At 36.8% G+C, this 144,179-nt stretch overlaps 1 pseudogene; it reads left to right on the top strand.

Moving 5' to 3' along the window:
* Positions 1–49,350: 49,350 nt before the first annotated feature.
* On the top strand, positions 49,351–123,063 carry LOC149218897 (inositol transporter 1-like; annotated as a pseudogene).
* The last annotated feature ends 21,116 nt before the right edge of the window (positions 123,064–144,179 follow it).

Below are 144,179 nucleotides of genomic sequence, written 5' to 3'. Positions count from 1 at the left end.
CTACGCCATTCCTAAACATGGTTGGAAAGGCGATTAGCAGAATTTTGATGGAAAGAAGTCAAAAGTTCAATACCAGTATCATAACGGAGAGGTAACTAGAAATATGATAGAAACATTGTGGCAAGAGTCACTAAAGTGGAATGAGTGGCTCAGGGTTGATCAACATACCACTTAGTAATAGCTCTAGTGAGCGTGCATTGGAACAAACGAAGGCGGATGGAGTCTTTAGTAATGGATTTTGATGAACACCACATGTGCAAGGAGCAAACATGATTAGTTAGATCTTCTCCAGGATTTCCTTCAAATTTTGGGATGTTTGAAGGGATTTTACTAGGCATAGTTGGACAAGTGGGATCATGGAGAAGAGGGTCATTGATAAGCTGGCTAAAATCGGGGAGTAGGAGTAACCATGCCATCGGGGGTTCCGTTGGTGGGGGAACCCTGGTTGGTACCTGGGTTCCCGCACCCACATTGGTGCCTAACATGGTGGCGATATGGGGTTGAGAAGACACGTAATCAAAGAATGAACTAGATGAATCAACAGAATCAGAATTAGAATGATGACTCGATGAGGACTAGGAGGATGTACTCTAACACGATGGGGAGGAGTAATATGTCCTAACAGGAACTGAGGGTGAAGATCTCAAATTTGATGTGACGAACACATAGTGGGCGTAATGATGTCTAGACAATAATGATCTAAGGAATAAAGGGGTATGATAGGAATAAAAGAGCAACAAATGGCAAGCAAACACCTAGTGTAGTGGTGTCAGGTGTAAACTAACTATTTTAACGATGTTACTCTAATACAAGAAAACAGGTCCTATCAAATAAAAATGCCTCTATCCTATAGGTGATCTAAATCCTCAAACAATCCTAGATCTATTGTTTTAGATGGCCTTCCAAAGAACTTCTTACTTGACAGATTTTGATCCCTGCAAGTAGAGTTGTCCAGAGAAGGATGGGGTAGAGAACCAACTGCTTCCCACAGTTAGTCTTATAGGGTCTTTTCCTAAGATCGATCACTACGGTTACCTTCATCCCACAGGGGTGGTTGAGTCTTGAGCTTATTAGTAGTCAGCCACCGCACAAAATTCCATGCCACGGGTTAGGTAGCCCCAAGGAAAACTGTTCACACGATGACCTAGCCTAACCCCCTCTGAATCGGGTTTCTGACGCACTCTGGCTTTGACCGTGGGATGGTGAAGGATTTTAAGCTCCCTAATGTGTCAACTTATATGTCTCAATGAAAGAGATCGATGGATGTTATTGAAAGCCTATCCCATCGATCCTACACCTACACTACAAAGATTGTTTAGCCCTGGTGCCCAAGTGGGCTTAATTTATGCATGTTGATTTATTAAGGTGTAGTGTTTCAAGTTTTGGCTTAGGGGTGTTAACCAAGCTCACATTCACTTAAGGTGTGATTGTGTGAAAATAATGTGTCAAGTGGATGAGTTAATTAAGCATGTTTCATGATGTCATGTGCTACTGAAAGTAAAATGTTGAAATACTATAAATAAGTCTAAAAATGACATAAATAAATAGTCAATCAAGCACACAAAACGCCACCAACAAGGGCTACTAAGTAGCTAAGCAAGACAAGGAAAAAAGCTACTCAAAGACACATAAAGAGGCCTAAAATATCTAATTTCAAGGGATTGGGATCGAAAGGCACTAATATGTTGTAAATGGTGCAGAAAAACAACAAAATCAGAGGTGCAAAATGTTGTAAATGATAGGTGTGAAGCTCTAAAACCTAGGATGCTCAAGGGGATCCTAACGGGGAAAGGCAAACTCAAAATATAAAGGGAGAAAAGGTAAAATAAATCTATCCAAAATATCTGAAAAGTAATGGATCAAACTCTGAAAATCAGTGGCTTAAAATACTGAAAACCCTAGACTCCTCACTCAGCAAATATCTTCCTAACAATGTGGAGGTGTACTCTAAACCCTAGGGGGGTTTTTCCTTCCTCAAAGAGACAAATCAAGTGAATCCATGCCTAAGGGATACTGAAAACAGAAGTGAATTACCCAAACCAGTTTGCAGATAGTACTCTCAGCAATTTTGAAAAGAAAAAGAAAAAAGAAATAAAATAATAAAATAATAAAAAATAAAATTATATAGATAGATAGATAGATATATATACATATATTGAAAATTTTCTGAAAAAATCCAAAACATAGGTACTGACCTGAACAATGGAAAACGTAGATTTTGGGCCAAAAAGTGCACTCTGTAATTCACTTAAGGGGTTGAAAAATTTGTTTTTCTTCCAGGAATCTCGGTCAGCAGATCTTGCATAGATTCTGTTGTCTCCTGCTCGGCTGTTACCTGTGACCTGTGAAAAAGACCAAAAAACCACCAGAATCGAAATTTGACAAAATAGGGTTTAATACTATAAATAGAAATTGAGAGGCTAAAAATAGTTGTAGAAAACCCTGAAATTCTCTAAAACTTCAGTCACCTAAGAACATTGTTATTACACTAGTGGAGTTTCCATTTGTTAGTGTGAAATTTCTTGGAAGGTGTACTGAAAACACTTCACTTAAGTCACTAGGTGACAAGTGGCCCTAACAACAAATTGATGGTTGCTAGTGATTCAGATTTGCAATAAAAATGGAAAACCTACAACAAAAGTATAGAAGATCCATAATAGAAAGCAACAGTAAATAATATCCAATGTAATAACCCAAATGGAAAGACTTTATTTGAACAACTATTTTATTAAAAACACTTGGTGAAGGATATCTACAAATGGATCTATACATACCCATCCATGGGATGGGTCCTTTGATGTCCTTGATGCTTTAGAAAATGGTCTTCTCTCTCAATATGTGAAAAACCCAGACAAAATGTGGAGAACTCGAATGGGAGATCAAAATAAAAAAGACGATAATGGTGACGATGATTATGATCATGGTGAAGAATGAATGAAAAAACCCTCCTATTTATAACAAAGTATGGATTTAATCTCGAAAAGGGAGAATAATAGAATAATATTAACCAAATCAAGATCTAACTGCTTGGAATAATTTATTATATTTATTGGAGAGGGAAAAGATATTTAAAATGGTTAAATATATTTATTTAGAAATAATTAACAAATAAAATGATTTATTAATTATTTCACGAGAATTAAGAATGGTGTGAAATCAAAATAATTATTAAATAGTGTTGTAATAATTATTCTAATAACAGAAATAAGGAAAATTAAATAAATGGTGATTTATTTAAATATTCCTAAGGGATTTAGTCAACTGTGACAAGGAATAATTATTTAAATAATGATTTAATAATTATTCCTAGAGAAAATTAAATAATGATTTATCTAATTATTCTCATGGGTTTTTTTATTTAAATCATAAAATAATTTAATAAAAGTGGTTTGCTAAATTATTTTCCACAGTGAAAGTGATTTTACTATGGTTAAATTAAATCTACATGGTGTATTTTGATCCACCTAGTTACAAATGGCTAGGTGATCATTTTTTGATGATAACAATTGCTACCACTTTCTACTTACCCTTCCTATCTCGAAACCACATAGGACTCAGCCCTGGATGTAGCTTCCAATAGTGGTCATCATTGAGTTCTTCTTTCTTGCAAATGGAACAGGGAAGATTCTCATCTTTATGCTTCATAGAAGTTGTTCTCTTTGGCTTATCCTTTCCTTTTTCTTTATCTTCTTTTGACCAAATATCTTCCATGGAGGCTCCAGCACCTTGTTTACCTACTTCAATATAGGTCACTTGTACACAAACCTCATCCATGTTAGATGGCTTTAATAGAAAAATAGTATTGTGGATATAACCATGCAAACTACCAATATACTTCAAAAGAGTCTCTTGTGTATTTAGTGGAATATTTAAAGCCAATGCCTTTTTCCTAAACTCCTTTGTAAAGTTTTGCACACTTTGGACTTGATGTTGTCACATAGCTTGCAATTTTATTATTATCTTTTGGTCATCTGCAAAAGGATAGAATTTTTTTTCAATGATGACATAAATTCAAACCATGAGGAAAGAGTTTTACCTTCCTATAGTCTAGTCTCCCACCATATTAGTGTAGTACCTTCCAATCAAAGCAAGGTGAATCGACTTTTTACCTCGCCATCTAACATCTGCTACAAACTGTAATAGACTTCCATCTAGAGAATCCAGTTTTCTAGATACTCAACATTAATCTCACCATTATAAACTGGCAAATCAAACTTAATATCCAATTTCAAAAACAGCTTCTTTGACACAACTTTTCCATGAGGAGATGGACGAGGAGAACAAGGAGAACTTGAAGGAGGAGGAGAAGGAGGAAAACAAGGAGGATAATTTTTCTAATAACCATCATTTCCATCATCTCTAACTTCCTTCTTCAACGAGCTTCTAAACTCCTTCCATTCCCAACACATTTTGTCAAACATGGCCTTCATCGCCATGAAAGCTTCATGAAACTCTTTCTCAGGTCCAAAGGGTTCTGCTCTCCCTCATGTGATGACATTTTCCTTTCAAGTAAATATTATCGATCCAACTCCTTCACTTTTCTTGAATTTCTCCTTGTTATCATGTACACTCACAAACGACCATCAATTCTACTTTGATACCACTTGATACGAACTTTGGATCTAGGATCTTTTAAAATGACTTGCCTTGTAAAAAGTTAAAGTATGACTAATAAAACTTAAACCGATTATATTAATTAAATCAAGCATGAAGACTTTAAATGAGGTTTCAATTAAAAACAAAATTTAGAAGATCGAGACAAGAATAAAATAGGGACAAAACTAATTTATAACGGAGTTCATCTAGTGTGGACTATGTCTTTGGTCATGCCTCCAAGGTAGTGGTCTCTTTATTATTCTCCCCAACATTTCAATTACAAGAAGACGAAAGTCCTTCGAAATCATGTTACAAATGAGCTCTTTGCTACTAGGAAGTGGCCTCCAAAATGCTACCAAAAACTTCTTTGGTTGCTACAGAAAACAAGCTCTCTAAACTTCACTTACATACAAAAATAAGTGCAAGCATGAACTCAATTAAAATACTTTCAGCGCTTTGTACTTCACAAGTATAACACTTGTGGCTCAATGGAAAATATTTTGATTTGTATAACATTGGGGGTCTGCATCCCGGGGTCGAGTCCACGGAGGTTGCACCCCACGTTATAACAATATGTTTTAAAATGGCATATCATTAAAACATAAACCATGACATATAATGAAATTCCCGTGCAGTCGAATAATGTGTTATCAACATATTGTTTGTGTTTGCTATAACCATGGCATATGTTTAATCATATGCGGTCCAATCACATATGGTGGTGCATTTCACAATGTATTACCATGAACCTAGCGGTCAATATATTACAACAAACCATATTAACTTGTGTTCGTATCACATTCCTCTAACATAACATATAGTTATAACAAAAGTTTCATGTTCAAGTTGCTACATTGGGTGGAGGTCGTTAACCACATTCCAAATTTGGCGGGGCCACCCGATTTGGCAGCTTCATCCCCCCTTTCTACCATAACCATTACCATAATTTAAAACAAATTAATTCGTCATCATATCACATGTTCCAATTATGGCTTGTTGGTTAAGACATTCCATTGATTTTCCATATGTCGTGGGTTCAAACCTTGTTGATGCCAACTACTAATAAATGTTTTACCATTGAACCAAGACCATGTGGCACCCTACCATAGGGCCATGTGGCACCCAACCAAGGGGGCCACATGTCAATACTACCCTACCACATCACCTGCCACTGGTTACCCAAGCTATTTCAGCTACTACAAGTCGAGATTTGATTTACCTACATCATTAGTCAATACATGCCACGTGTCAGTTCTAGGGTGTGCCACCTGTCACGTTTGACTTTGAATTTTTGCATGTTGTCACAAAACTTCAAATTGTGATGAGTTTTTCATACATTCTCGAATTGATGTGATCAAGTTACATTGGAATCATCTCATCAAACTCTTCAACATGGTGTTATTACCATCAAATTTTGGAGACTTTAAATTTTAGGCCTTTTTAGGATCCTCTTGGATCAACTGAGTTTGTATAACTAACAAGATCCAAGGATGTTCCTACTATTATTACACTGGAAAACACCTCCTTATCAACTCAGAGGGGAAGCACGTGTTTTGACTAGACTAAAACCCTGATTATAGGCCTATTTGCCACAGTAATGCACCCTGAAAGACATGTAAAGATCATGTTAACGCTGGAAACTAACTGGTAACTGCGTTACCCTAGGAAAAAATTCTATGTGTCTTCATTGTGGCAGTGTTACCTAAGTTTTACCAACCCACAAGAAAAAATCACAAGTTAGCTCATAAAATATCCATTATTTACTCAAAGTTGACTCTGAAAAGCTAGAAAATATCGTCTCAAACCCATCTATGGATGTTGCTCATCCTAAATAAGACTACTAATCTAGGAGAAAGAAATAAAGAAAAGGAAACATCTTCCATCCTCTTGGATTTTTCCAAAAGTGAATTACTCAAGCAATTGGTAAAATCAGAGCCTCCAATTGCTTATATATTGGAGGCTAGGCTATTGAAATCTGGATCAAAATTCATGCATTGTTATGTTGCCAAGTTGGTTATTGAGAGCGAGGTTGAGGAGATAGGATTTGGAGGAGGATCAATTGAAATACTACATGGTTGTAATATTCCCTCATTATTGAATAAAATAAATCTACTAATTTTTTTTCCATTTCATTATATCATGTTTATATTGTCATGTTTATGCTACTATGATTTGGATTTAGCTTCATTATGATTGAATTCAATGATTACGATGATGTTCATTTTCTAATATGTTATATTGATAGGGTTTATATATGTTATGGATATTATGTGTGTTTTTCTTGTGTTCGGGTCTCATTCTTAGAGTTGGCCAAGTACTCTTCCTTTTCTACACTAATTGCTCTAGCAGATCTTCACAAGAGGACAAACAGGTTGTTATTCACCCTAACTTTGTCAATTTGAGTATTATCTATGCGTAATTGAATTCCTCTTACCTTTTTAGCCTTAGATCCATTACTGTGTCTACCTTAGGTTCCAGGAAAACCTTAGAGGGTTTCTTGTCCATAATTTGAGCATTTTTCCCTACAACATAATTGGTGACTCCACTGGGGATCGTTTTGATTCCCGGTTTTGGTTCTAGCTCTTAGATTATCAACCTTTGCCTCCATTTTGCCTTGTAATATTTGAATTCTTATCATTTGTGTGTCTATATGATTTTTATTTGAGTCTTTGTTGTGGCCTTGATATTTCTTTCTGTGAACTAGACTAGAGTAGTGCATCTTGCTAGTGCCCTCCAATGCATGTTAACATGGGTTCATTTATTGTACAAAGTGTTACGCTAGCTATTAATGCCCTGTACAGCCTTGAAACCCACGTTAGTGCCCTAAAAACCTTATTTTCCACCCTGCTTGTCGATTCCATTGTTTTGGTTTTTGCTTAATGTTTATCTTGAGGTCCTTTCTGTCTGAACTCTGATTTGTTTTCGATTTTTACATGTTTTCTTTTAAAATAGTACCTTAATTACATAACTTTAAAAACAAAAAACAAAAAAAATTGCATAAAATTCAAAAGTAAAAAATACTTTGTCATTTATTCTTTCTCTTACCTATTTAGCCCTTGCTAGTACCTAGTGGTAGGATTATCTCTAGATCTCATGTGTAGTTCATCCTTGCATATCGAAAGTCTTCAATCATAGGGAACTGAGCTTGCATTCAGTCAAAGAATTCTGCCCCAAAATATTTTACATTAGGTCCACCTCATGTTCGAGGAATTAAGGTCAACCATCATTGTATTCTTTATTCCCTTGAACCCTCTATAGCTAGACTCACCCACGGCCTCATAATGAGCACTCTCTCTAGAAAGAAGGATACAACCAGTGTACCATACCCAAATTACCTTTGGGTTGGAGTCTTACAAGTTGTCAGTTCTGCTTTCACACATCTTAGAAGACTCTCGCACCATTCAAAAACTTGTGGTTGCAAGCAATCTATTGACAGCAGAATTTGCATATTTGTGGCCTCATGCAGACTCTTATCCCCTTCTAATCAAACAATCAACCATAAGATAAATCTTAATGGTACTTCCCTCACTCTTTCAGTCAAAATCCTGCTACTCATTTCTGAAGTACCTAGTGTGCAAAAGATGATAATTAAGTCACTTGTGGTATGGGGATTAGTTCAGCTTCCTACCAAGTTTTCTCATGCTCCTTTCCATGACAAACCAGTTAGGAAATAGATATCATCTTTCTTTATGCTCAGTTCATGGTCCCCCATAGTGAACAGCCCTTAGTTCTCATCCCACATCTGAATTATTTCGCTCAAAAGTTATTCTTGCGCTTTCATGAGATCCATCCATGCAAACTTCAGTAACCCACATCTTTGTAGCACTTCTAAGTATGTCGAATCATTCAACATTTGCAATTGTTCCCTGTCATGGACTCTTTCTCTCCATAAATACATTGTTCTAGAGTTTTCATGTAACATCAACCTTGAATATCACTTTTTTCTTTATTGATCGAGATTCTATAAATCAAAAATTATTTTTTTCTTCACCCATCCACGTTAACGTGGTATTTTCACCTCAAATAGTGTGTGTTAAAGTGCTCTCAACATTTGGGAAGGGGTTAACGCACCCAATACGCCAGGTGACCATGTTACCCATCCAAAGGGTTTATCGCTCGCCTAAACACTAAAAAAATTGCAGTAAAAACTAAAATAAAAAGAACCATATGAAATAAAAGGATCTTAACTCTTTCCTACAACTTATAGGAGTCAAAACAGTGACCTGGATTGTGCGAAATTGGCTCTGGAAAAGATGCCTCTTTTTTCTCTCCAACTAGCTCTCACCAACTGAATTGGTGAAAATGAGGACTTCAACTCCTATTTTATAGTCATTGGAGGTATGCCTAACTCTAAACTTATTCATTTTGAAGCAAAATTTCCATATTTTTCTAAATGAATCAATCCTAGTCCCTATTTTGGAATAAGTTGATATAATCGATGTTGTTTCAAGTGAATTTTTGTAGAATTGACCATTACAGACTCAACGCAAGTTTTCTTTTTAGGGACTTTTTATTACTCATTAATTAGAAAAAAACTCGAGTTACCCTTTTTAGGCTCATTAAACTCCTATGAAGAAGATTTGAGAGATTCTTTTTCTGTATCTTTCTCGCTCGTTAAACTGAAAAATATACTATGAGTTTTCTCCGTCTTAATCGTTTAAATTTTTATGAAGAATATCGATTTTATTTTTTCCCCTCATACTCATAAAAAAATGAGGTGGATGTCTATTAAGCATAGGTTTCTAACTTATTCGGGCTCAATAGACTAACTACAAAAAAGGAATTGTGTTGGATATATTATTAACCCTTTGTTACACCCGGTCATCAACCATGACAAAGGTACCCCCTTAGAGTCTTTTGTAAGTTCTTTTTAGACTCTCTAAATGTAAAAATATTGTCGATTTTACCCTTTCTGAACTCATTAAACCTAAGCATATTGGGGAAAATTTGGACAAAGTAGCGGTTACTATATTTATATCTCGCGGAATTTCTAGCAGCAATTTATTATCCATATCTTGAACATGGCACTTTTCCCAACATATTCTTATTTTTTCATCTTCTCCGAGAACCCTACCAACTTATGAGCCTTACCTTGATATCCTAATGTCCCTGCATCTTCATGTCCTACACCTCTTGGTGTTCTTGAGTCTAAGTTGTCGACTCTTATTGATGTTGTGCCTTCTACTGTTCAAGGGAACATTTACAATATGTTACCTTCATCAAACATCTGATCATATGCCTATTTCCCTGAGTTAGTTCATCATATTTGTTCTACTCTATCTTCAAAAATAAATATTTTGTCATGTTCCGTGTCAATTGATAATGGACTCCTTATTCCCTACCTTTGACAAGTTCCCTCCTATCGACTTCAACATATTATCTAGGAAGCGAATCAAGAAACACCACAGTACCCTGGAACTTGTAGTCCTTAGTGGCAGGTTTCCGTGTGTTTGATTGGGGGTTTTCATTATTACCTCCCACTTTAACGATTCTACAAGTTTTTGACCTTAAATCCTTCATTCACATTCGTTAGATCGTACTGTGCATCTTGGATACCATCATCCTTATCGGTGGCCATCCTTGCAGCTATTAATAGTTCTCATCATTAGCTGATAATTAGATGATTTCTTGCATGTTCTACATCAGTTCATTTATTCACATGTGTATAATTATGCTATTATGTGACAGTGATAAATACCTTGGGATGAGGCTTACATCATTCAGCCTTATTTCCTCTCCCAAGTTGCGACTATTATTTTTGGAGATAGCTTATCAAATTGCTTACATTATCACATATTTCCACATTGTTCTTATCAGTGGATGATCTATCGTAGATCCATCAAACATCATTTTCGTTTAGATACTAAGCATGGGAATGCCAAAATTAGGACATGATTATTATATATATTTCACATATGTGTGTTGTTTGCAAGCCTCTTTCACTTCTAAAACTCTAAAACTTTCTCTCTTCAATTATGGCATAAAGTATTGTGGCCATAATATTCTTCTCTGACCTCACACTTTAGGGGGCACTTGTTACACTAGAAACAGCTCCTCGTCATCTCAGAGGGAAGCACATGTTTTGACTAGAATAAAACCCTTATTACAACCATATTTTCCACAATAATGCACCTTGAAAGACTTGCAAAGAGCGTGTTAATGTTGGAAACTAAATGGTATCCTATGCTATCCTAGCCAGAAATACTTTATATCTTCATTATGGCCATATTACTCAAGGTTCACAAGCCCACAAGCAAAAATCATGAGTTAACTCACAAAATATTTGTTTTTTTACTCAAAGTTGACTATGAAAATATGGAAAATATTGCCTCAAACCCATATATGGATGTTGCCTATCCTAACTAAGACTATTAAGTTGGGTGAAAGAAATAAAGTAGAGGAAACATCTTCCATCCTCTTAGATTTTTCACAAAGTGAACTAGTGAAGAAATTGGAAAAATAAGAGCCTCTTATTGCTTGTATATTGGAGGCTAGGTTATTGAAATCTGGATTAGAATTCATGCATTGGTATGCTGCCAAGTTGTTGATTGAGAGAGAAGTTGAGGAGCTAGGAGTTGGAGGAGGCTGAACTGCAACACTCTATGGTTTTAATCTTCCCTCATTATTCAATAATATAGATCTACTACTATTTTGTCCATTTCATGGTCTCATGTTTATATTGTCATGTTTATGCTCCTATGATTTGGATTTAGGTTCATTTTGGTTGAATTCAATGATTATGATGTTGTCCATTTTCTAGTATGTTAGATTGATAGGGTTTATATATGTTGTGGATATTACGTGTGCTTGTCTTGTGTGCATGTATCATTCTTGGGGTTGGCCATGGACTCTTCCTTTGCTACACTGACTTCTCCAACGGATCTTCACAATAGGACAAAAAGGTTTATTATTCACCTTGACTTTGTCAATTTCAATATTGTTTATGCATCATTGAATTCCTCTGTTATGCAACCAGCTCACAAAATAGAAGAAAAGATAGATCAACGACTTCAAACTCAACCTCTTTGAGGGGGAAACCATGAAAAATTCTTCGATGATACAAATGATAATACCTCCTTTCTATATATAGGAGTCTAAGGGGTCATAATATAATCAGAGTCGACATAACAATAATAATGTAAGGGCACAACGATAAAAATAGTGGGCTTCTATGGGGCATAATAATAACAATATGGGGACAACATGGACACAACAATAACAATAAGGGGCTATAATGACAATACTAATACGGGAATACACTAGTATTATAGGGACCTAACATGCCCCTCTCCTTCAGAAAAGTGTTGTCCTCAACAATTGAGTAGTTCTAGATGTTTCTGTATAAAATTCTCATCCTCCCATGTGGAATATTCAGTGGGTAAGTTCTTCCACTTGATGAGATACTCTGAAATTGATTGATTCCGTAGCTGTCCAGTTCTTGTTTCTGTGATTGCTTCAGGTTCCAATATGATTTTTCCTTCCTCTTCAAGTTATAGAAATATTGTTTCAACTGGGAGCTTGTCACCTATAACCTTCTTTAAGCATGAAACATGGAAAACTACGTGCACTTGGGAAGTTGCAGGAAGCTCTAATTTGTATGCCATAGTACCAATCTTTTGCAACACCTTGTACAGACCATAGTACTTTGGTGATAATTTATTATCCTTCTTAGCTTTCTTGAGGGACATTTGTTTGTATGGTTGTAGCCATAGAAATACCTAGTTATCTACATCAAAACTTATTTCATTGCGACATTGTTTTCCTGTTGTTTCATTCTATTATGCGCCAAAGTGAGGTTATCCTTTAAGAGTTGGAGAACTTGTTGTTGATTCTTGATGTGATATTCCATTGCTTGAACCTTAGAATTTTCTCTTAAAAATGGTGTGATGGACGGTGGATGATATCCATAAAGTGCCATAAATGGGGTCATTTTTGCTGCAGCATGAAAGGAAGTGTTATACCACCATTCAGCCAAAGGCAACCATTTGAACCATTGTGTTTGTTTATCAGATACAAAGCAATGAAGATATCCTTTCAAACATTTGTTTACTATCTCATTTTTCCCATCAGATTGAGGATGATATGATGAGCTATGAGCTAACTGAATACCCAGACAAGAAAATAATTATGTCCAAAAAATTCCAGTGAAAATGGGATCTCTGTCACTTACAATAATCTTTGGGTTTCCATGTAGCTTTTGAATTGTTTCCATAAATGCAGTAGCAATTGTACCGGGCTTAAATGGATGAGATAATGCACAAAAGTGTGCATACTTGGTAATTCTATCAACTACCACCATGATGACACTCTTTCCTTCGAAATTGGGTAAACCTATGATAAAATCGATTGAAACCTCCTCCCAACATTGACTTGGAATGGACAAAGGTTGTAATAGACCAGGGGTATTAATCGTTTCAACTTTATTTTGTTGGCAAACCAAACATTTCGCCACAAAATTTTGAATATCAGATTTAAATCCATCCCAAAAAAATCCTTCTTAACCCTGTGGTAAGTTTTTAAAAATCTCGAGTGCCCTCCTAAGGGATAGGTGTGCAATTCCATAAGAATATTTTGTTTGATTTGGGAATTATTACAAAGTTATAAGCAATCGTTGTACCATAACGAATCATTTTTCAAGCTAAATGTATCAGATGTATTGGGATCTTGTTGTATCTTTTGAATGAGTTCCCACTCTTCTTCGTCATTCTTCCATTCATCCCTTGCTTCATTTATCCAATCTAGTTGGATAATAGAAATGGCACAAAGCAAAGCTTCCACATCCTCATCCTTTCTAGAGAGTGCATCTGCAACAACATTTTTCTTCCCTTTTTTGTAGATGATTTCAAAGTCATAATCCAACATATTTGTGACCCATTTTTGCTTCTTTTCTGACAATAATATTTTTTCTAAAAAGTATTTAACACTATCATGATCTGTTTTTACCTTGAAGTGTCTTCCCATTAGGTAAGGTCGTCATTTCCTAAGTGCATGTAGTATTGCCAACATTTCCTTCTCATAAATAACTTTGTGTAAATACTTCCTTTGATTGGATGACTTTCAAAAGTAATGGGTCTTTATTCTTGCATTAAAATAGCACCAATTCCATTTCCTGAGGCATCACATTCCACAATAAAGGTTTTTGTGAAGTCTGGCATAGCTAAGGCTGGTGCTTGGCACATTGCCTCTTTAAGATGTTCAAAGACATTCGTTGCTTCTGGAGTCCATGAAAATGCATCTTTCTTCAATAATGTTGTTAGAGGTGCTCATATTCTCCCATGATTCTTAACAACTTGCAATAATACCCTGTCAACCCAAGAAACCTCGAAGATGCTTTATGGGTGTGAGGATTTTCCATTTCTTAATGGCTTTAATTTTGCTAGGGTCTACCTTAACACCTTCATGAGATACAATTTGACCCAGATATTCCACCTCTTGTACTCCAAAGAAACATTTGGAGGTTTTTGTAAGATAATTGTTTCTCCTCCAATAGTTTGAGCACCCTGTCAACATGTTGAACATTATCCTTCCAAGACTTGCCGTAGATTAGTATATCATCAAAAAATACTAACATAATTTTTTTAAGGGAGTGTTTTTAAATGGAATTCATCAAACCTTTAAATTTAGAAGGTGCATTATAAGGCAAAATGACATGACCAAAAATTCATAATGACCCTCATGAGTTCTAAATGTTGTTTTTGGAATGTATTGTCTTCATTCTGATTTGATGGTATCCTGAACGAAGATCCAACTTGGTGAAGTAAATTTATCCATGCAATTCATCCAATAATTCATCAATGACGGGAATGGGAAATTTATCTTTAATATTGAGCTTTTTGAACTCCCTATAATTGGACACATGTGCCATGGTCCATCCTTCTTGTGAACCAATACTACTAGAGCAAAGAAAGAACTTTGACTAGGTTGAATTATACCAGCCTCTAGCATTTTTGCAATCATACATTCAATTTCACTCTTTTGGGCATAGGGATATCTATAAGGCCTGATGTTTGGAGGAACACTTCCTGGAATCAAATGAATAGCATGATTATTATCATGAATAGGTGGAAGGCCTTTGGGAGTCTTAAATACCTTGGAATGATTGTCCAAGGCTTTTTTGAGATCTGGAGAAATAGATGATTTCGATATGGGAACCTCTAGCGAACATAATTGTGCAATTACACCTCGTTGTTCTTTCTTTAGAAGCTTTGTCATGCCATTAGAGTTGATTATCTTTCCTGGTTTCCCTATGATACCCCTTAATTCAACTTCCTTTCCTTCCGAAAAAAAAAAAAATTCAAGAAAATTTCTTGAAAATTAAAAGCTATCATACCCGAATATTGTAGCCATTGGACTCCTAGTACAACATCAGCACCACCCATTGGAATGGAAATCATTGGAATATTCAATACATATTCTCCCATGGATAACTTGATATTATGGCACTTTCCAAAGCAATTTATGGTTCCTCCATTTGTAACCATCACTTGACACTCTGGTGCTGGATATAGGAAGCAATTCAATTCCTTGGCTATCTTACAATGAATAAAATTATGGGTACTGCCCAAATCAATCAACACTATTACCTTTTTCTTCTTGATATGTTCTTCTATCTTGAGAGTCTGAGGAGTGGTAATTTCGTCCAATGCATTACAAGATATGGTTGGATTCATTTCTTCTTTCTCTAGGGTTTGTTCATGGTGTATATCCTCTTCGTTTGATGTTTCTTGTTCCTTTTCTTCCTCCTCTTTACAATCTATGTAAAATAATTTCTTCTCAGCACACTTATGACCTTAGTGTATTTTCTATCACAACTATAACAAGCCTTTTTGCTCTTTTTTCTTCCAATTTTTGTAGTGTCAACCTTGTAGGTTGAAGGCTATGGGCAACAACACTTCCATCTTTGTAGTTGTGAGTGGTAGGCTTCCTTTTTGCCATAATTTTGCTTTCATTTTTTCTTGTCGAGCTGAATGCCTTCTCCAATGAATCAGGTTCCCAAAGGTGAACCTCATGTTGGATGTTATCCTTTAAATTCCCTATGAACACATCAATCCTATGCTTCTCTAGAATATCTTTTACCCTTATATTCAATTTTTGGAAGTCCTCAATGTGCTCCACCATTGAACCCTTTTGTTTGAGATTTATCAATTGGCTAAAAATGGCATTGCTTTTTGTATCCTCATAATGTGTTATCATTTCTTCTGTAAAAATTGCCTAGGTGACAATTTGTTTACGAGAGCAACACTATTGATACCATACAAACTGATTGGGTTCCAAATATAAAGTTCCAATGCATACCTTTTGTGTGTTTTGCACATTATGGAGAACGAAATATTGCTCCATCTGTAGTATCCATGTTATGGGATCCTTGCCATCAAAATTCCTCATATTGATCTTTGGAACATGGTGGATCTTCAATCCAATGTCAGAGTCTATGAAATCATGATTAACATTTATTTTGTTCTCATCATGAGTTTCCTTTACTACCCTTTTGCCATTAGTAAGCATTTCTTGTAGAAACTTTGTCAAATATATCTTCAAATCTTCCATGTCACCATTAAGTTTTGCTTCTATACCATCTATCTTAGCTTCCATGTCTTTCTTTAAACCATCCATCTTAGCTTCTGTTAATTTTTGTGAGACTGAAAATTGTTGCACTTGGTCTCGTAATTTTGATATATCAGGTTGCATTTCTTCCTCTTCTTCATGAGTCATGGTAGAGATTTCAGGTTGCTTGCTAAGTTTTCCATTTTATTTCTTCGGGTCATCAATTAATGATAATTATGCCTCACTATTCCCTTTGAACCACTTCAAACTAATTTTTCAAACCAAACTTATGAAAATTAAAAAATTAAAAAAAACTACACACATTTTTTCGCTTTGTATGAGCTCGATATTGAATCTATTGTATCTTTGTAATTTCGGAATTGCGTCCTATGGTAGCCTTCTTAGTCCTATTTCTAACCCCACCAGTCTGATCAATATTTTATTTTTCAATAAAGAGTTATGTCAAATATCCCACAATGACCTCATTATAGACAAGTTCAGTAGAGCGGAATTGTACGACCTACCACGGGTCATTGTTTCACCCTTCGGACATGAAAATGTTACAAAGAAAACCAAATTCCGTACTATTTATTTCACTATTTACAAAATTTAAATCCAATGCTAAGAGAGAAATTTATGATGATTTTCCGAAGGTCACCTGTTTGGGATGTAATTCGGGAGCCTGCAAAAACCCTAACTTCCTTGGATCATATCTCCGAAAATATAGTGAGAAAAGATCTGAAATTAGGACCCAAGTTTCATCATGATTTCGTCTCAAACGAGTTTTAATATAATCTTCTGAAACGTCGTAGAAAAAATGTTATAGTGAAAATTCCACGATGACCTATTTGGAGCAGTGAAACCCTAGAATCCAAAGCTCTGATACCAAATGTTATGCAACCAACTCACAAAATAGAAGAAAATATAGATCAACAACTTCAAACTCAGCCTTTTCAAGGGGGAAACCTCCTTTACATTACACAAATGGACAATTATTCGATGATACAAATGACAAGACCTCCTTTCTATATATAAGATTTTAAGGGGTCAAAATATGATCAGAGTTGACATAACAATAATAATGCAAGGGAACAATGATAACAATAGTGGGCTTCTATGGGGCATAATAATAACAATATGGGGACAACATGGGAAAAACAATAACAATAAGGGGCTACAATGACAATAGTAATAAGGGAATACACTAGTATTATAGGGTTCTAACATCCTCTCACCTTTGCAGTTTAGATCCCTTACTCTGTCTGTCGTAGGTTCTAGGAAAATCTGAGAGGGTTTCTTGTCCATCATTTGATCATTTTTTCCTACAACAGCTGCAACGTGTAAGCCATGTCTTTTTGTTCCCTTGAAATATCTAAGAATCCTCTTAGCTATTTTCTAGTGTATCTCATGTGGCTTCTGCACGTACTTGGAAACTACTCTAACTGCATAGGAGATGTTTATTCTAGAATGTGTATGGTATTAGAGACTCCCAATAAGTTGTCTATATCTAGTATAGTCTAGCAATGTTGTAGAACCGCCATCCTCAAGCTCTACTCTTCAAAGGAATTAAATAGGAATTTCCTAGAAACTAGTCATCTGAAATCTGTGAAAAGTGTCACCAACACATTTCGACTGAGCCGATTTGATCCCATTATCATTCTTCGTGATCTGAAGAACAAGGAAATATGAAAACTTCATATTAGTCATGGAGAACCTTGCATGAAGAATGGATTTCATTTTTGAAATTGAGTCCACTAAACTCCCTATAATAAGGAAATTATCCACATGTAGAACTATAAGCAAAAGAGAATCAAGTTCTTTCAACATGTGCATATTATGATTAGAAATATATCTTTAAAAACCTTTCAAGAGCATATATGAGTCCATTTTGGCATATCATGCATGAGTTTTTTTCTTAAGACCACATAGTGATTTCTTCAATCTATAAACTAAAAAAGGATCTTACACATACTCCTGTGGTTGCTCCATATATATCTCCTCTTCAATGTCTCCGTGTCAGAATGAATTATTTACATCCATGTGATGTATTTCCCATTTACCAATCGTTTTCATAGTTAAATCCAAACAGATAGTGTCCATCTTAACTATTGATGTAAAGATCTCATCATAGTCAATCCCATTAACTTGAGAGAATCCCTTAGGCACAAAGTGAGCCTTGTACTTTGAAATAGCCCCATCATATGCACTTTTAGTTCTATAAACACACTTACATATGACAAGTTTCTTGTTGGAGGAAGAAGTACCAATTCCCAAGTATTTTTCTCCATCACGGAATTGTACTCCTCACTCATATATACTTCCTAAGAGGGATCCCTTCATCCTTTGCACAGTTTTGAAGGTTTGATCCAAGCATTAAATAACAATAGGTAGGATAACAATACTCCATGATAGTTAGGGCTTGCAAAGGCTCCTAAAATTATGACCTGGTTGTTTGTGGATCGATAAGATCACCAACTGCTTGAAGTGTTTATTGTACCCATCAAGGCATTTTCTATAGATTTGGAAATTATTGATGTTATTCTAAAATATAATAATCTGAAATATGATTATAAAATTGATCCGAAGAAGAATCATTGATATTTGGTACAAGTAGAGGTGGAAAGGATGAAGTAGGGTTCTCTGGAAGTGCCTATAAGAGACCTTCTTCGAATCTAAAACTCTTCTGGATGAACAAAGTATCTAGAGAGGCATCTACCAACCTATATCATGTTGGCATACTTGTGTTGCCATTGATGTCACCCGTTGTAAGTCATGTTCTCATGAGTCATATGTATCACTTTGAGTTTATTGTATACTTTCTTAGGGATGTCATGGTGTTGTATAATGTTGTCATAAATCTCAGGAGGTTTGTAGAGGAGTTTTCATGATGTATTAAGCTCCTATCTGAAGTTGAGATACAATTTTGAGAGAGGTCGTGTAATTATGAGTTGATATCTTGTTCTCAGTCATAGACATGTTGCTATGATGTCAAGTTGTGTATGGAAGTCTGCATTATTGGTCTAAACATCTCCTGAAGTTTCACTACCAAAGACCTTGAGGAAGAAGACCTTAAGAAGAGTAATGTAGGTGATCTATGGAATACAGAGTGATACTAATGTTGGGTAGACGCCTGGAAGGGAGAATTATAACTCAGTCTAGCATAATAGGGGGTGTGTTACTCTGTTTTTAGTGAATTTTCTCTAGATTTCTCGTGCACCTCGGGTGACTTAAATGTTTATGTGATGTTTTTGTTAGGGATTTTTTCATGGAAGCTTCTATTTGACTAAATTTATAGGCTAGAATAAATTTGAGGTGTGAATGTTTTGATGGAGAGAGTAATGGAGATAATGGACTGATATGTTTATATGGAAGAGCAAGAGACTAATTTAAGGTTAGATAATAGGCCCAGTGACATGTAGAGAAGCCACATGTCCATCTCCTAAAGGGTGTAAATTCACATAAGCATATAGAAGAGATTAGAGAGTGAGGAGACTCACAGAGAGGTCAGTTATAGTTTTAGAGAGGCAGAATTCAATCTGCAAATTATGACAAATTTTGCAAGGTTTGCAGCCAATAATATTCAGAGGAAAAATATTCATTCGATTATGTTTATTGTAGCATAATTTTCAATGCAGAGTTAGAAGTGATGTCTTCTTCTATGACGTTTCTAGCATGCTTGTGACTACAAGACTAATGGTGTATTGCAAGGAAATTCAGTATTTGCTTGAAAGATTTATATGTGTTTGTGATTGCAGAAAGAAATTTTTATGTGCATGGTTGTATCTAAATTTTGTTTAGAAACTACATGGTTAAGTTGTGCTTTCAGATTTGTTGTACTACCGATGGAGTTGCATTGAGAGTATGTTTGTAGGATATTGGGGGTTAATATTACTGTAGAATTATTGCATATGATGCAGGCTACACTATGAACATAATTGTATGAGTGAGTTCTTGTGTCTTGATATGATGTATTGAGAGAGCCATAGCTTATGTATGATGCTAGTTTGATTTGTTGAGAGTCAATATGTTGTTGATCTATTGGGGTTTGTTTATTGAGTTGGAGTTGATGTATTGAGAGTTTATTAGAGAAATAAATTTTTTGTTGTTTTGTGCATGGGTTCAGTTTCAAACATTCTTAAATGTGGCCCTAGAGGATCGACAGATCATGATATCATGGTGAAGAAGGTGTGGTTTCTCCTTGCTGATGGTGGTTGATAGATTCAATAGAGGAAGTGATCATCTCATAGTCCAATGGTATTTGAGCGAGGCTTGTTGGGGGTAGGGGCCTCTAGCGGATTGGTGTTCACAAAGTCAAATTAGTGAGAAATACTTCCTTGCTGGTATATATAGCTATGATGATGTAAATACAATTTTTTTTATTAATGAAATTTGAAGCAAAGCAGCAAGAACATCAAAGGGTGATTTTTGACCCAGAAGGGGGTTTTCCAATAGAAATCCTTGTGTTCATTGTGCATGAATGTGTGATTTTCGTGATTTAATTTTTTTTTAATATATATGTTTATTTTCTAATGAATTTATATATTATTACATGTGAAAGAATAAGGAATCGATATATGACTGCATGTGATAAAATTGTGAAAAATATTTAAGAAGTTATCACTACTTATTCACCCCACCCCCTCTCAATAGTGATATTATATCCAACATATCCTTTAACCCCATAAATATATCCCACAAATATGCACTCCCTACTCTGGACTCCATAGCCTTCCTCTTATCAAAGAGAATCTTGGCCCATGCTTAGCAACCAAAAACTTTGAAATGAGTAACATCCAATTTCTTCCCTATCAAGGCCTCAAAACAAGTGATCCCTTTTACTAAGCTATGTGGAATCCTATTCTAAATATAAGCATCATAGTTAATGGATTTAGCCCATAGATTAGGAGGCAAGGATAAAGCATGAAGCATATGGTTCATCATCTCTTTTAATATTCTATTTTTCCTCTCCGCAACTCCAATCTATCATTGAGTATAACGAATTGTATTTTGCAACTATAAGCCTAATTATAAAAGTTATTTGAACATATTTCTTGACATATTCACCCCCATTATCATTCCTAAGGTATTTAATCCATTTCCCTATCTGATTTTCTACAATTTGCTTGAAATTATTTCGATGCTCAAAGACGTATAATTTCAACTTAAGAAAATAAACCCATGTATATCTTTGTAACTCATCAATGAATGTTAACACATACCTTATATTCCTTATAGATGAGTGAGGAAAAAGTCTAATAATTTCACTGTGCACTAACTCAAGCAATAAGGTAGCTCTCCTAGCCTTTCGCGTATCAAAATTCTTTTCAAGATGCTTTCCAAGTATGCAACCTTAGCTAACTCTATCTATGTATTGGATATTGGGCAGCCCTTCAACAATTCCTTGTTTGGATAACTAATATAAATAGTTATAATTAATGTGACCAAATCTCTCCTTCCATAACATGTTATCCTCATTAGCATGTATTAAAAGAGAAAAATCTTATTTAGGAATAAAGAAAGAGAATCCTTATAATTTGAAATGGTGGCCCACCTCTCCAATAGAAACTATAGAACCACCTGACATGTTGGAAATAATCATTGTATATAGAGTAAATTCTACTTGCTTGCCTTTCCATGTAAATATAATCTAGTAAATGGAAAGAAAGTTAACAGAATTTTGAGGAACATTTGATACTTGGCTAAATTTTCCTTGCTCTAAATCAATTATCCCCTCTCCACAAAACTCCATAGGTGTATCATCTCCCCACAATATGGGTGGTAAGACAAGTCTAAAAATAAGCCAAAGAATCTCCTGAAGAATCCATACGGTATGTAGCTCCTAAATCAATCACCCAAGAACTAGGAGATGAAATAGTAGCTAGCAATGCATTCCCCTTACCCATATCTTCTAGTGGCTAGTCCCCCTTCTTATTCTTAACATTATATTATATGAAATCACCCCAATGATGTTTCTAGAGTATTTGTGCCATATTATCAATGGTTTTCTTCATGCAAGACCTCTAATGATGGAACCCCTTATTGCAATATGTGTGCTTCTTCTTCTCCTTCTTTCATTTTCCTCCTTTGTAATTCAAACATTCATTGGTAGGATTTTTCTTAGCTTCCTTCTTGTTTTCTAGTTCCTCCTTTTCCTTTTGCTTAGTATTCTTGCTTGTTTCATATGTTGCAAGTGCATAGGATTTGGAAGAATTAAGAATCCCCATGAGTATGAACTTGTTCTACTCTTGTATTAGAGACTCAATAAACTCATATAATGATGGAATCTTCCAATTTTTACCCATAGATATTTTTTGTAACATGGAATGAAGAGAAAAAAAGACAGTACTTGGGAACTAGATTAGAAAGCACCAAACGAATGAGTTACCCTTCTTTACTATCTATGCCACAAGATTTTACTTAAGCCATAAATGTCTTGAATATAGAGAAGTAGTCCTATAGGGTCTCAAAGTTGGTTGGAGTAATTTTGATCAGCTCATTTTCAAGTTGATTTCCCTTTAACCTATCTTCCTTTCTAAATAAATCCTCCAATTTGGTCCACATTTGATTAGGAATATTGCACTCATCAATACAAAACAACAAATAAGGGGACATTGAAAAATAGATAATCTCGTAGGATTCATGCATCCCGTTAAATTATTTTGTTTTCTTAATGGTTGAATTGGGCTCTATTTTAGTATCCATAGTGATCCTATAGAGCCCCTTATTGTGCAACAACAAGAGGATATTTGGCTTCCAGTCAAAATAGTTAAAAGGAGTGAGGATAAATGAGATCCGATCAATTCCCTCTACAGGTTTTTCTATATTGTTAAATATGCAATAAGATATTAGTATTCTTCACAAACACATATTCTCCAATATCATATAGGATTTTAATTATAGGAAAAAAAATATAGATTTGAAAAAATACTAGACTAACCACTTGAAAAATAAGAGTTAAGAGAGAGAAATATTGCTCGAAATTTCATTAAATAGCCAAAGAGATGTTAGAAAATTATATATTACGGAGCAATGGAACACATAAAATATTGCAGAAATATAAACACAAAAAAACGCATAAGACAAGAGAGACACATATATACGTGGTTCACCCAGTTTGGGCTATGTCCACCCCGAACAGCCAGACCTTCTTTTCTATTATCCAGCAAAATGAAGAGACACAACCTACAGCAGATCCGTTGTAATATCCTCTGTTTTCTCTCACAGTCTCGCCTCTCTATTTCTCGCTCAAAGAATACACATCTATTTCACAGCCTCAAATACAATGCCCTCATACAAAGAGAGGGGGTTGCCTTCTAAGGCAAAAAACCCTAAACTAAACATAAGTTTTACCGTTAGATCATCTGCCTAAAGAACGGCCCAGATTGACTAGAAATTACTATACTTTTACAAGGCAATTTTACATCTATTTTTGGCTTCGGGGGACCGCTGGCCCCCGAACCCCCCAACCGGGGGGATCGGCCCCCTGGACCCCTTGCGGGGGGGACAAATCCCCCTCGCACCTCCCCGCATGGAGGGGTGTACAAACTTCTTGGGGTATACATCCGGCTGAAACAAAGACCTCTGAACAATCATGCTCCACACACAACAATCTCCCACTTTGAGAATGATTGTAGCAACTCCACCGCTGCTTCATTTGCTGGACAATGACTCCTCTTTGGACCTGGTTGTTTCTCATCTTCATCGTCATCCTTGAAGGCCAATTGAAACTGAGCATATTCTCAATTTCTCCCTGGTTACAACTTTTGTTAGCATATCTGCAGGATTCTGGCTAGTGTGTATCTTTTCCAGCTTCAACTCTCCATCTTCCAACACTGATCATATGAAATGGTACTTGAGCTGTATGTGTTTAGTCCTGGAATGAAATGCTGAGTTCTTTGCAAGATGAATGGAACTTTGGCTATCACTATATAACGTGCCCATATCATGCTCCTTACCCAATTCACCCATAAACCTTTGTAACTAAATCATTTATTTACTAGCCTCTGTAGCAGCAACATACTCTGCTTTTGTTGTTGAAAGTGCAACAACACTTTGGATTTTTGAAACCCAACTGACAGTTGTTCCACCAACAGTAAATACATATCGTGTAGTGCTCCTCCTGTTATCTTTGTCACCTGCCATATCTGCATCAACATATCCCTATAGAGAAATGTTTGAACCACCAAAGCATAATGCTTGATTTGTGGTACCTTTCAAATATCTGAGAATCCATTTCACTACCATCCAATGTTCCTTTCCTGTATTTTTCATGTACTTGCTTACAACTCCCACTGCATGTGAAATATCAGGCCTTGTGCAGAACATTGCATACATTAAGCTTCCAACTGCTGATGCATATGGACCTTTAGACATATAATCCATGTCTTCTTGGGTCTTTGGGCACATTTCCTTACTAAGTTTGAAATGGCTAGCAAAAGGTGTACTCATTGGTTTTGCATTGTGCATATTAAAACTTTTCAACACCTTTTGTATGTACTCATTCTGAGACAATGTTAATTTGCGATTTTTCCTATCTCTAGTTATTCTCATACCAAGGATTTGTTTTGCAGCTCCCAAATCCTTCATTGCAAATGAATTTGCCAATTTTCTTTTGAGCTCATTTATTTCCTGCATGTTAGACCCTGCAACAAGCATGTCATCTACATACAATAACAATATAATATAGCTGCCATCATTTTGCTTTTTCAGATAAACACAATGATCAGAGTGACATCTAGTATAACCTTGTTCAAACATAAACTTGTCAAATTTTAGATACCACTGCCTTGGAGCCTGTTTTAAGCCATACAAGCTCTTCTTCAACCTGCACACTAGTTTCTCCTTCCCTTTTACCTCATATCCTTGTGGCTACTGCATATATATCTCTTCCTCCAAATCCCCATGGAGAAAGGTTGTCTTTACATCTAACTGCTCAAGATGAAAATCTTCAACTGCTACTAGACTTAGAATAGTTCTGATTGATTGAAGTCATTTTAACAACAGGAGAAAATATTTCATCAAAATCAATACCTTTCTTCTGTGCAAACCCCTTCACCACAAGTCTAGCTTTGTACCTCTGTTTTCCTCCATCTTCTTCCTTCAGCCTGTAAACCCATTTATTCTGCAATGTATTTTTACCTGCAGGCAACCTGACTAAGTCCCAAGTCTGGTTATGCATTAACGAGTCGATCTCTTCTTCCATGGCTAGCTCCCACTTCTTCCTGCTTTCAACCTGCATTGCTTCTTCATAACATTCGGGTTCACCAGAATCAGTCAACAATAAATAATATAATGAAGGAGAGTATCGTTCAGGGGGTCTACTTATCCTGGTAGATCTTCTAACACCACTTTCAGGTGTTTGGGGTGCCTGTTGCTGTTGTGGTGGTTGTTGTTGTTGTGGTTGTTGATTATTATTATTTTCAGGCACCTTTGCTTTTTCAGTGATTTCATCGAGAACTGCCTATTCCTTGTTTTCTTTTTCCTGTTTCTTTTCCTGCAATTGATTCTTATACAAGATCTTTTCATTGAATATTACATCTCTACTCCTAATGATTTTGTGATTTTCGTAATCATATAAGCAATAACCAAAATCATTAACACCATATCCAATAAAGGTACATTTCTTTGACTTTGCCTCAAGCTTTGTTCTATTTTCTTTATCAATATGGACAAAGGCCTCACAACCAAAAGGCTTTAAAAAGGAGTAGTTTACCTTTTTACCTGTCCATGCTTCCTCTAGAACACCACCATCCAAGGAACTTGAAGGCCCTCTGTTTATTAGATAAACAGCAGTATCTACAGCATCTGCCCAAAACTGTAAAGGCAATCCTGCATGCAATCTCATGCACCTTGCACGCTCCATGATTGTTCTATTCATCCTTTCTGACACACCATTTTCTTGTGGTGTTCTTGGAACTGTCTTCTCTCTGTGAATTCCATGCTCTAAACAGTACCTATCAAACTCTTTGCTGCAATATTCACCTCCGTTGTCTGAGCTGAGACACTTCAATTTCTTTCTTGTCTCAATCTCAACCAAAGCTTTCCATTTCTTGAAAGTATCAAATACATCAGATTTATTCTTAATACAATAAATCCAAGTTTTTCTAGTTGCATCATCAATGAAAGTAACATAATAACGAGAGCCACCGAGAGATGATACCTGAGCAGGTCCCCATACATCTGTATGCACAAGCTCTAATTTTTCGCTCTTCTTTTCTTTCCCAACTCTGAGAAATCTAACTCTCTTCTGTTTTCCATAAATGCAATTCTCACAGAAGTCCAAATCAACATTCTTCAAACCCGGGAACAAATTCCTTGAGTGAAGAATCTTCATCCCCTTTTCACTCATGTGTCCGAGCCTATGATGCCATAATGCTGCATTTGCTCCTTTGGAAGTTAAAGCATTAACAGAGTTAGAAATACCATTGCATAAATACAATGTACCAACCTTTTCGCCTTTTGCTATTACCAGGGCTCCTTTGGTGACCTTCCAAGCTTTATCTGTGAAAGTTGTCACACAACCTTCACTGCCTAACTACCCTGTTGAAATCAGATTTTTCTTCAGATCTGGAACATGCCTTACCTCCTTTAGTAGCCATTGGTTTCCATTCTGCTGTTTTACAAGAACGTTACCCATTCCAACAATTTTACAGGGTTTTTCATCACCCAAATGAACTTGTCCAAAATATCCTTGAACATAGTCATGAAAGTATTTCTTATCAGGTGTGGCATGGAATGAAGCCCCTGAATCTACCACCCAGGAATCAGTAATATTTTCGAAAGAAAGAATCAAAGAATATTGTAACACCTCGCCTATCACATTTGCTTCATGATTGTTTTCTTGTTGTGCATCTCCTTCTTTTCCCTTCCGAGATCTACAGTCTTTCTTTAGGTGTCCTTTCTTTCCTCATTTCCAGCACACTATCCCCGATCTGGACTTGGATCTGCCTTTCCTTGATTTACTGCGATATCCTGAGCTCTTTCCTCTTTCCATTTTTCTTCCCCTAGACTCTGCACTCAAAGCATTACCCGATGTCTCACCAGAGCTTTTTCGTCGCATTTCCTCGCTAAGGATAACACCGACAACATCATCAAACTTTAAAGTACTAGATCCAGAGATAGAGTTACTAATGGCCATTACTAAACCATTCCAACTTTCTGGAAATGAGCACAAGAATAACAGAGCTCTAACTTCATCTTCAAAGTTTACCCCTACAGAACTTAACTAACTTGTAACTGTTTTAAAATCATTTAAATGATCTGCAATAGATCCACCTTCCGACATCTTCATATTAAATAATCGTTTCATAAGAAATACCTTGTTTGAGGCCGAGTGTTTTTCATATAGTTTCGACAACGCCTGAGTCAAACCCACTGTCGTTGTTTCCTTCGAAATGTTGAAGGCGACTGATGCAGCGAGGCACAACCATATTGTTCCGAGTGCCTTTCTATCAAGAAGGTTCCATTCTTCATCTGTCATAGCCGTCGGCTTCTTTGTTTTTCCGCTCAATGGTAGGTATAGATCTTTCTGATACAGATAATCTTCCATCTGCATCTTCCATAACGAGAAGTTTTGGTCGTTAAATTTCTCGACCCTAAACTTACCATCTTCCGCCATTGCTCCCACTCGAACGAGGAACCCTTCTTTCCTGTGAGTTTATCAGCCAAATAGACCTTTGGCTCTGATACCAGTTGTTAGAAAATTATATATTACGGAGCAATGGAACACATAAAATATTGCAGAAATATAAACACAAAAAAAACGCATAAGACAAGAGAGACACAGATATACATGGTTCACCCAGTTTGGGCTACGTCAACCCCGAACAGCTAGTCCTTCCTTTCTATTATCTAGCAAAATGAAGAGACACAACCTACAGCAGATCCGTTGTAATATCCTCTGTTTTCTCTCACAGTCTTGCCTCTCTATTTCTCGCTCAGAGAATACACATCTATTTCACAGCCTCAAATACAATGCCCTCATACAAAGAGAGGGGGTCTCCTTCTAGGGCAAAAAACCCTAAACTAAACATAAGTTCTACCGTTAGATCATCCGCCTAATGAATGGCCCAGATTGACTAGAAATTACTATACTTTTACAAGGCAATTTTACATCTATTTTTGGCTTCGGGGGCGTTGCCCCCGAGCCCCCGCACCCACACACCCCCCCCCCCCCGGGGTGTACAAACTTCCTGGGGTATACATCCAGCTAAAACAAAGGCCTCTGAACAATCATGCTCCACACACAACAAGAGAAATTTTGAATTACTCAAGACATATGAGCTAAATAATTTTTGATATATTATTGTTGTACATAACCTCATTATATAGCCTCTCTAGGAGGCCAAACAAGTCCAATTGGGTTGGGATTCAAAGAGCATGCACTCAAGTAAGTACAAAAGCACTTTCCCTAGTTAGTAAATAAGTCAAAATTAGACTGGGAGATCCAACATTAGCAAAATATCCTAAAATGGTGTGAAATGTAGTTAATTCAAGTTAAAAGTCAATTACAACTGATTAATAACTTTCCCATGCAAAAAACGAACTAGTTAAACTCTTAAAATAGGACTAAAAGTCAACTAATAAGGGGAGGAGAGAGAGAAAATGGTGACTAATTCTTAAAAATAAGGGAGGAATTGTGCATTCACAATAGGGAGGCATATGCATGAGGGAATGCACATTAGTGGACTATAATTATTCATGTCATCTTCCAATTAGTGCCACATGTCACTCTGGGTGGCACCTCTTACTAAATATAGACCTATTAAAAATAAAAATCCTTAAAATTTGAAAATGTGCCAAATGATAGGGAATGTCTATTAGTGAATGAAAAGTGGTTATATGTGCCCATATTAATGTATGGAAAGGGGTGTAATGATGTCCATAGTGTAGGTTTTAATGAATTGTTTAGTGCAATGTACCACAACATGTAGTCGGTGCATCAGTGAGTCCAAAGGGCACCACTACAAACTCATAATAACCATACCTTGTCCTAAAAGTAGTTTTATCAATGAAGTTGTATTTTATCTTGACTTGATCATACCTCGATCTTAAATCTATCTTTCAGAACATGATGGCTCCCCTCAATTCACAAAACAAATCATCGATCCATGGCAATAGGTACATCTTCTTGACAATTACTTTGTTTAGCTATTGATAGTCAATGCACAACTTGAAAGTGCCATCTTTATTTTCATAAAAAAAGGTTTGTGTTCCCCAGGGGGATATACTTGGCCTAATATATCCCTTATCCAACATTTTATTTGACTACAAGTTCAAATCTACTAACTCAAGTGTAAAAATTATGTATGGCACTTGAGTAATTGGGACTCCTCTGAGCATAATCTCAATTGAAAAATCAATGTCTCCCTTAGGTGGTAATATTTGTATTTCCTCTAGAAATACATCCCTAAATTCTAACAGGATTGGATTATCCTTATTTTTAATTTATTTCCTTCGACATAATTCAGCCCATGAATAGTATACAATTAGCATCCTTTCCTATAGCATTTATTAAGTTATAATGCTCAAATTTTCCTTATTGATATTTCCTTTTGAATGCCCTCTAAGTTCCTTTGATTTCCATTTTTCTTCACTTTCTAAAATTTTACTAAAATGATCTATTTTTCCTTGTGCACTACCAGGAAGACCATAATGATCTATGGGTCATATTACCCCAGTGGTAGCACCTTCAATGTTCCCTGTTTATATTCCTGACTTGCTACTCTTTTTAGTCTGCATATGATCAATACCATGCACTATGTGTAATCCTGGAAATTTAGAAAACATAGTATAAAGTGTTTTCTTACCTTTTTATGCTCTTTATCAAGCACTTTGTTCAATCACAGTGAATCAAAAATATAAAGAAAACTTGTGTTTCCCAGGTAAGCTAATTGGGATCTAACCCCATTATCGTTGAGTTTTGGAATTTTTTTGGAAAATGTTGTTTGTTTTTGGATGAAATATTTTTTTAAGCATGCATTTTAAGGAAAAGAAACAACAACAATAGTATCCTCCTTTACTACTATTGTCATATAGTTTTCACTGTTGTTGGGTCTAGGAATTGGCATCATTTTCGCCATTGTTTCCTTACCTTTTAGACACTTTTTCCTTTACAACCACATCCTTTTACTCAATTGATTATATTTTTTACTTACGTATGTCATTCTTTCATGTTGCTCTAAATTAAGCATTTGTGCTTGCATTTGATGAGAGAATAATTGTCTTTGGGTGACTTTACTAACAAAATGACAAAGAAGGATGTTTACAGGATGACCTAGTTGGTTAGGATGTTGTTACTCTCTTTTTCCCAAATGAAGTGACGTTTCTTTTCCAGAACTTTGCGACACTATCACACCAATCCAATAGCTTTATTGTTATTTCGATGTAGATCCTTTGTTTTTTGTTGAGATGTACTCTATTTTCTCGATTCCATCTTCAAGAGTTGATATGTACATTGTTACTCAACAAGGTCAACCAATATTGTTGTGTTAGTAAGGATTTGACCTCTCTTGATAAATTGTCCAACTCGGTCGTAACAGTGATAATCCCCACTATTTTAGCTACTTACTAAAATAATACATCATTATGGAATCGACTTTATTCATACTAGTTCGTTTTAATTTGTTTAAGAAAATATTTTTAGTTCGAACATCTTGAGAATCTAAAGATTCTCATGGCTAGTCGTGATTTTGATAATAAGAATAGATAGGATATAAACCTAGCAGACAAGATCCCTCTACCTCATGTGGGGGCCTTTATCATCATTTTCATATTGTGAATCTTGTATTTCATTTTTCAGAGCTAATGCAATCTTCTATGAGTTTGTGGTCCATTTATGATATGTTATAATAGCCAGTGAGATGTGATTTTAGCAACTCCTTGCTAAGGAGGAAGGGCCCTCCTTTTTAGCAGGGATAATTGTGTTTATAGAGGTAGTGTAGTTATTTTATTTTAATTCACTTGTAGGTTATGGTATTTTAATTCCTGTCATTTCAATTTATCGTTGTTACAGATTCTTGCTTGATATATTTTCATTATTGTTAGTTGAGTTGGCTTGTAGAATATTTAAACAGATTACTCGTGTGTCATCACAGTTACTCCTAGATCGTTCCTTACTAACTGTGTGTTGAGACTATTTTTTCATTGCTGTTATAGATTTATAATCCATTGTTGATACAAAATATTAGTTAGTTGTTGTTACAACTAATACAGTGTGTTATGCAACTAATGAGTGGGTTCATTTTCCTATTGTTAGCATAAGGATTAATGGTTGCGTATAGTTGTGGTTGAATGATTTTGTGCAAGTAAGTAATTGATTTCAAGGAGTGTTATTTATTTTTCCTACAAGACTATTCTTAGAGTAGATGAATGTTATTTATTCTGCAAGTGTGATTCCATTTCCAACATTGTGTGTAGAGTGTCATTCTCATATGAGTGAAAGTTTGACATTAAGACTTTTGTTGAATTGATTTCCATTCCTGCAAGCGTGAAGAGTTATAACAACACTTAGTTGATTGAGTGTCAAGTTATTGTAGAGGAAATCTTAGCGATAATTAGGAACTAGTCAATGTTAGTTGTCAATTTTTTCCTACATATATTGTGCATGATAACCTTGAAATAAAAAGACATACCCTAGTTAATCATTTATGTGTGAGAAATTGATTTTTTTTATTAATACAATTTTTCACCCAACATTTTGACATCATTTTTGGAGAGGTTATTAAAGTTGCAAATGCATAACTAGCATTGTTTCTTCTTATAGATGCATTATTGAATAAAGTACATTAGAAGTGTTCCTGAATCTGAGGTGACTGGGTAGTAAGATGAGAGGTAAGAACCTACGCAGCGCTTCGAAAAACTAAGGTGGGATTGGCCTCATAAAGAGTCAAGACACATAGGTTGCATGAATAGAGAAGTAGAGAAACATGGTACCCCCAAAATACTAACTATGCAGGAAGAAGGGGATGTGGAGGAAGGAAAAATAAAGACTTCGGACAAGTGACATGTATTCAAGAACTAATTTCAAAAGAAAAGGTAGAGTCACTTGCCCCAAGAGTAAGTTGTTAGAAAATGGAATCCCATAAATCATCCACTGTTAGAACAGTTCCTTAGAGGACAAAATATCAAGGGTCATATGTGTTGAGAGAAAATATTTGGGAGACAAAATCTTGTGAACCCTCTACCTCAAAAGCAAGATTAAGAATATATGAATCATATGTATTAGTAGAAGGTGAAAATCAGGAATTTCAAAAGGATAGGGAGATACAAATGAACATAATTTGGAACACCAAGGATCAAATCTGGAAAACAAGCATCAATAGTTTTATCCCTAACTCAAGGAGTGTTGTAAGGAAACATGAACAACCATCAAAAAACCTTTCACGACTAGGTTAACAACAAGTGCCTAAAATATTTGTGTAGAACCCCCAAATTTTATGGAATAATCATATGGCATATGACATAGTTACCACCATTGAATTCCATATTTGGAACATTCACAGATAAGATCGAATGGATAACACCCCTTTGCCAACCCTCCCAAAATTTCAAGGTGCAACCAGTGAAGATTTGTATACTTTCCTATTTGAATTTGATTTATACCAACGGTATGACTACACCTCAAATGCCAAAAAACTAAAGTTGTTCCTTGTTGCTTTGAAGGAAGTTGCATTAAGATGGTTTATGGGACTTGGTGGTTCATATATTTCTTTTTGAGATGACATGAAGAAAACCATTATGGAAAAGTATCAATATTATTGCAGGACCATAGATCAAAGGGAGGAACTTTTTAGAATGTCGCAGAGGGAGGATGAGAGCTTGGAATATTATATTGAATGTTTCGAATACAATTTACAAAGGTCCAAGCATAGTGATTCGGATAAAGGTATATTAAAGAAAATTATGATCCATGGAATGAAGGATGATTGTCTGGACATGTTGAACCTCATTTGAAAAGGGGAAATATAAAAGGATCCTTGTGATGACATAGTTTCTCTTTGTTTGAGGAGCTCAATAGGATCAACAAGGAATGAAACTTTAGCACAAGATTCTTCCACTAGAATACAAAAATCGACCACATGAGGGAAGAAATCAGTAATATATTTGAAAATTTTAAAACCGATATTATTAGTTCTCTATCTTCTCAATTAGATATGATACAGGTGAAGCAGGAGCAGGTTGAAGTTGAGAAATCTCTATCAATATTCTAACCTAACTATAGGAAGAAGCACCCCCTTACAGAGTGTGCACTTAATAATGTGGAAATATATAACATTTCTGAGAAATATCATTCTACATAACACTGCCCATCACTTCCAAGGTTAAAAGTGGTATTTGAGGAATCAGGTGAAGAGAATGAACTAGCATATTTCATTAGTTATAAGAAACCATGGCAGGCTCAACCATCATGTATGGATCAAGGCTCATCATCTTCTTTCAATACTTGGGCTAATATTTATAATCCTTAGCAGGTTCCTCAATAATTATAATATCCTACAATCCCTTTGAGGTTTCCTAACCCTACTCCAATTCAGTACCCTATGCCTAGGCCCTATCAAACATTTCCATGGATACAAGGATGGTGTGGACCCTGTTTTCTAAGACAATTTCCTATACATTTACCTATGCAGCAACAACGACTACAACTTCCTTACAATACATTATCAAGTAACCCTCCTTTATGACTGCAACTACCTATACAAAGTAACCCAAATCCAAACAATAAGGTGGCACAACAAGTTGAAGTGCCTAGTTTTCCCACTTACTATATCTTCCTTGTTGGATGTAATGAAATACACTTGTGATCAGGGAGGATAGTATATCCAAGAGTTTCCCCTATTATTACATAACATAAAGAAGAAAACTCACATAGGTAAGAAAATTTAATCCAAGGATCATTAGATGGAAAACATATTGAGACTCCTATAACAGCTAATTCCACTGTTACTATTGAGATCACTATAACAGTCGATGTTATTATTATTAGTGAGACCCATGTAATAGTTAATGTTGTTGTTATTGTTGGACCTTCGGTACTAGTCGATGTTTTTGTCACTATTGAGACTCCTTCAAATCCACCTTACCCAGAGATATTGACCATACCTTAAACTACTCCACAACATGAGTTTGATTTACAAAGGAGTTGAAAAAATTGTACATTTGAATTCCATTAATCCAAGCAATCAAACATGTCTCAATCTATACTTTGCATTAAGAAGCCTGAAATGAAGTCCCGAGATCTTCCCACTATCCATTTTGTGGGAAATTTGCCAGAAAAAATGTTGGGTGAAACTCTACCTACCAAATATGAGTGATCCATGGAATCCAACAGTAATTTTTCATATTGGAAAAATGGCTATTCCAAATACATTGGCTGATTTGGGTGTTACAATAAATGTGTTGACCAAAGAAACCTTTGAGTTGCTTGAATTCACCAATTTCAAACCAACCCCTATTGTACTGGAATTGGTTGATATATCCCAAATTCGAATTGAGGGAATTCCAGAAGATGTTGTGATTTCAATTGACCCTTGGTACTGTCCAAATGATTTCCTAGCATTGCAACCTAAGTGATCCAGGTGGATATTGGTGCCCGCCTGCTTATTCCACTTGGACCCCCAACATTATTTCCTTTTAGTTTTAGAATTTCCAACACAATTTCCTATTTTGGTAGTTTTCTATTTTTGGTAGTTTTTCAGGTCCTAAACTGTTAATTTCTCTCGGGGACAAATTCCTTCCTTTGGACAGTCTTCCTCATCAATAAATACCCCTCCTGTCCCTTGGAAGAATTTAATTTGGTTAAGGAAAAAAAAAATTATTATGGAAACCCACATGTGCATAAAAGGACAGGTCAGCCCTAAAAGGAAATTACACACCCTTGGATGGCTATAAATACTAGTCAAGTGACCCTCATTTGGAGATCATCATCAATCATTTTTCTTCTTCTCTCTTTTTTGGTTTGTCTCACACAAATTTGAAGTTAGTTGTTTGAAGCTCACATGTGTGAATTAAGGTTTTGGTTCGTAGCCAGAGGGTTATCACGGGATATTCTAGGTTGTAGCCGCACGCACAAAAGCCTCTCTATGTAGCCAGAATGCTTCAGCCGCACGCAAGAGCACTTGCTCCATGCGGCTGAGACCTAGGGTTTCAGGTGATAGTTGACTGCAGATTCTGACAGTTGACAACAGATGTTGAAAGTTGATCGCAGGCTTCTGAATCATGATTTTGATTAGTATGGTTGGGTTCATCTCTAGGATATTGTTTGGTTGGTTTTGTTGGATAGTTTTTTTGGATAGTTTTTTTATAAAGTAAATTGGAATATTGTACTCTCCCTTTGTTGAACATTTTATGACAATCTAATAAGAAGAAGAATTTGAAAGGGTTTTCCCCCATGTGGAGTTATGCCCTGGTCTCCAACCAATCCTGGTGTCTTTATGTATGAATGCTTTTCTTCTATTGTTCCTTTATGTTTCGTTGCATTGATGATGATATTGTTCTTTCTATATACTTACATATATTACTAATGATGTTATGATGTTATGGGTTGAGTAAAATATGTAAATGATGAAATCAAATTATCTATAGCAAAGAAAAATATAGCCCTAATAAAAATTCACATGGTACCAAGGTTGGACTGAAGAAAATTCATGAATATCACTCCTATGAAGAGACCATTGATGGAAGTAAGAGAATATGGAGGAGACCTAAAATAATGCTAAGGTTTGAAGGGTTTGATGGATGACATAAGATTATGGTTTGAAAGAAACCCTGGAGTATGAAAAAGGCTTGAGTTATGCAGGCTTGAAACACTAGCATGATGAGTGAAAGTTTGTTCTAGCACTCGTGACAGATTTAGTGTAACCCTAGATGGGCTAGTCTCAATTAGGTATCATTTCTAATGAAGATTATTGGAAATATTGAAGGAAACATTGATATATGGATAATGGATAGTACTAACTCTTGAATTTTGGTTCAAGAGGGAGATGATAATTTCTCATTAGAGATAAGTACATTTTAGCTTTGTGTTATTTCTTTATGATACTAAACGTATTGTTTTGATTATTTCTTATAATTCCTACATGGATATTTGAGTATTTGAATACTTCTAACCTCTAGATGAGGTGTGTTAATCAGATCCTTGTTGAGGATCATCTAAGGTGTAGAAAAAGAGAGCTACTATATAAAATGAAGAGTTTGTGCTAGAAAAGGAAAAACATACCTGATGGAAAGTTGACAAAGTCTATAACTTCCAATGACAAGTAAGTGCTACAAGTTGCTAAGTTATGTGAATATTACAAGGTATGTATAGTGCATTATTAGCTGCAATATCGAATGGAAAATTCAAGCCCTGAGGTATGACGAGAATATCACATTCATAAATGACCCATGCATGCATATGAAAGTAAGTTTGATTTCCGGTTTATGTGATGTGATGATATTTGGCAAGTATCTTACATTTTATTAGACATGGAGGATTTCCTGATCTTATAACATAAGCTAGAAACATTGATATTGTTAATGCTTATGATAAGCATGGTACACCTAATAATAAAATTGATACTCAATATCTTCTTGTTGATCTTAGTTGGGTTTTGTTAAGCTTAGCAAATTTGACAATGTGGCAAAATTGGATGCCTTGACTTGATGTTGTGATTATGATCCTTGAAGTATGAAGATACACTTATATGACACTAAACCTTAATTAATGTTTGATGACATGTTCATATGTGATGATGAGGCATTTGATGATGATTTGTTATGATATATGTCTAATAACCTTATATATTTTGATATAATGATCTAAAAGTTTTGTTGATGCATGAAAATATTATAATAGACAGGTTGATTTCTTTATTGATGGTTATTGAAGAAGCTTCCGTTCTAAGGGAGAAGCTCTCCAAGAGATCCGAACACCTATTATTATTATTAAATGAATAGAATATTTATGATTGTTGAAGCAAGCTTTATGGACATGAATAGATGATCGTCTGGTGTTGTTGAAGTTTTAGCCTAATGCAAGCCCCAGTCATTAGGATAAAGTCTTAAAGGTGCATCTATAGGCCTCCCAGCTACATAGAAGAAGGCATATGGGTGCAACTAAGCCTATAGGATACAAAAAAAAAAGCTGAAATCTTATGCACGAGACTAGAAGCGCACCCAAAGTATGATAGACCTACATATATGAAGCAGATGATAGAGAGCTCTATGAGCATGGAAATTTAAGGAACTATGATATCTACATAATGATTAACTTATTGCAGAAAATGTGAATTTCTTAACTCATATTGTGTTTGCAGGGGTTTGTAGCAATATCATTATGTTATTTGTCTTGATTTGATCATTGGAGCTAGTATTATAGTAAAGGATTACTCCTTAGTATGATGTAATTTTATTTTGGCTATTTCATAAATCCATAATGAAGGAAGGATATGACTTGTCCTTAGTGTATACATTTATATTTAGTGACAGAAATTATCCATATTATGATCATTTGGATGGATTGATGAATTTTGGCTTGATATTTCTTGGTAAATGACAGTTGTTGTCATGACAATAGACAAAGTTGTAACCCAGTACTTGGGGACTTGGATTGAAAAGTTTAGTAGTGATACTGGCAGGAACTTTTATGGCTTTGATTTGGTTTGGAATTTATGGCTTAATAAGCAGACTTGGCTAATTTGACTGCATAGTATTGATTTGTTTGAATCTGGGTATTTTGGTTTGGCCAGTGTTATGTTTGCAAAAAGCATTGTATGATTAGAAAGCTCCCTGAGCCTAATATGTTTTCATTGAAAGTTACATGGTGAAGCTTGGAAATAGTGTTGATCCAAACCTCCATTTCATAGTGGTCCAAGGTGTGCCTTTGATTTTGGTTTTATATGTTAACAATCTACTCTTGACAGGTAATGAACCTCTAATGATCAAAGTAAGAGGGAGTTGGCCTCTGAGTTTGAGATGAAGAATCTTGGCACGATGCACTACTTTCTAGGATTAGAAGTCTGGAAAAGGAAAATATGTCGTGAAGCTGTTGGAGAGATTTGGAAATTTGGAATACAAATCCTTGGACACCCCGATGGAATTGAATTACACGAAATTATGCAAAGATCTTGTTGGATCTGAGTACCAACAATTGATTGAGACATTGATGTTCCTTGTGAACACCCATCTAGATATATGTTTTGTAGTGAAAGCCTTGAGTCAATTCATGTATGAGCCACTTCATACAAATTGGGTTATTTTCGATAACATTTTGAAATAATCTGCATGAGATGATCAATATTGGTCTAAGATATACCACAAGAGATGTACAATTGCATGGATGCACTGATTTTGACTGGGATGGAAACGTTATCGGTAAGAAGAGCACATATGGGTGTTACTTTAGCTTAGGATCTTCCATGATATCTTGGATGAGTAGGAAACAGAACTCTATGGATTTGTGTACAACAAAGGTTGAGTATCTTGTTGCTAGCATGGCTAGTTTTCAGGCAGTTTGGTTGAGGAAACTCCTTTAAGATATCTTTGAGCAAGTCCTTGATACACTAGTGATATATTATGAAAAAATTAGTTTCATCTGATTGGAAGATAATCTTGCATATAGCTCGGATAGAGATACCTTCATGTATTGAGCAAGTGCTGCTATATGAGACAAGCTTAGGCTTGTGGTTGTTGCCTCTGTGAGACAGAGAAAGAATGAATAAGGTATAATTTTATGGAATATATTTTCTCTAACATAATATGTGATTTATTTTTCTGTATGAATAGGAAAATAGAGGATTGTTGCTTGAAATAACTAAATAAATAAGTATGATTGAACTCTTCAATGAATTGTTTGAGATGGTATCAAATATGAGCATGATGATATGTTTCCAATCTATAGAGAGAACCATGGATTTATGGATGTGACCCTCCTGAGCAAAGGTTTGGGTTGATCGAGAACATTGAAGATAGCTCTTCCCCCCTTGGTTGAGCTCCCAAGGTGGGAATGGAGCATTGAGAACTCCTGGGGTTGAGGGAACTTCGGACAATAGGTGTGCATGATCCCTACTCTTGAAGTAGGTCAGGTATCTCCCCTATTATCACCCAAAGGGTGTGTGTGATCCTTCTTTATTTTAACAAGTCAAGTATCTCCCCCTATCTTGTTCTAGCATAGTATACCCCAGTTGGCATCATCCCCACAAGTCAGGCTTATTGGGATTGTCCCTCCCTGTTTGGCCAATGGGTTGAGGAGGCTTGAGGGTGTGTGATCCTTACCTTTGGTAAGTCAAGTATATCACCCAAGCTCAAATTATGATGTAGGATTTCTACCTCATGAATATTAAGGGTCATTATTGGGAAGATCAACAGGCAATAGGATGGTTGTGATCCTCACCTCGTATAGCAAGTGGTATCTCGCCCATTGATTACACAATGGGATGGTTGTGATCCTTACTTGGTAAGTGGTATCTCACATATTTCTTGATATAGGGTGGCAGTCAGATGCTCCCCTATGTGAGATGACTTGGGGTGGGAGTATTCCATAGGACCTTCCCCATTATCGCAGACATGAGGTGAGAGTATCCCATAGGACATTTCTCATTGTCATTAGTTCCCGAGTGTTAGGACCTCATATTGTCCCTTTTTGACCATATATTTTGCTATGATACCATCCCTTTCAAACTTATATTTAAAAACCTTTGTTAAGTAATTTGACCCAATTATCTCTAAGGTATGTAATGATTCTTCTCATCACTATACGTTTAATTATTTAGCATATAATCACGACATCTTCATAGTTAATCTTTGAATTATTAAGTGCTAAACAGTTAAAGGATGATGTGCAGTCTGTGATGCTGAAACAACCGGAAGACTATTTTTGTAGTTGCTGAAACAGCAGGAACGGCATGCGGATCACGATGCTGAAACAGTTGAGATCCGCATTCTAAATATGACAGCAGCAAAGGAATCAGGACTAATCACCAAAGAAGCTATTACACGGGATGTAACGCTTATATCTAAAGACAGCATTACTATAACAGCATTTCATTGACAGGGAATTGACTTCCCTATTTTTGTATAATGGGTTAGAACAATGTAAATATTTTGTAATAGATGTCTCCTCTATATAAAGAGGAGACATCTACATTAGAGGGGAACCGATATCGGGAAAAAAAAGGCTTAGCTGAAGGAACAAGACTGGAACTCTTTTCTGTAATATGACATATTGATGGATGAATAAAGTTTCGTTTTGAGCATCTCTTTCTAGTTCTTGTTTCCTGGGGAATCTTGTGAGAAGGACAAGGCCCACCTTCATCACAAGATTCACCCATTACATTTCCGCAGTGTGTTAAGTATGCCTTTTATTCATGCCTTGTTAACAGTACTATTTGCTGAACATTGTTTATAATAACTTTCGCTGAACTCTGTTTCTGTTAATAGTTATATGAGTGTTTCACCGGTGATTAAGTTACGGAGTGAATTGGCAAGCTGAATTAATCAGAGGCAGGTGTTGGAGATTCCCGCTCTGGGGGATAGGGTCCTAACTCTCTGTTACAGCACAGCCATTGTTTTCTTTTTCAGATTGATTCTTTCCATTTCTTTAGTAGAATTAAGCATTTTTCTGATAGCCATCTACAACAGAGTGTAATTGTTGTAATGCAGATTGGAGCTTCAGTTTGTTAATTTAAGGCGTGGTTTGTTTATACTATAACTTCTGTCACTTTTAAAATTGAGTACATATAGTATGCAGTTGCCTTTGAAATAACAAGACTTCCCTGGGTTGACAATTAATGTCGCACTTTGTTGCTTAATTCAATAAGCAATTAAAGTGACCAACATTTTGGCGCCGTTGCCGGGGAAGGTAATTATAGATTTTAAAAGTACTGATGATTTTTCTGTAGATATGAAGAATGCATGAGAGGACACAAGAAAACTAATCCTATAGGTGGCAAGGGCAAAGGAAGAGGAGGAAGGAAAACTTTCATCGATGATATTATTTCAAAAGCTGAGACATCCCAGAGGTTAAGCTCTCGAAGGCCACAGACCCAGCACTCTTTCCAAACAGACTATCAAACGGAGGAAGTAGTGGGACCTGAAAGGGTTATAGAAACACCAGAATACACTAAGGAACCAGTGGAAGAAGTCGAAGGACCAGTAGAAAATATTGAAGAGCCAATAGAAGATACTGAAGTTGAGAAACCAGTTCAGGACATTGAGAGTCCAACAGAAAGCACTGAAGACCGGGCAAGCGCATTAGGAAAACAACCAATGGAGGATAACAATGAAGGAATCTTAGGTGGAGGTCGTAGAGGAGAAGGGGAGAGAATTCTCTCTCCACCCTGGAATTCCCTATTGGGGAACTCCCTAGAGGAACAACTCCTATGAAGAATATCCCACTATCAGCATTACCCAATTTCCATGGTTTATCTTCTGAAGACCCTAATGAGTTTCTTTTTGAATTTGATATATTATGTAGAAGCTATGATTATGTTAATGCTGCTCAGAAATTGAAGTTGTTTCCAGCCACATTAAAAGGGAATGCACTAAGATGGTTTATGAGCTTGGGAGCTCATGTGATCACGACATGGGATCAGATGAAGGAGAAATTTCTGGCCAAATACCAAGACTATTGCCGGACAAGAGAAAAAAGGGAGGAATTATTCAAGATGGTTCAGAAGGAGGATGAAAATCTGGAGGACTTTGTGGAAAGACTCCAGTATAACCTGCAGAGATCTGAGCACCCCGATGTAAGTAAAGATATTCTTAAAACAATATTGTTGAAAGGGGTAAGAGATGATTGTTTAGATATGTTAAATATGCTTGGTAAAGGAGATATATCCAAAGAATCGTATGACGAAATTGTTAACCTCTGCAAGAGGTGTTCAAGAGGAGCTGCAAATAAATCAAAGAGCAGGGATAGCACTTATTCAAGGGTCCAGAAATCAGCTAGTGGTGGAGCAACAAGGGCTGAAATAGGTAATTTACTTGAGGAATTTAAAACTGAAATGTTAAGTTCTTTTGCTTCACAGATTGATACCTTGCAGGTTAAAAAGAAGCAGGCAGAGGCAGAAGCTGCTTTGGCCATCTTCTGCTCTAAATGTAGGGAAAAACATCCATTGAGAGAATGCCCACTGGACAAGGTGCCAATCTGTACCATTTGTGAAAAGGACCACGAAACTCAACAATGCCCCTCTTTACCAGGGATAAAGGCAGCATTACAACCAACGGAGGAAGAAGCTGAAGCAGTTTATCTGTTGACACAAAGGAGGCAATGGCAACCACGAGGACAAGGTACGAATTCTAGTATGCCATTTAATCGTTGGAATAATTATCCTTCGTTTAATCAAGCAAATTACCCACCCTTTAATTTCCCACCCATGCAGCAAACAAACCCTCCCTTTGTAGACCCTACAATGTGGAATCCCTGGCTTCTACAGCAATCCTATTTTAACCAATGGAACCCAAACTAGAGAGCTCAACAGACTCCATTCTCAAATCAATTTCCTCAGTTCCAGCAACAACTTTCTCTTCCGGCAGGTACCCCGTCGAATAATCAGACCATGAAGCCTCAGCTACCTGTACAGCCGAACCCTAACCCAAATAACAATAAAGTTGTGCAAGTTATCGACATTCAGAACCTGCCTACATCTCCTATGCAATGAAATGATATTCATTTACGATCTGGGAGAGTAGTCGAGCCAATTATAGATGACATTACCTCTTCAGACTCTGAGAAAGAGGAAGTAGAACAGAGTAAATCATCTAATAAAACTGCTGAAACAGTCAAGCCATCCTCTAATAAAACTGCTGAAACAGTCAGGCCATCCTCTAATGGAACTGCTGAAACAGCAGAACCACCATTCCCTGAGTGCTTGGCTCTCACTAAGACGCCTGAGCCACCTGCTTTTAACCTTTTAGGGGAATTGCAGAATCTGTATGTTAAAATTCCACTCTTACAAGCACTCAGAGATGTACCAATCTATGCCAGAACTATTAGAGAAATTTGCATTAAGAAACCTGGTAGGAAGGCTAAAGATCCCCTTACAGTTCATGTGATGGGAGATCTAGCTGCTTTAATGACAGGAAAATCCCCTCCTATAAAATATGGTGACCCTGGTCACCCTACGGTCACAGTGCAGGTTGGAAAAACTATTGTTTCACGAGTTCTGGTAGACCTAGGTGCTGCTATAAATATCATGACCCTTGAAACTGCACAGCTGTTACAATTGAAAAATGTAATTAGAGAAACACCAACTATCCTGGAATTAGCTGATCGTTCCACAATCAAACCAGAGGGGGTTATTGAAGACCTGATTATTTCAGTTGAATCCTGGAATTACCCAGCTGACTTTGTGGTGTTATAGACTAAAGCAAAGTTGGGGGGGCATCCTCTGATTTTGGGGAGACCCTGGTTGGCTACAGTAGATGCTTTTATTAGTTGTCGATCAGGTTCAATGACAATTTCTAATGGCTGTGAAACTAAGAAACTTACGCTGTACCCTCATGCTACACCTATGATTAATAATGATGATTCTGTATGGGTAGACTATGAGGATAATGATACTCAACCCATCTTGACCATTGGACAAGCCTTAACTCTTAAAGATACCACAGAAGACGAAGTAATTAGTAATTTTATTTCTGAACCTTCCTCAGTTACTTCTGAAGCACATAATCAGTTAACTGCAATTCTAGATCCTGAAACACAACAAAAGCTTAAATCTGAAGATTTACCTCAAACATCAGCTGCTATCTCCTCTAAAAGCATAACAGTAGAAATTGAACTTAGCAAAACATTAAACATAAACCCCAATTTATCAGATGCTGAAACACAACAGCTAATGAGGTTGCTCCGTGAAAACAAAGAAGCATTTGCCTGGGATTACACGGACATGAAGGGGATCTCTCCTGAATTATGTACTCATCGTATTTATATTAAGGAGGGAGCCCGACCAGTCTGTCAACCCCAGCGACGAATGAATCCCAACCTAAGGGAAATTGTGAAGGAAGAACTTCAAAAGTTGCTTGATGCAGGGTTTATATATCCCATATCTGACAGCGAATGGGTTTCACCATTGGTGATATTCCCTAAGAAAAACAGGAAAAAGATCATTTCCCCTTGCCCTTTATTGATCAGGTATTGGACAGTTTGTCAGGGAAGAAATTCTTTTCCTTTTTAGACGGCTTTAGTGGATATAACCAAATCAGAATTGCACCTCAAGATCAGGAAAAGACCACCATTACTAGTCCTTGGGGAACTTTTGTCTATAGAGTTCTCCCATTTGGACTATGTAATGCTCCAACAACATTTCAAAGAGTAGTAATAGGAATTTTTTCTGATATGCTTAATGATTCTTTGGAAATATTTATGGATGATTTCACTCCCTATGGTGTGACTTTTGAAGTTGCGCTGCAAAACCTTGAGAAAGTACTTAAATGATGTATACAAGCTAATCTTTCCTTGAGTACTGAAAAATGTCATATGATGATGAACGAAGGAATTGTACTAGGGCACTTCATTTCATTTCTTGGGATTCAGGTGGATCCATCCAAAGTATAGGTAATTCAGACCCTTCCTATTCCTAAAACACAAACTGATGTAAGAAGCTTTTTAGGACATGCTGGATATTACAGAAGATTTATCAAAAATTTCTCTAAAATATCTTCCCCTTTGCTCGTGTTACTTATGAAAAATGTTGAATTTAAGTGGACTGATGCCTGTCAGAAAGCATTTGATGAACTTAAGCATCAGTTGTCTACAGCTCCTATTCTGAGGGGACCTGATTGGGCACTTCCCTTTCACATATCCTCTGATGCTTCGGACACTGCAATTGGAGCGGTCTTGGGTCAAGAAGAAAACAATCTTCCGTATGCTATCTACTTCATTAGTAAAAATATGACCCCTGCTGAACTTAATTACACAGTTACCGAGAAAGAATTTTTAGCAGTTATTTATGCTATTAATAAATTTCAACATTATATTACTGGTTATCCTACTTTTGTTCACACTGACCACTCAGCTATCAAGTATTTAATGAATAAATCTGTTACAAATGCTCGAGTTACCAGGTGGTTATTGTTACTACAAGAATTTGATATTACAATTGTGGATCGACCAGGTAAAGAAAATGTGGTTGCTGATTTCCTTTCTCGGATAAAAACTGATGATAATACTCCAGTAGATGATTCCTTTCCTGATGAATATTTGTTTGCAGTATCTGCTCACTCACCATGGTATGCAGACATTGCCAATTATTTGGTTGTAGGGAAGTTACCATCACACCTATCACATAGGGAGAAAAGAAGAATCATTCAACAAAGTGCTAGGTACAACTGGATAAATGGGTGTCTTTTTCATTCCAAACTTGATCAGGAGATCCGAAGATGCATTAAAGAAGATGATGTTTATGACATATTGAAGGCTTGTCATGATGGCCCTTGTGGTGGGCATTTCGCTGATAAGAGAACGGCACATAAAATTCTCAGGATGGGTTATTATTGGCCCTCACTTTTCAAGGATGCAAAGAAATATGTCAGGGCCTGTGACAGCTGTCAGAGAATGGGCCAACCCAACCATAGAGATGAAATGCCACTGAACCCTCAGGTAATACTTGAACCCTTTGAAAGATGGGCTCTAGATTTTGTAGGGCCCATCAACCCTCCATCCAACCAAAGAGTTTATATATTGGTTTGTACAGATTACATGACTAAATGGGTGGAAGCTAAGGCACTAATCAAAGCTAATGAAGAATCTGTTTTAACCTTTTTATTTGAAGAAATCTTCGTTAGATTTGGGGTGCCTAGAGAATTAGTCACAAATGGAGGACCTCCTTTCAATTCACATGGTTTCAAAGATATGCTTCAAAAATATCATATCAATCATAAAATGACTACACCTTACCACCCCCAAGCTAATGGTCAGGTGGAAAGTACAAATAAAGTCATAGAAGCTATTCTAACAAAAACTGTGAAAGAGAATAGGAAAGATTGGTCTCAAAGACTTCCTGAGGCATTATGGGCTTATAGAACTACTTGGAGAAACACTACAGGTTTTTCACCCTATGAATTGGTTTACGGTAAAAGTGTTGTTTTCCCTGTGGAATTTGAAATTAAAACTTTAAGAACTGCTTTAGCTATTAACCTTGATTTAACTGATGCACAGACAGCTAGGTTGCAGCAGCTGCAGGAATTGGATGAAAAAAGGTTGGATGCCATCCATCAAACAACTATGATTCAGCAACAAAGAACCAAGTGGCATGAAAAATCTATTAAACATAAGCAGTTCCAAAAAGGTAATTGGGCTTTACTATATGATTCCAGGTTTGAAAATTTTCAAGGAAAGTTACGAACAAGGTGGCTGGGACCTTACGAAATAGACATTGTTTTTCCTAATGGAACAGTAAGGCTCCTAACAATTGATGGGTCTAGAACTCCATTGCTAGTAAATGGGTATCGGCTTCGTCCGTACCAGCAACCAATTTCTAAGGAGGATTTTAAAGCCACTTGCATGGTAGATTCACACTACATTTTCTTGGGGGAGTCTCTTGCCCCTCATTGCACTTAATTTCTGCATTATTTTTGTATTAGTATTAGATTAGATTACTTAACTAATAATCCCTGTCAAGGGTTGCCATATTACAATTTATTTTGCAGGTCTTAATCCGGAGGCTGGTTGAAGGAGTAATGGCATTACAAGCAGGATCAGGTTTCAGTTTGGGAAACATGGCCATTCCATCTCAATTCATTATCCATCAGCAACATTTCCCTATCCTCTTTAACGACAGCACATTTTCCCCCATTGCTGAAACACCAATCTTCCCCCATTTTCCCCTGTTGCTGAAACACCAATCTTCCCCCATTTTCCCCCGTTGCTGAAACACCAATCTTCCCCCATTTTCCCCCGTTGCTGAAACACCAATCTTCCCCCATTTTTCCCCGTCACTAAAACACCAATTTTTCCTCATTCTTCTCCATTGTGGAAACACCAACTTTTTCTCATTTCTCCGAAAAAGCGTCAACTTTTTTCCCATAATTGAGGCATCAATTTCTCTCAAAAATAATTAATATTATCCATTTTCAGAATCAGCCATTTATCCTGATAATTGAAGTTCCTTCGCCATCACCTCCTATGTATAAAGAAAGCCCTTTATATAAATACCCTCATATCTTATAACCTGTTCTAATAACCATTGGTGATCCACTAAACGACAAAAATGGACTTTCAGCACAGCAATCGAAGGTAAAACGTGAGGTATGCGTGTTTATGTGTAAATATTAAACTATAGTTAATGAGAAGATCACGATATGATTGCCGAAATCGTCGTACATTAAAAAACTCATCATTTTAGCCGCAGTTGGGGGGGATTACCAAAGTTTTGCAATAATTACCCGATATGCCAATCACCATCGTTTTTTTAACACGATTGAGTCTCGTCACCCCATCCCGGTTTTATTCTGTCATGACCCCATTTGCAATATCTTACTCTGTCTCAGCTGCGGTAACTCGGCTCTGTATTGTGCATTTTACCGAACCAGTAACTATGGGAGGTAACGCTATCCGAAACGAACCTGGTTCAACGGCTTTATTAGAGCTTTACCCGGAAGCATATCAAATTTTTCTGCAAGCAGGCTGGGTGGATTACTTCCAGAGACTCCAGGAATTTGACTCTCAGCAAGTCCTGGAATTCGCACTTAACTTAAAGGAAGACCATTCTATTGTTCGGGGAGTGCGAATTCCAGTAACAGAGGAGGATATAGCACAGGTTTTAGGATTACCGGCCAATGGTATTCACTGGTTCAGCCGAAAACACTTAATTCTGAATGCTCAGCAAGATTTTCTTCTACCTGGGGAGCAGGTCGAACCTAAAGGCAGAGGTGTTGCACTGCGTTCATTGCCACCTCCATGGGCAAAGGTTGCAGAGTTTGTCAAGCACTATCTTACCTGCGAAGGACGTTACCAGGTAGTGTACCAGCATGACTTTGTATTATTGAATCATTTAAGACATGGTCGTTTATTGAATATGTCATACTATCTGCTTGGGTGTCTAAAGAATATGTCGCATTATTCCAAGGATGCAAGGTACCCACTCCTCTCCATTACTCACCATCGCCTAGTTCAGCTCTTAATCCTCAGGGGCTTTGCCCTGCAGAACCCTCTCCCCCTTAATAACCCACCCCAAGAAACTACTGCAATTCCTCAAGAAATTGCTGAAACTACTCAGGCGGCAGCTGAAACTTCTCAAGTACAGGATGAAATTCCTCAGCCATCCACAATAGCCAGACCAATTGACCCCGCTAGTGTATCAACCCCATCCCATAATTCACCTGAATCATCCATTCCCACTGTCCATATTCCCAGTGGTGATTCAGACGATGACATTCCCCTGGCTAGGCTGAGAAGAAAAAGAAAAACGCAGGAAACGGCTGTCCCTTCAACAAAAAGACGAACAAGGGCCTCAATGAAACAAGCCACTATTTTGAGTGTTCCTCCTACCCCAGAGAAGGCCATCCATAAAAGAAAAACATATGTTTTGCCTACCTCCTTACCTCGGAGATGAAGGTGGACGTCTCCCTATAGCAGCAATAGAGACCCCTATCCTAGATACCCCACCCATTATTCTAAAACCCCATACCCCACCAAACCCCGAATCCCTACCTTCCTCACCTTCGGGTACCGAAATGCAAAACGTCCAGGATTTTGTGACATCATTCATCTCAGAAGACGCAGCTACTCCACAAGAACCAGCTACTAACTTATCAAAAGTAGATACCCAGGACGATGTACTGCATGTAGCTGTTACACAAGAACCAGCTACCGACTCAATAGGTGCTACACAAGAACCACCTGTTGAGGAGCCAAAAATAGACAACCTAGACGTAGTTGTTACACAAGAACTAGCTACTAGTCTAGCAGGTGTTACACAAGAACCACTTGCTGACGACCATGATCTGGAAACACATAAGGATATAGCAGCTACTGATTCAGCAGGTGTTACACAAGAACCACCTGCTGATAAACAGGAAACGGGTAATCAACATACAGCTGAAACAGTCACTGTCTCAGCAAGTGTCACACAAGAACCACTTGTTGATGACCAGGAACAGGAAACTGAACAAGACCTAACTATTATTGACTCAATAGCTGATACACAAGAACCAGCTACTAGTCCAGCAGGTGTTACACAAGAACCACCTGCCAATGAGCAAAGAATTGATACCCAGGATACTGCTGCTATGGAAGAACTGGTCACTCAGTTGCTCGGTATGCAGAATTTGCATGTCCAGGAGGATATAGCCGTTACAAAACCAGCCGATGGCCCAACAGTTGTCACACAAGAACCACCTGCTGATGAAGCTGCCATCAAACAACCATCCTCCCATCCACCTGAACTAACCACGGAGACTGCAATTGTTACAGAAGGCCCAGTCACTATAGCTTCCCTTCAACAGGAGAATGAGTTTCTGAAAGCCGAGATTGAGGCCTATAAGCAGGAGTTAATAATAGCAAGGGAAGCTTATGAAAAAGAACTTAATCTGTATACTTTGGCCCAGGTAGCATCTGCAGCCGAGAAAAGTGCGGATAAGGATCGGTATGAGGAATACATGTGCAGCCAATGTGGTGATCTTTATTCTCGAGCTGGTTATAAGATAGTTGAAGTTCCATTGTCTGGACCTACTCCTGCAGTTACTCCTGTTATAGTTAAAAAGGAACGCCCTGCTGTTACACAAGAACCAGCAGGGCCTTCAAAGATTTCTGAAGAAGAAGAGAAACTGCAAGTACCCCGGCCTACCCCAGTTGTCAAAGTTGAGAATTCTGTACCAAAGTCTGTGAAGACGGTATTTATCCAGACTGAGCCTCTTGATGCACAAACTGTCTTTACTCAAACTTTAAGCATTCAAGAACTTAGTGATATGTGGAAGAAAGAGTATGCCTTGTCACAAGGACGGGCATTTCAGGCACAGAAATCAGTATGGCAGAACCATGCATATAGGAATTGGGAAGTCTTGGAACAATTCCACGCACAGCAGAAGGAAAATAAAAAGTTAAAGACTAGGCTATCTCTTATCTTTGAATTATTTCAAAGACTTTTGGCTACAAGAAAACCATCTTTTAATTACTCTGTGTTCCTAGAGATAAAAGATGTTAGAGATGGACGACCTCATGAAGTGACTACACCCCAGCAATTCATCAAAACTTTTGCAGCAGTGTCAGTCAACGAACAGAACCTCCTATGTGAACTTTATCTCCATAATGAGGCTATGCCGGAAGATAGGAAGTTTAATTTGATTCCTATTGCTGGTGACATTCAGATCAGAGCCTTGGTTTCTTTTATGGCTAATCAGCTCACATGGCAAAACGCTTTTCTTTCAGCAAAACATAACGAAGAAAATCGCCTTCTGTGGATTCGAGCTGAACCACAGAACGTTGCTATTTTTATTGTTGAACATCATAGGATTATAAAAGAACCATGAATGACTGAGCATATCAGGGAATTACAGGTAGCAGTGTTAGAAGAATGTCAGCAGTATATCAAGAAGAAAGGGTCTCTTTCCATGCAGGCAAACAATTTGTTCTGGGAACATTGCCCTAAGGAAAGAAGGGAATACCATCCTTTTAACCCTCTCAATCTTCATGTAGTTATTTCACATGTGCCTAATTATGTTAAATGTATTCAGCAATGTGGAAACAAATGGTTGGGTTATCATTTTCACTTTCCCCTTCTCTGGTTACCTGTACAGCAATATAAGGCCTACTTCAAGGTGCCCAAGAAGGAGGAGCTTGCAGCGTGGCAGAGATTACAGAGTGTCCAAGGTTTCAAAAATCTGACTGATAGCACCTTTTATACTTACTGTATAAGTAATTTGCACTATACATCCCAATATTCTGATTCAGATTCAGAGTAAAGGTTGCATGGGGACATGCAACTGCTTCAGTTGGGGGGGATGTTAGGACCTCATATTGTCCCTTTTTGACCATATATTTTGCTATGATACCATCCCTTTCAAACTTATATTTAAAAGCCTTTGTTAAGTAATTTGACCCAATTATCTCTAAGGTATGTAATTATTCTTCTCATCACTATACATTTAATTATTTAGCATATAATCACGACATCTTCATAGTTAATCTTTGAATTATTAAGTGTTAAACAGTTAAAGGATGATGTGCAGTCTGTGATGCTGAAACAGCCGGAAGACTATTTTTGTAGTTGCTGAAACAACAGGAACGGCATGCGGATCACGATGCTGAAACAATTGAGATCCGCATTCTAAATATGACAGCAGCAAAGGAATCGGGACTGATCACCAAAGAAGCTGTTACACGGGATGTAACGCTTATATCTAAAGACAACATTACTGTAACAGCATTTCATTGACAGGGAATTGACTTCCCTATTTTTGTATAATGGGTTAGAACAATGTAAATATTTTGTAATAGATGTCTCCTCTATATAAAGAGGAGACATCTACATTAGAGGGGGACCGATTTTGGGAAAAAAAAGGCTTAGCTGAAGGAACAGGACTGGAACTCTTTTCTGTAATATGACATATTGATGGATGAATAAAGTTTCGTTTTGAGCATCTCTTTCTAGTTCTTGTTTCCTGGGGAATCTTGTGAGAAGGACAGGGCCCACCTTCATCACAAGATTCACCCATTACATTTCCGCAGTGTGTTAAGTGTGCCTTTTATTCATGCCTTGTTAACAGTACTGTTTGCTGAACATTGTTTATAATACCTTTTGCTGAACTCTGTTTCTGTTAATTGTTATATGAGTGTTTCACCGGTGATTAAGTTACAGAGTGAATTGGCAAGCTGAATTAATCAGAGGCAGGTGCTGGAGATTCCCGCTCTGGGGGATAGGGTCCTGACTCTCTGTTACAGCACAGCCATTGTTTTCTTTTGCAGATTGATTCTTTCCATTTCTTTATTAGAATTAAGCATTTTTCTGATAGCCATCTGCAACAGAGTGTAATTGCTGTAATGCAGAGTGGAGCTTCAGTTTGTTAATTTAAGGCGTGATTTGTTTATACTATAACTTCTGTCACTTTTAAAATTGAGTACATATAGTACGCAGTTGCCTTTGAAATAACAAGACTTCCCTGGGTTGACAATTAATGTCGCACTTTGTTGCTTAATTCAATAAGCAATTAAAGTGACCAACACCAAGTAGCAGCATTGGGCTCCCCGCTGGCAGTAATTATGGGTGGTAGCTTGGGCTCCCCTCTAATGTCAAATTCTTCTTCTTTTATATTTAAGAGTGTTCAGTATATGAGAAGAGATGAGCAAGGATGAGCATATATCAGCAAAGATGAGCAAGGATGCGTAAATATGAGAAGAGATGAGCAAGGATGAGCAAATATGAGTAGAGATGAGCAGGGATGAGCAGATATGAGAGAAGATGACATTTGTTGATGAGATAGTTGTGACTGGACATATGTTGCAGTCGGTAATTTCTCCCTAGCTGAGAGGGACTATTAATTTGGTAGCTCAGAGACAAATTCCCTGCTTTGGATAGACTTCCTCATCAAGAAATACCCCTCCTAGCCCTTGGAAGAATTTAATTTGGTTAAGGAAAAATATAATCTTATTATGGAAACCCACATGTGCACAAAAGGATAGGTTGACCCTAAAAGGAAATTGAACACCCTTGGATGGCTGTAAATACAAATCAAGTGGCCCTCATTTGGAGGTCATCATCAAGCATTTTTATTCTTCTCTCTTATTTGGTTTGGCTCGAATAGGTATGAAGTTGGTTCACGAAGATTGGTTCATACAAGCCTGATATTGTTGGGTCTGAAGCTTGCATGTGCAGGTTAGGGTTTTTGATTCGCAGCCGCAAGGTTGGAAAAAGAAATGTTTCATAGTAGTCACATGCACAAAAGACTCTCCATGTAGCCAAAACACTTAGGTCGCACACAGGAGCACTTGCTCTGTGTGGCCGAGACCTAGGGTTTTAGGTGACAGTTGACTGCAGATTCTGACAATTGACCAAAAATGTTAACAGTTAATCGTAGGATTATGAATCATGATTTTGATTAGTATGGTTGGGTTCATCTCTAAGATATTGTTTGGTTGGTTTTGTTGGATATTTTTGTGATTGAAGAAACTAGAATCTTGTACTCTCTCTTTGTTGAACATTTTATGACAATATAATAAAAATAATAATTTGAAAGGGTTTTCCCCCTTGCAAGTTTTTCCTTTGTCTCTGACAAATCCTAGTGTCTCTATGTGTGAATGCTTTTCTTCTATTGTTCCTTTATGTTCCACTGCATTGATGATGATATTTTTCTTTCTATGTAATTTCATATATTGCTAATGATGTTATGATGTTATGGGGTGAATTCAATATGTAAATGATGAAATGTAATTATCTAAAGCCAAGAACAATATAGCCATAAGAAAAATTAACATGAAGTTTTGGAGTTGTTTTTAGGCCATAACAACATTTTGGTTAGAAATATGCAAACGAGAGGCCAGTGAATCTTCCATTTGCAATCAAAAGTTGTTTTCCTCGGATAGATATTTCTAACAAGGTATCGTGCACACCAAATGAGGATCGTATGCCAAAGCTAAGAACCTGGGAAGTTGACATTCCAAATTAGTGACCACAATGGGGCCCACAAACTTTTGGTGCTTCATCTCCTAGGGTTAGATTTTTGGATGTTTAGGGTTTTCCATTGTTTCTCAATAATAAAAAGGCCTTCGAGCCTCATTGAAACCGGTTCAGAAGGTATCTAGTTGTCACATCTCTTCTCAAAGATAAGCTACCATTGCCTCAGCTAGTTTGTTTCTCTTATGTATGTAATTAGTTTTTCAGCAGTTGTTATTTATTAATTAAAGTTTTGTTTCATTGTATATCTATGTTTTGGTTTGAATTTATTTTCATTTTATTCCTTCAGAAATTTGTATTAGTTGTATCATATCGGTATACTCTTTCTCTATTTTTTTGTGCATGCCCCCACAAGGTCAAGGTATAAGGAATTGGGAGTTGAACTGGTTGAACCCTTACAAGACTGGCCTTGCCGACCCTGACGGCCTCCCATGGTGAAAGAAGATAAAGACGAGGGAGTAGAATATCCTTTCAAAAAATTTCTCGAAGAAGCCCTCAAGCGATGAATGAATGAAATGAAATACAAATTCAACCAAAACAGAGAGATATGGTGAAATATAACTTCAATTAATAAATAAAAACTACTGAAAAATTGTTTACCTACATAAGAGAAACAAACTAAGTCAGGCAATGGTATCTTATCTCTTAGAAGAGATGTAATAGCCACATGCCTTTTGAACAATGAGGCTCAAAGGCCTTTTTATTATTGAGAAACAATAGAAAACCCTAAACATCAAAAAACCTACCATAGGAGATGAAGCACCAAAATTTTGTGGGCCTCATTGGGGTTAGTTGGAACGTCAACTTCGCAGGGTTGTAGTTTTGGCATACAGTCTTTGTTTGGCATGCAAGATACCTAGTTAGAAATACCTATCCAACGACAACAAATTTTGATTGAAAATGAAAGAGTCATTAACCTATTGTTTGCTCATTTCTCATAAAAATGTCATCAAGGGCCTCAAAATGACTCGAAAAGTTCAAGACCCAAAATATTGCCAAGAATAGAAAATTGTTGAAATAGGAAACTGTGCTGGAAATTAGAAAAATAAAAGGAAATAGTGTTGGGGGTCCAAGTGGAATAGGTGGTCAGCCACCAATATCCACCTAGATCAATCCTCCCTCTTTACGAAGCAATGGTCCCTATTATGTTGAGTGCCTCAATGAGATGGGGAAACTTCTGTTGTACTTGGTCCCTAGTGAGCCATTTGTATTGGTGCAGGAGTTGGCCAGCTGCGACAATTCAATATAGCTGGATCCTCTATTGGAAATTGTTTTTGATTTGTGTATCCATGATCCGATCAATTATGGCATGTTCAATGTAGTTTGGTTTGAGCTATGTTTGTGTCAGTTGCTCAACAATGTTTGATGTGTCCAGCAATGGTGGAAAGTATGGTCGAAGGCAGTCCACATTGAATACAGGTTGCAAGCCAAGGAATGGGGGGATACTGAGCTCGAAATAATTGTATCCCATAGCCTTGGTGATGGTGTAAGGCCCATATCAGAGTGGTCAAATCTTCCAATGGGCTTTGGCAAACTGTTCTTTCTACAAATACAACCAAACTTTGTCGCCCACCTGAAACTTGTGTGGCACCCAATTTTGATCATGTTGTTGTTTGTACTTAGCATTAGCTTTATCCAAGATATCATGAACCTACTGTTGGATGTGATAAATTTGTTCAATAAACCTGGTGGCTTTATCAACTTTGGACTGAACATGGGAATATTCTTCCTATATAGTTACAAGAGGCAGTGCAACATCCATGGGACATAATGGTTGAAATCTAAAGCCCACTTGAAAGGGGTTGCAGCCAATCAAGATATGGAGAGAATTTTTATAAAAAAATTGCATATAGGGAACACTCTCACCCCATGTGCATGGATGTTTAGAGTTGTATAAGTGTATTATGTGCACAATCATCTTGTTGCCGACCTTTGTTTGGCCATCAATCTGTGGGTGGAATGCAGTCGACTTGGTGAGCTTGGTGTCCAACAGTGACCAAAGGCTCAACTAGAACGCGCTTAGGAACCTGCTATCCTGATCTAATATAATGGTATATGGGATCCCAAAATTTACACACACTCGTTCAAAGAAGAGTTTGGCAGTGGCTTCTATTATGATACTCTTCTTACAGGAAGCCAATATGGCCATATTAGAAAATCTTTGATGACCACAAATACATAGTCATTTCCATGCTTGGTAGAAGGAATTCTAGACATATAGTCCATGGAAATGGATTCCCAGAGTTGTTTAGGAGTAGGCAGAGGAGTATACAGGCCTTAATTCTTAATGGTTGTCTTGGCGATGGCATAGGCATTGTAGGATCTGATATATTTTCCAACATCATGTCGAAGGTTTGGCTAAATAAAAATACTTCTAGAAATATTTCCATTGTCTTCTCTACTCCAAATTGTCCTACAACCCAATGGTAGTTTGCCTCCCAAATCATCTTGGAATGATCACTTGAAGGAACACAAAGGTGTCTCAAGTGGCATAACAGTGCATCCTGTAGGTGGAAGTTTGGAACTTGCTTGCCATACATCAGCACCTGGTATGTGGTTGCGAATTCTGGATCAAATTTGTAAAGTTGTAGCTATCCAGAAGTCTCGTGCCCACAAAAGTCAAGAATAGTAGCCAACTCCAGAGCCAATGGCCGACTCATGCAATCTTCAACATTATTGGTGTTTCCCTTCTTGTACTTAATGTTCAAATGAAATTGTTGCAGATTTGTGGACCATTTATGATGGTGATCATTCGACAACTTCCCTTGTGTCTGTATAAACTTAAGAGTTTGATCATCTATGTGGATGATCATCTCCTTCCCCATAATGTAATTTTCCACTATCAAAAAGCATGCATGATGGAATACATCTCTTTATCGCAGGTGAGGTTATTTGGAACATCAACTTCCTAGGGTCGTAGCTTTGGCATACTATCTCCATTTAGAGTGAATGGTACCTCGTTAGAAATCTCTATATGAGGAAAACAACTTTCAACTACAAACAAAAGATTCGTTGGCTTTCGATTTTCCCATTTCTCAAAAAAATCCATTTAGTGCCTCAAAATGGCTTTGGAATTTTAGGACCCAAAAATTTGCCAAAAATAGAAAATTGCAAAAATCGGAAATTGTGCTCGAAATTTAGAAACTGAAAGGAAAAAGTGTTGGGGGTCCGAGTGGAATAGGTGCATGGCCACCAATATCCACTACACCATGACCACAGCCATACACCATCAGATGGCTTCACCAAGGACAAGATCTTTGTGTCATCCTCCAATGTCACCTTTAAATCCAAGGAGGGCCTTTTTGAATGGTTGGTCATGCCTTTCTGGTTGAAAAAATCCCCTGAAAAATTTATGAAGTTGATGGATGACATCTTGTATCCATTCACCAACTTGTTCATGGTTATATATCTCGACGACATCCTCATATTCAACAATATTTGGGAAGAGCACTTACAACGACAACACAAATTATGTGCCAACTTGGAGAAATGTTAGGTCCCTAAACTACTAGTGTAGCCCCTTATTGTTATTGTTAGTGTAATCCCCTTATTTTTATTGTTTTTCCCATGTAGTTTCCATATTGTTATTATGGTGCCCCATAGAAGCCCACTATTTTTATTGTTGTGCCCTTACGTTATTATTGTTATGTAGGCTTTGATTATATTGTGACCCCTTAGACTCCTATATATAGAAAGGAGGTGTTATCATTTGTATCATCGAATAATTGTTAATTTATGTAATGTAAAGGGGGTTTTCCCCTCTAAGATGCTAATTTTTAAGTCATTGATCTATCTTTTCTTCTACTTTGTGAGCTGGTTGCATAACATTTGATATCAGAGGTTTGGATTCTAGGGTTTTGCCACTACAAACAAGATATTCTGGCATTTTCGTTATAACTTTTTTCCTACAGAGGTTAAGAAGATAAAATTATTATCAAAAAGAGCCAAAATCCTGATGAACTTCATGTAAAAAATTCAAATCTTGATTCGCTATATTTTTAAAGATATGGTCCAAAGAGGTTAGGGTTTTTGCATGCTCCATAATTTCGTCTCAAATAGGTGACCTTGGTAAAATCGTCATATATTCCTCTACAAGCATTGGATTTGAATTTCGTAAATAGTGGTAGAAATTTCATAGAATTTAGTATCTTTTGTATCATTTTCATGGCCGAAGGGTGAAACATTGACACGTGGCACTCCGTACAAGTTCGCCTTACTGAACCAGTCCATAATCAGGTCATCGTTTGAGATTGGACATAACTTTAGCTTAAAGCATTCAAATTGGATCTAACTTGAGGAATTGGAAACAAAGCACGGAGGGATATGACAGGACCAAATTTTAGACCTTAGAGATCCTAATTTATAGAGATACAATAGATTCAATATCGAGCTCCTACAAAGCAAGAAAAAGGTGTGTATTTTTTTAAAATTTGCATAATTTTTGTTTGGAAAATCAGTTTGAAGTGATTCAAGGGGAATAGTGAAGCATAAATATCATTGTTCGATTCCAAAATGACTCAAAGAAAGAAAATGGAAACGCCTAGTAAGAAAATATAAATCTCTACTATGACGCGTGAAGAAGAGGAAGAAATGCAACATGATATATCAAAATTATGAGACCAAGTACAACAAATTTCACTCTCGCAAAGAGTAACCAAAAATGAAATGGAAGCTAAGATGGATGGTTTTAAGAATGGTTTAAAATCAGACATGGAAGTTTTGAAGGATGGATTAAAAGTAGACATGGAAGGTTTGAAGGATGGTTTAAAAGCAGACATGGAAGGTTTGAAAGAAGGTTTGACAAAGTTGCTACAAGAAATGTTTCCTAATGGCGAAAAGACATTAGACGAAACTCATGATGATAACAAAATAAATGTTAATCATAATTTCATAGACTCTAACATTGGATTGAAGACCCACCATATTCCAAATATCGATATGAGGAATTTTGATGGCAAGGATCCAGTAACATGGATACTACAAATGGAGCAATATTTTGATCTTCATAATGTGCAACACACAAAAGGTACCCATTGCAACTTTATATTTAGAACCCAATCAATTTGTATGGTATCTATGGATTTTTTTCTCATAAACCACTTGTCACTTGGTCAATTTTTACAGAGGAATTTATAGCACATTATGAGGATACAAAGAGCAACACCTTCTTTAGCTAATTGATAAATCTCAAACAAAAAGGTTCAATGGTGGATAACATTGAAGACTTCCAAAAATTAAATATAAGGGTAAATTATATTCCAAAGGAACATAGGATCGATGTCTTCATAGGGACTTTAAAGGATAACATCCAACATGAGGTTCTCCTTTGGGAACCTGATTCATTGGAGAAGGCATTCAGGGTGGCAAGAAAAGTTGAAAGAAAAATTATGGCAACAAGGAAGTCTACCACTTACAACTATAAATATGGAAGTGTTGTTGCTCCTAGCCTTCCACGACCTACAAGGTTGACACCACAAAAATTCAAAGAAAAATGACAAAATTGGCTTTGTTACAGTTGTGATATAAAATACACTAAAGGTCATAAGTGTGCTGAGAAGAAATTATTTTACATAGATTTTGAAGAGGAGGAAGAAAAGGAACAAGAAACATCAAAAGAAGATGATATACACTAAGAACCAACCCTAGAGAAATAAGAAATGAATCTAACCATATCTTGTAATTCATTGGCAGGAATTACCACTCTCAAACTCTCAAGATAGAAGAACATATGAATAAGAAAAAGGTAATAGTGTTGATTAATTCAGGTAGTACCCATAACTTTATTCATTGTAAGGTAGCCAAGGAATTGAATTGCTTCCTATATCCAACACCAAAGTGTCAAGTGATGGTTGCAAATGGAGGAACTATAAATTTCTTTGGAAAGTGCCATAATATCAAGCTAACCATGGGGTAATATGTATTAAGTAGTCCAATGCTTTCCATTCCAATGGGTGGTGTTGATGTTGTACTAGGAATCCAATGGTTACGATCTTTGGGTACGATATATTAATTTTCAAGAATTTTTCTTGAATTTTTTTGGGAAGGAAAGTTGAATTAATGGCTATCAAGGGAAATCATGAAATATAATCAAATTCAATGGCATGAAAAGCTTATAAAGAAAGAATAATGGGGCGTAATTTCACAATTATGCTCACTAGAGATTCAAACATCAAAATCATATATTTCTCCAGATCTCCAAAAAGTCTTGGAAAATCATTCCAAGGCATTTAAAACTCCCAAAGGCCTCCCACCCATTCATGATCATGATCATGCTATTCATTTGGTTCCAAAAAGTGTTCCTCCAAACATCAGGCCTTACAGATATCCCTATGACCAAAAAAGTTAAATTGAATGTATGGTTGCAGAAATGCTAGAGGACGGTATAATTCAACTAGTCAAAGTTATTTATTTGCTCCAGTAGTATTGATGCATAAGAAGGATGGATCATGGCACATGCCTCTGGATTATAGGGAGATCAACAAGCTCACTATTAAAGATAAATTTCCCATGCCTGCCATTGATGAATTGTTGCATGAATTACATGGAGCAATTTACTTCACCAAGTTGGATCTTTGTTTGGGATATCATCAAATTATAATAAAGATTGAAGATACTTTTAAAACAACATTTATAACTCATGAGGGTCATTATTAATTTTTAGTCATGACTTTTGGCCTTACCAATGCACCTAATACATTTCAAGGTTTAATGAATTCCATTTTCAACCCTTCCTTAGAAAATTTGTGTTAGTATTTTTTGATGATATACTAATCTACAGCAAGTCTTGGAAGGATCATCTTCAACATGTTGACAGGGTGCTCAAACTATTGGGGGAGAAACAATTATATGCAAAAACCTCCAAATGTTTCTTTGGAGTACAAGAAGCGGAATATCTGGGTCAAATTATATCTCATGAGGTGTTAAGGTAGACCCTAACAAAATTAAATCCAATAAGGAATGGAAAATCCCCATAACCATAAATCATCTTAGAGGATTTCTCGTTTTGGCAAGGTATTATGGAAAGTTTGTTAAGAATTATGGGAGAAGAGCGGGACCTCTAACAACATTACTGAAGAAAGATGCATTTTCTTGGACTCTAGAAGCAATTAAGGCCTTTGAACATCTTAAAGAGGAAATTTTCCAAGCACCAGTCTTAGCTACACCATACTTCACAAAAACCTTTATTGTGGAATGTGATGCCTTAGGAAATGGAATTGGTGTTGTTTCAATGCAAGAAGGAAGACCCATTGGTTTTGAAATTCATCCAATCAAAGGAAATTATTTACACAAACCTATTTATGAGAAGGAAATGTTGGCAATAATACATGTACCAAAGAATGGCGACCTAACCTAATGGGAAGACACTTCAAGGTAAAAACAAATCATAATAGTATTAAATACTTTTTGGCATAAATATTATCTTTAGAAGAGCAGCAAAATGGGTCACAAAGATGTTAGGTTATGACTTTGAAATCATCTACAAAAAAGGGAAGCAAAATGTTGTTGCAAATGCACTCTCAAGAAAGGATGAGGATGTAGAAGGATTGCTTTGTGCCATTTCTATTATCCAACCATATTGGATAATCGAAGCAATGGATGAATGGAAGAATGACGAAGAAGTGTGGGTTCTCATTAAAAATTTGTAGCAAGATCCCACTACATATGATACATTTAGCTGGAAAAATGATTCATTATGGTATAGATATTTATTATATCTTTGTAATAATTCCCAACTCAAACAAAATATTCTTTTGGAATTGCGCACCTCTCCCTTAGGAGGGCACTCAAAATTTTTAAAAATTTACCACATGGTCAAGAAGGAATTTTTTTAGGAGGGCCTTAAACATGATATTCAAAAGTTTGTGGCAGAGTGTTTGGTTTGCCAAAAAAATAAAGGTTAGACAATTAAGACCCCTGGTCTGTTACAACCTTTAGTCATTCCAATTCAATGTTGGTCGAAGGTTTCAATGGATTTTATCACGTGTTTACCCAAGTCCGAAGGAAAGAGTGTCATCATTGTGGTAGGTGGTAGACTTATCAAGGATGCACACTTTTGTGCATTATCTGATCCTTTTAAAGTTAGTATAGTTTCCACTGCATTTATGGAAACAATTCAAAAGCTACATGGAAACCCAAATATTATTGTAAGCGACAGAGATCCCATTTTCACTGGAAATTTTAGGATGGAATTATTTTCTTATATGGATACTCAATTAGATCATAGCTCATCTTATCGTCCTCAATCTGATGGGAAAACTGAGATAGTGAACAAATGTTTGGAAGGATACCTTCGTTTCTTTGTATCTGATAAACCAACACAATGGGTCAAGCAGTTACCTCTAGATGAATAATGGTATAACACTTCCTTCCATATTGCAGCAAAAATGACCCCATTTATGGCACTTTATGGATATCATCCACCATCCATCACATCATCTTTAAGAGAAAATTCTAAGGTTCAAGCAGTGGAAGATCACATTGAGCATCAGCAACAAGTTCTCCAACTCTTAAAGGATAACCTCACTTTGGCGTAGAATTGATTGAAACAACAAGAATATCAGCATTACAGCGAAAGAAGTTTTGATGTAGGCGAATGGCTATTTTTACGGCTACAACCATACAAACAAATGTCCCTCAAGCACGCTAATAAGGATAATAAATTATCACCAAATTACTATGGTCCTTACAAGGTGTTGCAAAAGATTGGTACTATGGCATACAAATTGGAGCTTCATGCATCTTCTCGAGTGCACCCAGTTTTCCATGTTTCATGCTTAAATAAGGTTATAGGTGACAAGCTCCCAATTCAATCGATATTGCCAAAAATTGACAAGGAAGGAAAAATCATATTGGAACCTAAAGAAGTCACAAAAATAAGAACCTGATAGCTACGAAATCGATCAATTTTAGAGTATCTCATCAAGTGAAAGAACTTATCCGTTGAACATTCCACATGGGAGGATGAGAATTTTATACAAAAGCATCAAGAACTACTCAAGAGTTGAGGACAACACTTTTTTGAAAGAGACGGGCATGTTAGGTCCCTATAATACTAGTGTAGCCCCTTATTGTTATTGTTAGTGTAGCCTGCTTATTGTTATTGTTGTGCCCATGTAGTCCCCATATTGTTATTATGGTGCCATGTATAAGCCCACTATTGTTATTATGGTGCCCCGTAGAAGCCCACTATTGTTAATGATGTGCCCTTACATTATTATTGTTATGTAGGCTCTAATTATATTGTGACCCATTAGACTCATATATATTGAAAGGAGGTCTTGTCATTTTTATCATCCAAGAATTCTTCATTATGTAATGTAAAGGAGGTTTCCCCCTCGAAGATGCTAATTTTTAAGTCATTGATCTATATTTCCTTCTATTTTTTGAGCTAGTTTCATAACAAGAAATGCATCTTTGGCATGAACCAACTCCAATATCTAGGTTACATCATTGATGAGAAAGGTGTGCATGTGGATCCAGCTAAGATCCAAATCATTTGGGAATGGCTAGCCCCAACCACTCTAACAAAGTTTCGTAACTTTTTAGGCCTTGCTAATTTCTATCAAATATTTGCATTGGGATTCTCTCATATCACTTGGCCTCTTATTCAAGTCACCAAGGGAGGAGAAAAAGAAAAAAAAATTGGTTTGAGCCCCAATAAAAGGCGTTCGTTGAGTTAAAGCACCACCTTTGCTTTGCACTAGTATTACATTTCCAGACCTGCAACAACCATTTGAAATTGAGACAGGTGCCTCTAAATATGTTATTGGTGCAGTTCTCACCCAGCAAGGGCATCCAGTGGCCTATCATAGTGAGACACTCTCAAATATAATTCAAAAATACCCCACATACGATAAATATATGTATTCCATCATGCAGGCTTGCTGATAGTGGAAACATTACATTCTGGGGAAGGAGATGATCATCCACACAAATCACATTAGGGGGATTTTGAGGTCTAAAATGGGCCTCCTAAGAAAAATGTACAAAAAAAGTAAACTTTATAAGAACCAATAGGATTCAAGATGATGATGTCAACCATGGGGGATGATTCACCATTTTTGGAGTAAAAAGCTAAAAAGATTAAAAATAAATAAAATAATAAAACTACTTTTTCAATTCATATTTTCAACTTATTTCCCTAAGGTTTTACTCAAATTTCATGCGGGAGTACTCATTAGATGAAAAAATTAATTCCTCGTCCAAGGCATACCCATGTTGCATACTTTTGATGGACCCTGCTACACGAAAAATGAGAAATACATGAAAAAATGTGATTGCAATCACATTTTTCATGTATTTCTCATTTTTCGTGTAGTAGGATCCATCAAAAGTCTGCTACATGGGTACTCCTTGGATGAGGAATCAAATTTTCCATCCAACGAGTGTTACCACTCAAAATTTGAGTAAACCCATAGGGAGATAAGTTGAAAATACATATTGAAAAAATAGTTTTTCCTTTTTTCCCTCTAAATTTTGATGATGTAATCTAATCTTATTTTATTATTTCCACTATTATTTTATAATTTCCTTAGAAGGCCCATTTTAGACCTAAAAATTCCCCTAATTCTAAACTCATCAGTTTATACAAACACATGGGAAGTTACAAAAAGATCACCATCATAAATGGTCCACATCTCTGCAACAGTTTCATCTGAACATTAAGTACAAGAACGGAAGCACCAATAATGTTGCAAATTACATCAATCGGCCACTAGTTGTGGAACTGACCATTTTTCTTGACTCTTGTGGTCATGACACTTCTAGATGGTCACATCTTTATAAAAATGATCTATAATTTTCCACCAGATACCAGATGTTGATGGATGGCAAGCAAGTTTCGGACTTCCACCTCAAGGATGCATTGTTATGCCACCTAGGACACCTTTTTGTTCCTTCAAGAAAGTGTGCCAAGATGATTTGGGAGGCACACTATAGTCAGATTGAAGGACACTCTTGTGTAGAGAAGATAATGGAAGTATTGTATAAGTATTTTTATTGGCCAAATTTCCGACAAGATGTTGGAAAACATATCAGATCCTACACTACATGTGTCATTGTCAAGCCAACTATTAAGAATCAAGGCATGTGTACTCCTCTACCTACTCCTATATAGCACTGGGAATCCATCTCCATGGACTATATGTTTTTCCTTCCTTCTGCCAAGCATGGCAAATACTGTGCATCTGTGGTATTCAATAGATTTTCTAAGATGGCCACATTGGATGCCTGCAAGAAGAGTATCACAGCAGAACCCACTACCAAACTCTTTTTTGCATGAGTGTGGGTAAATTTCAGGATCGCGCTGAGCATTATATCATATGGGGATAGAAGGTTCCTAAGTGCATTGTGTTCAAGCTTGTGGTCACTGTTAGACACCAAGCTCACCAAGTTAACTGCATTCAACCCCCAAAACTGATGGCCAAACAGAGGTCGTCAATAGGATGATTGTGCACATGCTACACATGTACAACTCTAAGTATTCATTCACATGGGATAATATTCTTCCCTATGTGCAACATAGTTACAACATATCTCTCCATAGCTCGATTGGCCACAGCCCCTTTCAAGTGGGCCTGGGATTTCAACCATTATGTCCCATGGATGTTGCACTGCCTCTAGCAACTACACATGAAGAATCTTCCCATGTTCAGTCTGAAGTTGATAAATCCACTAGGTTTATTGAATGAATTCAACACATTAGCTAGTAGGTTCAAAACATCTTGGATAAATCCAAGTACAAACAATGACAGGATCAACATCACGTGCCACATAAGTTTCATGTGGGCAACAAAGTTTGGTTCCATTTGTAGAAACAATGGCATGTCATAGCCCATTGGAATATTAGACCACTTTGATATGGGCCTTACACCATCACCAAGGTTGTGGGAGACAACACTTTTGAACAAAACATCCCCCCATTCCTTGGCTTGCACCCTATATTCAATGTGGATCGTCTTCAGCCATACTTTCCACCATTGTTAGACACATCAAACATTGTTGAGTAGTTAAAACCAATAGAGCTCAACCGAAACTGCATTGAACATGACACAATTGATCGGATCATGGACACATAGATCAAGAACACTCTTCAATAGAGTATCTAATTATATCAACTTCTCAAAGTTGGTCAACTCCTCCACCAAGGCAAATGGCTCACCAAGGACAAATTTTAGTAGAAGTTTCCCCATCTCATGGAAGCACTCAACACAATGGGGACCATTGCTTCCTAAGGGTGGAGGAATGATCCATGTGAATATTGGTGGCCACCCACCTATTCCAATTGGACCCTAAACATAGTTTCCTTTCATTTTCATAATTTCCAGCACAATTTCCTATTTCAACAGTTTTCTATTTTTGGCAATTTTTTGAGTCCTGAACTTGCGAAGCTTTTTTGAGGCCCTAAATGGTGATTATTTTTAGAAACGGGAAAATGGGAAGGCAATGGCTCTTTTTTTAGTTTTAAGTTGTTTTCCTCGGATATATCTGTAACATTGTCCTCCCACATCTAACCAAGCAACCAACCAGCCGGGGTAAATATGCAATGAGAGGCCACTATGATATGATTTGATCTCCTAAGTCACGTTAAGGAAGTGGAACCGATGGAAACACACCATACAGACATTCAACATTAGCTATAGGACCCTTAGGAACCAATCCAATACTTTAGACAACTTGTCCTTGGGTCCCACTGAGCTTTTGGACAACTTAGGCCTTATTTATTCTCATGTTATAGGCATGACAGCGTCTAGAAACCCAAAGTCGCTCTCACAGGCTTGTCTGCGAGTGACTAGCAACTAAATTTTTCAGTACTATGCCAATGACCTTGGGATTTGAGCCGCTTTTTTAGGCCTATAGCCCAGATCACTGCCTAGAATTGAACCATCTCTTCAAAAGAGTAAAACAACATGAAAATGACAGTATTACTGCAAATACTTGTTTAAGACCTTGACTAGACCCTACTAGCCACGACAGGCATTTCATCAAACATATTGCAAATGTGTAATCTACATGTGTAATTAATAGTTCTGAGCATATGGGTCTCATACTTAGCTGAGAATTTCTAAGAAACATCGATGCCTCAATACATCAACTGTCAATGCATCCAAGGTCATAGATACATTGATCATCCAATTACAAGTAAAAACATGATGAAATCCATACATGGTTGCTGCCATAAAACACATACATAACCAGTATAATAGCAACAGAAATACTCATGAAGGTACAGTCATATAGACCAAATATAATCCATCAAAATTCTCATAGAAATACAAGGAGAAATACCCTTTCATTAATGATGCAAAATCCAAACCTGTGATAGGACTTCCACGTTCCACCTAACCGGAGAATAGCTGAGCCAAATCTCTCTTCAGTCATTCACCCCCATGTCATATTCCAAGCACGAATGTGGGATCTCATAGAACACATCAATCAAAAACCATATAGGGCTTCCAGAGGCCATCCACCTCAACCCATCAAATAGTGATTCCACTTCACGGTCGGACATCACCAAAACCATCATCTGATCGGTCTCTATCCCAGCCTTTTAGGGCTCCAAAGCGTTTGTTCCAACTCGACTCCCAGGACTAGTAACTAAACCCATGATTGTTGTCGAGCTCTAGAGCGTTTGTCCAAACAAGGCTTCTAGGACTAGTAACTCAAACCAAGTTGTTACAGAGCTTCCAGAGTGTTTGTCCAATCAGGGCTTCCGGGATCTAATAACTTAACCCAAGCTAAGGAAACATAAGAACCAACCAAAAAAAACAATGAAAGTAAACCACAATCACCATGGCTATCCAGAAACGAAAAGGCTAGGCAATCCACTGTCAACCCAGGAAATCCTTCATGCCAATGATAGATCACAACCAAGAAACCACATGCATGTGCCATGCATGTCAAAACTAGTGAAGGAAACATACATGCAACTCAGTACCTGCAAGAAGATCTAATGCAGTTACTGATCTCGATGCCTTCTTGTGCTTTCCTACTCTTCCCTTACCTTCTTGCTCCAAAAATCCAAGTATTCCACACCCATCAAGAGTGCTCCAAGAAAAATATAAGTCTCCAAGAGTATGAGAGAGAGAGAGAGAATAATGAGAGAGCTCCAAAACTGAACTGACAAAAGGTTACCAACTGATCCTCATAAGCCTTTTTATGAATGAGGCCTCTATTTTCTTCATTTTCCATTATTTTCCTTCATTTTACTCCTCACATGAAACCTCTGACCTTTCACCTCCCTTTTCTCCTAATTTCCATTAGTTTCATAAATAAATTGCCAAAAATGCCATTTTACCTTTCCAAATCCTTAGCTGTTTCCATTGCCAATTTCCCTAACCATAAACAATCACAAATGATCCTCATCACTAGGACTATGTCCAACATTCAACTTGGAATAAGTGTCCCATCACCTTGGTTATTATTTTTCCTTTATTTACTTTTATTACATGGAATTTTCACCAGGGATGTTACAAAACCCTCCCCCTTGGGGGAACACCATCCTCAGTGTTCAAAAACACCTATAACCATAAAACTGTTGTAGCAAAATATATACTGCCGATGGAGCTTTATAACATAGCTCGATGCAGATTTGCAATGATCGCTCTGCTGAAAAGAAAATCACCATGACAACATAATAACATAACAACATACCACATAATGGAGCTTATAACATAGCTCGTGGAAGTGTTTACATCCATATACATATGTACATAAACCAACAACATCAAAACATATACCAAAGCGTATTCCAAAACACCAAGCCAAAATTGATTTGCCTCAACTAGTAAACAAGGAAGGATACATAGCACACATCTGATCCACCATCTCCCATGTACCTTCATCAGGCCCAAAGTGCTTCCATTGCACCTTAGCTTGCTCGATTTCTCAGTTCCGAAGCATGAGCACCTTTTTTTGCAATACACACTAAGGCTCTGGATGGAATTCTCCATATGGTTCCACCTACAATACCGACCATTCAATCATGTGATCAGCATCCTTAACATACTTCTTAAGCAAAGATACATGGAAAACATCATGGACTTTCACTGTCGGAGGCGGTGCAAGTCGATAAGCTATTGGCCCAATCCTTTCAATGATACTGAAGGGTCCACAAAATTGTGGTTCCATCTTGGCACATGATCCAATCCATAAGGATCTCTTCTTCGAATTGATGCACAAATACACTTGTTCCCCAACCTGGAACTCCTTGAACAACTTGTTCCTATCTACATAACTCTTTTGTCTATCTTTTGTTTCCTTTAGATTCTTCTTGATCACTTGCATTTCCTGTTCCATGTTTGCCAACATATCTAGTCCAATCAATACCCTATTAACCGAATCACTCCAACTGATGGGAGTGTTACAATTATACCCATAGAATGCCTCAAAAGGACTCATTCTCAAATATTCTTGATACCCATTGTTGTACGCGAACTCCACCAGTGGAAGCCTTACTCTTCCCACTTTTGTTTATGATGCATCACATACATCCTCAACATGTCCTCCAATACCCTATTGACCCTATTTGTCTTTCCATCTGTTTGCGAATGATAAGCCATACTAAAGGCCAACTCTGGGCCTAAACCTGTAAATAAATCCTTCTAAAACTTGTAAGTGAACTCTGCATCACTGTCTGACACAATCTTCTTCGAAACACCATGCAATTTGACCACATCTAGGATGAATACCTGTGCTACATCGCTAGCTGAGAATGTAGACTTCACCATAATGAAATGTGAAACCTTCATCAAATTGTCCACAGTAACCATAATGGAATCATGTTGTCTCACGGTCTTCGGAAATCCTGTGATGAATTCCATGGAAATAACTTCCCATTTCCACTCTGGAATCGTAATCGGTTGTAGCAGTCCACCTGCATGCTTACATTCTTCTTTCACTCGCTGACAATGAAAACATCTAGCCACAAACTCTAACACATCCCTCTTCATATTCGTCCAATAGTAAGATCTCTTCACTTTTGTCAGTGTCTTCTAATAACCTGGGTGAGCTAAATAAGGTTTCACATGAAACTCTCTCAAGATCATCTTCATGAGCTCATTGTTGTCCAACACATATATCTTATCTCTAAACCTAACTAATCTATTTGATGTAAGGCAATAATCCACATCCTATGCACCTGCACCTATACCTGTACCTATAATATCACCTATACGTGTACCTATACTAGTAACCTATGCACAATCTCCATATACCTGACATCTTGTTGCCCTGCCTGTAAGATCCTATCTTGTATGGCTGTCCCATAGGAGCTCATAGTTGCCAATTCATTTACCTATACACACCTGTTGAGAGCATTTTCCACCCTGTTCTCTTTACCTTTGATGTACCCGATCTTGAAATCAAACTCGTTGATCATGGCCAACCATCTAGCCTACCTGGCATTTAGATTCGGTTGGTCAAACAAATACCTCAACCCAATGTGATCACTCATAAGTAGGAACCTTTTTCCAAGAAGATAGTGTCTCCACATCTTCAATGTATGTATGATCACTGCTAACTCCAAATCATGAGTCGAGTAGTTCTGATTGTGCTCATTTAGTTTTCGCGACTCATAACATACCACATGTCCATCCTACATAAGGACTCCACCAAGTACTCTCTTGCAAGCATCTGTGCACACTACAAACTCTTTGTTCGAATCTAAAATCTATAGCACTAGTGCATGTGTCAAAAACTGCTTAAGTTTCTCAAAGCTAGCTTCACACTGCTCTGTCCATTTGAACTTCTTACCTTTCCTTTGAAATGATGTGATAGGATAAGAAATCTACGAGAATTTCCTAATGAACCTCCTATAGTAGCCTTCCAAACCCATGAAAGATCTCACCTCATCCACACTCTTAGGAGCTACCCACTCCATGATGGCCCTTATCTTCTTTGGATCTACTGCAATGCCCTCCTTGGAGACAACATGCCCCAAGTAATGTACCTCAATCTGAAAGAAACTACACTTACTAAGCTTAGCATACAACTTATGCTTTCTCAACAAGCTCAACACTATTGCTAAATGTTTGGCATGTTCTTCCTCATCTTTAGAATATACCAGTATATCATCAATGAACACAATAACAAACTTATCCAAATATGGACGCAACACACTATTCATCAAGCACATAAATGTAGTTGGAGCATTAGTTAAGCCAAATGGAACAACAACAAACTCATAATGCCCATACCTAGTCCTGAATGCGGTCTTGTAAATGTCTTCGTCTTTGATGTGTACCTAATGATCTTTGGATCCTTGAATTGCTGTAAAACTGGGTACCTTCTCAAGAAATCCATATCCTCAACTTCCTTACCCTTATCACTACAAATTTGCACTGCAAATAGCTTACACCCTTTCCTGCAACTAGGCTTTGCTTGCATAGTCATCACCATCCTAACTAATGTAGTTTTGTTCTTACCTTGTAAGATTCTCCATTCTCCATTGTCATCAACACACTCAATAGATTTGTCATAACATTATACCTTGGTTCTATGTAGATACAACCAATCCATACCCAACAACATATTGTATGACCCCAATGGTAATACATTCAAATGTGTTGTGGTATGCATACCATTCAAATCAAGTGCACAAGCTCTTACCCAATGATGCACTCGCTTCTTCATATATGTAGCCAACCTCACTAACCAAGACTTGGCATGCAATTCCTTACTCAAGCCTCACTTATCCACCAAATAAGGACTAACATAGCTATAATTAGATCCAGGGTCAATCAAAATAGAAATATCTTGATCACAAATCTTATCGTCCATCTCAATGATAGATTCCATATGATTCGTCTATTTGTTATCCAATGTTGCATAGATACGTGGAATACTCTAACCAACATTCCCAACATTTTGTGCCTCCTTCACATTGTATATCTGAGGTCTACCACACTAATTCTATGGAAAATATCTCCTGCGATGATCCTTGCCACAAATCCAACACTCTATAGGCTTCCAACCTGTCTCCTTTTTCTGTTCTCCTAATCGGAATACCTTTCCTCTATCTAATGCATTAAACTTCTTAGGTGGCACAACATTCTCCTTATTGCTTATATCCTAAGGCCTTGCTCTCTTTTTGTCCCATTTTCCTTTTTTCTTTGCATTACCTCTCCATTCTGGCTTAATCTCAGTTATGTGATTCGATTGCTCATAGCAATGCATTAGCTTTTAGATGGTCTCCTCCAATGATCTAGGCTCATCAAACTCAATTCTATCTTTAAATGCAACCAATAACCCACTAATGAACCTATGAATCTTGGCCTTTTCCTGTGTGAGATAAGGCACATACCTCATTAACTCCAATAACCTATTAGTGTACTCATCATCTATCATGGAACCCCTCTTTAGCTCATAAAATTATTTCTTCCTATCATCAAAGTATCTCTCTAACAAATACTTCTTCTTGAATAGCCGCTCAAACTCACTCCAAGTAAAATCCTTCTCATGAATGCATTTGAAATTCTTCACATCTTCCCACCAAATGTTTGCTTTACCTTTGAGATTGAATGTATCCACTCTAGCTTTCATGTTCTTTGAATAGTCATGCAATCTGAAGAATTTCCTCATGCCAAGCAACCATGCCTCTGCATCCTACGGTTTCTTCATCTCTCCATCAAATGTTGGTCGCTTCACTTTCTTAAACTCATCCGGCAAGTATCCCCTGTCACTCCTCCTGTAAGGATGATACCGATGACGATCATAGTGCTTATCTAAATCAGAACTAGATTCACACCTATGTATATCCCTTCTCCTATCCAGAGTGTCCAACAATCTGCCATCTCTAATTGTGTCATCTCTATCTGATCTGTGATCACCATGCGACCGACTACCCTATTCCCCATTAGTTCTATCCTCCTCATATATGATCTGAGGTGGTCCCTATCGCTGCAAATCTGATAAACTCCTAAGTATTACTGCATTTACCTCTGTTTGTTTCTCCTGTGCCTACATGATTTTGTCATTATCTTCCTTACAACTCGTTATCTTGTCCTTTAAGCTTCTCAGTGTAATTTCCAAATCGGAAGGGTTCCCAACACCATACTGCTCTTCAAATTCATAGGGAGAGTCTTTGTAGTCAACCATCTTGCTAACCATTTGATATTTCTTCCGGCAAGGTATATCATGTCAGCTAAACCAAATCAAAATAAACCAACATACCTTAGTATAGCTTGGGGAGGAGACCTTGTCTACAAGATTAACAAATCAACATGATACATGTATAACATAATCATGACAACATATATAAACATAAAACATGGTGCAGGCGATATAGACAACCTCTCAAATCTGGATACAATTTCTTCAATATCTGGCAAAATTCCTCTTTCTCCACTTGTTGGAGTATCAGTCATTTACTGTTAACCTGACAGCCTCATGGTTTTCCTCCAGAACAGCAATTCTTGTAATAGCCGCAATTTATTACATAGAGCCCTTATACTCTATCAGGACTGGAATTCCAAAGGAATTACCTTAAACACTATTGGTGGGCTTTTCAAATGGAAATAACGCAAATAGCACTGAATACACTATCGGTGCTTTAAAAGTCAAAGGATTGCGTATTAAGCCAATAACACTATCGGCACTAAAACCCAAGGAAAAATGCCTTTTCTGCAAACAACACAATCGGCGCTTTAACATGGGTAATTCCCCGATGCGATATGCCACGTGGCTGTCAAAAATCGTTATCAGCAGTGCCAAAAATCCACACAATAGGCTCCTTCCGCTCCGATTGTGCGATGCCACAATCCTTGCAGACCCGAAAACTTATCCAACCCACTATATAATATTTCAGGTCCGAGCTTATCGAGGTTTCGGACTTCGGCAGTTCCACAGCCCTTTCCACTCCACTTGCGATTATGCGATGCGATAAAGGTTCAGACCTGATACGGGTATGAACTAGAATCAATAAAATTTCAGGTCCAGAGCTACATCTAGACTAAGGTTTTTTTCATGAATTCTCTGTGTAAAACAGAGTTTGGCCATGGAACTCTATACAACGACTTATGAAGCCTGTGCTCGCTGATAAGAAGGAAAATGATTTTAAAGGCTCTAGCCTAAATATTCATGGGAAAATAAGGCTAATTCATCCATATTCAAACTCAGAAGAAAGTAATTAAACTGATACACGCATATAATTAACATTCAACAAAGAACCATATAATCAGATGCAGAGAGAGGTTTTTCTTCAGATGATAATGCTTCTGACCTGACTCTAACTCTGAGCCTCCCGTCATTTTATTTATAATCAATAGATAAAGCCTTCTCAGCTATTATCCTTTACAAAAGCATGCTTTTACATAGAGTGATTTAAAGTGTAAAGCTTTGTTACAGCTTATCCATAAGCGATTATTTTAGCATGATTTATTCTTACTCTATTCTTATCTTAAACTAGGAAAGCATGAAAATTGTTGGCTAAAGGACCCCACTCCCTTGCCTGTAGATTTTTTTTGGATTTTTTGGAATATATTTGGATATTTTCCCTCTAAGTCACATGCTCCTGCATCAGACTCCTGAGGACAAAATACTTCATGCGCTCCTATCCGTGAGTTCATCTACAAAACTGCCCAGTTTCCATAGCATGTCTTCTGTAACCCAAGTAGCCTTAGCGATTGGCAGATCCTTCCATTTTACCAAATATTTGAAGTACTCTCGTCCCCTTGCCTTCGTCAACACCTTCTTGTCCAAAAATTTTTCTGGCTGCAACTCCTTTGTTGTGGGTAACTTTTTTACCCAGTCAATCTCTTGGGTCTCTTGATCTTGTGTTGTATCATTTGCAGTTTCACCTTCATATTTGTATAGGTTTGCAACATTAAAAATTGGTGATATCCCAACATCAGGGGGTAACTCAATTTCATAGGCATTTGCAGAAAATTTCCTCAATACTTTGCACGGTCCAATTTTCTTGAACTTCAATTTATTATACTCCCTCTTTGGAAACCTCTCCTTTCTGAGATGTGCTAAAACCAAATCCCCAACTTCAAATTTCACTTCTCTTCTCCTCATATCTGATCTAGTTTTATAGTTGATGTTGTTATCTTGCAGTGGCTACTTCACTTGTTCATGTATTGCTTGCATTTCTGAAGCAAAATCTTCACCCTCTACACTTCTCATCTCTTCTTTTTCCAAATTCCTTAATTCAGATATTCCTCTTGGATGCATTCCATAAATAATATGGAATGGAATCTGTCCTATACTGCTGTTAGGTGAGTCATTATATGCATACTCAACTTGTGCTAACACTTGATCCCATTGCTTTGGATGTTCTGCAGTAAGGCTCCTTAAAAGATTGCCTAAACTCCTGTTCACCACTTCAGTCTGTCCATCAGTTTGTGGATGATAGGCAGAACTGAAACTTAATTTAGTTCCCAACTTCTTCCATAGTGTCCTCCAGAAATGTCCAACAAATTTGGAATCCCTGTTTGAGACAATACTTTTGGGCAACCCATGCAATCTTACAATCTCCTTAAAAAACAAATTAGCAATGTGAGAAGCATCACTAGTTTTATAACATGGAATAAAGTGTGCCATTTTTGAAAATCTGTCCACTACAACAAAAATTGAATCATTACCTCTTTGAGTATTTGGTAAACCCAACACAAAATCCATACTTACCATATCCCAAGGCCTATCCGGAATTGGTGATGGAATATACAAACCTGTGTTTTGGCTCCTTGCCTTTGCATATTGACAGATTTTGCAAGTTCTCACATACTTCTCCACTTCAGATTTCATTTTCGGCCAAAAATAAAATCTGTTTAAGTGTTCAAAAGTCTTCTCTATGCCAAAATGTCATGCAAGTCCTCCACTATGTTTTTCTTTAATTAAATTCTCCTTCATATAACAGTTTGGTATGCACAGCTGATTTTTCTTAAATAATAGCCCATCTTGTAAGAACTAATCCAACCATCTACTTCTATCCATCAAAACAAGATTTTTACAAGCCTCAAATGCATCTTTAAAATTTGAATCGGTCTCATATAATTCCTTAAGAAAATCAAAACCCAACACTTGGATTTGACTCTCTTGAAGTAATACACTTATCCTGCTTAAGGCATCTGCAACTTTATTTGATTGGGCATTTATATGTTTTAAAACAAAATGGAAACCTTGAAGATATTCCACCCATTTGGCATGTTTCTGGATAAGCTTTGGCTACTGCATTATAAACTGTAGTGCATGGTTATCTGAATAAAGGATGAATTCCTTTGACATTAGATAATGCCTCCATTTCTTTAATGACTGCACAACTGTGTAGAACTCCTTATCATAAGAAGAATATTTCTTTTTGGAATCATTTAGCTTTTCACTAAAATAAGTTATTGGTCAGTCTTCCTAACTTAAAACACCTCCAATTGCTTCTCCGCTAGCATCACACTTCACTTGAAAAGGTTTGTTAAAATCAGGCAGAACCAAAATAGGCTTTTCAGTGATTTTTTTCTTTAACAGCTAAAAATTCTTTTCTACTTCAGCAGTCCATCTAAATGGTCGTTTGTCCTTATTTATGGTCTCAATAATAGGTGCATTAATTTTACTAAAATTATTGATGAATTTTCTATAAAAGCTAGCAAGACCATGAAAATTCCTTTCCTCAAAAACACTCTTGGGTGAACGCCACTCCATAATTGCCTTGATCTTCTCTGGATCCATCTTCAGCCCTTCAGCAAAAATAACAAAACCCAAGTACACTAGCTCTTCTTTCATGAATGAACACTTCTTCAAATTCAGTAATAATTTCTCCTATTGTAGCCTTTGTAAGACATAATTCAGATGTCTCACGTGCTCCTCCTTAGACCTGTTGTAAACTAATATATTGTCCAGATATACTATTACAAACTTACCAATGAACTCTTTAAGAACTTCATTCATTAGTCTCATAAATGTACTTGGTGCATTTGACAACCCAAAAGGCATTACTCTCCACTCATACAGTCCCTCATTTGTCTTAAAAGTGGTTTTCCACTCATCCCCTTCTCTTATTCTTATCTGATGATACCCACTTTTAAGATCTAGTTTTGAAAAATACTTTGCTCTACTCAAGCAATCCATTAAATATTCAATTCTAGGCAAAAGAAATATGTACCTAATTGAGATTTTATTGATGGCTCTTGAATCTGTACACATTCTCTAGCCTCCATCTTTCTTTGGGCTCAACACTATTGGTACTGCACAAGGACTCAAGCTTTCTTTGATCAGCCCTTTGTCAATCAATTCTTACACCTACTTCCTAACCTCTTCATTTTCTGTAGGAGTCATTCTGTAAGCTGCTTTGTTAGGTAGACTTGCTCCAGGTATCAAATATATATGATGGCCGATTCTTCTAATGGGTGGTAATTCATTAGGCAAATCATCAACAATAATATCACAATATTTCTCTAACATTTCTTGAATTTCAATGGGTAAACCAGAGACTTTAGTAAAAGTCATTATTACCTTGGGCTTGCAAATTATAGCAAAATTTACATCATTTTCTTCAATTTTCTTCAAGTATTCCTTTCCTTCAAGTAACGGAGTTTTTGGATCAGTCTTCTTTCCTGGTACATCTTCTTCTTGCAAAGGCAACAACGTATGATTGACACCATCCTTTCCAAACTTGTAGGTGTTGCTTTTCCCATCATGCATGGCTCCTCTGTCATATTGCCAAGGTCTTCCAAGCAATATGTGACACACATCCATTGGCATCACATCACATACGATTTTATCTTTATACTTGCCAACCTGAAATTCCACTTCACACTGTTCATTTACCAACTGTTGATGTCCCTTTTACAACCATGACAACTTGTAAGGTGTTGGATGTTTCATTGTTTTTAGCTTCAATTTCTCCACCACTTCTGTAGAGACCAAATAAACAGTGCTGCCACTATCAATTATCATCTGGCAACATTTCCCTTGGACTTTACACACTGTCCTGAATAAAGTCTTTCTTTGTGATGGTTCAACTACCTCCTTTACTAGCTTGAGCAAAACTTTATTAACTACCAAAGATTCTCCTCTCTCTGGTATAGTTTCTTCTTCTACCATTGCTGTTGTTGTTGCTTCTCCCTCAACTGGAGCAACAATTGCATTCCTCTGATTTTTTTTTGCATTCTCTGGGCACTCAAAAGCTTTGTGTGCCAATTTGTTACATCTGTAACATCTTATTTCTCTTCCTCTTCCTCTGCCTCCTCTTCCTCTAGAAAAACTCCCTCTGCCTCTTGCATCACCTCCTGTGGGTGCATGTTGGGTTGAGCTGTTGCTAGCTCCATATTTAGGTGTTGTAGATCTCCCTCTACCACCTTGACTTCCCCTTCCTCGGCAAGTACCTCTCCCTCTGGTAGACTGCTTCCCTATGAGTTTTTCTTTAGCTTTCAATGCTATTTGATAAGCTTCCTCTATTGTTTTAGGAGACAGTAGACTTATCTCATCTTGAATGTCCATCCTGAGACCATTCATATATCTAGCCACCTTCTCATCTATATCCTAGGCTTCTCCAACTCTTATGCCTACCTTGTAGAACTCCTCTATGTATTCTTTCACTGTTATAGACCTCTCTCTAAGATTCTACATCTGTTGAACAAGGTTTGCTGATAATTACTTGGCAGAAACTTACCTCTTAGCTTTGCTACCATCCTACTCCAATTCTTGATTGGTTTCTTGCCAAGTCTCTTTCTTTCTACTTGCACACCATCCCACCAAAGCACTGCATGGCATTTTAGCTTGGTGATAGCAAACTTCACTTTCTTCTCATCTTTTGTTTCTTCATAGTCGAAGAATCTCTCCATGCCATTAATCCAATCTATCAATTCTTCTGGATTCAGTCCTCCTTCATATATTGGAACCTCGGTCTTTGGTCTATTTGTGGATCTCAACACTAACTGAAAGAACCTCATCTCAGGAGTAACTGCTACAGCTTCCTCCTCTGCAACTTCAACCTTAGGTTCACTAATATCTCCATCATCTATATTCCTGCCTATTGTTAATGCATCCAATCTAGCTTGCATTTGTTACACAACTTCCATTATTTCAGTGTTTGCAACAGGTCGTCCTCTTCCACCACATCCTCATCCTCTTCGAAATCTAAAAGCCATAGTAATTTTCCTTCTCCTGCTTCTGAGATTCAATCCAATGTCAGCTGGCTGCTCTAATACCACTAATGGTGCAGGCGATATAGACAACCTCTCAAATCTGGCTACAATTTCTTCAATATCTTGCTAAATTTCTCTTTCTCCACTTGTTGGCGTATCAGTCATTTACTGTTAACCTGACAGCCTTATGGTTTTCCTCCAGAACAGCAATTCTTGTTATAGCCACAATTTATTACACAGAGCCCTTATACTCTACCGGGACTGTAATTCCAAAGGAATTACCTTAAACACTATCGACAGGCTTTTCAAATGGAAATAATGTAAATAGCGTTGAATACACTATCGGCACTTTAAAATTCAAAGGATTGTGTATTAAGCCAATAACACTATCGGCACTAAAACCCAAGGAAAAATGCCTTTTTCCGCAAACAACACAATCGACGCTTTAACATGGGTAATTCCCCGATGCGATATGCCACGTGGCTGTCGGAAATCGCTATCGGCGGTGCTGAAAATCCACACAATAGGCTCCTTCCGCTCCGACTGTGCGATGCAACAATCCTTGCGGACCCGAAAACTTATCCAACCTGCTATATAATATTTCGGGTCTGAGATTATCGAGATTTCGAACTTCGGCAATTCCACAGCCCTTTCCAATCCACTTGCGATTATGTGATGCGACAAAGGTTCGGGCCCGATACAGGTATGAACCAGAATCAATAAAATTTCAAGTCCAGAGCTACGTCCAGACTAAGGTTTTTTTCATGAATTCCCTGTGTAAAACATAGTTGGCCGTGGAACTCTATACAACGATTTAATAAGCCTGCACTCGCCGATAAGAAGGAAAACAATTTTAAAGGCTCTAGCCTAAATATTCATGGGAAAATAAGGCTAATTCATCCATATTCAAACTCAAAAGAAAGTAATTAAACTGATACACCCATATAATTAACATTCAATAGAGAACCATATAATCAGATGTAGAGAGAGGTTTTTCTTCAGATGATAAAGCTTTCAGCCCGACTCTAACTCTGGGCCTCCCATCATTTTATTTATAATGAATAGATAAAGCCTTCTCGGCTATTATCCTTTACAAAAGCATGCTTTTACATAGAGTGATTTAAAGCGTAAAGCTTTGTTACAGCTTATCCATAAGCAATTATTTTAGCATGATTTATTCTTACTCTATTCTTATCTTAAACTAGGAAAGCATGAAAATTGCTGGCTAAAGGACCCCACTCCCTTGCCTGTAGATTTTTTTGGATTTTTTGGAATATGTTTGAAGATTTTCCCTCTAAGTCACATGCTCCTGCATCAAAACATAAGCATATTGTTAGCCTCCTGTTGCAACAGGTGTTCATCTTTCATGATTGACAGTTCTACATGCCAAATATGTCATCTTTCATGTTGTCAGGTTCCATATTTGCAGAAAAAGGCCAAAGAAGAGGCCATGAAAGTATGTCAGTCCAAATTCCACTGTTGTATTCCAATTTTGATGACTTAACCATTTTTGAATAATGTTCTGTTAAGGGAAGCCCAAACAGCTTAATCTTGGCTTCCCTAGGTTTCAAATTCCTGTTTTAGAATATAGAGAATGATATATGTCCAAACAGCTTAATTTTGGAAGATTTATAGATAGATAGAGAATCAAAGGAGCCCAACTGCTTAGTCTGGGCCCTTGGCAGAAATAAGTGTAGATTTAGATAGGAGGGTAGTCAAACGAAAAATTGTGAAGCTGGGTCTGCAAGTCTAAGTGCACTTACCAAAAAGAAGAAAAAATGTTAGGAAGGTAGGCTGGGTAGGTAGCTGTGTAGTTGCAAAATCATGACTTGTGATCCGTTTTTTGTTGTCAAGTGTCATATTTATTCAGATCACAAGTTGGAGGCAGTTTTCCATTTGGAGGAGCTCAAACTGGACATTACTAACTTCCCCTTCTTCTTCTTTCCCGAAATCACTTACTAACTTCCCTGAAGAGGTCAAGGTCTGCTTGATTCCTCTTAGTTTCATCATTTTCCATTATATTTGCCTAAGTGAAGGTCCTCTTGACTTAGGAGTACTGTTGTTTCACTCTATGAGTCACTTTTTCCCCAAAATAGCCTAAGGTCCCATACTTAGCACTTTCTGGTCATTTTCATATTAACTCCTAAAACTCTATTATCTAACTCCCTAGTCTATTCCCTTATCCCCTATTATGCAAAATATATAAAATCCCAAAAATATTAAATACCCCCTCCCTGGCACTATAGCCATATAATATCAAGTTTGGGAAATGCTGAGTTCACCAGGAACTTGACATTAGCCTTCCACGTTCAAACCCTGGGATTAACTTGGCATCTGGTTAAGTTAATAACCTTTTCTTTCCCCTTTACCCATAAACATTTCATCATTCTCACCCCCTCTCTCTGATTGTTTAAAGTTTAGTGTTAAAATGTTTGAATAAACATTGAACTTTACCCCCGGTGCGCAAACCATGTATAAAACCCACTTTTCCGCCCTTATCCTAAAGTTTTGCTCATAAACATTTAACCCCCGCTCGTTTTTAACCGCATAACCCACTTCCCTAATGTTTTAAACCCCCCCGTCACATAATAAATTAATCAAAAGGCACGCGGGCCCCGTCCCTTATCCCTCCGCCGCCTTACCCGTCCCGCCAACCGTCCGATCGCCCGTGCTCGAGATCAACGGCGGGCGAGCTTTTTCATCTCCGAAGCCGCTGATGTTTAGTGTCCGGGAGTTTGGCGGTTTTCCCGCCGTACTCCCGCCACGCGTCGCCCTCCCGGGTGTGGCGGAGCCCCCTCCTCCCAAACCACTCCAGTGCAAAGGCGGTGCACCCGAAACCGCCAAACCGCCCTCCCCTGGGGGACGTCAGAACCACGTCCTCCGCCTACTGCGTCATCTGCCAACGTCGGCCTCCCGCCACGTCACTGCCACTGTGTACCGCCACGTCACTGCCACTGTGTACCACCACGTCACCTGCCGTACTGGGTCCCACCTGCTAACGTCATGCTGACGTCATCACTCACAAAGACGCGAAAGGCGAAAATCATGCTTAGGAAGCCCGGATTCAGATTCTGAGGCAATTTTTCATGCGCGAGAAATGGGCCAAAATGGAAAGCCCCTCATCGCGCAGCCCCCAGCAAGCCCAAAAGGCGCAGAATGACCCGTTTTTCTTCGCGAAGCATTCAGAAAGGGGCAAACACACTTTTTAAAGCAACAGAGGGCCGAGCAGCTGCCATGAAGGATCGATGGGACAGTCTAAACCATTCAGAAGATTTTAAAGACTCTAGGATCAGCGCCAAAGAGTACCAGGAAGCGGCAAAGAGTATCAGTTCAACAACATCAAATCAGGTGAAAATTAAAAACCTTCATCAAAGTCAGCAAAGCAGTTAAGGCCATTTAAAAGCCTATCTGGTCGGGATTAGTGCACATTAATGCCAACAAAACAGCAGCAAAACCAAGTTAGAGGTGGAGATAAAGGACAAATCACAGTTATTACAGGAGGACTGCACCGGTCTACCCAGGACAGACATTAACTCAGTTTGATACAGCTGCCCTCAGCGCAGCCCAAAGATATTTTCATGCATTTATTTCTGGATAAGATTAGGTTAAAGTAATCATTTTCTTTCAGACCTGTTTAGGTCGGCTGTAATAGATTAGTTTTTGGATAATTTTCCCTATATATACCGACCCTCTGTATTGTTTAAAGGGTTGGTTGGTTGATAATCCTCATTGGAGACTCGCACTGGATATCTGAGATGTTCTACTTAATCAAAGATTGCTGAAAAGCTTTGGAGGAATGACTGTCTGCTCTGTGTCTAAGGGTTTGAAGAATTGAATGCGGAATTCTTGTGCTGCTATATGAACCAATAAGTTTTCCTTACCTCTGTTATGTCGATTTCACATATGCTCACTTCACAGAACAAAGGATTGGCTTAGAATTTGCTTGGTTGCACTCTATGCTTAGTTTCTGTGGCTTCTTAATGTTTTCCTCTTGAATTAGGCATAAATATGAATTCGGTTATGGCTCATGTTTGACCTATTTTCATATATGAATGACTGTTATCTAGGAATTCTTAACTGCTCCTAGATAGGGCTCATTTGTTTTTTTGCTGCTAATATGAATGAGAGATTCTTAATTGCCCCTCACTCCTTAGCCTCTAATCCATCTCTTTTACCTTGAATGATTGTTTCATACACAACTAGCTTGCTCCATATTCCTTCTTGTGACCAAGAAAATGCACCAGCAGTCCTACTCCTTGACTCCACGCCCAATGGTTCTAGAACTTTCATGCTGTCCCTGCCTCTTTACTTGAAAGCATCATCCTTCCCACCAAAAACAAAACAAAACCCCTTGAACTCAATAACTAGCCTAAAAACACTATCAACAAAGCTAAATCCGAAAGAGAGAGCCCTCTCTGATTGCAGGTGGGCTAGACCCTGCAGTCCAAAGATTGGTCTGTGGTTACCTCGGCCGTATCCTTTTGATGCCGACCAGAAGGACAACCTGAGTGATAACACATATGACCATGCAACCGTCATTCTAGCTAAGGTCCGGTCATCAATGCATTACCTCAACAACAACACACACCACAACCTCATGCATGACAACCACCATCATTATGTCACTATACACATAACCACATGCAAACATGAACATGCATAAGTGATGCATAAAATCCACACTTATGCATAAACACGTATGATCAAGCATGAATGAACAATACTTGAAATCAAACCTATAAGAATGATACATGTGACCAAGCATACAAAAATGTAACAAACAAGCAATATTGCAATCAAAATACTACAATGATAATAGTAAGTGACATAAATCGACATGTAACCAGTCATACACTCACGATGCTACATTCCACCATAAAAACCTCAAGTTTCACATGACGACATCACTACAACCATGAACAACATCATGCAAATGCAATAAGCACATGGAATGCAAGTGTGAGAGACATACATGAAATTGACATGCATGCATGACCAACACATAGCCCATCCAGTCCGAGGGGTGAACCATGCTCTGATACCACTCTATAACACCCTCCTCCCACATCTACCCAAGTAACCAGCCAGCCGAGGTAAACATGCGACAAGAGGCCACTATGATATGATTCAAACTCCTAAGTCACCTTAAAGAAGTGGAACCGACGGAAACACACTACACAAAAATTCAACATCAGCTACAAGACCCTTGGGAACCAATCCAATACTTTGGAAAGATTTCCCTTGGGTCCCACTAAACTCTTGGATAGCTAAAACCAAAGTAAATCTCAAGCTATAGGCATGATAGTGTCCAAAAACCCAAATTTGCTCTCATATGTTTGTCTATCAGTGACCAGAGACTAAATTTGTCAGTGTTATGCCAACAACACTAGGATTTGAGCCACTTTTTCAGGCCCAGAACCCAGATCACTACCCAGAATTAAACCATCTCTTCATAACAACAAAAAAACATAGAAATGGCATTATTATCGCAAATACTTGTTTAAGACCTTGACTGGACCCTACTAGCCATGACAAGCATTTCGTCAAACAGATTGCAAATGTGTAATCTACAGGTGTAATTAACAGTTTTGAGCATAGGGATCTCATACTTGCTAAGAATCGCTAAGAACCATTGATGCCTCAATACATCAACTGCCATTCCACCCATTAGGTCATACATACATTGATCATTCAATTACAAGTAAAAACATGATGAAAGTTATACATGGTTGCTGTCATAAAACACATAGATAACCAACATAATATAAACATAAATACTCATGAAGGTATAGTCATATATACCACATATAATCCATCAAAATGCTCATACAAATACAAGGATAAATACCCTTTCACTAAAGATTCAAAATCCAAACCTGGGATGGGACTTCCACATTCCACCCGACCGTAGAATGGTTGAGCCAAATCTCTCTTCAACCATTCACCCTCGTGCCATATTCCAAGAATGAATATGGGATCTCATAGAACACATTAATAAAAAACCATCCACAGCTTCTAGAGGCCATCCACCTCAACCCATCAAATAGTGATTCCACCTCATGGTTGGACATCACCAAAACCATCATCCAATCAGCCTCTATTCTAGCCTTCTAGGTCTCTAGAGCATTTGTTCCAATGTAGCTCCCAGGACTAGTAACTCAATCCACGGCTATTATCACGCTCTAGAGCGTTTGTCCAACCAAGGCTTCCAAGACTAGTAACTCAACCCAAGTTATTACAGGGCTTCTAGAGCGTTTGTCCAACCAGGGCTTCTAGGAACTAAAAACTCAACCCAAGCTAAGGAAACATGAGAACCAACCAAAACAAACAATGAAAGTAAACCCACAATCACCATGGCTATCCAAGAAATGGCAAGGCTAGGCAATCCATTGTCAATCTAGGAATCATCCATGTCAATAATAGATCACAACCAAGAAACCACATGCATGTGCCATGCATGCCAAAACTAGTGAAGAAAACATACCTGCAAACAAATCTGATGTAGTTATTGATCCCGATGCCTTCTTGCGCTTTCCTGCTCTTCCTTTGCCTTCTTGCTCCAAGAATCCAAGTATGCCACACCCACCAAGAGTGCTCCAAGAAAACTCTAAGTCTCCAAGAGTATGAGAGAGAGAGATAATAATGAGAGAGCTCCAAAACTGAACTGACAAAAGGTTACCAACTGATCCTCATAAGCCTTTTTATGAATGAGGCCTCTATTTTCTTCATTTTCCATTATTTTCCTTCAATTTCCTCCTCACATGCAACCTGTGACCTTTCCCCTCCCTTTTCCAATAATTTCTATTATTTTCATAAATAAATGTGCCAAAAATGTCATTTTTCCTTTCCAAAGCCTTTGCCAATTTCCTTAGCCATAAATACTCACAAATGATCCCCATCACTAGGAATTTTCTCGACATTTGGCTTGGAATAAGTGTCCCATCATTCGTGGTTATTATTTTGCCTTTATTTACTTTTATTACATGGAATTTTCACCAGGGTTATTACAATATCTTTCTAACAATGTATCATGTGTGCCAAACAGAGATTATATGCCAAAGCTACGACCCCAGGAAGTTGACATTCCAACTAACCTCAATGGGGCCCAAAAAATTTTGGCACTTCATCTCCTAGGGTTATGTTTTTATATTTTTAGGGTTTTATTTGTTTGTAAATAATAAAAAATCCTTTGAGCCTCATTAACTAGTTCATAAGGCACATAAATTTCACATCTCTTCTCAAAGATAAGCTACCATTAGTCAAGCTAGTTTGTTTCTCTTATGTACGTAAACAACTTTTCAACAGTTGTTATTTACTAATTTAATTTTTGTTTCGTTTCATCTTTATTTTTTGGTTTAATCTATATCTCATTTTGTTCCTTCATAAATTTGGATCACTAAGACACACCTAGGAGGACAACCCTCATCTTGGGCAGACCGTGGTTAGCCACTGCAGATGATTTAGTTCAGGTTTTATGACGATATCTAATGGAAATATTGCAAAGAACCTCATCCTCTATCCTCCATCCAAATAAATCATTGATTATGAAAGCCCTGTATGCGATGAATTTGAACTAGAAGGAGATGATGCACAGCCACTCCTCATGATTGGTAAGGCCCTTTAATTTTAAAATGGAATAAAGGATGATATTATTATTAGTTTTATTAGTAACCCCCCTTATGTTTCTTAGCCAATATCCCAAATTTTAAATTCCATAATGATTGAACCCAATTTGGATGATACCATTGATGATTTTACTACAGAAAAGATACCAACTTCCCCAAACCTAAAGAGTGTCCCAATCGAAATTGACCCCAGAAAGACTTTAAAAATCAACCCAAATTTATCTCTTGAGCAAATAGAGATGTTGATTCAATTGTTGTGAAAGAATAATGAATATTTTTCATGGGACTATATGAACATGAAGAGTATTCACCCTATTTTATGTACCCAACATATTTACCTGAAGGATGGATGACATATTTTCTGGAAACCGCAGCAATGAATGAACCCAACTCTGAAGGATATTGTTATGGAAGAACTTAAAAATTATTGAATGCTAATTTCATCTATCCAACCTTTCAAAGCCAGTGGGTGTCCCCACTAGTTTTTGTGCCTAAGAATAATGAAAAATGGACAATATGTGTTGACTATAGGGAGCTAAATAAAGCCACACAAAAGGACCACATATTGCCACATTTTATTGATCAAGTCCTTGATATTTTGTCTAGTAAAAATTATTTCTATTTCTTGATGGGTTTAGTGGTTACAATCAAATCATAATTTTCCCTGAAGACCAGGATAAAACCACTATCACCTACCCTTGAAGTAAAATTTCATATTGATTCCTTCCTTTTAGACTTTGTAATGTACCAACTAGCTTTCAGTAATATGTGTTGGGAAAATTTTCAGACCTAGTTAATGAATATATAGATATTTTTATGGATTATTTTACACTGTATGGTGATGAATTTGATGTAGCATTAGTTAATCTTGAGAAAGTTCTAGAATGATGTAATAAAACTCACCTATCTTTTAGAATTGAAAATTGCCATATGATGATGAATGAAGGAATTAGGTTGGGGCACTATCTTTCTCCTGTAGGAACACACGTTGATTTGACGAAAATTGAGGTAATCCTGAGAATTACTACTCCCAAAACACAAAAAGAGGTACGTGGTTTTCTAGGGCATGCAAAGTATCTGATAAATGTAAAGATTATTTTGCAGGTCTAAAAAGGTGTGTATCGAAAGATCCTATTTTACATGGACCTAATTCAACCTTACTCTTCCGAATATTAATATAGATGCCTCTAACACTGTTATTGGGGTTATGTTGGGATAGTAAGAAGAACATAAGTCTTATGTTATTTATTACATCAGTAAGAATTTAACCCGTACTGAACTGAATTATATGGTAATTGAAAATGAGTTTCTTGTTGTTGTACATGTTATCAATAATTTCATGTTGAAAAGTGTAACTAGGTTCGGTCTTCGTAATTTGTATCATTATGTATTTTATATATAAAAGGCAAAAATAAGAAAAGAAAAAAAGTCAAGCATGGGTTTCATGCTCAAATCAAATTATTATTTTATTGAAGCATGTTCTTCATGCTCATAATTATTTGTGTTGGTCAAAGTCAAAGGCTTATTTATAGCGTGGAAAAACAATTTTAAAATATGTAAATTGGGTCAAAATTCACTCTAGAAGCCAAGTCGGCCTTTCCTGTTAAGTTGACCTTGCCACAAAGGACATGTTTATTAAAACCCCTTTGGACAGCATAAATATAGGGTGAGTTGAGCTCATTTGGACACACAGAATTTGCATGATTTTTTCTAAAATTTTGCAGAAGGAAGGAGGGTCAAAGTATGAAATTGACAAGTGTAGAAGGGTTTATATTTAGCTCAGATTTGTGGAAGTTCTGCCTTGACATATCTCTTATTGAAGATTGGTTTCTATTGATGTACATGTTATTGGTCTCTTGTTTTTGATGGATTTGTTATGCATACGGAGGATTTGAATTGGCATATAGAGGGTTGGATTATTTCTATGGTCATGGGTCTTGGTCATCTCACTTTGATTTAATTCTATAAGGAGAATTTTTATGGGTTTCCCCTTTGAGGGGATTTTCCCTGACTTGGAGCCTATATCTTGTGTTCTTTGCATTCTTGTGATCTTCATGTTTTATACATTTGGTAATTGTTTGATGAAGAAGAACATAATAAAAATTAAAAAGTAGCCAACATCATTCATAAGAAATTATCAAAGCAGAGAAGTTTACCCTAATTCATAAGCCTCTTGATTTCTCAACATCAAAGCAAAGGTTTGAAGAAGGAGGCTTGAAGATCACTTTGTTGGCATTTGGATTGAAGAATCCCATCTATTCTTTGTGGCATGGGTCATTTATGCTCGTGGGTTTGCATTACAGTGATCGATGGCATGTATTACAAGCTCACATTACAGTGATAGGCTCAATTCATAAACTCTATGGTTCACATTCCCTGTTCTGGATCATACAATTTATGGTTCATCACTTTTGCTTCTATGGCATTATACTATGTGTGACATCGACATCAGGCTTTAACATTACGCATACATATCAAAAATTGGCTCTATAATCCACATACAAAATATTGCACTCTAATCTAAGGATGCTTTGTAATATTGCACATTGTACCAATGGCTCTAATGCTTAGACAAATAACTTGCATCTGCGATGGCTCGCACTCAAATTTTTGGATTTCATCTCTATGGCACAAATATACCCTATGGCTTATGAATTGTATCTGAACTTTGTGGCACAAATATACCTATAGCTTGTTTATTGTATCTACACTTTGTCTCACACTATTCTAGCCATGCATAGATGGATCACATTTAACAGTGTTTTACAATAGTTCGCATTATACACAGTGGTAGGGATATCGCATATGTTTGTAGAATCACATATTCCTATGAAACGTACGATTACAATGGCTTGTTTTACAATTACAAGGATTCACATTATTACATTGCGATGACATTACAATGGTTCAAATTTAGTTCGTTGACATCTATCTAAATCTAGAATTGTTTATTGACATCAATCTGAAGTTCACATTATCTATTATGGCTTAGTTCTCAAGATCATAGTAGCATGCATATCTTGTGTATGACTTTTGTGGCATCACATTACATATTTGTGACATCGTTATCATGGGATTCACATTTTCTATGGTGGCTCTCTATTATACAAGAGCATATCAACGATGTTAGCAATGTATCTCTATGCAGCGTGGCATATATACAGTGATTATTCTATAGCACGCATACTTTATTGTGGTTATTGTGGCTTGAAGTTTACCATGGCTCGTTGTCAATAACATTCTATCGCATTTCTAATTATGTGTTGACGGTGTTGGAAATCCGTTAACCAAGGGGGTCTCTCCGATGTGAAGTCCCACTTAGACCTCACACTGTTTGGAATAGGAGCCCCATTTGGGATATCAACTCAGCTACCATATCTATATGAGTCACCACATATCAGCTTTCTTGTTTAATATTTTCCTATAACTAAAAGAAAATGTACTTCTTATCTAGCAATTAATGAGTCACTTTTGTGGAAAGTGATTACATAGCTCTGTCATATACAGAGGCATCCCATTGTATGATCTGCCATGCTACCCATACCTGATAGTATGCATAATTTCTTTATCCATCATAACAGTTTACATTATAATTGAAACCTTTGTAATTCCCAGACATTGGAGTTGAAAGACTAGTTTACCTAATAATTCTAGTTGTGTCAAATTTGAGTCATCAAGACTATTTTGTAGCTAGAGTAATATGATCCCACAAAGAAAATGAGGAATTTGGAGAGCTAACTCATTTTATTTTTCTATCTTAGCATTAAATAATAACATGGAGTACAAAATCACATCATAATTGGAGATTGAATATGCAAATAGATCTTTCGCTTTTCATGGATCTAGCCAAAATAAAATGACTTATCAAAGATACCTCTTCTCACACAAGCTTTAGTAAATGTAACTTAGTGCTAATAAATCCTACTAAGTATAGACAGATCATATCAGATAAGGTAGTAGCTTCTAGTTAATTTAAAAAAATATCCATGGAAGGGTAAATTATCTCCATTGTTTTATGGAGATAAGGGAACTGATCAAAGGACAAGCCCCATTTTTTGGAACTTTACTACATTGCTCTATTGACATATGCAGAGGCATCCCAATGTATGATTTGCCATGTTTCCCATACCTGATAGGATGCATGATTTATTTATCCATCATAATTGTTTACATTATAATTGACACCTTTCTAATGCCCAGACATTGGCGTTGAAATACTAGTTTACCTGATAATTCTAGTTGTGTCAAATTTGAGTCATCAAGGCTATTTTGTACCTAGAGTGATATGAGCCCATAAATAAAATGAGGATTTTGGAGAGATAACTCATTTGAACTCACTATCTTAGCATTAAATAATAACATGGAGTAAAAAATAATATCATAATTGGAGATTGAATATGCAAACAGATCTTCCACTTTTCATGGATCTAGCCAAAATAAAATGACTTATCAAAGATAACTCTTCTCACACAAGCTTAAGTAAATGTAACCTAGTGCTAATAAAAAGCCTACTAAGTATAGACATATAATATTAGATAAGGTAATAGTTTCTAGTTAATGTCCAAAATTAGCCATGGAAGGGTAAATTATCTCCATTGTTTTATGGAGATAAGGGAACTGATAAAAGGACAAGCCCTATTTTATGGAACCTGATTACATTTCTCTGTCATATGCAGAGGCATCCCATTGTATGATCTGCCATGTTTCCCATACTTGATAGGATGCATGATTTATTTATCCATCATAATAATTTACATTATAGTTGACACCTTTGTAATGCCTAGACATTGGTGTTGAAAAGACTAGTTTACCTGATAATTCTAGTTGTGTCAAATTTGAGTCATCGAGACTATTTTATACCTAGAGTAATATGATCCCACAAAGAAAATGAGGAATTTGGAGAGATAACTCATTTGAACTCACTATCTTAGCATTAAATAATAACATGGATTGCAAAATCATATCATAATTGGAGATTGAATATGCAAACAGATCTTCCACTTTTTAAGGATCTAGCCAAAATAAAATGACTTATCAAAGATAACTCTTCTCACATAAGCTTTAGTAAATGTAACTTAGTGCTAATAAATCCTACTAAGTATAGAAATATCATATCATATAAGGTAGTAGTTTCTAGTTAATGTCCAAAAATAGACATGGAAGGGTAAATTATCTCCATTCTTTTATGGAGATAAGGGAACTCATTAAAGGACAAGCCATGTTTTATGGAACCTGGTTACATTTCTTTGTCATATGCAAAGGAATCCCATTGTATGATCTTCCATGTTTTCCATACCTGATAAGATGCATGATTTCTTTATCCATCATAACAGTTTACATTATATTTGACACCTTTGTAATGCCCAGACATTGGTGTTGAAAGACTAGTTTACCTGATAATTCTAGTTGTGTCAAATTTGAGTCATCAAGACTATTTTGTACCTAGAGTAATATGATCCCAAAAAGAAAATGAGGAATTTGGAGAGCTAACTCATTTGAGTTAACTATATTAGCATTAAATAATAACATGGAGTACAAAATCATATCATAATTGGAGATTGATGCAAACAGATATTTCGCTTTTCATGTATATAGCCAAAATAAAATCACTTATCAAAGATAACTCTTCTCACACAAGCTTCAGTAGATGTAACTTTGTGCTAATAAACCCTATTAAGTATAGAAAAATCATATCAAATAAGGTAGCAGTTTCTATTTAATGTCGAAAAATAGTCATGGAAGGGTAAATTATCTCCATTGTTTTATGGAGATAAGGGAATTGATCAAAGGACAAACCCTCTTTTGTGGAACCTGATTACATTGCTTTGTCATATGCAGAGGCATCCCATTGTATGATTTTCCATGCCACCCATACCTGATAGGATGCATGATTTATTTATCCATCATAACATTTTAAAATTATAATTGACACCTATGTAATGCCCAGACATTGGTGTTGAAACACTGTTTACCTGATAATTCTAGTTGTGTCAAATTTGAGTCATCGACTATTTTGTACCTAGAGCAATATGAGCCCACAAAGAAAATGAGGAATTTGGAGAGTTAACTCATTTGAGTTCACTATATTAGCATTAAATAATAACATGGAGTACAAAATCATATCATAACTAGAGATTAAATATGCAAATAGGTCTTCTACTTTTCATGGATCTAGCCAAAATAAAATGACTTATCAAAGATAACTCTTCTCACACAAGATTTAGTAAATGTAACTTAGTGCTAATAAATCCTACTAAGTACAAATAGATCATATCATATAAGGTAGTAGTTTCTAGTTAATGCCCAAAATTATCCATGGAAGGGTAAATTATCTCCCTTGTTTTATGGAGATAAGGTAATTGATTAAAGGACAAGCCCTCTTTTGTGGAACCTAATTACATTGCTCTAGCATATGCAGAGGCATCCCATTGTATGATCTTCCATGTTTCCCATACCTGATATGATGCATTATTTATTTATCCATCATAATAGTTTGCATTATAATTGACACCTTTGTAATGCCCAGACATTGGTGTTGAAAGACTAACTTACCTAATAATTCTAGTTGTGTCAAATTTGAGTCATCAAGACTATTTTGTACCTAGAGTAATATGAGTGTTGGCATTATGATGTATGTGTTGTACTTGATGGCAACCCACTTGTAGCAGAACAACTCACTTGTATATGGTAACTAGATGAATCTACAGAAGAGATATCAGATGTGACAGAATGCATGACAGTAGTGTTCAGAGATGTGATGAAATGCAGGGCAGATTCAAGGAATCAGTTCAAAAGGCAACTCACTCAGATGAAATATCACAGTATAGCAGGTAAATAGCAAAGAATTATAGATCAGTCTTCACAAAATGAAGAAAGAGAGGTATACGCAGGTTCACCATTGACCAAGCTGCGTATACATGCAGGTTCACTGTATACAAGTTGTGTATACATACACACGCACTTTCACAGAAGGAAAAGCGCGTATACCTTGGAAAACTAAGTTTTTGGTCTGAAGTATTTGGTCCATGGTATTTTGATCCATGGTATTGGTCCAAGGTATCTGGTCCAAGGTATTGACCCTAGGTATTTGGTCCAAGGTATTGGTCCTAAGTGGTTTTGGTCCATGGTATTGAGAAAGGCCTAAAACTATAAAAGGAGGAGAAGATCATTAGGCCAAAGTGTGCAAGTATCAAATATCTGATGAAGTGTGAGATCTAGTATGCAGGTTATTGGGTTATGGTGCATTGTTGGATCTGAACCAAGGATGAACCTTAGTTGATGATGAGGGATCAGATCTAATGATGGATCGGGATCTTAAGGCGTAAAATGAACTATCATTATGTGTTTTTTCTCATGTATATTCTAGATTTGAATACTGACGCATATATTATTCTGTAAATGATATGATCTGGATATAACTAAAGTCTGGCATAGCTGCAGAACTCTGAATTTATATTTGCAGATGTATACGTTGGTTAGCTTTGAGAAAAGCGCATGCACACGCAGTTTCGACACATGGAAGTAGCATATACCTTATAAAATATGTTTCAGTTGTTTCTCTTTACTGTTGCAGAGTTCTAGGTTCTGGTTTGGGTTCTGGTTACTGTATTCTGGTGACAGTATTTTGAATGATCATATTGATGGGTTGTCTAAGTGAATGATTGATTCAGATATGGTTGGTTCAAAAGGTGATTGGTTGATGCAGATATATTTGATGATTGAATGATGTTGTTGATGGATCCAGTCTGAAAATTTATGAAACGTGGTCCCTGGAAGAAAAGAGAAGGTCATAGCCTTCTATAGGTCGACGCCTACATACTAAGCAAACATATCGGCTAGTACAAGAGATAGGGTTTGTAGCTCCCTTCCAGGAGAAGCTGGAGAACGAGAGAAGGTTGTAACCTTCTATAAGTAGAAGCTTGCATACTAGTATAAGTCTGTACCAGTACAAAAATTGTAAACAGATTTTCTTATTATTAAAAGAAGATAGAGATGACAGCAGTAGGTGGTTTTCACCCACATTGGGTTTCCACCTTATATCTTGGTGTTCATGTGTGTTGCTTATGTGTGATGCTTTATTCTACTTTTACTGCATTTTCGAATGAATTCTTGATATACTAGTTAAATTTCAATGCATGATAAATTGGTTAAATAAAAATATCTATGCATATACATCGGTTTCCTTAAGTATAGTCGCATATACATGCTAGTTCACTTAACTGAAGTAGCGTATACAAATCTATTTTGAAAATTAAATTATTGATCTGATAATACCGATTCAACCCCCCCCCCCCCCAGTATTATTTCCAACAATTTGTTTCAAAGCAGGTCCTTCAGAAGAAGCTTGATTGCTTGAAGGAAGATCCATCATCATGAGTAATCAAGAAAGCGGGGGATCCATCAAACCACCAATCTTTGATGTGAGAAACTTTATTTATTGGAACATAAGAACCACAGCCTATCTTCAATCACTTGGAACAGATGTCTGGGAAATTGTGGAAGGAGGATATACATTTCCATCAACAATTCCTATAGATACGGTAGGCAAAAAGTAATATGAAACCAATGCTAAGGTTGTTAATACATTATTGGGAAGTCTGTCACAATCAGAGTTTGTCAAAGTTATGCAGCTCAAATCAGCGAAAGAAATATGAGACAAAATCATTCTAAGCTACGAAGGAGACTCTCAGGTAAAATGTGCTAAACTGCAAACTCTCAGAATTCAATATGAAACTCTTAAGATGCACAATGATGAAAGTATAGCTAGTTACTTCTTACATATAGATGAGGTTGTTAATTTCATGAAGAATCTGGGTGAAGAGATAATTGAAGTTACCTTAGTTGAGAAAGTTTTGAGATCCTTGTCTGCTAAATTTGAATCAAAATTATCTGCCATATAAGAAAAACAGGATCTACAGACTATTACTATGACACAGCTTCACAGAATCTTAACTGCCTTTGAGATGAGAAAAGGAGGCCCATCAAATATGAGAGAAGCCGCATTTAAAGCTTTAGCAAAAGGAAAAGAAGAACTCAATGAATCAGGACATATTTCAGAAGAAGAAGATGAAGTAAACTTTGTCAAGAAGCTTCAACGAGGTTCCGGAAGATTCAGAGGTAAACTACCTTTCAAATGTTTTTCCTGTGGTAGAGTTGGTCATTATGCTGCCAAATGTCCTCATAAAGATAAATATGATAAAGGGAAGGAATCTGCAAAATGGAATAGAAAACAAAGTGTAAGTAAAAAGAGCTACTATACTCATGAAGATAGTGATGGTTTATCAAATAGTGATGAAGATGAAAATAGTAATGACTATAGACTTCTGATGGCTTATGAAGATGATAATTTTTTGGATGCTTTAGATGAAGATGATCTTTATGAAGAAATATCTAAACTCAAAATCTGTTTAGAAGAAAATAATATGATTATAGATACCTTGACATACCAACTTGCTGAAAGAGAAAAACACAATGAAAAACTAGAATGTGAAATTGTGGGTCTAAGAAAGGATCTTAAGAAAACAAAAGCTCTCAACCTTAGATTTGCTAAAGGATCAGAAACCTTAAAAGAAATTATCAAAGTGCAGTGTTCTCCTCTGATAAAGACAGGTCTTGAATATCCTGAAGAAGCATCTCAATCACAGAAGCCGTCTAAAATCTATCTTGATTTAGCAAAGAATAGTGAACAGTATGACAATCGTCAACAAAGGCATAAAGCATATCACCAGGTAAATCAAGCTCCATTTACTTCAAGGATGAATAGAAGCCACAACCAACCTCAGGTAAATCATACTCAATTTGCTTCAAAGTTGAATAGAAACTACAATCACTAGGTCAATAGATTCGATAATTGCAGGAACATCTTTAATGGTCAATGTTTTTCATGTCATAACTTTGGACACAAAGCTACTCAATGTGTTGCTTACAAGACCATCATGACTAGAGAAGCACGAAATCAAAGGAATGTGACAAGGATCAAGAAAAGTTCCTACAATAACTTTTCTCTTCTTGAAAATGAAATAGAATTCTCAATCTATAACAACTTCGGCCATGAAGAATCTGAATACAGTATTAAATTTCAGCAAATATCTCAAAAGGAGCAAACTCCATTAAATCCAAAAATATGGAGAAAGAAAAAACCGCAAACAAAAAGATGTGGTATAGCCTTGTATGCAGAAGGACAAGAAAATCAGTGGTACATCGACAGTGGATGCTCAAAACACATGATAGGTGACAAAGAAAAACTTCACTCTTATAACGCCTTAGAAAAAAGAAAATAATGTCTCATTTGGAAACGACACTCCTGCTGTCATAAAAGGTAAAGGCTCTGTTTTCTTGGAAGAAAGGTTAAAGCTGGGAATGTTATGTATGTTGATGGTCTAAAACATAACCTGTTGAGTGTCAGTCAAATGTGTGATCAAGGAAATGAAGTGGTATTTAGATCAAATGGATGTGTTGTTCGTGAGCTTGATACAAGAGAAACCGTGATCAAATGTACAAGAACTCCAAACAACTTATACATACTCAAGGGAGGACAACAACAATGCTATTTAAGCAAAATTATGAAAACTCTCTATGGCACAGAAGATTGGGGCATCTAAGCTTTTCTCAAATAGGAAAAGCATGCAGATTCCAGGCTGTTCGTGATCTTCCTGATATCAGCATTCTTGAAAATACAATATGCAAATCATGTCAATTCAGTAGGAAAACCAGATCTCACTTCGTTGAAAAAGAAGGATCAGTTAGTAAGCCTCTTGAACTTGTTCATACTAATTTATGTAGACCATTAAGGAAAAAGACACCTCGTGGAGAAGAATACTTTATATTGTTCATTGATGATTTTTCCAGAATGTGTTGGATAAGTCTTCTAAAGCATAAAGATGAAGCATTTGAAAAATTCAAAGCCTTCAAAGCTTTGGTTGAAAATGAATCAGATCACAAAATCAAATGCCTCAGTTTCGATCGAGGAGGGGAATTTACCTCGGATGAGTTCTTTGACTTCTATGAACAACATGGAATAAAAAGGTAGTTCTCCACCGCAAGGACTCCTCGGCAAAATAGAGTGGTAGAAAGAATGAACAGAATTGTTCAACGAATGGCTCGAGCTATGCTAGATGAATCTGGAACTCCTGCAACCTTCTAGGGTGAAGTTGCATTTGTCACCGTCACTATTCTCAACCAAGCAAATGTTCGGGTAAACAGCACTCAAACTCCACATGAACTTTGGTATGGTAAGACTCCTATTGTAATATACTTCAAAGTTTTTGGAAGTAAATGTTACATCAAAAGGACTGATGAAAAACTTGGTAAGTTTGAACCCAGAGCAAATGAAGGTTTTCTTCTTGGCTACTCTTCCCGAAGTAAAGGATATAAATGTTATAATAAAAGACTTGGGAAAATTATTGAAAGTCTTGACGTTGTGGTTGATGAAGCATGCAAAAATCCAAAACAGATAAAAACCAAAGATTATGAAGAAGATGAGGATCATTTTCCCTCATCAAATCAAACTGATTCTGAAGAAGAAACCAATGAAGCACCAGAAGAAGATATAACGGTAGAAGAAAAGACTTCGTCCAGATATGTTCAGAAAAATCATCCAGAAACTCAAATCTTATGGGGGAAAAGGGGCAGGTGTGCAAACAAGAAGAACTATTACAGAAGCCTCAAGCTATCTAGCATTACTATCTTCCACTGAACCTCAAAATGTAAATGAAGCATGCAAAGATGAATGCTGGGTCAAGGCAATGAATGAAGAACTTGAGCAAATTGAAAAGAATAATACTTGGGAATTAGTTCCTAGACCTCATGATAATAATATCATAGGAACTAAATGGATATTCAAAAACAAGATGAACGAAAATGGAGAAGTTATTAGAAACAAGGCCAGATTGTTTGTAAAGGATATGCTCAACAAGAAGGTATAGATTTTTAGAAACTTTTGCACCTATTGCTAGACTTGAAGCCATAAGAATGTTCCTTGCTCTTTCTAGTTTTGAGAAATTCAAAGTATACCAAATGGATGTAAAATATGCCTTTCTTAATGGAGACTTAGAAGAAGAAGTCTATATTGAACAACCAGAAGGGTTAATTCTTGGAAATGATGCAAAACTTGTATGCAAACTCAGAAAATCTCTCTATGGTCTAAAACAAGCTCCAAGGGCCTGGTATTATTGTCTTGACAAATATCTCCACCAACAGGGTTTTTCAAAGGGGTCAACAGATAGCAATCTATATACAAAGATTTACGCTAATAAATTGCTAATAATTGTTGTTTATGTTGATGATATCATTTTTGGTAGCAATGAAGAATCCATGAGTCAGAATTTTGCTTCAGTAATGCAGTAATAATTTGAAATGTCCTTGCTTGGTGAGCTTACCTATTTTCTTGGTCTACAAGTTCAACAAAACAAAGATGGTATTTTTCTCTCACAAACCAAATATCTCAAACAGATCCTGAAAAAGTACAGCATGGAAGATTCTAAACCAGTATGTACCCCAATGTTAACAGGATGCAATCTTAGCTCAAATGATGAATCAGCAGCAGTACATCAACCAACTTACAGATCCATGATTGGCAGTCTGCTTTATCTAATAGGTACCTGACCTGACATCATGCATGCAGTGGGAATAGTTGGAAGATTACATGCAAATCCAAAGGAATCACACCTTCAGGAAGTCAAAAGGATTTTCAAATATCTTCAAGGAACACAAAACTTTGGTTTATGGTATCCCAGAGATACAGATCTTACACTTCATGCATATACAGATGCAGATTGGCTAGGAAGTGTTGATGACAGAAAAAGCACTAGTGGTGGTGCATTCTATATGGGTTCCAAGTTAGTGTCTTGGTTCAGCAAGAAACAAAGTTCAATTGCATTATCTACAGCTGAAGCAGAGTATGTGGCTGTTGCATCTTGCTGCACACAACTACTTTGGATGATGCAAACATTGTAAGACATTCAGATCACATGTAATCCACCCATCTCCATTCTATGTGATAATACAAGTGCCATCAGTGTTTCAAAGAATCTAGTCATGCACTCCAAGACCAAGCAACATACCCATCAAATATCATTTTCTACGTGAACAAGTGCTTGAACAAAAGGTCAAATTGGAGTATGTTCCCTCCAAAGAACAGGTTGCTGATATATTCACTAAACCACTGCCTAGAGAGACATTTAAATATCTCAGGCAAAAGTTGGGAGTAGTTTCTGCATCATCCTGCTGTTAAATCCTATTTTCTTCAAAAAAAGGTGGTTATAAGTGAGTTTCATAAAGTGTAGTCATGTACATACGTGGGGGCCAGTTGCGTATATGTTGGTTTGAAGAAAAGAAGTGGGCCAGACTCAAGAAAAAGAGATCTGAAAGTGAACAGGTGGAACAGGTTCAGGGGGAGAACATGGTTGATGATATTTTGGGAACTAATGATGGACATATACAGGTTGTTGGTTTGGATGTTGATTAATATATGTTGTTGATGGTGCAGATCATACGATAGTTGCTGATGACTATCATGGTCTTGTTTAAGATATTTGCTCTCTGTTATATATGTCATGTATATCTTTTAATGTAAAGGTCATGAAAAGACCTAATTTGCAACCCCATTATGCATGGGATGGATGATGTAATGTTTCTTGTTTTTTACATGTATAAACAATTGGTATATCGCGACTTGGTTGGGTGGATGAGTCAAATTTGGTATATCCCCACTTGGTTGGGAGATGGATGTATGTATGAGTCATTGGTGATAGGAAGGTCATTTGTGATGTATGTATAGAGTCATGGTATTCTTTTAGAACATCTTTTTGCAAACTTTGCTTATGCTCAAGGGGAGCATGGACTCGATCATGAGAGCTCAATCAGCACACTTCAGCATATCAAAGAATTTAGCATGTACTCAGGGGGAGCATGACCCTTTGCCCTTGATGTCAAAGGGGGAGAGTGACTTGGTGTGGTTGTTTCCATCAAGTTCAAAGGGGGATATTGTTGTCATTATGATGTATGTGTTGTACTTGATGGCAACCCACTTGTAGTAGAACAACTCACTTGTATATGGTAACTAGACGAATCTACAGAAGAGATATCAGATGTGACAGAATGCATGACAGTAGTGTTCATAGATGTGATGAAATGCAGGGCAAATTCAAGGAATCAGTTCAAAAGGCAACTCACTCAGATGAAATATCACAGTATAGCAGGTAGATAGCAAAGAATTACAGATCAGTCTTCACAAAATGAAGAAAGAGAGGTATATGCAGGTTCACCATTGACCAAGCTGCGTATACATGCAGGTTCACTGTATACAAGTCGTGTATACGTACACACACTTTCACAGAAGGAAAAGCACATATACCTTAGAAAACTAAGTTTTTGGTCCGAAGTATTTGGTCCATGGTATTCTGATCCATGGTATTGGTCCAAGGTATCTGGTCCAAGGTATTGACCCTAGGTATTTGGTCCAAGGTATTGGTCCTAAGTGGTTTTGGTCCATGGTATTGAGAAAGGCCTAAAACTATAAAAGGAGGAGAAGATCATTAGGCCAAAGTGTGCAAGTATCGAATATCTGATGAAGTGTGAGATCTAGTATGTAGGTTATTGGGTTATGCTGCATTGTTGGATCTGAACCAAGGATGAACCTTAGCTGATGATGAGGTATGATATCTAATGATGGATCGGATCTTAAGGCGTAAAATGAACTATCATTATGTGTTTTTGCTCATGTATATTCTAGATCTAAATACTGACGCATATATTATTCTGTAAATGATATGATCTGGGTATAACTAAAGTTTGGCATAGCTGCAGAACTCTGAATTTATATTTGCAGATGTATACACTGGTTGGCTTTGAGAAAAGCGCATGTACATGCAGTTTTGACACATGGAAGTAGTGTATACCTTATAAAATATGTTTCAATTGTTTCTCTTTACTGTTGCAGAGTTTTGTGTTCTTGTTTGGGTTCTGGTTACTGTATTCTGGTGACAGTATTTTGAATGATCATATTGATGGGTTGTCTAAGTGAATGATTGATTCGGTTATGGTTGGTTCAAAAGGTGATTGGTTGATGTAGATATATTTGATGATTGAATGATGTTGTTGATGGATCCAGTCTGAAAATTTATGAAACGTGGTCCCTGGAAGAAAAGAGAAGGTCATAGCCTTCTGTAGGTTGGCGCCTACGTACTAAGCAAACATATCGGCTAGTACAAGAGCTAGGGGGTTGTAGCTCCCTTCCAGGAGAAGTTGGAGAATGAGAGAAGGTTGTAACCTTCTGTAGGTAGAAGCCTGTGTACTGGTATAAGTCTACACCAGTACAAAAATTGTAAACAGATTTTCTTATTATTAAAAGAAGACAGAGACGACAGCAACAGGTGGTTTTCACCCACATTGGGTTTCCACCTTATATCTTGGTGTTCATGTGTGTTGCTTATGTGTGATGCTTTATTCTGCTTTTACTGCACTGTCTAATGAATTCTTGATATACTGGTTAAAGTTCAATGCATGATAAATTGGGTAAATCAAAAGATCTCTGCATATACGCTAGTTTCCTTAAGTACAATCGCATATACATGCTAGTTCACTTAACTGAAGTAGCGTATACAAATTTGTTTTGAAAATTAAATTATTGATCTAATAATACTGATTCACCCCCCACCCCCCTCTCAATGTTATTTCCAACAATGAGCCCACAAAGAAATTAGGAATTTGGAGAGATAACTCATTTGCATTCACTATCTTAGCATTAAATAATAACATGGAGTACTAAATCACATCATAATTGGAGATTGAATATGCAAATAGATCGTCCACTTTTCATGGATCTAGTCAAAATAAAATGACTTGTCAAAGATAACACTTCTCACACAAGCTTCAGTAAATGTTACTTAGTGCTAATAAATCCTACTAATTATAGACATATCATATCACATAAGGTAATAGTTTCTAGTTGATGTTCAAAAATAGCCATGGAAGGGTAAATTATCTCCATCGTTTTATGGAGATAAGGGAAATGATCAAAGAATAAACCCTCTTTTGTGGAACCTAATTGCATTTCTCTGTCACATGTAGAGGAATCCCATTGTATGATATTCCATGCTGCCCATACCTGATAGGATGCATGATTTCTTTATCCATCATAACAATTTACATTATAATTGACACCTTTGTAATGCCCAGACATTGGTGTTGAAAAGACTAGTTTACCTGATAATTCTATTTGTGTCAAATTTGAGCCATCAAGACTATTTTATACCTAGAGTAATATGATCCCACAAAGAAAATGAGGAATTTGGAGAGGTAATTAATTTGAGTTCACTATCTTAGAATTAAATAATAACATGGAGTACAAAATCATATCATAATTGGAGATGAATAAGCAAATATATCTTCCACTTTTCATGGATCTAGCCAAAATAAAATGACTATCAAAGATAAATCTTCTCACACAAGCTTTATTAAATGTAATTTAGTGCTAATAAGCCCTACTAAGTATAGACAAATCATATCAGATAAGGTAGTAGTTTCTATATAATGTCCAAAAATAGCCATGGAAGTGTAAATTATCTCCATTTTTTTATAGAGATAAGGGAACTTATCAAAGGACAAGCCCTCTTTTTTGGAACCTGATTACAGTGGTTTGTCAATGCAGAGGCATCCCATTGTATGATATGCCATGTTGCCCATACCTATTATTAAGGTAGAAAATTGAAATTATTTATAAAATCAAAGGAAATAATTATATTCCTAAGATTAAAAAGGGGGCATCCAAAAGAAATACTTTGCTAAAGTATTAAAAAAAAAGGGAATATACAGTAAAGAAGATTATTGAACGAAGAAGTTTTGAAGGGAAAAGAAAGTTGTAGTAAGAAGAGTGAAAGGAAATTCCAAGTCAAAAAACATAAAAGGAGAATTTAAGGATTCAATACTAGTTGAAGGAATAAAGTTTTGAAGGTTTATTAAAGAGAAAATAATATTTTATTATAAAGGAGTTACTTTTAAAGTTCATCCCTCCAAAAAAAAAAATGGAAACCAACAGTGGAAGATTCCCAAAAACTAAATATAACTATGCCTCTGTGCTATTTAGAATTAAAGGGTCTATTGCGAGAAAAGATGTTACTATCGTTATCTCACCAGTGGAAGGTAAAAATTATATAAAACCTAAAATTGCAAACCAATTACTGATTCCCGAGTCAAATATAATAAAAAAAATTAGACTGTTTTGACAACAAAATATATGACATAACCAATTTAAATTAAACATTGGAGATTATACATTCGTATCACAATTCTTAGTTCAAACCCTATGGAACGATCAACATGACATTATTTTAGGTTCACCCTAAATGGAAACCCTAGGTCCTTCATCGTGAGTACAAAAGATATGTTTTTGACATTTTCCCACCAAAAAAAAAACGCTATAGAACGTTACTTTGAATTCAAATTCAATCACGCCATAATACATATGATATATTTCAAAAGGAATGTGGGTCGGGGAAAAACGTTGTTGGGTTGTGTTATATTCTTTCTGCGTAGTTAATAAGGGTTTGAGGGGTACCCGTAACCCCACTTTATGGGGTCCGGGGCAGCGCCCCGGAAAATTTTTGTTTTGGACCCTATGTTAGGTTGGGTGGACCCACCTATGGTTTTGTGCATGATTTTCACACATGTTTTTTTGGACGCGATGGTTTTTCGATCCATGGTATTGGACGCGATGGTTTTCAGTCCATGGTATTGGATGCTTCGGCATGTATAAATATGTATTATAACATTGAAAGGAATCTAATGAAAAATCAAGCTGGTAGTCCCGGTTTTGGGATCCAGGGGAAAATCTCTATGTATATGTGTTTTATGTGTTATGCTCTCACATTGTTTATTTTCTGTGTTTTAGAATTCGTATGCAGGTAATTTCTGTGTGGGGTTAAAACCTACATTTGGTATTAGAGCTGTTTTGGCTTCAAGGGGACGCCTTTGTTGCTGAGGGGTTTCTCTTGGGCCTGTGGTAGACCCTGTTCAGTGGGAGATCTGCGAGATCAATTCTGGTGGTGAAAGAAGATGGTGAGCAGTGGAAAGATAGAGATCAAGAAATTTAATGGTCAATGTTTTGAGTTGTGGAAACTCAAGATGGAGGATCTGTTGGTGGATAAAGATCAGTGGATCGCGGTAGATCTGGGTACTAAACCAATGGGAGTGTCCGATGAAGAATGGAAGAAGTTGGATCAGAAGGCAAAAAGCACAATACGATTGTGTGTCTTAGATTTAGTATTGCTAAATGTTTCAGGGGAAGCTACGGCGAAGGCTTTATGGGACAAGTTAGGGACTTTGTACCAATCTAAGTCTCTGGTGAATAAACTATTCCTGCGGAAAAAGTTGTATAACCTGAGGATGAATGATGGAGACTCGGTGACAGAGCATATGAATGCATTTAATACTGTGGTAATTCTGTTAGAATCTGTCGATATTAAAATTTCAGATGAAGATAAGTGCATCAGTTTGTTGTGTTCTCTACCAGATTCATGGGATAGTCTGGTTATTGCAATAGGTAGCAATGCAACTGCCTTGCAGTTTGATGAAATAGTCTCAACCTTGCTAACGGAGGAGATGAGATGGAAAAATATGGAGAGCCAGAATGGTGATGCCTTGTCTGTACGAGGATGGTCCCAGAACAGAAACAAAAATAAGTCATTGAGTGGGAGATCTAAATCTCTAGGAAAACCTGTAAAGGTGGTGTGCTGGAAATGTGGAAAGGAAGGTCACTTCAAAAGGGACTGTAAATCTAAAGCTCCTGACAAAGGAAAGGGATCTGATGAGGCTCCTTCTGCAGAGGCGAAAACCACCTCAGATGAAGGTGGGAATGTGTACTTGGCTTCTTCAAGTACACATGTAGATCATGAGGCTTGGTTGATTAACTCAGGTGCATCCTTTCACTTCACTCCCCATAGAGAGTGGTTCTGCGAGTATGAGAAATATGATGGTGGTGATGTCTTCTTGGGGGATGACAGGAAGGCTAAAATCGTTGGTCATGAAAAGGTAAAGTTGAAGCTGCAAGGTGGAAGGGTTAGAACACTTCTGGGTGTTCTGCATATTCCTGCACTAGCCAGAAATCTGATTTCTGTTAGTAAGTGGGATGATGCATGTGTAAAAACTGTGTTCGAGAAGGATACCAGCAAGATGGTTCGGGGAGCGCTGGTATTGATGTAGGGAGTTCGGATTGGAACTCTATACAAGCTGCAAGGTAGCACTGTTGTTGATGGGTGCAACAGTTCCGTGGTTCTTGAAAGTGGAGCAGAAAATCTAGTGGTCTCTGGAGAGAAGACCATGTTGTGGCATCAAAGGCTTGGACATATTGGAGAGAAGGGCCTTCGAATACTTCATGGTAAAGGTATGGTAGAAGGTATGAGTAATAGCTCTCTGGATTTTCATTTCTGTGAAAATTGTGTATATGGGAAGCAGAATCGAGTGAGTTTCCCCTTTGGTGGTAAGAGGGAAAAACAGATATTAGAGCTTGTGCACAGTGATGTGTTTGGACCTGTGAAGGTTCCATCACTGGGTAAGTCTATGTACTATGTATCATTTATAGATGACGTGTCAAGGAATACATGGATATATTTCCTTAAGAAGAAATTTGAAGTCTTTGACAGGTTTAAAGAATTTAAGGCTCTGGTGGAAAACTAGACAAAGAAGAAGATAAAGGTGCTGAGGACAGATAACGGTGGAGAGTTTTGCAGTAAGGAATTTGAAGAATTTTGTAAGAAGTATGGTATAGCATGACAGAAGACTACTCCATATACACCTCAGCAAAATGGAGTTGCAGAAAGAATGAATAAGACGTTGATGGAAAGGGCAAGAAGCATGCTCAGTGGTGTCGGGTTAGGATAGGAATTCTGGGCAGAGGCGGTGGATACTGCATGTTACCTAGTCAATAGGTCACCTTCATCAGCGTTGGAGGATAAGACTCCACATGAGGTATGGACTGGTAAGAAACCCTCTCTTTCACATCTAAGGGTATTTGGATGTGATGCATATGTACATGTTCCAAAGGAGAAATGAACCAAGTTGGATAGTGAATCTGAAAAGTGCATCTTTATTGGGTATAAGGATGGTTTAAAGGGTTATAAACTTTGGAACCCAGTAACAAGGAAGGTTGTGTACAGTCGAGATGTGGTGTTCAGAGAGGTGAAAGATGTTATTAAACATGAAGTCCAACCAAAGGAACCTAAAAAGATAGAGTTTGAGCTAAAGGAGGAAGAATCAGACTCTATAGTAGAGGAGGGATCAGAAGATGGTAGGCCACAAACTCCAGCTATGAGAAGATCAATTCGAGAAAGAAGGCAGCTAGAGAGGTATAGTCCATCTGCTTTCTGTTCAAATTTTGCTTTGTGTTTTACTGATGATGATCCCAGAACTGTGAAGGAAGCAGTAGATTCAGAGAATGGAAAACTCTCGAAAGAGGCCATGGTTGATGAAATGGCATATTTGCACAAAAATGAGGCTTGGGATCTAGTGGAGTTACCGGATGGAAGGAAACCCATTGGCAGCAAATGGGTGTTCAAAAAAAAGACAAATGCAGAAGGAAAAGTGGAGAAATACAAAACTCGGTTTGTAGCAAAAGGTTATTCCCAGGTGCCGGGAATTGATTTTAGTGATTTTTTTTCTCCTGTTGCCAAGGTAACTTCTATTAGGTTACTTTTATCTGTTGTTGTTGCTTTTGATTTTGAGGTAGAACAGATGGATGTGAAGACAGCATTTCTTCACAGGGATCTGGAAAAGGAAATCTACATGGATCAACCTAAAGGCTTTGCAGCGAAGGGTAAGAAAGAATTGGTATGCAAGTTAAAGAAGTCTTTGTATGGGTTAAAACAGTCACCAAGGATGTGGTATCAGAAATTTGATATATTTATACGGGGACTTGGCTTCACCAGAAGCAAAGCAGATCACTGTGTGTATTTTAAATTAATTGGTGACCTTGTTATTTATCTGGTCTTGTATGTGGATGATATGTTGCTGGTTGGAAATGACAAAGAAATTATCCAGGATTTTAAGACCCAATTGTCCTCCGAATTCGACATGAAATATCTTGGTGTTGTAAACTATATTTTGGGCATGGAAATTAAAAGAGATCAGGCAAAGAGGAAGCTCTGGTTAAACTAGAGGAAGTATATCGAGACAATACTACAAAGGTTTAACATGTAGGATAGTAAATCAGTGAAGGTTCCTATTCCTGTAGGTGTGAGGTTATCTGTTGAACAATGTCCCAAGACACAAGAAGAGGAAGAGGACATGTCTCGTGTTCCATATGCAAGTGCAATCAGTAGCCTGATGTATGCAATGGTTTGTACTAGACCAGACATTGCACATGCAGTGGGAGTATTGAGCAGGTTTATGTCAAAACCAGGGAAGGAGCATTGGACAGCAATGAAGCGGGTTTTTCAGGTAGTTGTGTGGCACTAGTGATTATGGTTTGTGCTACCAAGGAAGACCAGGATTGGACAGAGTGTTGGATATTTGTGGCTTTGTTGATGCAGACTGGGCTGAAGATCTGGATCAAAGAAGATCTACAAGTGGGTATATGTTTAACCTATTTGGAGGTGCAGTCAGTTGGATGAGTAAGAAACAATCTGCAGTGGCACTATCAACTACAGAGGCAGAATACATGGCAGCCACTCATGCAAGCAAGGAAGCAGTTTGGTTGCAGAGATTGTGTTCAAGTATGGGGTTAGTACAGGAAGCTATAAGGATAGACTATGACAGCCAAAGTGCAATTTTCTTGGCAAAGAACCCTGCATATCATTCAAAGACAAAGCACATTAACGTTCAGTATCACTTTGTGAGGGATATGATAGAAGACAAAAAGTTGTTGCTGGTAAAGTTGGACACTTTGAAGAATACTACAGATGCATTGACAAAATCTGTGAGCTCTGAGAAGTTCTTCTGGTGTAGAGAAACAATGGGTGTTTCAGGGCTGGAAAAATGATCTGAAAATCACCCTATGAGTGACCTCAGTTGAAGATTTATTAAACAAAAGGTATTACAGACCCATGTGCTAGTGTGTGTGTTCTGTGTTATTGAAACAACAGATCGATCAAATTGCCAATACACAGAACATAAATGGAAAGACAGTAGAGAAATACAGTAAGCAACACAAAGACACAAACAGTTTTTAATAAGGAGTTCACTCTATTCTCCAGGGCTACGTCTCCGGTCTAGCTTCAGTGGTGGCCTTGTTTTATTGTGTCTTCCAGCAGGGAAATTACAATGCAGGGACTCAATATGAGTTCTCCTGAAGCAAATTTTTCTTGGCAGGGTGGTTCTTGGATTCCCCAAGCCACATGGAGTACACAGACTCTTGTTCTTCCTACCAGCTCTGTGACCCTTGGTCTACAGTGGAAAGAGCCAACTGTGATGCTCAAATCGGACAGATTCCTCTATGGGAAGGCTTGATTCTTCAAGCTCTCTGGTGCTCGATGTTTCCTGTGGTCAGCTCAACCCTCTGTCTCGTCTGCTTGGCTTTACTGCTCTCTGTGCTCAGTCCTCCTCTCAGGGTTCACTGTTCACTGTCTCTCTTGGTCGCTTAGACTCTTCGCTCTCCCTCTCGAAATCTTCATTCGGCTGACCATGTTCATGGCTTTAGCCATTCGACCTCCATGCCTGTTTGGTTCCCCTCTTGCCTGCATCGCTTCGCCTACCGTCTGCGTGCTTGGAGTTCCCTGTTCGACGTCAGCATGAATGCTCGAGAAGTAGCCACGCATCCCCATCGGAACTACGCCAGCCTGCTCGTCGATTCGTTTCTTTCTCCACCGTGGCGGTCAACGGATTCCAAATCCCCTTAAATCACGGCTTAATTCCATGTCTATTCCGCTTCTGTCTATCAGGAAAAATCTCAGTCGTCTGATCTAGGCTCCTCAAGATCCGACATCATTTGCACGCCGAGCGCGGTTGACTTGCTCGACCGATAACGCGCGATCACGACGGTTTTTCTCTCACCTCTGCTGCCACACGTCGATCGCTGAGTGTGATCGCTCCGTTTTCTCCAAAACCTCTTACCATTCAAGGGCGCCCCGATCAAACCGTCGGTTTCCAGGTTGTGGGTCCCACCTTCGTACGATGGTGCTTTTTGCTTCTCCGCCCTCACAATCCTCGTCCTCTAGATCTGGGCTTCAAATATTTAGGATTCTAGATCAAGCCCTTGAGTCATAAGATAGCTAACTGGACTTGGCTCATCACCACATTAGAGAAAAGAATCTCCCACTAGAGCCATCGTTTCTTATCCAGAGCAAGCAGGCTGGTTCTTATCAAATCAGTCTTGGAAGCTACTCCAGTATTCTGGATGGCCTTAGCATGGATCCCTCGAAGTATCTTGGCTCGTCTCAAGCAAATATGTTGCAGATATCTATGGAATGGAGGCCAGGACAAAAGAGTCTTTGCTTGGATAAGCTGGAACAAAATAGCCCTGCCCAAAAAGTGGGGCGGATGGGGTCTCAAAGACCTTCCCTCATTTGCACAAGCTCTGGCTGCAAAAATGGGGTGGACTCTACTTACTAAGCACAACCTCTGGACGACCATTTCCTACCACAAATATATCTGGCCCTACAAATTATGGATTGGATAAGACTGCTGGGATGGAATAAGACTGGCATATCCTTGGTCTGGAAATCTTTACCTATCTCTCTCCCTCTTATTCGAAGTCACCTTGAATGGAGAATAAATGTAGGAACCAGTGCTCGCATTGGGCTGGACCCCTGGACTGGGGGAGGAGGTAGATGTTTTCTCCCTAGAGAGCTCACCCTATTGCTTAATCAGCATAACATAAAGGTAATTGCTCAGATTGCGGATCATGAGAACTCCTCAGTTTTTCCACAAGCATGGAAATCGGCCACACAGCTAAACTTGCCTCCTATCTGGCACCAAATCTGGAATGAATACACAAACGCTCTGAGTGAATCTCATATTCGCATCAAGGAGGGACCAGACGAGCTAATGTGGTGTATGGCAGAATCTGGTTTCTATACCCCTAAGGAAGGATACTTGTGTCTGCTCCATGACAAACAGCCTAAAAACATTCAAAAATGGTGGAAGCACATATGGCATTTAAAATCCCCACCCCATACCAGACTTTTCTTCTGGTGTATTCTGCGAAATAAGGTACCAACTTGGGATATGCTTACTCACAGATCCTTATATGGACCTCACTAGTGCATACTTTGCAAACAGGGCACCGAAATGACAGAGCATCTGTTCCTCACCTGTAATATCTCAAAACATATCTAGAGAGACGTTCATGTTGAGATCAAATTCACAAGAGCATGGGAAGGTGATATTATATCAGCATCTTGGGAAGCTTGGAACCACGCTCATGTAGGGTCAAACCTGCCATGCCTGCCTCTGATCATATGTTGGGAAATTTGGATGGCTAGGAATAAAATGACTTTCGAAAACTATCTAATTAGATGGTAGAACATAACTGCTAAAATCATCGCCTCCTATCCTGAACTCCCAGAGTACACACCACCTCGCCCGCACAGACCCTCTGCTCCTGATCCTATAGACCACTCCACCCCGTGGGCCTTTTTTGATGGAGCGGCCCAACATCGTGGATGTGGGGGAGGCTTCATTCTCTACCGTTCGGATCAGCATTTCTACAAAGTCAAGTTGGGATTGGGCGAAGGATCGAACAATTTTGTGGAACTAATCACTCTTCGACATCTAATACACTTTGCTTTACATCGTGATTGCAAAGATATTCAGATCTTCGGTGACTCAAATATCATTATCAACTGGATCAACAAGAAATCTAGATGTCACGCACACACACTTTTAAATATTCTAGATGAAGTGATGCATTTAAAATCTTTATTTAACACAATCCATGTTCGTCACATTTACAGGGAACACAACAACTCTGCCGACGGCCTTTCCAAGGAGGCCACGCACCTGCCAAGAGAACAGTGGATAATCTAAGAATAGTGGGGTACTAATCAGTACTAGTACTACCACAAGCCTTATATTGATCAGACCTACCACCAAGTGGATGGTACCTAATTTTTGTACAGAAATATTGGCCATATATGATGATGTAGATAACTAGTTTTATTTATGCTCAACACCCTGTGAGGTGTATTTATGTTTTTATGAACACTATACAGCATCATCCTGCGTGATGAATTTTCTGGTTTTTTTGACTCGTCCATTCACAAGAATGGGTTTGTAAATATTATGGACATATGGATATATCTGCATATGTTGATAAGCATATACTATATGTAATTTTTCAACTCTATTAATGAAATATTACGATTTTTCCGGTGGAAAAAAAAAAAAAATAAAAATAAATAAATAAATAAAATATATATATATATATATATATATATATATATATATATATGATATATTTCAAAAGTAATTTTTCAAGAAGGTAAAAAAGTTCTACAAAATATGTAAAGAGAAGTTGACAAGGTCATTCCTGACAAAAATGAAGAAGTTTCTCGACTTAAGGATCATAGTGAAAAATTACTGTCACAAATTAAAAAGCTTAAGAAGGACAAGAATTCATTAGAAAACAAGGTACAACAACTTATCGAGAAGGAAGCATCAAATGTAGAAATTCAAGTGGAACAAAAGACAAAAAATACCGATCCATTCAATAACACAACTCAAGAAGAGGACAAACTAGTTGAAGTAAAGATGTACTCAAAAGTTGCAGTTCCAGCAACAAAAGATTCAAGTGAAGATCTAGAAATTAACCATTTAACTTCCATAGCTAAAGGGAATCAACTGCTTCAAATAAATCAGGAAAACAACACAAATAAGATATGGGAAAATCAAATCACTATAATTCCTTATCAACATCTAAATCACGAGAGTAGACAACTAAATCAAGCCACGTATTTAGAACAGAAACAACAAACTGATGTTCTGAAGAATACTAATGTCAGTGCAATCCACTCATGTGACAACAATTCATCACAAGTTTCTAATCACCGCAAGATTCCAAAGAATATTAATTTAGGATGGTCAGATCCATTCTAAGTGTGACAGTTTTGTTTGTGACTTAGAGGATCATATCAAGTTGTATCAACAAAGATGAAAATTCCAGGACAAGAAGACATCTGAAACAGGGGAAAAAAAAGAGATCGGTCCTTTCATTAATAAGCTTTGAAGACAAAACTTTTTGAAGAGGAAGGAAATGTTATGAATAAATTATATATATAAATAGTAAAAATAATATAAGTAATAGTAAGACATAAAAAGCGATTAATTAACTAATAATTAGTAGGAAGAGGCATGTCTATACAGACATGACCATTCGTGAAAGGGTTATTACCTGGCCATATATACAAGACCCTCACTCTCATTGTAACATCACTCTTATTCGTACATTTTAATATATATTCTTGTATCCTAAATGGAGATCTACATATTCCAAGACTTATGGACTATTTAACTTGAAGAACGTACTTTGTTCATTCAAGATGCATGATTTATTTATCCATCATAACATTTTACATTGTAATTGACACCTTTGTAATGCACAACATTGGTGTTGAAAGACTAGTTTACTTGATAATTCTAGTTGTGTAAAATTTGAGTCATCAATACTATTTTGTATCTATAGTAATATAAGCCCACAAAGAAAATGACGAATTTGAAGAGCTAACTCATTTGAGTTCACTATATTAACATTAAATAATAACATGGAGTACTAAATCATATCATAATTGGAGATTGAATATGCAAATAGATCTTTTACTTTTCATGGATCTAGCCAAAATAAATGACTTATCAAAGATAACTCTTCTCACACGAGCTTCAATAAATGTAACTTTGTGTTAATAAAGCCTACTAAGTATAGACATATCATATCAGATAAGATAGTAGGTTCTAGGTAATATCCAAAAATAGTCATGGAAGGGTAAATTATCTCCATTGTTTTGAGATAATGGAATTGATCAAACGACAAGCCCTCTTTTCAAATAATATATAATAGTTATTTTCCTTCATGTAGTTTTTTATTTGGAATTGAGCAATGCATCTGTTGGGTGTGGCACCTAAAGGTAAATATTGTTCGAGGGTCCTACAAAATAATCCAACCTCAAAATCCTAATAAGACTAGTTCAAGGATGGAGGTTGAGTGTAAAGGAAGAAAAATGGTTCATAGGGCCTATGGGTCAATCCCAAGGTTGTATAGGCCAATGGGGTCTCAAATAAGTTCTTAGAACACACCTTGAGAAACACTTATTCGTTACAATATTAGCAACACAATTCATATGTTGCTTATGGGATATTTAAGGAAAATAGTGAATTTAGTGAATTTACTTCTAATATATATATATATATATATATATATATATATATATATCTCCAGGGGGTTTGTTACAAGTTATATCAGAGCTCCCAGGTTCAACACTTGGACCTAATGGGCTCTATCACCTAAAGAATTTGGGCCTAATCCTTGATGTGTCCACAACTTATAAAGTAATGTTGAAATCCTAGATAAGGAACAACTGGAATTTGGTCCTCTTCAAGAGGCTAACTAATCAACAGAGGATCATAAATATACTGAGGATTGAAAGATGCCATACCAATGGACATGTGGTATGTTGTGTTCGACCAATATTCTACTAGGTGCAACCATTAATCCTAAAGATCGATGTTCAACTGCATAATTTCATAGGTATCCTTCCAAACAATTGTTAAAAGTTACAATTTGTCCATTGGTTAAGGATGAAATTACTGCTTTGATGTTAGGTTATGCCTACCAATGTACAACCACCTTCCCACCTTAGGAAATTCCATCAAAATGTCCATGCTTAGCTTGGACACTGTATGTTTTCAATTTTATTCTTTGACTAGTTTCATGTGAAAAATAAAAATATTTTACATATATTTTTAAACCTTTCCAAGAGAACCTATTCCTGATGTGCGAATCATAAGGAGAAGAGTTGTTTTTTTCTAGGATTTGTGCCTTGAAATTGGAGTTAGTAATCAGATAGATTTGATTTTCAGATAGAATGATGTCATATGAAACTGAATAATTGTTGTATATCCTTCTTTCTAGGTTTTTGCATTATGGAATTCTCTTAATTCCATCTTGGCCTGTTATGGATACGGTCAGAATATCATGTACTGAAGATAATGAGTTTTCCACCATGTTGTTGATACCCTTCTTACATTAAATCTCAAAGTTATACACTTGCAATTTGTTGATGATCTATCTTTTTTTAAATGAAATGTTTCTCCAACAGACACTTCTTGTAAATTTTCTATGGCACGCATTTTCTTGAATGAATGTGTGATGTCTTTTCTATATCAGTGAGCTTTGTATTTCAAAAGCAATAGATTGTTGGTTTTATTATGATCACAGCTCTAATGCTAATGCAAAAAGCATCATATTTGATAATGAGGTGACTAGATGTCATTATATTCTTCCTATAGATTGTGACTTCTTCTACCTATGACCAACTAAAATATAACCTCTTGGTTAGATCTGTAAAGGATGCCATGAGATCCCAAAAGCCTTTGATAAACTTCATATAGAAGTTGTAGAGCTCGTTGGATCCTCTTAATGACTTCATGTTCTTTGGACAAGGCCAATTCAAAAATTGCTTGAATTTTGGTATGGACCATGTCCAGTAGTCTTCAATGACTCTTTCAGTCTCATCCTTAAATAGTTTATACCTATAAGGAAGAACAATTACTGACTTTGATTTTGGTTTTGGTCCAATAATTGGTTCTTTCCCCCTCTCAGGGGGCATTCCATGTGGTATATTTTGAAATATGTCTAAAAGGGAATCAATTAATTTCACCTCATTTTGTCTTTGTGTCCAGTAGTTGAGGCTTCACCTGCCATCCTTTCATTGAGTTACACTAAATTTTTTGGAATTTATAGTAGAAAACCTCCTTTTTGTATTCAATATCGTTGTGTCACATGAATTACCAAGATAAGCATGTTCACATGGGGGCTCTCACTCAGTATTTATAGAAAACCTTTGATTTCACACTTTCATTAGCCTTAGTTGTGATTTACAGTCCAACCATGAGCAACTCTAGGGTAACATTTTTATCAAAGATGTCTACATCTCATTCTGTAACTAAAATTCCCTATAATCTTAGGTAGAGTAACCTTGTCAATTTCAATATTTGCAAGTTGTTACTTAAGCCTTGAATTCCATTAAATGTTCTTAAAGATACATGCTCCAGTTATCTCCCCCTTTGATCCATGACCTTAAGTGTGACCTTAGATGTTTCTTCCATTAGTCTAGATAATATGCTTCTAGCCAAAATTTTATAGAAATCGATTAGTACATAACGACCATTAACTTGTATGCATGACAATATTCCTTTATTCTTCCATTTCACTAGATGGAAGCGCATGTGATTTTTGAGATTCCAAGTATTGAAGAGCTCCCAATCTGCCAACCAGATCAAGAGGCAAAGAACATCGTACATTGATTCTTTGTCTAGCTTATTGACCATGCCCCTCCAAAATGACCCAAATGCGATTGATTTTATTTTTGAAGGAGAATGCTCACTTGGATTCTTATTTCCCTTCTATGTTGGAAACGTTTTTCCATCTAGAAACTCAAAATGCATGGGAATTTTCGAGAAGTTGGATATGCAAAACCCAAACAACAACTCACCTTCTCCCAATATTACAATACAAATCCAACATCTCCTCTCAAGCTCATGAAGAAAAACAAACAAATATAAAGCCCTAGTTATTGCAATTGTTTCTCACATTGCTCTAGTTCTCATTCAACAAGATAATAATGTTATGAAATTATATCCTTCTATTTTATTTTAGAAGGAAGAGAATGAGTCAATCACAAGTAAGGTAAAACCCTAACCCTAGACTAGGTCCACAAGTGAAACACTTTACATGTGCTAAGTAGGTAGATCGATACTCACAAATGGCAACTCAATGACATGGAAACAATATTATAATAAGTTAGTGGGCAACCACTAAGTTGAATGACCTAGAGGAGCACCGAGAATCCTAGCCACCAAAGCAATTTTGCATGCTTCACTTGTATCTACTTTTCCATTTGTAGTTGTGGAATAGGAAACAAAGGGAGATAGAACAACAAAATGGAATAGCAACAAATATTTTTGAATAACAAAAGGTAATGCTCTTGTAAAAAACTCCCCTTTAAGTATTGAAAAAACACAAGGTTAGAGATACGTGATCAATTATAGTTGGAAGAAGCCTTAATTTTTTGTAAGAACAAGCTACACACTCATTGTAATTTTTTGCCCATGTATAGAGAAAATCATTCCTAGGGGAACCTACAAATTCTTATGTGAAAGAGAGCTTATGGTTGGCCTTGGTATGAAGCAATTACAGTTGGAAGAAGCCTTGATTTGTTGTAAGAACAAGCTACACACTCATTTTAATTTGTTGTCCATGTATAGAGAAATTCAGTCCCAAGGGAACCTACAAATTTTTATGTGAAAGAGAGCTTATGGTTGGCCCTTGTATGAAGCAATGTTACAATTATCGACTGAAACACATGCCCTAGGTTCTCAAAATTAGGGTTTTTGTGATTTGAAAATTATGCCTTAGATTAGAAATGTATGCCAAGTTGAATGTAGTAAACTGATTTAGCTTCATTGAATATACTCTCAAATTGGGTAGGTGCATGCTTGCTAAATCTTCATATGAGAAGCATTTGTCAAACAAAATGCTATTATGAGATCAAATACCATTGTTGAATATGTTAAACAACTTTCATTTGTAAATTCTACATTGTATGCCCTTATTGATAAGAGATGAGGATAACACACCTTCTTGGGATTTGGTTTTAATTTTATATATATTTGCATTAAATAATATCTAGTATGAAGGTTCTATTTGCAAAAAAAATAGGTATTGCCTTCTCTTCACTGTTTACTTCTCAGCAAGGGCTGTATGTTTCTATACCCATCTTATATAGAAATATTTGTTATGTTTTACCTAGGTAACATAAAACTATGTGAAAAAACCCCCAAGAAAATAATTAGGCAATAAAGAGTGTAAAAACCCCCAATAAAATAAATTAGTCAATACAAAATCTATTTGCAAAACAAATATGGTATAATTTGTTAATTATTATCTTGGTTTCAATAGTTGCAGATTGTATTCTCCTCAAAGTTTTCAATAATGTTAGAATTACTGCATTTAGGTATTTGTATTATTGATTTGTTGGCAATTCCATCCTTAGTTGTCTTGTCATCAGGAAAATTTGCAACCTAGATTGGCATTTAGAACTGAAAATATATATATATATATATATATATTATTTATTTATTTATTTATTTATTTATTTATTGTTTGATTTATAGTCTCTGGTTTGCTAGTTATTTTTACTTAATCCTTCATTTCAGGATTCTACAATGTTATATTCTAGATTCTGCTAGTCCCCATTTTAGTTAGGCTCTTTTTACATTATCTTCGTATTGTCAAGTATATATGTGCTTGGATGTGGAAAATAGTCTGAGACAAGGTGGCTAATAGTGGGAATGACATATATGCAGGTGTCATATCTAGTGCTTTTCTCTACATTCGTGATGACTTTGCTTCTATGAAAAGGAGCACCTTTTTACAGGTACTTGCAAACTCAATTTCAGCTTTCATATGGGCTTTTATAATAAATAATTCCCCTTTCTTTCTCATCAATGAATGTTTCTTTTCTTCTCATCTGACTGTTCACAACCACTGCCTTGGATTTCAACAAGAAACTATTGTTACCATGGAAATTGTGGGTGTTATAATTGGAGCAGCAATAAATGGATGGATTAGTGATTCCTATGGATGCAAGCTGGCAATAGTTATAGTTGATTTATTTTTTATTGTTGGATCAATTTCTATGGTTGCTCCTCTGGATCCATATGTTCTCATAGTTGGCAGGTTGTTGGTGGGGCTAGGTTTTGGTATTGTATCAATTACTGCTCCTATTTATATTGCAGAAGCTTCACCTTCTAAAATAAGGGGAGAACTAGTGAGTACAAATACACTCATGACTACTAGGGGTCAGTTCCTATCATATCTTGTGAATCTAGCATTTACTGAGGTAAGAATCCTTGTTATTGTTTGTCAAATTGTCTATTGATTTGTCATTGGTTGTAAAAAGTAGCATGAAACAAGTGCCTTGAAAATTAGTGGGCATCCCTATCATTTATCCAACAAATTTTGTATCAAATATTCAGCACATAGTCTACGTTTCTTCTCTAACTATTGAAATATTTCTAAACTACATAATTTGCCTGGCCTAAATTCTATGCAAAGTTGCTTCATTTTCTTAGTTTTTATTTAAGGGATACCTTGATGCTTGCATGTGTTTTGGAGTAAAGGCAGTGTTCATTAGAGGATACTTTAATCACTTAAACATGTTTTTTGCTTTGTAGGTGTTAGGGACTTGGTAGTGAGTGCTAGGTGCAGCAGGGTTACCAGCCCTCTTACAACTTGTATTGATGTTATTCTTACCAGAATCTCCACATTGGCTCTTTATAAAGATTTAGTTTGTCTGCATATAAAAAAAAATGATAGAATGTAAAGACATTTCTTTAGAATGGACCTACAACTTATTCATGTTTTCTTTGAACACAAAAAAAATCAAGTTGAGGGTGTTGCAATTTTACAACAGATATATGACCTTGATTGTCTCGGGAGTGAGATCGAACAACTATCATCTTCTATTGAAAAAGTCCTTAATGGGAGGGATATCAATGGAAATATATCATACCTAGACCTGTTCAAGTCCAAATAAGTAAGACATGCTTTATTTACTGGAGTGGGTCTTTAGGTATACAGCTACAAAGACTTTGTATCTTATTCTTCGAGAATAATTGATGTGCCTTGTAGTAATTTTTAATTATTATGATCATGGCATGCATCATGAATGGATGCTAACTCAATGTTATAATATTTTTTTAACAATGAAAAGTGTTGTATTCATAGCAGGAAAAACCATGTAGGCACTCCACCTCCCCCCAGGGCTTATACCCGTAGGTCGTCTTCTTGCTTATGCTCATAAGAAACAATATACTGAACTGGATTCAAAATATTTAAAGTAGCCAAGTTCTTACTGTGAACTACAAGATGGGAATCATAACCCATTTCTACTTGACTAGCATTCCTATAGATGAAGATATAGGCAAACTAAAGGCATAGCCTTATACAAAATCCTAGCATTTGCTAAGATAGAAAACAACTTAGTGTCATAAATGACTAGCTTGTTGCTTTGTTTGATGATTAGCAATCATGATTTCTTCGTTGGTGTCTTTTCCATATGCTACTCACTCTTCTCTCTCTATTATGTTTGGGGTTATCATGGACCTCTTTGATCTCACTAATTTGGTCTATCAGGGATTGGTTCAACTCCTCAACAACTCAATTTCTCCTTTGTTATAACTATCCTATTTTTTTGCTACTCACCTTGTGAACGGAGGTTGATGTTCTTCATGATTTCTACTTCCCTCACCTTATCCTTCAGGTACCCCATTGACCTGGAAAATATTGTATTAGTTTCCTCCATTTTTCCAGTCTTCTCTATGCATTATGAGCTGTCAAATTGTACCCACCCAACTTATCTGTCTGTAGTTGAGAAATTGGGGCAATTGTTACTCATTCTAGGGTACTTGGGGCTGTTAATATTTGAGGATGTTTCTATTGACCTTGCTACCTTTGTGAGTTTTTTTCTTGGGAATCTTGTGAATCTCGCCAAATGATATGAAGTGATTTCCTTCTTACCCATGAATGTTTATCTTATCTTCTTCAGTTTGTTCCTTGTTGTTTAGGTCTTGCATGTTTTCTAGGCCCTTGTTGTTATTAATCTTTTTGGTCCTGTGACCTTCATTTCCCTCTTTTTTCAAAAGTTGATGTGACATTTGGGTGTGTGTGTGTCATCTATCCATCCTGATTTCTTCCCTCTGCTTCTATTTCTCTACCAATCTTATTCTAACATCCTTGGACTAGTATTGGCATGAGGGAAGCATCCATTTAATCCTTTCTCTGTTGTTTCTTATTTCTTTTAACAAGGATATGTGATGGTTACCTATGGACCTCAAAATCTTATTCTAGGACCCTCAATTATCCCATACCCAATTTTTTAACCCTTGAAGCATTGTTAATGCTTCTTCTTTATTGTTGGTAGTTTCTCCCAAATCCCATGAGAATTCTTTTACTTTTTTTACCCCTTGGGTCATAATGACACCTCCTACTCCTACTTCTCCCTACTTCTCTTTTTCCACACCATTGAAGAATAAAAAGGTGTTTATGTGCAATTATTGAGGTATTAATGTTGCAATTTGTGGGTCCCAACCTCAAACTTCTTAGGGAATTTCATGCCTCTTTGATTTAGGGTTGGATACAGAACATTTGTCCAATATTATTATAGCACCCTTAGTTCTACCATATCCAATGCTAATTCCAGATTCATTGCAGTATCCACTTTTGTGGTTTTGTGCTATGGGTTCTTGGGACTTGTAGATGACTAAATAGTTTCTAAGTGTATATGAGCTTGTCTTACCAATATTAAGAAGATAAGATTTGACTCTCCTATGAAGGTAATATTTCTTAGGGCTTAGTGTGCCTAGAAATATTAGCAATTAAATGTTGCTAATGCTTTTGCTTTGTTGTTCGTAGATTTTCCTAAACCCCATGAAAATTCTACTCTCCTATGGAGGTAATCTTTCCATGGTTAGTGTGCTCAGAACTCTTAGCCCTTAAAGCATTGCTAATGTTTCTTCTTTGTTGTTCGTATCTATTCCTAAACCCCATGAGAATTCTCTTTTCTTTTTAACCTCCTAGGTCATAATGGCACCACCTACTCCTGCAGCTCATGTATTTCCCCTTGTTATATTGAAGAATAAAATGAAGTTTTTGTGTGCATATTCAAGTTCTAATGTCTCCCTCTGTTGGTACCAACCTCCTTTTTTTGGCATTTATGGGGTTTTCTATTGAACATTAGTCTGATCCCAAAGATTGAATGAATGTAGCCAATTTTCTTTCCTAACCTCCAAGGGAGTTGTCAACCTTTTCTCTCTACAGTATGCATTGAGACTATACTAATGTCATAGTTGTTGATGTTATTTTAACTGGAAATATTTTCTCTTCTTGGAAGATATTTTTGTTTCTATCCAACCATTTTTTACACAACAACATTTGGGAAATTCTTTCTGCAATGAATCTTGGGCCAATTCTTGTGTTGTTCCAAGTGAATTTCCTGTTTGCAAGTTTGACATAAAATAGGTTCAGATTAGGTCTTTTACTTGTACTCTACAGGGTCTGTTATATTGGGTATATTGTGTTATATTTTTTTTGGACCCTATATTAGGTGGGTGGCCTATCTATGGTTTTGTGCATGGATTTCGCACATGGTTTTGGGCATGATGGTTTTCTGTCCATGGTATTTTAGAGATCCAGTCAAGGGAACTACGGTTATGTTCTAATCTAGGGTTAATGGATTGGGTTTTATGGATGCTTCGGCATGCATATATATGTATTGTAACATTGAAAGGAACATAATGAAAAAATCAATCTGGTAATCCCAGTTTTGGGATCCAAGGGAAAATCTTTGTGTATATTTGTTTTATGTGTTATGCTCTCGCCATTATTTATTTTTTGTTTTTAGAATTTTTATGCAGGTAATTTCTGTATGGAGTTAAAACCTACATGTTATATATACCATCCTTTTTCTCTTTGTAGCCTTGTTCGAGTCGATTCCCAAGGTATGGTTTTTCTAGGGATGGATTCTTTTGAGATATTGAATGATTCCTAGCAGCTTCTCTTTTACCCCAATTATTTGGGGTGTAAATGTTGGTTAACTGGAATTCTTGACCCAAGGAAAATTCTATAAAGGATGTTGTGATCCAGTGAGAACCTTTCAGCCCTACTTTTTAGGGTATCAGAATCCCATAGGGAGGCTACTCCCTCTAAAGAACCCTCTTGGTTTGATGCAAAATTTGTGTCTTCCCTTCCATAGAGATTTTATTAGTTCTGAGAATATAGTTTCTTCATTTTATGTCTCTTGAAGGAATATTTATATCAGTTTTTTTATGTCCCTAACCTCCATATTGCTAGGATATTAGCTTCGTATTTTGTTTTTTAATTTAGAGTTGGCTCCAAAGGCTTATAGCAATGTTAACTGTGAGCCATTCACATTGTTTTGCGCTAGTTCTTCTTTCTATTCTTTGTGACTTATATTTTTACAGTAATTCACTTGCAGGCATTTCAATTTATGGGTATTAATACTGTAATGTATTACAGTCCTACTATTGTGGAGTTAGCGGGCTTTGTTTCAAATCAAATAACTTTATTACTTTCCTTGTTTGTTGTAGCAATGAATGCACTTGGCACAATTCTTGGCATATACCTAATATATTGGTGTGGAAGAAGATTGCTACTCTTAATGAGCTTAATCAGAAATTTTTTTGTCACTAGCCATTCTATCTAGAGCATTTTACTTTACTTCTATTGATGTGCCCATTGTTGACATACAACAAACACTAAAAGCAGGTTATGCTTTCCAACACTCCTTGTTGGAATTATGGTACAGGTGTTGTCCTTGATGGAAACTCACAATGATTCAGTGATGTATGACAGTGCAACAGGTCAATTCAAAGGTAACAGCAAAGTATTGCAGATCAGATTCGAGAGATTGAAGAAAGAGAATGTTTTAAGAAGTATACGCTTTTTATCCTAGTCCAAGTCGCGTATACACGTGGGTACACAGAACAAAAGGACCGTATACGTATGCACACACTTTCACAAGAGGAAAACCATGTATGGAATGGAAAATTAAGGTTAAAGAATACCAAGGGTCCATACCATGGTATTAGCCCAAAATATTGAGTGGAATAACGGTTACTTGATCCCGTTTAAGAATACCACAAGTTTTAAGTGTTGTTTTGGTTCGAGGTATTGAGAAAGGATAAAACTATATAAGGAGGAGAAGATGAAAGGACTAAGTGTGCAGGTGAAAGGGTTTTTGATGAATACTTATATCTGAAGTATATTTTGGGTTGTAAGGGATACGGTTATGATATAGATCTGGAATATCTTGTGCACCCTTGGATACAATATTGGATCGGGATCATGAGACCTTAAATGACTTATCATTGAATAATTTGATAATGGATAGTATAGATATGATTCCTAATTCATGTTTTATCCTTTATATGCCATGATCTGGGTATATGTGAAGTCTGGGATAGATGTGAAGTTATAAGGTATTATCTGCATATCTATACGTTGGTTCACCTTGGTGAAGACGCGTATACACGTTGGTTCAACACTTATAAGTAGCGTATACATTCTGACATATGATGTTTGAGGTTGCAGTTGGTTCTGGTTGTTGATGCAGAGTTCCGGGTTCAGCTCTATATTCTGGTGATAGTGATCTAACTATTCAGATGCAATTGTATTTGATGGTCGTATTACAGTGGTGATTTATTTTGAGCTTCAATGTTTCTGATGGGTCTAGTATGAAAATTTGATGAAACGTGGCCTACATATTGTATTGTTGTGTACCAGGAGTATCCAGTCTGAAAATTTATGAAACGTGGTCCTTGGAGGAAGAGTGAAGGTGGTAGCCTTTTGTAGGTTGACGCCTACATACTGGTAAACATATCATCTAGTACAAGAGCTAGGGGGTTGTAGCTCCCTTCTAGTAGGATCTAGAGAACAAGAGAAGGTTGTAGCCTTCTACAAGTGGGTGCCTACGTACTGGTATGAGTCTGCACCAGTACAAGATTGTAAACAGGTTTTCTTTATATTAAGAGAAGACAGAGATGACAGCAGCAGGTGGTTTTTCTCTCGCATTTGGTTTCCACCTTAAATCTTGGTGTTCATGTGTGCTACTTATGTGTGTTGATTTATTATGTTCTTACTGCATCTATTTACTGCCTAGTAAAAGCATCACACTCTAGTTTAAAATCAACATACAATGAATTAACTGTTTTACAAGTTTATTATCTATACGTTGGTTTCACTCATTGTAGTCGCGGATATACATTGGTTGGCTTCTATAAAAGAGAGTATACAATTTGAAAAATAAAAATTTAAAATATTGATTCACCCCCCCTCTCAGTATTTTTCCCAACAATTGGTATCAGAGCAGGTCCTTCAGAAGAAGATTGATCGCTTGAGGGAAGCTCTCTAAAAATGAGCAATCATAAAGGAATGGGATCTATCAGACCACCAATCTTCAATGGAGATAACTTAGTATATTGCAAGACAAGAACTAGAGCCTATCTTCAGTTACTTGGAGCTGATGTTTGGAAAATTGTGGAAAGACAATACCAATATCTAGCAGCAGTCCCCACGGATCCAACAGAAAAGAAATCATATGAAACCAATGCCAAAGTCGTCAATGCTTTATTGGGAAGTCTATTAGAATCAGAATTTGTCAAAGTCATGCAGTTCAACACAACTAAAGAAATATGGGACAGAATCATTCCGAGCTACGACGAGGGCTCCCAGATAAAACGTGCTAAACTCCAAACTCTCAGAATCGAATAGGAAACTCTCAAGATGCATAGTGATGAAAGTATTGCTATTTATTTCTTAATATTAGATGAGATTGTAAATCATATGAGAAAAATCTGGGTGAAGAATTAAAGGAGGCTACTATAGTTGAGAAAATTTTGAGATCTCTATCTTCTAAATTTGAGTCAAAAGTATCTTCCATTCAAGAAAAGCATGATCTACAATCTGTTACTATTGTTCAACTTCATGGAATTTTAACTGCCTTTGAAATGAGGAAAGGAGGTCCATTGGAAATCAAAGAAGTTGCTTTCAAAGCTTCTGCAAAAGGAAAAGAAAGGAAATATCTCAAAGAATCAGGATATATATCAGAAGAATATGAGGTAAACTTTGTGAAGAAACTTCAATGGGGTTAAGGAAGATTCATAGGTAAGCTTCCCTTCAAATGTTTTGCTTGTGGAGTTGGTCATTATGCTGCTAAATATCCTCGTAACTACAACCATGACAAAGGAAAGATTTCTGCAGAAGGTAATAGAAGAAGTTATTATACTCATGAAGATAGTGATGGCCCATCTAATAGTGATGAAGATGATCAAGATTTTAAACTGCTCATGGCATATGAAAATGATACCTTAGAAGAAGAAGATTTATTTAAAGAAATCACTCAACTCAAAATCTATTTGGAAGAAAAGGATACAGTCATAGACACAATGACACATGCACTCACTGAAAAGGACAAGCATAATGAAAAATTAGAGTGTGAAGTAGTAAGTCTAAGAAAAGAACTTGAGAAGTCAAAAACTTTGAATCTTAGATTTGCTAAAGGATTGGAAACCTTAGATGAAATCATCAAAGTTCAGCGTTCTCCACTTATAAATATTGGTCTTGGTTTTCATGAAATTGTTAAAGGTGAATCTGGCTCACAAACTGAGGCAAGGAATTCTAATGCAAAATATGAAATGCTCAACAAGGAGATAAGAGGTCAACCCCATCAACAACCAAGGAAAGAAAGTCTTCAAAGAAAATCATTTACTCCTAACTATGGAAGTGATAATCGGTTCTTTCCTCTGATGAATAATGTTGAATCTCATATCTGTCATAATTTTGGACATGTTGCAACCAGGTGTAGAAGTAGAATGTTTCAAGCTAATAACCATCTCACAGAAAGATCACCAGCTTCCAGGTACTTTATGGGATATTGTTTTTCTTGCAATATGTTTGGTCACAAAGCCATTGATTGCATTAGAAGGAATATGAAACATATAATATGTTATGCTTGTAACAAGTTTAGCATGTAGCAAAAGAATGCAGGAACGAGTCTATGGATCACCATAGACAATATGGTAAGCAATCAAATAAGAAGATTTATATTAAAAAATCAGAAAAAGGATGAATCCACCAAGAATCAAGAAAAGGAAGATCATATAAGGTGTGATCTTGCTCTCTACTCATGCAAAGATAGTAGATGTGCTCATCACATCACTAGAGATAAGAGTAAAATGGAGTTTTTGATGAAGAACCATCATGGCAATGATGTTCTAGCTCAGTATACAGACAAAACAAACTCAGGAAGAACTGAAAGTATAAAATTTAAGTATTCCAATTCTCACACGCAGTTATTATGAAGATAGATCACGTGTATACGCGAGTTAGAAGCTGCATAGTCACGTAGGTGTTGGTTTGATGAAGATGCAGTGGGACAGACTCGGGAAAAGGGATCTGATATGGTTCAGTCAATTATCAATTATCTTTTCTGTTCTGATTGATGATGATTACAATCTGTTGATGATATGTAGAAGTGCTTTTGGCCCTCATAAGTTGTTGATGACTTGATGAATAACGGGTTGATAATGATGCCTTCATGATTCTTACTGATAAATGCTATGATCAGATCTAACAGTGAACAGTTGGCACAAGTTTAGGGGGAGCATATGCTATGCTTCTAATAATGCATTGTTGACATTATATTTTTCTTTAGAAGACCTTGGTACATGATAATACTTATATTGCTTGAGCCACATAGTTGTTTTGATTCAAATGACTCTTTTGATGATGGACATATACAGGTTGGTGTTCTTGATGTTGCCAACAAAATCTTATGGCACGGATCATATATGATGTATGATAGTTGTTGATAACTATCATGGTCTTGTCTAAGTCCTTGGTCTTTGATGTCATGAAAATCATTTGATGTAAAGGTCATGTAAAAACCTATGATGTAATTTGTAACCCCACTTTGCATGGGAAGGATGATGTAATAATTATCATATTCAGTCATGTATGGACATTTGAGATCATGTCAAATATGTACTCCCACTTGATTGGGTGATTGATGTATGTATGAGTCATTGGTGATAGGAAGGTCCTACTCACATAGATGGGTTATAGAGCCATGTTATTGTTTCAAAAATAAATAAAAAATCTTTGTAGACTCTACATGTGCTCAGGGGGAGCATGGATAGCATAGTGCATCTCTAAGGGGGAGAATATCTTGGTCTGCCCTTTTCCCTTGATGTCAAAGGGGGGGAGTATCTTGGTGTTGTATCTTGGTACCAATATGGTTGCCATCAAGTCCAAAGGGGAAGATTTTTGGCATTATGGTACAGGTGTTGTCCTTGATGGAAACTCATAAATGATTCAGTGATGTATGACAATGAAATAGGTCAATTCAGAGGTAACAGCAAAGGATTACAGATCAGATTCCAGAGATTGAAGAAAGAGAATGGTTTAAGAAGTATATGCTTTTTATCCTAGTCCAAGTCGCTTGTACACGCAGGTACACGGAACAGAAGGAGCGTATACGTATGCACACACTTTCACAAGAGGAAAAGCACGTATGGGATGGAAAATTAAGGTTAACGAATACCAAGGGTCCATACCATGGTATTAGCCCACAATATTGAGCGGAATAACGGCTACTTGATCCCGTCTAAGAATACCACTGGTTCTAAGTGTTGTTTTGGTTTGAGGTATTGAGAAAGGCTAAAACTATATAAGGAGGAGAAGATCAAAGGGCTAAGTGTGCAGGTGAAAGGGTTTTTGATGAATACTTATATCTGAAGTATATTTTGGGTTGTAAGGGCTATGGTTATGATATAGATCTGAAATATCTTGTACGCCCTTGCATACAATATTGGATCAGAATCATGAGACCTGAAATGACTTATCATTGAATAATCTGATAATTGATAGTATAGATCTGATTGTTAATTCATGTTTTATCCTTTATATGCCATGATCTGGGTATATGTGAAGTCTAGGATAGCTGCGAAGTTATAAGGTATTATCTGTAGATCTATATGGTGGTTCGCCTTGGTGAAGGTGCGTATACACGTTGGTTCAGCACTTCTAAGTAGTGTATACATTATGACATATGATGTTTGAGGTTTCAGTTTGTTTTGGTTGTTGATGCAGTGTTCTGGGTTCAGCTCTATGTTTTGGTGATAGTGATCTGATTGTTCAGATGCAGTTGTATTTGATGGTTGTATTACAGTTGTGATTGATTTTGAGCTTCAATGTTTCTAATGGGTCTAGTATGAAAATTTGACGAAACGTGGCCTACATATTGTATTGTTGTGTACCAGGAGTATCTAGTCTGAAAATTTATGAAACGTGGTCCCTGGAGGAAGAGTGAAGATGGTAGCCTTCTATAGGTCAGCCCCTAGGTACTAGTAAACATATAAGCCAGTACAAGAGCTAGGGGGTTGTAGCTCTCTTCCAGTAGGAGATGGAGAACGAGAGAAGGTTGTAGTCTTCTGCAGGTGGGTGCCTGTGTACTGGTATGAGTCTGCACCAGTACAAGATTGTAAATAGTTTTTCTTTATATTAAAAGAAGACAGAGACGACAGCAACAAGTGGTTTTTCCCCTGCATTTGGTTTCCACTCTAAATCTTAGTGTTCATGTGTGCTACTTATGTGTGTTTCTTTATTATGTTCTTACTACATCTGTTTCCTGCCTAGTAAAATCATCACACTCTGGTTTAAAATCAATAGACAATGAATTAACTATTTTACAAGTTTATTATCTATACGCTGGTTTAAGTCATTGTAGTCATGGATATACATTAGTTGGCTTCTGTAAAAGAGCATATACAGTTTGAAAAAGAAAAATTTAAAATACTGATTCACCCCCCCTCTCAGTATTTTTCCCAACAATTGGTATTAGAGCAGGTCCTTCAGAAGAAGCTTGTTCGCTCAAAGGAAGATCTCTTAAGATGAGAAATCATGAAGGAATGGGATCTATCAGACCACCAATCTTCAATGGAGATGACTTAGTATATTTGAAGAAAAGGACTAGAGCCTATATTCAGTCACTTGGAGCTGATGTTTGGGCAATTATGGAAAGAGTATACCAATATCCAGCAGTAGTCCCAACAAATCCAGCAAAAAATAAATCATATGAAACCAATGCCAAAGTTGTCAATGCTTTATTAGGAAGTCTATAAGAACCAGAATTCGTCAAAGTCATGCAGTTCAACACAGCGAAAGAAATATGGGACAAAATCATACATAGCTACGAAGGGGACTCCCAGGTAAAACGTGCTAAACTCCAAATTCTCATAATCCAGTATGAAAATCTCAAGATGCATAGTGATGAAAGTATTGCTAGTTATTTATTACAAGTAGATCAGATTGTAAATCATATGAGAAATCTGGGTGAAGAAATAAAGGAGGCTACTATAGTTGAGAAAAATTTGAGATCTCTATCTTCTAAATTTGAGTCAAAAGTATATGCCATTGAAGAAAAGAAGGATCTACAATTTGTTACTATTGGTCAACTTTATGGAATTTTAACTCCCTTTGAAATGAGGAAAGGAGGTCCATCAGAAATAAGAGAAGCCGCTTTCAAAGCTTCTGCAAAAGGAAAAGAAAAGGAAGACCTCAAATAATCAGTATATATATTAGAAGAAGATGAGGTAAACTTTATGAAGAAACTTCAGCGGGGTTCCAGAAGATTCAGAGGTAAGCTTCCCTTCAAATTTTTTGCTTGTGGAAGAGTTGGTCATTATGCTGCTAAATGTCCTCATAAATACAACCATGACAAAGGAAATATTTCTACAGAAGGTAATAGAAGAAGTTATTATACTCATGAAGATAGTGATGGCATGTCTAATAGTGATGAAGATGATCAAGATTTTAAACTGCTCATGGCATATGAAAATGATACCTTAGAAGAAGAATATTTCCTTAAAGAAATCACTCAACTCAAAATATGTTTGGAAGAAAAGGATACAATCATATACATATTGACACATCAATTCACTGAAAAGGACAAGAACAATGAAAGATTAGAGTGTGAAGTAGTAAGTCTAAGAAAAGAACTTGAGAAGACAAAAACTTTGAATATTAGATTTTCTAAAGGATCGGAAACCTTAGATGAAATCATCAAAGTTCAGCGTTCTCCACTTATAAAGACTGGTCTTGTTTTTCATGAAACTGTTAAAGGTGAATCTGGCTCACAAACTTAGGCAAGGAATTCTAATGCAAAATATGAAATACTCAACAAGGAGATAAGAGGTCAACCCCATCAACAACTAAAGAAATAAAGTCTTCAAATAAAATCATTTACTACTAACTATGGAAGTGATAATCAGTTATTTCCTTTGATGAATAATGTTGAATCTCATATCTGTCATAATTTTGGACATGTTGCAGCGAGGTGCAGAGGTAGAATGTTTCAAGCTAATAACCATCTCACAGAAAGATCATCAGCTTACAGGTACTTTAAGGGATATTGTTTTTATTGCGATATGTTTGGTCACAAAGCCATTGATTGCTATAGAAGGAATATGAAACATATAAGATGTTATGCTTGTAACAAGTTTGGGCATGTAGCAAAAGAATGCAGAAGCAAGTCTATGGATCACCGTAGACAATATGGTAAGCAATCAAATAAGAAGATTTATATCAGAAAAAGATGAATCCACCAAGAATCAAGAAAAGGAATATCAAATAAGGTATGTTCTTGCTCTTTGCTCATTCAAAGACAGTAGTTGTGCTCATCACATGACTAGAGATAAGATTAAAATGTAGTCTCTGATGAAGAACCATCATGTAAATGATGTTCTAGCTCAGTATACAGACAGAACAAACTCAGGAGGAACTGAAAGTATAAAATTTTAGTATTCCAATTCTCATACGCAATTACTATGAAGAAAGATCACATGTATACATGAGTTAGAAGTTGCACAGTCGTGTATATGTTGGTTTGATGAAGAAGCAGTGGGATAGACTCAGGAAAAGGGGTCTGATATGGTTTAGCCAAGTATCAATTATCTTTTCTATTCTGATTGATGATGATTACAGTCTGTTGATGATATGTAGAAGTGCTTTTGGCCCTCATAAGTTGTTGATGACTTGATGAATAACTAGTTGATGATGATTCCGTGATGATTCTTACTAACAAATGCAATGATCAAATCTGACAGTGAACAGGTGGCACAGGTTCAGGGGGAGCATATGCTATTCTTCTAATAATGCATTGTTGACATTATATTTTTCTTTAGAATACCTTGGTACATGATGATGCTTATATTGCTTGAGCCACATAGTTGTTTTGATTCAGATGACTCTTTTGATGATGGAAATATATAGGTTGTTGTTGTTGATGTTGCTGACAGAAGCTTATGGTGGAGATCATATATGACGTATGATAGTTGTTGATAACTATCATGGTATTATCTAAGTCCTTGGTCTTTGATGTCATGAAAATCATTTGATGTAAAGGTTTGTTAAACACATACATGGCAGCAACAACAGATGAATGATAAGCATGAGAGTATATATATTATTAACAAATGATATACATTTATAGTACATTCACATGACCTTTGGTTTCATATTCCAAGGTCTCTTGGACTTCCTTAGACTATTCATCTTCCCCACCAACCCTTAGAGGATTAGGTATCCAATATTCCCCCCCTTAATTCGAAGGGTTATGTATGAGTCCAAGAAGGGAGTTGTAATACAAAATTTGCAAAAATGCATGGCAGCACTATGATGAATGTGCTCTCTGAAATGTTGGTATAAGGGAGGTGATTTAATGATGACCACCAACACTGGAATGCTTAGTGCAGTTCCCAAAACTCTTCCAAGTCTGGCATGAAGCTCAGGTCTTCTGCTAGAGGAAGTGCTCCTGATGTTTTGAAGAGGGAAACCTTCAACCAATAAAGGGAGGTCTCACCCTGCATAAAAGGGAGAACCTTAACCTAAAAAGGGAGGTCTCAACCTGTGATGGTTTAAGGATGACCAACCACTCTGGAATGCTTAATGCAATTCCTGGAACTCTTCCAAAACTTGCAAGAAGCTGAAGTCTTCTGCTAGGGGAAGTGTCCCCAATTCTTTGAAGAGGTATCACTGACTGAAAGCATGCTTAGGGGCATATTTGCCTCTAGCTACAAATCTAAATTTGGTATGGCAGGTTGTGGCTCAGGCTCGCTTGATTTGGCTTTGAAGCTTGTAGATGACCATCATTTCCCCCCTGTCATATACAAGGTGAGATGATGGAGAAAATTCAACTACAAGACTGTTCAATACTTTAGAATAGGTTTTGACATATGACTAGAATATCTTCTTGGTTGTTGATGCCCATTGCCAAGAATCAATCCATCCAAGATGAATATTTGTTCTTGTAGGAGGTTTGTTTCTAAAGCATTTGTTTGAATAATGATTGGTTTTATGATAGTGCTTACATGGATGAAGATCAAAACAATGATATTTCATATGGCCAACTCGGTCACAGTGTTGGCATTTCACAATTTGTTGTTGTTGCTGTGGAAGAGAAGTAGAATCTGGAACAACTGAAGGTGAACTGTCATGAAGGAATCCAGCACTCTGAAACTGGATGGGCTTTGAGTAATTTGGAATACGAATGGAAACCTCCTTATCATATCCAAGACCATTTCTGTTCTTTTTATGGACAAGCTCTTCCCAAGGTCTGATGATGGGCTTGGGAAGTGCAAACTGAAGTTCTCCATCTGCATGTACAATTGTTGCTTTATTGGGCACTGGATCTCAATCAACTGTAACATTATTGTCTTGTTGTTTATGGGAGTCTGTTTAAATCTTCTGAATAGAAACAGGTTCAGAATGATGACTCCATTGTTGTAATTCTTCCTGTTGTAGTTGAGATTCAAACTGTAAAAAAAGCAATGTTTTCTTGTGCATGTTGTAGACAAGTCCGAATTTTGGAGAGAGAGTCTTTGCTAAGTCTGAATGTGTTGTCAGTCGCTGAGTATATCATAGTATTTAAGAATTCTAGTACTTCACCAATTAGAACCATTTCACAACAAATGCACCAATATTACAGCCAATACAAATGTCTTCTCTCCTCCACAAAATACTTCTTTTATATAAAGTGCAAAGAATACACTAACAATGGTTCTATTTATTTATAGAGACAACTCTATAAACAACATTGGTGCAATCATATTGCTTTTCCAATATATAGTAGAGGCATATTTGACCCACAACACTAGTACACCAGCACTCAGTAGCAATAAATATGACTCCAAAATTAGTGTTTAAAGCACATACCACGGTTTGCAACTACACAAAGCGAAGAATGGCACCTACGCAATGCAGAAAGATGCACATACATTCCTAAACACTCACACTGTATATAAACATATTTACTCTGCATCCCATCTCACAAATATATTGTAGCTCCAATGCACATATAACACTAGCCTTCAATCAACTTGACAATATGCGTTCACAATCTAGCGTTTTATCCGATGGACGAGTGTACAAACTTCAATGCTTCAATGCTTCAATAGAGAATTAATGCATAGTTGAGGAGATATTCTACGTTCTAGTTTAGAGTAATAGATCTACTGCTTAACAACTCTAATGTATTAGAGTATTTAACAACTCTAATGATTTATCAAGTCTGGCCATTTTCTTCATTATCAAACTTACACTTTAAAGAAACCAATCACAACTATTAACCAATGAGGAAGAAGCAACAGTGACTCACAATTCAATATTACTGCAATATCCTCTGTTCTAGAAAATCGCATAATAGTTCTTACTGCTTTTGTGCTCTTATGTCGATAACCTACCTCTACCTTTGTTCAACTGGATGGAAGTCGACTTTGTAATATCCTTCTTAGCCAAAGATAGAATCAACCAGAACAATTTGTTGTCCTCATTCGAGATATTCCTCCTGTATCGATTGGAATAACATGCAAAGAACAAACGGACACTTTCTTTAGGAGGTTGTACTCGGATCTATGATTGTCACTGACATAGCAGAGGTATTTGAAATTTTAGACAATCTTATCCTTCTCATTGATGTTCTTGCTAGCAGTTTTCAGAGAGGCCAGAAATTATTTTCTACTGTGTAGTGTATGGTTGAATAAAATGACTTTTGTACATTAGTGAAGGGGACCATAGAATGTTCAGTCAATTCCAGCTCTGTTCGAGGACCCAAATCGTTCTTGGCCAAATAAACTTCACGGAAGGCCACACTTAAACCTTACCTTGATTCCATTCCACAAACCTTTGCACATATATCAATGCTCTCCTTAGCGCATTAAATCTTCGTCGTCGATCTCATTCCTCAATCCGACGGTTATCGCGCAATAACTCGTGCCAACTAGCCTCAACCTCCAATTTTAGTTATTCTGCTAAAATAGCATAACTATTTAATTTACCCGGTATATGGCAAACCTTCAAATTTTCCACGGAATCGAAAGGAATTAAAACCCCAGTTCATAACCTTATCGCGTCTGAAATTTAAATTAACTCACATGCATCTTCTGACGTGATCACCATTAGATCTGACCCGTCTAATCGAACGGCTATCGTATCACCTGCTCGCTAACTAGCTTGGTCGATCTCCACCATCGATCAATCCTGCTTGATATAACGGCTATCGCGTAATCTCGCGTGAAATCTTGCATGATGCATAAGAAGTCGAGAGCGCGCGAGAAAAGTGGTTTTCCTGTGCTACGTGTCAACCCCTTAGGTTAATCGCATGAATTTGCAAAATACCATTTACATCTTTTAGGGCGCGTGAGATACTGCTTACCACCTATGAAGACCGCTCCATTATTCTACACGTTTTCCACCCTTTTTTCGACACGTGCCTTCATGTGATCTGTCCATTTCTTAACTTAATCTCCTGCGATAAGATCTCCGTCACACATCTTCCATTAACACTGTCCATTGATCCGACTGATCCAATGATTACTGTGTACCATCACCTGATTCACTGGACCTCGAGCTGGAAGGATTTCCAGCCTCCAGCAAAGTATCAATTCCGCTTGTTCAGCTTCCTAGCCCGCTTAAGGGTTTCGGTCTTGGCTTCGAGCTTCTTGGGAAGTCACCTATGGACAAGAAAGTTGCAGTCCATAGATCCTCTAATGTGGAAGCAGGGGCAACATTCATATAACTGGACGGTGTATATACTAATATGATTCAAGGAAACCACATTCACTGTGTACAGTCGTGGTGTACATGCCAACACAATTTCACTGATAATTTCATTCACTCATGGCACTCACCACGGTCATCTCAGTCATCCACGCAACACAGACTTTAAAGGTCGTTTGATTTTCTATCAAACACAGAGCATTCAAGTGCAAAGTACAGGCAGGTGCCTTTTTGCTATTTGAGGCAGTGGATAGAAAACCCAACACAAATCTAGCTGAGAGAGGTCGGCTGGATAGTGTGAAGCATGAAATAAGCATGCACACAATAATGGGAGTTCTATCTACAAGAATGCAGAACTGACATGCACAAAAAGGCCACAACACAAGTGGCTCAAATTGGAGTAGGGCAGGAGTACGCCCACTCTAATACCCTTATACCATGTTAAACACATACATGGCAGCAACAGTAGATGAATGATAAGCATGAGATTATTTCTATTATTAACAAATGTTATACATTTATTGTATATTCACATGACCTTTGGTTTCGTATTCCAAGGTCTCTTGGACTTCCTTAGACTATTCAGCTTCCACACCAACCCTTAGAGGATTAGGTGTCCAACAAGGTCCTGTAAAGACCTATGATGCAATTTGTAACCCCACTTTGCATGGGAAGGATGATGTAATAATTGTCATATTCAGTCATGTATGGACATTTGAGATCATTTCAAATAAGTACTTCCACTTGATTGGGTGATTGATGTATGTAGGAGTTATTGGTGATAGGAAGGTCCTACTCACATAGATGAGTTATAGAGTCATGTTATTCTTTTTAAAAATATATATATCTCTACAGACTCTGCATGTGCTCAGGGGGAGCATGGACAGCATAGTGCATCTCTAAGGGGGAGAATACCTTTGTCCACCCTTTGCCCTTGATGTCAAAGGGGGAGAGTATCTTGGTGTTGCATCTTGGTACCAATATGGTTGCCATCAAGTCCAAAGTGGGATATTATTGGCATTATGGTATAGGTGTTTTCCTTGATGGAAACTCACAAATGATTCAGTGATGTATGGCAGTGCAACAGGTCAATTTAGAGGTAACAACAAAGGATTACAGATCATATTCCAGATATTGAAGAAAGAGAATGTTTTAAGAAGTATATGCTTTTTATCCTAGTCCAAGTCACGTATACACGCGGGTACACAAAACAAAAGGAGCTTATACGTATGCACACACTTTCACAAGAGGAAAAGCACGTATGGGATGGAAAATTAAGGTTAAAGAATACCAAGGGTCCATACCATGGTAGTAGCCCACAATATTGAGCGGAATAATGGTTACTTGATCCCGTCTAAGAATACCACAAGTTTTAAGTGTTGTTTTGGTCCGAGGTATTGAGAAAGGCTAAAACTATATAAGGAGGAGAAGATCAAAGGGCTAAGTGTGAAGGTGAAAGGGTTTTTTATGAATACTTCTATCTGAAGTATATTTTGGATTGTAAGGGATATGGTTATGATATAGATCTGAAATATCTTATGCACCCTTGGATACAATATTGGATCAGGATCATGAGACCTAAAATGACTTATCATTGAATGATCTGATAATGGATAGTATAGATCTGATTGTTAATTCATGTTTTATCCTTTATATGTCATGATCTAGGTATATGTGAAGTCTGGGATAGCTGCGAAGTTATAAGGTATTATCTGCAAATTTATATGCTGGTTTGCCTTGGTGAAGGCGCGTATACACGTTAGTTCAACACTTCTAAGTAGTGTATACATTCTGACATATGATGTTTGAGGTTGTAGTTGGTTTTGGTTGTTGATGTAGTGTTCTAGGTTCAGCTCTATGTTCTGGTGAGAGTGATATGGCTATTCAAATGCAAATGTATTTGATGGTTGTATTGCGGTGGTGATTTATTTTGAGCTTCAATGTTTCTGATGGTTCCAGTATGAAAATTTGATGAAACGTGGCCTACATATTGTATTTTTGTGCACCAGGAGTATCGAGTCTGAAAATTTATGAAACGTGGTCCCTGGAGGAAGAGTGAATGTGGTAGCATTCTGTAGGTTGGTACCTACGTACTGGTAAACATATCAACCAGTACAAGAGTTAGGGGGTTGTAGATACCTTCCTATAGGAGCTGGAGAACGAGAGAAGTTTGTAGCCTTCTGTGGGTGGGTGCCTACATACTGGTATGAGTCTGCACCAGTACAATATCTGTAAAAAGTTTTTCTTTATATTAAAAGAAGATAGAGACAACACAGCAGGTGGTTTTTCTCCGGCATTGGGTTTCCACCTTAAATCTTGGTGTTCATGTGTGCTACTTATAATGTGTGTTGATTTATTATGTTCTTACTACATCTGTTTACTGCCTAGTAAAAGCATCACACTTTGGTTTAAAATCAACAGACAATGAATTAATTGTTTTACAAGTTTATTATCTATACACTGGTTTCACTCATTGTAGTCGCGGATATACATTGTTTGGCTTCTATAAAAGAGCATACACAGTTTGAAAAAGAAAAAGTTAAAATATTGATTCACCCTGCCGCGCCCCCCCCCCGCCTCCCCTCTTAGTATTTTTCCCAACACTCCTCAACTTTAGTCGACCTCTTTGGAACTGCAATGGTTTCTTAATCAATAGGTGTGGCTTTTGTGTAGCCTTTGGAAACAATGTAAGGACACACTACATGTTCCTTTCTCAATGTGATATGCATTCCTGATGGAAATGGATTTTATTGACTCTGTCTTATGCAGTATATGGAAAAGATAAAAATATGGATTATAAAGTAACTTTGTTAACAGACAACAAAACTAGGCACCTGAAAAGGTTTTGTGATTAGAATTTTGTCTGAGATAAACTTACTAAAAGATTGATGTCATTGAATTGGATTTCCTAGCTTAACATGTAGACTTTTATTAATCCATTACAATATTTTATCATTGATTGTGCAGATGTTTCCTGGAAATTTACTTCTTGCAAACACAACATTTGATCAATACTATTCCCATCATTTTCTCTCTTGGTATAGCCATGTGGGTCCAATTAGCTACGATTGGCTTGTTGTTTGTGGCTTGGTTTTATATATAGCTTTCTTCTCACCTGGCATGGGACCAATTCCATGGACAATCAATTTCAAAATTTATCCTTCAAAATATAGAAGTATGTGTGGAGGCATTGCTGCAACAATTTGTTGGATATCTAATCTAATTATTTCAGAGATATTCCTATATTTGATTGATGTGTTGGGCACATCCAAAACATCTATAATATTCCCCACTATTGTTGGGGATACATTCATTTTTTTCCTTGCTTTTTTCTTGAGATGAAAGACTTAAGCTTCAAGGAGGTTAATAAATTATGACAAGGGAGACCATATAGTGGTAGTATAGGCGAGGAAGGTTCTTTTAGCAAACCCCTTCTCGATGATCATCATACAACCTGAAGTAGCAAATCAGATGTTGAAATCTATCGTGAGAGAGGGTATTCAAATCAATTGTTGCAAATCTGTGGATGACATTTTTAAGGTATTGTAGGAGAATGTACAACTTAAATGGCATATCACCAATCATATCGGAAAATTTTGCATGGTGGCATGTTGGCATGTTTTGCATGGTGGCGGTGTCATAATTTGCACTCTTTCTTGATAAAATACTGTTATTTTTTTTAATTCCATTGGATATGTTGGATAGTTGATGCTTATACTTACATAATTCATCAACATCCCCTTTGAAAATATTTCACATTGCTACCACTCCCCAAATATAGGAATTTTAATTTAGCACTACATTTGCGTATGCAAAGGATATATATTTCATGCTTTTCTTGATTTAGGATATACATCATTCCACTCTGTTGAAGTTACGTCATTTGTAGATTAGGTTAGGCACAGACCAATGGGCTTTTTTAGATTACTCTCCTAACACTTGATGTGGTCCAAACGCTTTAGGTATTAGTATCTGCATACTTTTATTTTTGGGGATGATGGTCTTCCACTGGAACTACAAATATAGACTAAATAAATGTGCCAACAAGCTGAGTTTGGAGTTGTTGCACTTTGGAGGTACAACGAGGGTGAAGAAACAAACTCTTCCTTTATTGTTCATATGGTAGAATGGGCATGATGGTTGATAACGTGGAAAAGTGACATTATGGATGTTAGAAAATTATATATTACAGATCAATGGAACACATAAAATATATTGCAGAAATATAAACACATAAAACACATAAAACAAGAGAGACACAGATATATGTGGTTCACCCAATTTGGGCTACGTCCAGGGAGAGACAGCCAGTCCTTCCTTTTATATTATCCAACAAACTGAAGAGATACAACCTACAGTAGATCCGTTGTAATGCCCTCTTCACTCTCACACAATCTCCTCTCTCTTTCTCACTCAGAACACAGATCCACATAGACACAATACGATTCCCTCATATATAGTGAGGGGTTTCCTTCTAGGGGAAAAACCCTAAATTAAACATAACTTCTACCGTCAGATCTCCGCCTAATGAACGGCCCAAATTGACTACGAAATTACAACATTATACAAGGCAATTTTACATCTATTTTTAGCTTCAGGGACATTGCCTCCGATCCCTCACCAAGGGAGGGCTCCCAAATATCGCAGTCGCCCCCCCTAGACCCCCCTTGCAGCGCAAATATTACGGCGGAGTTTCCGCCACATTACGAACTAGGGTCCAATGCGGTGATACCTCTGAATAAACAAGATAATCAGGCTCTACACCCAACAATGGACACTAAATTGTGGTTAACTCCCTAGGATGCAGACATGAGACCACCTTGCCCTTTCCCTTCCCATAAAGATGGTTGCCCACATGTGGATAAATTATGCAACCCACCATGTGGAACAAATTATAGTATCCTTATAATTATGTTGGAAGACGATAAAGTGAGTATGGTATTCTTAAAAACACCATATTATGATGTAGTTTCTTTGCAATCTGCTTGTTTTGGAATTCATTTGCTAACCTTTTACACAATTTCTTATGTATTTGTTTGAAATTTCTACCATCATATCAATTTCACGAAGAAAGGATTGCCTATTTTTGTTAAATAGATGATTGTGTAAGAACTACCTCCAAATTCGATTGTGAAGGATTTGCTAGACAAAATAACTTATGGCAATTCACTTTTTACATCTTATGGTTTGCCAATACAAAAGGCGTTGGGACCAAGAGTGAATCGTGAAATCGTTAGTGATCCTTAGCAAAAGTTGGAAAAGGGGGATTTACTTGAATCGAATTTGTCAATACCACATACGTTTTTGACTTAATATAGGAAAGAAATAATTCGAATGTTTTGGTAAGGCATATGAATGCCAAGATGAAATATTCCATATGCTAGGAAAGAATTTATAAGGTATAGCTATGACATCACTTATATAGAAACTGGCCAATTATTTTTGGAGAAAGAATGGTGACCAAAAGATTTACCTTGTTGAATGCTAGTCAATAACAAGGTTCAATGTCATTACACCAATATGCTTGTTATGAGCTCAACACGTCACTTATGGAAATTGAAACTGGGTGGGAAGAATAACAATCATTCCTCACAACCACCAAAGATAAACCCAATTGACAACTTTCTTTGTGGAGCTTATAATCAATATCATTATGACCAAAACAAATTTGTATCAAATTCATTCTACTCTTGTAATAATTTAAAGCACATTATTTTAACAAGGCTAGGAGATAGGCATGGATAACTAGGAGAGGAAGGTTTGGGATTTTCTGGGTTATTTCGATTCTCATCTTTCTATTTCCCTTCTTTAGAGAAAATTATATATTCAAATACAAACTCAACTCAAATCAAAACTAAAATAGAGAAGCCTAATTATGAATATGTTTCTGGATTTAAGACCTCTGTGGTGCATTATTTTTGAATTAGTCACCGGAGAATCCACAGTAAGAACTTATTTCTGTCAACGTTTCAAATCCCAACCGGGATCCATCATCAGGACAACTTGAATGCTTGATAGAAGAAGAGCATATTTTAGGGTTTAAATAGAAATGAGGAGAGAAAGGAGGGAAGGTCGGCTCTCAATTTTTGATAAGTCGGCTGCTTCTGTTTCTTTGTCCACTACCTTGCAATGATGTTATTTTTTCTTAATTATACTTCAATTTCACCAATAATAACTTGGATTTATATATTTATTTTAACACAAAATTGACATCATGGTAAATATATGAATATCCCATTAAGTGTGACCTAAATATGGTTCAAATAATCTCATCTTTAGCCCAAATACGTGGCAGAGTAATTTATGAGTTGTGAAGTTTTATTAGAGGCACTATTTGTTTGTTTATTTTGGTTCGAAAAAGGGTTTGCTCTTGGTTTTATGTGACTTTCAATTTGTCGTTTGTAGCATATTGAGAAATCGAAAAGAATAATGTGTGACATTTATCTTGCAGAAATTAACGTTGAATGAAAGGATACAAAGTTTAATTAAGCTACAGTCTGTTATGGTAAAGGCAGAAGAACATCTTAAAAAGTTGCCTAAGAATACACCATATACAGAGTTTGAACACAAATAATATATGGATTTTTATTTTGCAGATATGTTATTGTTTCTACCCAAGATATCACAACAAGAAAAATATTGAAATTGTAGGAATTGTTTGAGGACCTCATTAAGGTCAATTTTTCTTATGTCCTACTTGATTGATACCTTATCATGATAGGAAGGCTTTAAATATGAATTAATATGTTCCTGAAATAAATCATATTCAAATTTTATAGATCATATATATATATATAATAATAATAATAATGCCAATGCCTTCGTTTGATTGTTACTTGACTCTGGTGTGGGTAGGTTACAAGTAATGGGATAGGGAAAAGGATGGGGAGACAATCAGAGCATGTATTAGATATGACTAATTTATTGTTGGAGATCCTACAGGCACCTGAGCCATCAACTTTGGAAATGTTTCTAGTAGGGATTCTTATGGTTTTTAATGTTGTAATTCTTTCACCTCATGGTTATTTTGGGCAAGAAAATGTTTTAGAAATGCTAGACAAGACACTAGTGGACAAGTAAACAATTTTTTTTATAATTGCAATGTTCATTCCATGATATCCTCTCTTTATTGTTTAAATGTATTTTGAATGTTTATTTTGATTTTGTTTTGTCTTTTAACTATGAAATTGAAAATACTTATCGTCTCCATTTAAAAAACATCCAAAGCTTGAAGATGAGTTTAGTATTACACAATATTAATTGAAATCCTTTTAGTTGTTTTGTGTTAAAATATTTTCATGACTATTAAAAAAGTTTACTTCCATGTTGTTATTTGATCACAGGTTGTCTATATACTTGACCAAGTTCACACGTTAGAGAATGAAATGTTGTTGCGAATAAAACGACAGGGGTTAGACATCACACCTCAAAGTATTTGCTTTAACAAGTTATCTATATCCTGAGCTTTTTAGCATGTAACTTAGTTGGCATGATTGTGCCTAAGCTTTCTCTGAATGTTGAATACTAAGTTACTAAAGTATTATTTTCTATGGTGACATTTTATTTGCTTTGTTTATACAAGTCATATGGCCATATAGTGGGCACTATCACCCAACTGAAAAAAACTTGTTTGCGTTTTTTTTTTATGGGATAAAATGGAGTTGACATTGTTAATGTTGAGGTATATGTCGTATAAATATTTATAGTCTACTTTAGTTTATATTCAAGTATTCATCATCTTTCGTGTCTTATACTCTGCATTTTATCTTCTTTGTTTTTAGGAGAGGAACTCAGTATTGATGGTAAGAAGCAGGAATTGAAGAAAGAGGAGAATAATAACACTGGTGACAAATGAAAAAATAAAGAGAGAAGAGAATTGGTCTAGTGATACCCTTAGAGCCAATATCCTACATATGACATACACATAGAGACTGATGGTCAAGTCTTTAGAGTTGGCGAATTCACTTTCAATGCCTTAGCAACATAATGATAATGTTTTGAGTGATGAAACAATATTTCATGTGTAAATTGTAGTCCAACCAATATTAATTTAGAAACTCATATTGTAATACTTGACATTTTATATAATAAAATTTATGTGATTGAAGTTATTTTTGTTTGCACTTGATATTATTTAGTATTGTAATTAACATATGTAACTTTGTGTTTTCATATTAGATGAACATGCATATTGTATGATATTTTTTTTTAATTTAGTCACAAAATCATACTAATTAATTTATGTTGATTAATAATGAACAGATAAAATCATTCTAAAACTGTTAAATTAGTAACTTATATTGATTAATGATGAACACAAATAAAATGAATATATGACTAAATTAGTTGTTTATAATGGTAAAGAATGAAATTAAATTAAATGAATAGAAACTACTAAATCATTCGTTTATATAATGAATATTAAACTACCAAAAAAATATAAATGACTACTGCAAATAATAAATTTGTGATTACAAATGACAACTAAATTTTGCATATATATGACTATTAGTAGCTAATTTATAGTATCTTATAACATGACTGAAATTTAGTCATATTTCTTTGGTCATTAGTTGGTTTCAAATGATGACTAAAATTTGCATATATCTGACTATTAGTATCTAATTTATAGTATCTTATAACATGAACAACATTTTGGTCATACTTCAATGGTCATTAATTGGTAGGTCCCTATACTACTAGTTTAACCCCTTATTGTTATTAGTGCAACCCCCTTATTATATTGTTGTGCCCATGTAGTCCCCATATTGTTATTATTCTGCCCCATAGAAGCCCACTATTATTTATATTATTGTGCCCTTACATTATTATTGTTATGTCGGCTTTGATTATATTATGTCCCCTTAGACTCCTATATATAGAAAGGAGGTCTTGTCATTTGTATCATACAAGAATT

This window comes from Pinus tabuliformis, chromosome Q (genome assembly GCF_031772625.1).
Source record: "Pinus tabuliformis cultivar Carrire ecotype Pingquan chromosome Q, CPIR1, whole genome shotgun sequence".
Taxonomy (NCBI): domain Eukaryota; kingdom Viridiplantae; phylum Streptophyta; class Pinopsida; order Pinales; family Pinaceae; genus Pinus; species Pinus tabuliformis.
The sequence above is the reverse complement of the archived record's forward strand: the minus strand, read 5'-3'. Positions and strand labels throughout refer to the sequence as shown.